The following is a 118,222-nucleotide window of genomic DNA, read 5'->3' on the forward strand; positions in this document are numbered from 1 at the left end:
AATCAAAATTTATTAAGATTTGATCGAATGTTAATGGATTAGACTTGAGCTATCTTAGTGTGTCGCCCTTTTTGGCCACAGCGAGCCTAGATATCCGTACTCGTCTCATCCCGCCCCAAAAAGATCTTATGCACCCGCTTACTAACAGCCTGTCCAACGGTTCGATCACTAAGCTCCCCGTCCTTGTTAATACTCCTCCGGACCTTCTCCAGCCGCAACGGCCCGCCCTCCTCCAGCCCCCTCACAAGCGCCGATACCGACTCAAACTCGGCCGCGATGCCGTATGCCGTGGGCGCCGTGACCCGCCCAATCTCCTGCAAGATGCGTACATACGTGTCGTGCGTGCCGTCGCCCGTTTTCACCTGGCCCGTCTCCATGCAGAAACCGGCGTCGTTGGCGGCCTCGCGCTGGCGCCGGTAGGGCACCGTGCTGATATGCTGCGTGAAGACGGCGATCCAGCGGGCTGTCTCGAGGGGGATGCTGGTGTGGTGGATGAGCACGCCGTGGAGGACTTGGAGCTGGAGGAGGGAGGTCTCGATGGTCTCTTCGTCGATGTAGGTTTGTGGGGTCGCGGCGGCCTTGCGCTTCCGCTGAGGTTGGGAGCTGGGCGGTGGTTGTTGCTGTTGTTGCTGTTGTTGATCGTTGCCCTCGTCCAAAGGTTCTAAGCCGCTGCGTACAGCGCTCACGAATTGCCTGTTTCGAACATTGCGATTCTTGCGAAGCCAAATAGTTAACCCTTCAATGAGGTAAATGATGTTGTCCTTGGGACAGAGGCGTTTTATCCGCGAAACATGAGACTCAAGACTGACATCCTCTTCGCCTAGAACCAAGTCGACGAATTGGGAGGCCGGGATGACCACCATAGCGTAGTTTTCTCGCTCGATGCGTTCCATGATCGGTTCCCAATGCCCCAAGTCTTCATTGTACCGGGAAGAGACCTTGCGACGCCATTGGACTATGTTGTCTACCGGGCTTTGCCAAGTAGTCGAGTGGACGTCAAGGTCTCGAAGTAGGGTGCCTGCTTGGAGCTTGACACTCTCATCAAGGGTAATGGGGAGGTCGACAATCATTTCCGGTGTCGACACCTTTTTGTCAGTCCGTATCTTGTTTACCTCGGCCAAAGCAGCCGCCTTGGCCTTTTCTTGGGCTTTCTCCTCCTTAGCTCGCTGCTTTTCCAACTTCTTGCGTTCTTTCTCGGCCTCTCGTGCGGCCGCCTTCTCCTCCTTTTCCTTGGCTCTCTCCTTGGTAGTCTTCTTCGGCTCATCAGAGTCCGCCTTTGCCTTAGTGGGCTTTGGTTTCCGCTGAACTTTGGGGGCGGTAGGTGCCGTAGGTGGTTTCGGCACGATACCGAACTTCTCCTTGGACGCAAGCAACACATCGAGGTCGGGAAACTCGTCGTCAGAGGAGTGCTGAGCGACGCTGTCACGGTCCGACTCATCTAATGCAATCACTTCCGACACAGTCTTTCGGAACGGCCGTGATGGGATCCTGACCGGCTCCTCGGTTGTGGACGGGAGAGGTGCCGAGCTCGAGATGGGGTCCCATGTTGCTGTAGACGGCCCGGGCCGCGTTGAGGTTACGACCCGCACAGGAGAACTGGTGGCGAAGACATCGATATCATCCGCGAGAACGGGCGGGATGCCCTTGTTCTTCGCGGGAACGTTGCCCAGGGGCGGAACAGGAGAAGCCGCGAAGGTGTCGTCTTGCAGTGAACTCGACGGCACCGCCACGGGATCATTGTGCGACCCTGGTGCGATCCGCTTGGTGGCGAACGGTGATAAGCTCCTCAATGGATCGTCGTTCCGCCAGTTGCGCCGTCGTTGCGGCCGCGTAGTGTCGATGAGAGAGACCGCTGTCTGATCTGAACACCCGGGCCCGGATGTCCGAAGCGGCGTTGATGTGGTAGATTGCAGCGGCGCAGCGGCATTTGGGCTGCTCACGACGCCAATGAGGTCCAAGCACTGTCTCTTTGCACTCGGCTCGCCGATCGAGACGCCATCCTTAGAATGGCTGTTCCCTAGCGAGATGGGGTTGTCGTCCGACAGTAACCAAATTTCATCTGCACTGGTCAGGAGAGCTTGGGGTTGACGTTGAGCAACGCCAGTTAGACCCGGGGGAGCGGTCCCTGTAAGTCTGCCGGGGGAAGGGAGGGGTGGGAAGAGGTCATCGGAGTCCAAGATATCGAGTCGTGTGCTTTGGAGCGGCGCCGGAAGGGGTTGTGGTTGTGCTGCTCGTGCAGGCGGTGGTGAGCCCGCGTCGGAGCTTGAGAGAAGTGAAATCACTTCCGTCGGCATGTTGTGTCGCGCAGAGCATGGGCAGCCGGGTGTGTCGATGCAAAACCCCGGCTTCTGCAGCAACAAGACGCGACAGTAACCCCTGGGAGAAAAGACGCGGCTCATGGAACGCGCGAACCGAACACCGTCTCACGTGATGGCAATTACAAACTCAAGGTGGATACCGTGCGCGCCACAGTGCTCCGGATCAAACATCTGGTCTCACTTTCCACCAACGGGCATCCCTGAAGAAAACAACTCCTCGTCCAGAATACTGGATACGGCGACTTTCCCGGCTTCAACTTCGCTTCCTCGATTGCTTCCGCATCTTGTTTGGTGTCTCGGAGTTCCTGCACGTGGGAGCGACCCGGCGAACTGCCGTCGCTTCGACCGTTTGTCCAACCGACCCTTCCGGCCGCTCTCGCCGGGTAGATCGCCAGGCGTGATATCTCGGTCTGGCTTAGCGTGTGCGCACGGTCGAGGGATTCCACCGCGGAACCCCGTTTGGGAAGCTCAGGCCACACGTCCGGCCTGGTTTGGGCCAGGGGCGTTTGCAAGAACAACCTTTGTGGGAGGGGCCGGGGTTTGTCAGCGCGAAAGCGAAAGTTCTCAACGGCTTCGGCTCCATCCGAGGTCTTGACAAACAGGGACCGGCGATTCTAACCCGGGAGGGGTTTCTGGGTCACATATCCAACACGGGCGTGATGATTAGTTATGGAATTATATGCGTTTCAAGAGCCGCCCACCCAAGGGGCAGCCGCCATGCCTTGTCCAACATCCAATGCCCGGCAAACGCTGGGATGAGGAGCCCCTCGCCTCGGGTCAAGGCGTGCAGCTCCATTATGCAACAAGGTCCCAGCAACCCAGCCATCGGGCCTATCATGCCTCAGTCACTTCAGGGGGGTTTGCCGGCTCCCCAACTTTGCAACGGTGGTCGAGCACGACGGGAAGGACGGGTTACATTTGGCCGGCCCCGCGATCCCTCAGAGGACCGAGCTGGATGGTGATCCTCCGAGACGACGAAATCAGTTGTCAGTCACCTTCATGATCAAGTGAACGAGATGGATGATATCCTTGGCGAGGAGGACCGAGATGTACGCGTACACCAGTCGCACAGAACAGGACGGTGAAACAAAATCCGAGCGAGTTCCCAGTCTGTCGGTCGCCAATCGGTGTCTTAAGCATGTGATCTTGGCGTAACGGTGATGGATGGGACTTCGCCTGATCCCATCCGGGGTCCCGTGGCTTGCTGGGAAAGTTGCAAGAATCCAGAAAAGTCACCAACGATGCTCCAAAAAAAAAACCGTGGCTCCGTCGACGCAAGCCACATGCCCCTGTTTTCGATACCAACTTCCACCTCTTCCCTCTAGCTGGCCCGTGCTTCTTCATTCACCAGGCCAGGTGCAAGGGCCACAAAGTGAGCGGCAGTCCCCCACTCGTCGCATCGCTTGGACGAACCGAACCCCAGACCCGCATGCAGGGCCCACCAGCGCCCCTCCAGAACGCGGTGCTTGTTTGCAGAAGAGCTCTTCCAGCCACTGAACGCTCTCGCATGCACACCACCTTCCAATCGCAACAGGAGCCGATGAGCCAACTGCGAGCAGTTCCTCCTTGCCCTTGCATTTCTTTTTTTTGATTCTTTTTCTTCGCTTGCAGAACTTTCCAGGTTGTCAGACACGCCAGAACCAGTCCCGTTCGCTCAAAGAAAGGGTCCCAAGACTCCAGGACCGCTCCGACCACGCCGACCCAGCCCATTGGCGACAACCGATTGGCACCAGCCGGGCCTGAGCGGGACCCCGGACCAGCTTGGAGCTGCACTTTTTCCTTCGGAACCTGACCGAGCCTTCCAGTGTCTCGCCCCGTTCGCCCACACCAACCTAACACACATTCTCGTGGGTTGTTGCTGCAGGGCAGGTGTGAGGTGGTGGTGCTGCAACGCCGAGCCCCCGACAAGGCCCAGGGTTCACAATCGGCACCTTTTAGCGCAACTCCAGGGGGAGCGCGTTTGTAATTTGCACCACCCTGGTCGGTGCAATCAAATAAACAAGGGGAGGGAGAGCGCCCCAAACGGGCCCCAGACCAGCGACGGCCTTCCATTTCCCCCAAAAAAATAATTACCCGCGCTCGACCAGAAAAACGACAATCTTGGGGAAGAGAGCTTGTGACGCTCCGATGCGCCCACGCATAAACCGATTTTGCGGGGTTTCTTGGTGCTGAATTCCCATCTGGCCGTCCAAGCGTCCGTCCAGTCTTTTTGGCCCTCGATCTTTGATACCCGACCTGTGTGAGCCAACGCGGTTCGTCCCGTCGAGTCGCGCCTGTTCCACGGGTTTTCACTGTGCCGCAAAAGCGAAGAACACACCACACACAACCCGGCGCACATTAAATCATCGGCACGGAACCGGCGGGAAAAAAGCGACCTGACCAGTCCCACTGCACCGGCTCAACTCGACCGAGTCGCGGACGCAGCCCCTTTTTTTACCAAGAAACGCAAAAAAGGGGTGTAGTACAACCACGTACGAATACGTACAACCGCAACCGCCGCCGCCAAACATGGCTTCACCACCAGCATCACCCGGCATGATGTCTCCGCGGCCGATGAGCGCAATCGTTCGCCCGGGGAGGAGCAACAGCCGGTTGAGCATGCAGAGTAGAACCGGCGGAGGAGGAAGCAGGGCTTCGGACGAGGACACAAAGACGGCCGTCAGAGTCGGTGAGTACTCGCCTTACACCCTGCCATGATCTAGGCCTCAAACCCCACGGGACGAGACTCGGGCCTCGTACATGTAGTTGTCGACGCTCAACGCATGCTACTTTCTCAGAGAACTATTTTTTTCTAACTTGTAACCTCTTTTTCTTTCTTTCCCCGGCTTATAGCGGTTCGCGTTCGCCCACCCTTGCAGCCGACCGATCCCGGCTACGAGCTTATACCCCAGCGCTTCCAGCGCTCAATGGTTCAGGTCCAGTCACCGACAAGCCTGGCCATCGACTCCCCCCAAGGACGCAAGCTATTTGTGTTCGACCGGGTGTTCACCCCCGACGTAGACCAGGCCGGAGTGTGGGAGTATCTGGAAGAGTGCATCACCGCCTTTACGCAAGGCTACAATGTCTCGCTCCTCGCGTACGGCCAATCCGGCGCCGGCAAGTCGTACACGATGGGAACATCGGGTCCGGCTGAGCAGGAAGACTCTGATGCCATGGGTAAGTGATTGCAGCAGGTTGTGCTGCTCCGTCCTTCGCCATGCACTGGGGGCTAACCACAGAACCATTTCTAGGCGTCGTTCCGCGGGCTGCAACGGCGCTGTTTGAGCACCTCCAAGGACCTAAGAAGAACCCTAACAGGAATTCCATGTCACAGCTGCGGACTCCTGCCCGCTACTCGGCGCAGGCCGCAAACTTACCGCAAGGAGAGAAGAATTGGACGCTGCGAGCGTCGTACGTGGAGATTTATAACGAGCAGCTGAGAGACCTACTATTACCGGACAACACCCCGCCATACGAGCGGACCAACGTTACGATCCGCGAGGATGTCAAGGGAAATATCATCCTCACCGGCCTGCGCCAAGTCGAGGTCAACTCGGTGGAGGACCTGCTGAACGTCCTGAACCAAGGGTCCACACTCCGCCAGACCGATGCGACGGCGATCAACGCACGGTCGTCCCGTTCCCACGCCGTCTTCAGCTTAAACCTAGTGCAAAAGAAGACCAGGTTGCAGTCCACCCCGGCGGCGGACAAGCGGTTGTCGATGCCGCTGGAGGCGCTGACAGGGGGCGGTGCGGAAACGCTCGTGACGACGGACAGCAAGATGCACTTTGTGGATCTAGCTGGCAGTGAACGTCTCAAGAATACGGGCGCGCAAGGCGAACGGGCCAAGGAAGGGATATCGATCAACGGCGGTCTCGCGGCGCTGGGCAAAGTTATCTCGCAACTGTCGTCCCGGCAAGCGGGCGCGCACGTGTCGTACCGCGACTCCAAGCTGACACGGCTGCTCCAGGACTCACTGGGGGGTAATGCCATCACGTACATGATTGCGTGCGTGACTCCAGCGGAGTTCCACCTCAGCGAGACGCTAAATACGGTGCAATATGCGCAGAGGGCCCGAGCGATCCAGAGCAAGCCGCGGATCCAACAGGTTGAGGAAGGCGACAAGCAGGCGCTCATTGACCGTCTCAAGGCCGAGGTTGCGTTCCTGCGCGAGCAAATCCGAAGTGCAGAACGAGGTGGGGGCGAGCGCCGGGTCCTAGCCCCCGGCGAGCGGTCCGAGCGGCAAAACGAGCGGGAGGTCGAGCTCCAAAACCGGCTGCTGGACGCCGAAGAAAATTACAAGGCGCTCGGGGAGCGGCACGCAAAGCTGATCTCAGAGATGGCCAAGGCGCGCGACAACGAGGCGGCCGAGAAGGACCAGCTGAGGGCCGACGACAACACCACCGAAGACATCGCGACGGAGCGCCTGAATCGCTCCAACAGCTTTGCGCAGGCCGTCGAACAGGTTGTGCTCGAGTACGAGAAGACGATCCAATCGCTAGAGCACTCCCTCGCCAGCACGCGGGCGACCCTAGCGATTACGGAAGGGTCGCTGCTAGAGAAGGAGACGCGTTGCGCCTACACCGACACCATCAACAACCAGCTGCAGTCGCGGCTGCAGAAGCTAATGGACCGCGAGGCGAGTACCGAGAACTACCTGCACGACCTGGAGACCAAGCTGGACGGCCACACGTCCGGTGAGGAGAAAAATGCGACCATCATCATGGAGCTCCGCAAGGAGATCACGCGTGTGCGCGAGAACGAGGCGACGTGCGAGGACTACATCTCGACGCTTGAGGAGCGCCTCGCTGAGGCCGACCAGGACGCCGAGTTGATGCAGCGCGAGATCGACCGCCTGGAGCAGGTGGTCGAGCGCCAGCGCAGCCTCGGCAAGCTGGACTCGCTGCTGCACGAGCTCGATAACATCCAGCAGGACCCTCCCGCGCCGGAACCCGAGAACACGATGATGGCCAATGGCGCGGGCCACCGTCGCACCGCGAGCCGCAGCATCGCCGAGCACTCGCGCAGCCAGAGCCACGTCAGCCGACACAGCCAGGTGGAGGAGACGATCCCGGAAACTGGAGAGGAGGAAGAAGACGAGGCGGCGGAGAAGCCGGCCGAGGAGCTAAAGCCGATTGCGGAGGGTGTTGCTGCCGATGCTTCTGCTGCCATGACTACCCCGACGAGGCCCACACATGCGCACGCGGGCGACAACGACGCCGAGGACGAGCCCGAGTACGCGGCCAGCCCTGCACAGTCCAAGTTTGTTGCGGACAAGCTCGACACGGTCACGCAGGAACTCCTGGGCCTGCGTGTGGAGCATGAGTCGACGCTTAACGAGTACGACCTTCTGCAGGCCAAGTACGAGGAGGCCCTCCGCGCGCTCGCCGAGTTGCAGGACGTGGTCGATGAGTCGCGACACCCGCCGCAGCGCCCGCGCGATTCGATGCTCTCGGTCGCGTCGCCGATGCACACCCGGCCGCACTCCTTCCTGTCGGACGCCAGAACCAACGACACCAAGGGTGGACACACATCGCTCAAGTCGCTGTCGTCGGAGCTGTCGTCGGCCGTTGAGTCCCCCATCACGGCCGTGGACGATTCCGATGCGGATACCACAGTGCCCAGGGCTGGTGGTGTTGATCACGACGACGACCAGAACCACTCCGGGCTAGCCCCCGCCGACCAGATCAAGTCGGAAGGCCTATCGTCCGAGATCGAACGGCTCCGGTCGCTGGCATCCGAGCGGGAGTTCGCCGAGCGGGAACTAGCTGAGCGATATGCCCAGCTGGAGAACCAGCACCAGCACACCCTGGACATGGTCGAGGAGCTCAAGACGGAGGTGGCCAAGGCCCAGGCCCAGGCGGCCAACATCGAGGCGTCGTCCCCCAAGGGCAACACACCCGTGATCCGCCGCAAGTCGAGCCAGAATGTCATGATCATCGACCGCGCGCACCGCTCATTCGCCTCGCTACGTAACATCGCAGCCGAGAACTTCGAGCAACAGCCGGACGTCATGCAGAACTTCGACCTCAACCTTAACGCTGCCATGCACGAACTCCACTCACGCTCAGAGCGCATCCAGGAGCTCGAGGCCGATGTCGCGACCGCCAAGAAAGAGATGGAGATGAAGATGACCATTATCTCGGGTCTCACCCGCGAACGGTCCAGTCTGAAGGCGACTTCACCCATGGATATGGCCATGGTGTCGACTCTCCGCGACCAGCTCGGCCAGAGCGAGATGCGCATCCGCGATATGCAGGAGGCGCATGCCGCGCGGGAGAAGCATCTGGAGACGCAGTTGGAGGAACTCCAGAAGTCGCTCAAGGAGGCTAACTTCGCATCGGAGAAGGCTACGGCGGCGGCGAAGGCGGCTGTCGAGGCCCAGGGGTCGGCGAAGGCTGTGGTGGCTGATGCTGCGGCGGACAAGCCGGAGCCTGCCTCTGTCGAGGATCGTGGGCTGCTGGCTGAGGATGCTACTGAGGCGGCTACCGAGGTACCCGCTGCGGTGTCTACGGAGACGCACGAGTCGCTCAAGGGAGCCACTGCCGCGGCGGACGAAGCCGCGCAAGCTGCCAAGGCGGCCGCGGCAGAAGCGGCTGCTCAGCTGGCGCTGCGCGAGAAGAAGATCACCGAGCTGCAGTCGGAGCTGTCCACCTGGGAAGAGCGGCACAGCAACGCGCTGCAGAGCATGCGTGACTCGGAAGTCCAAATGGCGAGGACCATTGGGGAGCTCGAGGCCAAGGTCGCGTCCGTCACGGAGCAGCTTGCCGACGCGGAACACAAGACGCCCGTGGTGGATGAAGCAGCGGACGACGCTGCTAAGGAGGCTGCTAAGGAGGCTGATGAGAAGCAGAAGAAGCTGGTTGACTTCCTGAGGAGCGAGATCGACGAGTACAAAAGTATCATCAACAGCACTCAGAGTCAGGTAACTGAGGCGGAGCAGCAGCATCTGGCCACCAAGAAGCTTCTGGACCTAGCCAGCCAGGACCGCGACACGGCCAGCGGCGAGCTCGCAACGCACAAGGAGCTGGTCACCAGCCTCGAGGCCCAGATCGCCGACCACGAGCAGGCCATCAAGACGCACCAGGACAACCTGAGCGAGCTGGAGACCAAGCACGCCCGGGACATCGAGGAAGTGACCTCGTCCTCAAAGCAGGACGTCGAGGCGCAGCTGGCGACTCTCAAGTCGGAACACGCCGGCCGCGTTAGCCAGCTCGAGGGCGATCTCACCGAGGCGCGCGAGGACCTCATGAAGGTCGCCACGCAAGTCGCTTTTGCCCTTGGCCTGGACGTCAGCCTCGAGAAGATCTCGGAGCGCGTCGAGGAGCTCGTCTCGTACCAAAAGGCCGTCACGCAAGAGCAGGAAAAGCGCGCGGAGCTCGAGAACCACGTTGTCGAACTGTCCAACATCAACGACACCGTCATGCGCGACCTGGAAGCCGTGCGCGCGAGCCTCAACGAGGTGCTCGAGGCCACTACCACCGAGAATGCCAGGGCATCGACGGCGCCAGCCACTACAGCCACAACGACGAACCGCTCCTCTACCTCCCACCCCGTGCAGGAACAGGTCGCCCTGGTCAAGCAGAAGGTGGTCGATCTCGAGAGCAAGAACAAGAAGAACTCGCGGCTGGTCGAGGAACTCGAGGACCAACTGCAAAACAACTACGACCAGGTGCAGATGGCCAGCAACCGCCTGTCGACCCTGCAGATGGAGCGCAACGCCCAGCTGGAGGAGGCCAATGCCGCCAAGATCAAGCTGCAGGGCGAGCTCGATGCGATCCGGGAAGAGTACAATGCTCTTCAGGTACGTTCTTTTCTTTTGGTGTTTTATCGCTTTCCAGTCCCGTCTGTTACGCACCTACTAACACACACACCAGGTCAAGTTCGACGGCATCCGCTCCGTCGAGAGCCCGCAGCGCTCCAACTCGCTCACCGGCCAAGTCCGCAAGAGCTCCTCCGTCGCCTCTCTCCCCTCGCCCCCACCCGCCATCCCCCTTCCCCCCTTACCCAACGGTCCCTCCTCCGGCGCCAACCCCGGCACAACCTCCCCGACCCCGCGCCCACCCAGCAAAGACATCGGCGGCGCGGCCGCCGCCTCGGCCGGCATCATGCAAATCCAAGAAGACCAAGAAGCACGCATCCGGCTCATCGAAAAACACCTCCGCGCCGAGAAGCAACTCACCCAGACCCTCGAAGAAGCCCTCACCGACCTGGAGCAGCAGCAAAAGGCGATCCAGTCGGACTGCGACGCGTGGCGGCGCCGTGCAGGCGAGCTGGAGTCGGAGCTCAAGGAGCTGCGCGACAAGCCGCAGGAAGAAAACCGGTACAGCATGCAGCAGGTCGAGGAGGAGAGGCGCAAGCGGCGGGATGCTGAGATTGCGCGTGCGCACCTGGAGGAACGCATGAATACCATTGCGAAGAAGAAGAAGAAGGGGAGTCTGAACTGCTTTTAGGAGGGCGGTTGGCGCTGGGTTGCTGTCGTGGGCTTGTTCGTGCTGGTGGCGGCTCTTGTGGGGGTTGTTATGGTGGATGTTGGTGGTGGGGTGAGCTTTGGGGGCGTCGATGATCTTCGCGAGCTACATCATCAGTCTCAGCAGGAGCTTCCGCATCAGCATGAGCATGAGCTTCAGGATCAGGATGGGGATCAGCATGAGCATCAGCCGTGGTGGTCATGGTTATCGTTGTGGCAACGGTGGTTATATGACAACGGGCTCCTTCTCTGGCGACAGTGGGTGAATGGATGGATGATGGGCGGTTAATTTTTTGACCTCTTTATTCCTTATTCGAATGGATGACACAGGAGGAAAAAAGGATCAGCAACAAACCACCAAAAAAAAAGGACGCCCTCAAAGGAAACTCAAAACGTAAAGGTAATGACAACACACACAAACACACACAAACACACACCGGGGGACGATAGGGACACACACACACAGTACCGACGCAGAGATATGAGATGGGGAAAGCGAGGGAGCAGGCATGACGACTTTTTTCTTCTTCTCATGGTGGGAAATGAGCCCCTTTTTATGGACGGATGGATGGATGGACGCTAGTTAATGGCGGATGAAAGGAAGGACGGGGTGGCGACGGTGACGGTGATGCTCGGGAGGTCCTCTCCTTTTTTTGGGCTCGCGACTTGATGTTGGTTATCGACTGTTGGCTATTGTAGGCAGCCAGAGAAGAGGCGAGTTCTGTTCTTGGGCGGATGGGCTTGACGGAGATTATGAACTTTTTCTGTTGTATATTTTTTTCTTGTTTCTTGCTTTCTTTTGTCTGGTTGTTGTTTTTGTTTACCTATTGTTGTTGTTTCTTCTTTTTTTGATTCCCCATTACGTTCTTGATTCCCCTCACAACTTAGTTGTGGTATGGTTGATACGACATTATTGATTCTTATTCTCCCCTGACTCTTGGGTTTTGACTTGTGCTGTGTGAGAAATCGAGGTGATGGCAGCGGTGAGATGGTGGTGAGGTTAGGTAGGTTTATTGAATGATGGCCGAGGTCTTATTTCTTGACGACGAGTGGCCTGTTTTGGAATATCTCTCAAATCTTTCGTCTTTTCTTCAAATACCGCTTCTCCTTTTTAACTTAAGAATAATGCAAATTGGAGTCCATAAAGTCTACCCGTGATTCCCCCTCAGTCCCAGATGGGGTCGGCAATCGGTTTCCTCAGAACCACATAACTAGCAGAGCGGCACTACACAGGATACACAGTAAGTGGTCTTGAGCCCGGCCAAACGACAGAAAGGCGGATGCCCGAATCGAGATGGAACGGACGGAGATCGCTCCCCAAAATGTGCGGTTCCCCATCAAAATGCCTGAGACAAACTAGACAAACTTCCATTCAAGACACAGGCGAGGGATAAGGGATAGGTCTAACGTTAACGTTAACTAGTGTGAGGCCGATGCTCCCAATGCTCCCAAAACGGGATAGTTCCTACCCGTCGTTATCCGCCGTCCCCAACCATCGCTGAGGTTGCGAGTGTGTGTGCCCAGCCCTACAGTATGAAAGACGTGAGACCCGGGCCAACGGCAGTCCTAGGCATACCACCTTTTCACGTATGGGTGGGCTCGGGGTTGTCGTGGTTCGGAATGCAGAAGGCGGGCCTCCCCCATAGTTGCAAGGATAGGGGCATGCTCGGTCTTGCGGGAGCGGGATCGCTTCTGGTTCCCCAACTTGGGACCTCGGATCTCTGACCCCACCACAGAACTGCAACAAGGGAACTCAAACGATCAAACGGAGCAACCCGTGTTCGTTGTTCCTTGACCGCAGTTGGTTTCTCTGATGTTGTTCACAGTTACCAAGAGGCATAGCCGGGCTAACCCGAGTAACCCTAGCCTCCCCAAGATCATCGACGCGAAGTGCGGCCGGGACAGGTACGAAGATGCTTTCGGTTAAGTGGCAGTTTGTCGTGTCTCTCTTGAAGGAGAGCGTCCCAATCAGAGCACCTCGAGGGGTTCTGGATGTGGTCCGTGGGTGAACTCGACGATCAATGCGGGGCTGGTGTCGAGACACCAATCCTTTGTCCACGCCGAGCCTAAGCAAGCATCACGCCCCAGACGCCTCCCCCATTACCCCAGCTTGTCATCGGCAGTGATATTGGCCGGAAGGTTTCAGGATCCCAAGAGACTCGGACTGGTCTCTCGCCGTGGAAAGAAATGATTGAAGAATTCGTTGAGTGTTGGGGAGGCTTTTTTATGTTTCCTCGTTTCTTTCGCTGTATTGGTACCACATCGAAGATCGTTCCGCTCGGTTCCTGGAACCCCACCGCGCGAGACCCTGGACGTTCGTTCAGCACTGCATCTGCATGTTGGGTCAACTTGCCCCTGGCTGAGTGCAATGTTACCCGCTTTCCTGTCTTTGCAGGAAGCATCCCGACCTGCAGGTCAAATGTAGTACTCACCAAGGCTTGGATTGGGATGAGGACGAGAACACCGGGTTTTCAACGACCTCGAAGGTCCTCCCTCGTGATCGATTTCCATGCTGCCCACCATCAAGCTCGATGGGATCGCAGGCGCCAAACTAATGAACCTGTCACTAACCGGACGCCCAGGCGGGCGCCCGCCCGAGGACCCGCAAAGCACGAGAGGCAGGAAGGCGGGGATCTCTTACATACACTAGTCGAGGTGGGGTTTGTAGTTTGATTTGACCCGAGAGGCACCCTGCTAGTCGCTGAGCGGCTCCTGATAATAAACCCGTTCCTTTTTGCCGCAGAAAAAGATGGTACTGGTGGGCTTATTCTCTGCCACGAAGGAATGCGAACTGTAAAAAGGGTGTGCAGACTTTTGACTCGCTAAATCTCGGGTTATGCCTGCCGATATGGATATTGCGAAGCAAGAGACCCCGAAGTTCATCGCGCTTTCCCTGGATAGTTTGTTGGGGTGTTCCAGAAAACGTGGATCCCATGGTCGGGGAAAATTCGTTCGTTCGGCCGTGTGGAACATTGAAGGGCAGAAATCTTCCCTCCTTTTGGACTTCCGCCGGGTTCAAAGAGACCATGAGAGATTCTTCATGTTACCTTCGCTCGACGGTTACACTTTGTTGAACTCAAGGGTGCAGAAAGCTGCACGCACTACATACTTACGGCCCATTCCGTTGCAACCTTGATTGGCAGGCTTGCTTCGAGCCGCCACATTTCGAGATGGCCTCTGAAACAGGTAAACTTGATTGCTTCTCAGACCATTGAAGCAGTTGGTGTCCTGACCGGACTTGTCGATCACGCACAGCAACCCCAATGCGGAGAACTGGAACGCCACAATAGCAATTTACTCGGTCCCGCGCGGCTCAAGACCGCCATCATCGGGATATCCCACGAAGGTAGCAACACCAAGGCAACTACGGCTTCAGACAGGACTCCCACCAAGTCAAATTTATCAGAAGAAGCTTTATTCGCGCACATGCCCAGGCTCGTCTAAGCATCGGCCCCATTCCGGCTACACGGGGCCCGTAATAATGGGATTGCGACATTGGAGCCGCGCTGGTGGAGGGGACCTCGTCGGACGGAGGGAAACCCACCAAGCGCTGAGGCTGGGCTCGTCCACCCCACCGCCGGGCCGGAGCTTCCCCCAGAGGGCCGCCTCCACGTTGGAGCGGGCACTCGCGGTACGTTGGCCAGGTACTGCTACCGGGACAATTGACAGTGACACGGGCGGAAGGTGTCCACAGGCTCTGGGCTGCATCCCCATCCATGCAGACTTGCCCAGCCAGGCGGGTAACGATCCGCTGGTGCGATCGCCGCGGGGTGCGATACATAAGAATGCCCTCCCCCTCTCACTTGTCCGTCGCTAGCTTTGCTTGAAGAGTTCAACTTCTTGGATACCCTTCCCCCCCTTTCCCTAGTTTTATTTTCTGGATATACTCGCACTCTTGTTTCTGCGCTCTCGCGACCACGCGCACATCTCGAACGCGCTACCCCGCAGTCTTCGATAACGGCTGTTGCGACCCCGCTACCCCTCCATCGCCGACTTAAGCATGGCTGCAGACAACACCAAGGCCCGCGTGGTCGTCGAGGCCCACGAGGTCGACACTTTCCGTAAGCTTGAAATCACACCTCAGCCAAAATTTGCGCGGCTCGGTCCCAGCTGCGACGATTAGATTTATGGCGTAGCGGGGATGGGATGGCTAACGTGACACTTTTCTTCCAGACCCCCCTCAGAAAATGCTCGACAGTACGTTGTAACCTTGTTGCACGCGCCAAGAAAGATGCGCGGCGCGGCGCACTGCGGCCTAGCGGGGCATCTGGACGAAGGGAAGAAAAGGGGAAATACCAGACAGACAGGCTAACCGGGTCGCGGCAGAACACCCGAGCAAACCTCATCTTAGCGGTACGCACAACACAATCCCTGACTGGACCCGCCGCTCGGGAACAAGGAACTTCCCCCCTGCGCGGAACATGGAATGCTAACGACGACATAGGTCTTGAGGAATACCAGAAACTCTACAAGGAGTCCATCACACAGCCCACCCAGTTCTGGGGGAGACTGGCCCGCGAGCTCCTTACCTGGCACAAGGATTTCCAGACGGTGAGCAGCGGCTCGCTGACCAACGGAGATGTCGCCTGGTTCCTCGAGGGCGAGATCAACGCCTCTTATAATTGTATCGATCGTCATGCCTTCAAGGACCCTAACCGCGTTGCCATCATCTACGAGGCCGACGAGCCCAGCGACGGCCGTAATGTAACCTACGGCGAGCTCCTGCGCGATGTCTCGCGCGTCGCGTACGTCCTCAAGAGCCTAGGCGTGGGCAAGGGCGACACCGTGGCCATCTATCTCCCGATGGTTCCCGAGGCGCTTGTCGCCATCCTTGCTTGCGCCAGAATTGGCGCGGTCCATTCGGTCGTTTTCGCCGGCTTCTCTGCCGACTCGCTGCGCGATCGTGTTATCGACGGCCGGTCCAAGGTCGTCATCACGTCCGATGAGGGCAAGCGTGGTGGGAAGCTGATCGGCACCAAAAAGATAGTGGACGATGCGCTGAGGCAGTGCCCGGATGTCACGGGCGTGCTTGTCTTCAAGCGTACCGGTGCCGACATCCCCATGACCAAGGGTCGCGACGTCTGGTGGCACGAGGAGGTCGAGAAGTGGCCTGCGTACATTGCCCCCGAGCGCATGAATGCGGAAGACCCCCTCTTCCTCCTGTACACGTCCGGCTCGACCGGCAAGCCTAAGGGGATGATGCACACCACCGGTGGGTACCTTCTCGGTGCCGCGGCCACGGCCAAGTACGTTTTTGATATCCACGACGGTGACCGGTTCTTCTGCGGCGGTGATGTCGGCTGGATTACCGGGCACACATACGTCGTCTACGCGCCGTTGCTGCTAGGCGTGTCGACCGTCGTCTTCGAAGGCACCCCGGCGTATCCCAACTTCTCGCGCTACTGGGACATCATCGAGAACCACAAGGTCACGCAGTTCTATGTTGCTCCTACTGCGCTCCGCCTGCTCAAGCGCGCGGGTGACCAGCACGTGCGCAACCAAATGAAGCACCTCCGTGTCCTTGGCTCCGTCGGCGAGCCCATTGCCGCTGAGGTCTGGAAGTGGTACTTTGAGGTTGTCGGCAAGGAGGAGTCTCAGATTGTGGACGTGAGTGTTCCTGTCTTTCTTGTCTCAAGTCTGCTGTTTCATAATCGGAAATCAGGTGCTGACACAGATGTAGACGTACTGGCAAACCGAGACCGGCTCCCACGTCATCACCCCTCTCGCCGGTGTGACCCCGACAAAGCCAGGGTCTGCGTCTCTCCCCTTCTTCGGCATTGAGCCCGCGATCGTCGACCCCGTCTCGGGTGAGGAGATCCACGGCAACGATGTCGAGGGTGTGTTGGCTTTCAAGCAACCATGGCCCAGCATGGCCCGGACTGTCTGGGGTGCCCACAAGCGCTACATGGACACGTACCTCAACGTCTACAAGGGCCACTACGTGAGTTTCCCCCATGTTCTAATGACGGTATGAAATCTGAGGGCCGCGTAATTAAGACTGACGCCACATTCAGTTCACCGGCGACGGTGCGGGCCGTGATCACGAGGGCTTTTACTGGATTCGGGGCCGTGTCGATGACGTCGTCAACGTTAGTGGCCACCGTCTCTCAACGGCCGAGATCGAGGCCGCGCTTATCGAGCATGCGGCCATTGCGGAGGCCGCGGTGGTCGGCGTGGCCGACGAGCTCACGGGCCAGGCCGTCAACGCGTTTGTCGCGATCAAGGACGGCAACGACCCGTCGGACGCCCTGCGCAAGGAGTTCATCCTACAGGTCCGCCGCAGCATTGGGCCTTTCGCGGCGCCCAAGGCGGTGTTTATTGTGCCTGACCTGCCCAAGACTCGCAGTGGCAAGATCATGCGCCGGATTCTGAGGAAGATTCTGGCGGGTGAGGAAGATCAGCTTGGTGATATCACGACGGTGAGTGAACATATCCTTACAAAGCAGTCCCTCCTTCAAGTTTTCCCGTACTAACGTAGATTGCTTCTTTAGCTCTCCGACCCGTCTGTCGTCGAGAAGATCATCGCCGCTGTTCACGAGGCCAAGAAGAAGTAAAGAACCAAAATGACAAAAAAAAAGAATGAAAAAGGGGGGGAATGTCGCACGTGTATTTTGACCAGCTTTGGATTACTCCGGGGAACGTACACGGGTCGGGATTATACCACTTGTGCAGCTGAGCGTATTCTTTTTCCATCAGCTTCCTTGTAAGGTATCTATCTAGCTTAGCTTCTGCCTTGCCTTTGAATAACAAGCGTTTTTGGAATTCGAATCCTGTTTTTTGTATGTTGGGTTTGTGTGGAAGACGGTGTCGTGTTGTGTCAGGGGGTAGGAAACCCTTCTACCGGGCTTTGGAGCTTGTGTGACCGTGACACAGCTGGCTGCATCCCGTTTTTTAAGCCTGCTCGGCCAGTTTTTGTTTCGCTCACCGCCGGCCAAACTGGACGACGAAGTTCTGCGGCTTTGAATGGCCCATTTGCGAGGCCAGCCAACTTTAGTCACCCAGCAGTCTGGTCAGGTTCTTTCTCGGAAAACCATCATGGTTATCGAGATCCACGAATGAACCGAGAGGCCTTGATCTTGACAGGGGGCACACACAGCCCATTCGTAAATATGAAGATTACATTGTACGTCTTTTGCCTAGTTTGGGCAAACAGAAACATACCACATTACACTACCTCCGTACGAAGTACACAGCTTGGAATACATACCAATCGTCCAGTCAGGCTAGGGAAAGGCAGTCCGTCCGCGGGCTGGGAAAGAGGCCTCCAATTTATATCCGCCAAACTCCGACCACCTCTCTCAGCCTCTGTATGTAGTGTATGTAGGTCTTGTCTCAGATGCACACCCACCCATCCCATTTTTTCCTTTTCTCGGGCCTCAAGAAGGGGTGTGGAGAAGGGACGCGTCAACAGGTTTGTTGTTCCCAGTTATCCGTTGTTGCGGCGGCTTATGGTTTGCTGACTGACGACGGGATTGTCCGAATTTGTGTGCTTGGCGGTTGGGTTTGAGGTGGGTGTACGGATATGGGGAGTGTATGTGTGCGTGTGCCTGTGTTGGGCCGAGTGCTTCATGTATGTACTTACCCGTGGAATCTTGGGAGAGGGGAAGATGTGATGAATTTTGGTGGTGATGGTTGGGGGCGGTTTTGCTTTTGGATTTTCTTCCCTTTTTTTTCTAGTTATTTCATTCTTACTTTCGTTTGATATCCCTCGTAAAACGGCCCTCCAATCGTATTATTATTAATTCCTCTGCTTCTAGAAGGCACGGCTTTATGTGGCGGGGTGTTTAGCGGCAATAAGAAACCAGATGGCGGGAGTTGTGTTGGCTGCGGTTGTTGAGAGGAAGGCGGCGTAGACAGTGCGAAGTCGGGTTGCAATTGACCCCAAGCATGAGGGGGCACAGAACGATGAGCTCGAGACGACCAAACAACTTGATGGGTATTCGTAACGTTGTCTGTACTGCCCATGCTGTTATCCGCCTGATAGATCCTCGATATTTTCCCTCATGCCCACCGGAGCGAAATGCATCAGATACACACTGCCAAAGTCGTTTCGAAACAGGCAACAACAATTGTAAAAAATCACACCACAAAGCGCAGCGCCGTGTCCCGGCTTGTCGGCTGCGCTAAATTTATCATCCTGCTGTGACTCCTCCAGAGCGGCTCCGCCCAACCTGGTTTAGCGCTCGCATGCTGGTGTCGGGAATTATTCCCATGCACGCCATACAAAGTCCGGATGCCCGGATTGGCACTGTGCTTGTTGACGATGTGATGAGAGAAACAGGATGACGGTAGTTAGTTATGTCTCAAGATCGAATGGGCGTGACACCGGTGGAATTATTTATCGGATTTTACGGCGCTACATGGCACATTACGCGATGCCAACGTGGCCCAGAATGGGAGTGCTTTTCTCCGGCGGCTGGGCGGTTTGGAGTGGTCTTCTGAAACCTCCAAAACTCAGACGAGCAGTCGGGACGGCTCGGCGGGTCGGGGACAGGGCTGGCCTAGCCTGGGCGGGCTGTCGTGTGTTGTGTGGGGTTATTGTATGAACACTCATGTGTAAAGAGACGAAGCAAATGCGTTAACTGACAACAAGCTTCGAATTAGACTCAGAGAATAGATTCATGACTGCCTTTTACGACAATGAAGAGGATCTTTCGATCAACCTCTTCGCTGGTACGGTAAGCTGACCGGCAAGCCGGCATGGAAAATGGGAGTTGCGCATTGGAGCGCCCTGCCGTTCCCGATGCCCCTTGGACGGTCGGTTGTCGCCCGCGGGGCAGCAAAGCCCCTGGGCATCCAACCAACGTCGCTCGCACAGTGTCCGGGACCTACCCTTGGCGTCCCGCTCCTGTCTCCCGCTGCACCAGGGCACCACCGCCGAGACAGCACCTAACAAGCAGCAACCTTCTTGGCCTGCTTGGACCGCCACATTCACTGAGCAGAACATGCTGCACTGCCACCATTTCCCTCGCATTTCCTGTCTCTCTCTTCTGCCGACGAGTTGCCTGCTTTCATGAGCCCTTCTTTCTTTTTGACTGATCTCCCTTCGTTTTCCCGTGACGGTAGCCCTACAAACCAAACCGATCATTCAACCGGTTGTTGCGAGAGGATCCACGAGATCTCCTAGCCTGAATTCGGTTTCGAGACTTAAAGGAAGAAACCACTATCACGCCCACCTTACGCTTGCGACGAGCATTTTTGTTACACCTTTTATTTATAATAGTCTCTTTTCCTTAACCTAGCGATTGGGGATGCGAAGCGAGGCGCTCCAGTTGTAGAATATGATTTTTAGCAAGGCCTTCGCGGCCGTGGTGACAGCTGCTGGCTTGCTTGTACAAGATGCGATAGGTATGTCCTTGCGTCTCCAAGGTGTTGTTGCTCGACCGGGAGACTCACAAACACCCCCCGACATGTAGCACACTCGGTCAAGCGAAACCCGCTCTCCTCTATTGCGCGGATCGAAGACGCTGTAATACAAACACCTTCCCACCGAGTACACGCACACTCGTCCTTCGACGTCTCCTTCGTGATCTCGACGACCCAGCAAAAGATCCGTTTGGCGCTTGAACCGAACCACGACATCCTCGGCCCTGATGCCACGATACACTACCTAGCCGCCGACGGCTCTGTTCGGGAATCCAAACCGATCGACCGGCGCGGACACCGGATATTCAAGGGCGAGAGCTTTGTGCGGCGGGAGGGCGAGTCGGGCTGGACGCATGTAGGATGGAGCCGCATCAACGTGCACCGCGACGGCGACCACCCTGTTTTCGACGGCGTGTTTACGATTAACGGAAACCATCACCATGTCCAGACGACAACGGCATACCGTCGGAGCTCGCTCAGTGGAGACCCAGACCTTGACGATGTCTTTAGCGACGATGACAACGACGACGAGTACATGGTTCTCTGGCGGGACACCGATGTGTCTTCCGGTCATCCTGACTTGAAGCGCGACCTCGGCGAAAGGGCTGCGACGTGCGGTTCAGACACCCTAGAGCACAACCGGTTCGAGAATAATATCGTCTACCGCAGCTTTGAAGGGGCCGCCGCCCCGGACACTTCGTCTTGGCAGATCAGCCCGAGGGCTCTATTTGGACGCCAGGTCGACACGGTCCCAGGTAGCAACGGGGCCGGCGTGAACCTGCAAAATTCGATCGGCTCGACCGCCGGCTGCCCGACCACCCGCAAGGTGGCCCTCGTCGGCATTGCGACAGACTGCGAATACACCAATGCCATGGGGACCACCGACGATGCGGTAACGAAAAACGTGCTCCAGGTGATCAACGCGGCTTCGCAGCTGTACGAGAGCACGTTCAACATCTCGCTTGCCCTGGCGAACCTCACCATCAGCGAGCCGGACTGCCCGAGCACCCCTCCGGCCGGCGCGCAGTGGAACCGACCCTGCACAGACAGCGCGACGGTCGACACGCGGCTCAGCCTGTTCTCGGAATGGCGCGGACAGTGGAAGGATGGCAACGCGTTCTGGACGCTGCTGTCCATGTGCGGCACCGGGTCGACGGTTGGTCTGGCTTGGCTCGGCGCGGTCTGTCAGGAAGGGGCTTCGACTAGAGGCAACGAGACCAGTGCGTCCGCGAACGTGGTCGTCCATACCCCGACCGAGTGGCTGGTGTTTGCCCACGAGACGGGCCACACATTCGGCGCGGTGCACGACTGCGAGGCAGGGACCTGCACCGACGGCAGTGTCGACAAGCAGGAGTGCTGCCCTCTGAGCACCGGCACCTGCGACGCCAAAGCCCAGTTCATCATGAACCCGTCGACGGGCAACGGCATCACCAGCTTCTCCCCCTGCAGCATCGGCAACATCTGCAGCTTCCTAGGCCGGACCCCCAACAAGTTCGCCTGCCTGTCCAGCAACAGCGGCGTGACCACTTTCACGGGCGCCCAGTGCGGCAACGGCATCGTCGAACACGGCGAGGACTGCGACTGCGGCGGCGAAGCAGGCTGCGCCGGCAACGCGTGCTGTGACGCCAACACCTGCAAGTTCACCACAGGCAGCGTCTGCGACCCGACCAACCAAGAATGCTGTACCGACCAGTGCGGCTTCGCCACCAACGGCACCATCTGCCGCGCCAGCACGGGCGCCTGCGATCCGCAAGAAACCTGCTCCGGTGCCTCCGCCGGCTGCCCGGCCGACGTCACCGCCCCCGACGGCCAGTCCTGCGGCGACAACGGCCTGCAGTGCGCCTCGGGCCGCTGCACCTCCCGCGACCAACAGTGCTCCACCTTCATGGGCGCCGACACCACCTCCTCCTGCTCCTCCTCCGGCTGCGTCCTCTCCTGCCACTCCTCCAAACTCGGCCCCAACCAATGCTACAACCTAAACCAGTACTTCCTCGACGGCACCCCCTGCGAAGGCGGCGGCCGCTGCAGCAACGGTAACTGTGCGGGTACCTCCCTCGGCCAGCAAATCCTCGACTGGATCAACAACAACAAACAGATCTCCATCCCTGTCATCTGCATTGCCGGCGGCCTCGTCCTGCTCGTGATCCTCAGCTGTGTCTGGAGCTGCTTCTCGCGCTGTTGCCGCCGGAGCAAACCGGCTGCTGTCCCGCCAGGAGGTGCTTCCCGACGCAGCGGATGGGGTGGGGGTAACCCCTACTTCGGCGCCGCTGCGATTCCCCGTGGGGGTGGTGGCCGCGGTGGTGGTCCCGGACCGGGTCGTGGGTACGGGCCCGAGCGTGGCCGGGGTGGCGGTGCGTATTCGCCTGTGCCGGAACAGGAGATGGTTGGGGGTGCACCTCCGCCGTATCCGCCGGCACAGGGACAGGATGGGCGGTGGGAGCCGATGCGGACGAGGAGTTTTCGGTATGCGTGAGTGAGAGAGGAAGGTGGGGGTTGAACGAGGATTGTGAGATGTTCGATACCCTGTCTGTGGATTTCAAAGATGCTTGTGGCTGTTCTGCCACACGTTATTTGTATTAGCCGGCGGTTGGTTTGGATTTTTTTTCTGTGTATTTTTGTCTGCGTGCTGCCAGACCTGGAGAAATGGGAGCGGAAAGAAAAGACAGGTCGGATGAGAGAAAAGAATGGACGGATTGAGAGCCTGGAAGGGATGGATGGGTATAAAGAGGCGCGTATAAACATCCCCACAAATGGGCCTACACACATTTATTTGTGTGTCACGGCCCGGGGGGGGTTATGACTTGCATTGGCCGGCGTTATAGTCTCTATCTGTTTATATTTTTCCTTACAATGGAAGCAGCGGTTGGATATTTCGTTGGTCTTATTTCAGTGGGGTTGTTTATTGCTTGTGCACCGACGGAACCTGAATGATAGGATGGGAGAAGTTGGTTGGATACGGATATCTTATAGATGCCAACACAGCGCACTTTCTTCCCTACCAACTATCTATGAAAGGCCCCGTCAAATATGGTGCTACTTGTCTTTGCGTAATATGTTGTAACTAAGCAGAGCCCAAACGATCACTTAACTGTAGAGGTTGTTTCCAATTCCTGATATGTCGGCTAACACATCTTCCCATTCTCTCGGTCACAATTCTGACATTTGGCGCAAGAAGATCAACTTGCAGCGATTTTGGAAACTAGTGCGTGGTACGAACCAAAGGCAATGGCCGGGTAGAAGCACTTCACTCTAAAAAAGACCGGGTATGTCTGAGCACAGGAGTTCTAGCGGACAATACGACGGACACACCGCTGTCTAATGACACTTGTAGTCTCACCAAGGAGTATTCCGCTTTTAAATCATTACAATCCAGTTTCCTAATCATCGTGTTCACAATTCCTTGGCAGTATCAATCCCAAGCCCCGGTGCTGGCACCCATTTGCCCCCCATCCTCCATCTGCGACTCGCACTCCATTCTGGTACCGGCAGAAGCACCTGAACTGTCCGGAGTAAAGCCCCGATGACGACAACGGTTACGTGCCCAATATTTGGCGCTGGTCGAGTAAAAAACCGAGGTATTCGCGGCGGTTTGGTCGTGGGCGTTGACTTCCAGGTCCGAATGTTGGCCGTCCGAGTTAAATTTGCCCGGCTACAATCCCCACCAGACCGCGCATCCAGCTCATATACCATCCGCCGCGTGCCAACGCCGGGACCGGTCGTGCCCAGGATTAAGATGTCAGTGCTGAGAAATCTGCGAGGCTATCTCAATACTCGTCTGGATAGGTCCGGCTATCATGCGCTGGGTTCGTAAAGCGACCCTAGCGGCTATCTGAAAACTCGTCTGGATAGGCTCGCCTACCGTGCGCTGGGTTCGCAAAGCGACCCTAGCGGCGACCTTGTTGGTGAAGAGGACGGCTAGGAAGGTTGCACCAAAACACAAGGCGATACCAATGGCAAGACAAAGGAGTGGTGAGGCTGTAAAAACGAATAACGGCAGTGTGGCTCCCATTACTAGAGTGGAAAGGACGACATGTTGACCATGTCGTAGGGGAGAGGTATAAAGCCGTGTGAGCATTCGAAAAACCGCCCCCACGGCATCTTCAGGTTTGTTAGCGATTTTGACCCGTAAATAAGCTTAGAGGGGGGCCTTGGCTTGGGAAATCTGAACAGGGCGCGGAAAAGTAGCGCGCGAGGCTTTTTCCTCCTTTAAGCCAAAGCCGGAAAAGTGGGTGCTGGAAATGGGATTACCTAAGAGCCGGAGTAGAAACATAAGCATGGCGCTGTGCTAGGTTGTCCACTGATTTCGGATGCTAAGTAGTTCTTGTTTGCGGACTATGGCCTCCTCTTCGGTCGCCCGTAGGATGGTGATGATTGTCCCGATGGGATGGTGAAAGCGCTGAAGATCCCGTCGGTTGTGCTGCGTCATCCTCGTCGTAGCCGCAGAGCATCTTTGTGAAATGAAACCGCGCGGCAGCCATAGACTGGGGAAGGTATCAATACAAGGATTTGTTGGGCTCGGGAAGGCAGTACACTCACCTCCCCTGTCGACTCGGCATACATCCTAAGCAGTTCCGGGTTGTCGAGAAAGGCAATAGCCTTTTGACGCTTCTCCCGCTGGGCAAAGTCCTCCTTATGCACGCTGTTTGTCGTTAACGTAAGGAAGGTGTCAGCCAACCAGTACCCACTCATCCATCTCCGTCCCATACGCTAATGAATCTACGATACGGGATACTTTAGAACAGGGTCAACTCACCGACCACTGCCGAGTCGCAGCCGGGATTCCGCGCGCTCGTCGCGATCTGAATTATCAGCAGAACTGGTCGGGTCTTTCCCCCGTGCCTGGCGGTCTCGCATCTCTGCGGTGAAAGTTTCGTCCTGATAAAACGGCGGTACCAATGACCCGCTCGCCATGAACGACGATGGTTGACTGAACTGGCCTCGGCCTGCGGACGTCGACGGGTTTGGGGACCCAAATAATGGGCCTGAAGACGGAGTGCCTCCTGTGAACATCGACATTGTGGTGTACTAATCAAACCGTGGTCATTATTTAGGGCAAGGGCGATGGTAGATACTGAGGTATGAATCTGTAGCTATTGGAGGAAGGTTGATGTCGGGTGTGTCGCATCATTTAAAGGGAGGAGCGTCCCCGAATGGGAAATGTGGGGGGGCATTGCATGTCTGTGAGTTATGACCAAATACCCTAACCCTAGATCGAGACACCTGCTATGAGAGGAGGGCAAGAAGAATCTCAAAGTTAATACTCCGTAGTTGTTTATTCTTCAATGAACAAAAGCAAGGAACTTAATGACACGGGGAGAACCAAGTCCGCTGAGCGTTATCGGTGCCGCAATATCACTCAAAATTCCGGTCTGGCCTCCAGACTTGGATTCAACATAAGGAAAGTTTCTTGCCATGTCTTCAACACACTGTCCTATCGAATCAGTCAAATGAAACCTGGCCGCTTAATCAACGAAAAGTCCACAGGCGCGACTCTCTCCTTCCTCATCCGTATAATGGGCTCAGCTCTCCACAGCCAACGCCTTCACGCCCACCAGCTTCGCCCCTTTCCCCTTTCCCTCAGTCGTGACCACAAAGTACTCTACCCGAGTTCCGTCCCGCACGACACGGTACACTCGCACATCGTTTCCCTGGCCGGCCTCCCTCACCGCCTCTATCACCCCTCCATACTTCCCGTGGCTGTCCCAGTCATAAGGATCCAGGATTTGTACCTCGGCATTCTTGGGATCCCAGTGCTGGATCAAGTTGGCAAATTCCTCTATTTGTGCGTTGTTCGTCAGTTGCGGTACTAAAACATACGAACGAAAGACTGGAAAAAGGAGGAAAGGAATATGCATGCGCACCCTCATCAGGCAACCCCTCCCCCGCCTCATCCCACTGCAGCGCGACAGGGTCAAACGGTTCGTCCGCATCCGAGATATAGAAAGCGTCGCCCTTGTCAAGCGCCTCCAGGATCGGCGCCGGCACCGTCACACCCTGCTGCGTGGTCCGAAACTGGCCGGGTTTGTTCGAGGTGGCGCTCGAGCTTTGAGCCGCGCCTTGGGAGGGGTCCTCGTTCGCCTTCTCAAGAAAGGCTGCGTAGTCTTGGTCGGACGACATCTTGTTGTCGGAGGGCTGGTTTGTTCTGGGCACGGAAGAGGCCGCGAATGCCCGTCGGGAGAGGAGTGAAGCTTCCGCGGGGTTCGGTGCTGTTGTTGTTGCGCTAGCTGCCGCCCGAAAGATTCGAGGTTGGGAAAGTTGACGGGGGCGTTGAGACGTTGTACTGCAAAATCTGCAAACGGGTTGTTTTGGTGTGTAAAAGGGCACGGTTTTAAGCGTGAGTTTAGGTTGTCGAAGAAAAGACGACGGCGAAACACGGGCACCAAGAGTCACAACCATGATGGTCAGGAGGGGGTCACGAAGACACAGCCCGGCGACGATGATGTAACCGCCGCTTTGCCATGAATTTCCGCAGTTGTTGGCGGGGCAAATAATTCTCTGATTGGGTGACCCCACCTTCAGCCAAGCCGCTGCGGCAAGGGCCTCCAATATCTAGCCCCGTGGGATAGCTCATAGAGCAGTCTACATCGTACGGAGGACGAAGAAGGGAAACTGGGACGGAAAACACATCACAGTAGCAGCAGTCAATGGCAATTGGCTCATTTTCCCATTCCTCTCATGCAGCTTTTCTAGCTGTAAACGCTAGGTAAAATTCCATACCCCAACCCAAAGAGTAACGAGACCGTGACACCAATGCCATTGTAAAACCGAATAAAAGAGCAACCAGACCCCGCCCCACTGCTTTACGCAGCGACGGCGAGATCCTTCTTGAGAGTACCTTGGTACTGCTTCTTCTCGGCCGGAGTCTGGAAAGCACCGTGACCGAACTCGGACGAGGTGTCGATCCATTTGAGCTCGACCTTCTCGAGCGCCTTGCGCGAGGTGTGGACGAACATCGACTTGCGGAGAGTCATGACCCTCTTCTTGACACCAGGAACGGAACCCTTGACCATGACGAAGTCGTTGTTGATCTCGCCGTAGCGGACGAAGCCACCGAGACTGTGTGCGGCTTGTTAGCTATCTTACCCTCACATAATTTGAATACTGGACGAAAACGTACGGAGTGATCTTCTTCTTGGTGACATCAATCTGGGTAGAGGCGTTGTCGTCGGCATCACCCTTGCCGATGCGGTAAACCTTGTGGTTGACCGAGGTACGGTGGTGGTAACCGTCCTGACCGGCACGGGCGACCGTCCACTGGACGTGGGACGGATGCCAGGCACCGATACAGGCGACCTTGCGGAGACCCTTATGGGTCTTGCGCGGCAGCTTCTTGGTGCCCCAGCGGGAGGTGACACCGGAGAAACCGTGACCCTTGGTGACGGCAATGACATCAATCACTTCGTCCTTCTCAAAGATGGTGTCGATCGACACGGGCTTCTCGAAGAGGCCGTGGCCGAACTCGACCTTGTCAGCGACAGAGCCACCGTTGATCTGGATCTCCATGAGGTGGGCCTTCTTCTGCTTGAGGGGGGTCTTGCGGATCTGAGTGTGCGCCAGGACGCGAACGACGGTGCAGTACTTCTTGATGCGCTCCAGCTCGCGGGTGATCTGGGCGCCGCTGTTCTCGGAGTGCTTCTTGGCGTACTTGGTGAAGGCCTTCTTCTTGCTCTTGTACCAATTCTTGTAGAAGCGGCGCTTGACCTCATCGCTCAAGTGCTCAGCCCAGACGGTAGTCAACGAGCGCAGGCCGCGTGGGGTCTCGATGTACTGTTTGACGTTTTGTTAGACGATTCTGCCACCTCTTGAGCTCCTCAGCCGGACAGCAATGACTTACGCCAACCAGACCCACAACCACCATCTGTAAAAGATGTTAGCCATTGACACAAAAAGAGCCAAGCGGGCTGAGTTGCGCGTACAGGTGGGGTATCAATGATTGTCACAGCCTCCACAACCTCCTTCTTGTGAGCCTTCGCACCCGGGCGGTCGAGGTCGCGGACGATCGTGGTCATGCCGGCCTTGTAACCCATGGCGGCGGTCAGGTGGACCGGCTTCTTAGCATCGTCCTTGGGGAAGCTGTCATCATACCAACTGTCAGCCCCCTTTTTCTCGCGGCGAGAAGAACTTGTGACCAAGCTTCCAAGAAACGGGTGTTGGGGTTTTTCGACTTACGACTTGACCTTTCCCCTGTGGCGGGCGGCGCGCTTCCGCGGCAGGTACGCCAGAGAGCCATGGCGAGGGGCCTCGTACTCTGCAATGGCTCGGTGTCAGTTGCAAGCTGCAGTGAAGTAATAAAAAAAAATACGATTTTTGGCGTTCAAAACTCATATGCGCCAGCCCGCCCAATCGCTCGCGAAAATAGCTCGTGTTGGCGCGAGAGTTGCTAGCATTGAGAACGGAACTGTCCAGGGAATTGTCGAGGGCCTACTTACTCCGGTGAGACATGGTTGCTGATGTCTGCGGTTGGCGTGATGTTTGATGGAAAAATCCCCCAGGTCCGGCCACGAGAGTAAAAAAAGCGAAGAAATTTGGAGTTGGATTTTTGTGTGAGATGGTGTGCCTCCTCGGACCAATTGCAGCGGAGCCCTAACATCGGCAGAGTGGGCCCAGACTTTGGTGGCCTTGGTGGGGTCAAGAGTTGGATGTCACGTGACTGTGTTCGCACGCAACAAGTCCCCGTCTCGATGTTGTTGCCAGGAACTTGCGTCCAGGGTCTCAATCAGAAGCGGGAGCGTGCAGCACATGTGGTTCTCCCCTAAAATGAAGTGGATCAAGCATCATACATAAAATAAACCTATCTAAGTACATGAAATCACTCCCAACATTTGGAGATTGGGTCTCTTCCCACACAAAGGCCACACCATCCCCTAGCGGTGCGCCCTTCTTGCAACGAGTCGACCGGTACAAGGAAAACTGTCAACAATACTCAGCTCACTTCTCAGATACCACGATCACTAAATGGCCAACCAGACTACAGGTTAAACCAGTATTGGGAACGCTCGATACCCTACAGACGGAAGAACTCAACCCGCCTTGTGTTGCTTATGGAACTTAATGTGACATAAGAGAAAGTGAGAAACCCCGGAACGGAGGGAAATGTCGAAAAACGACCGAGCATCCATCCATGATACGGTACAAAAGAGGGAAAGAAAAACACAAGAGTGTGCGTGAGCAGGCGCAGATATAAACCTCCCAAAACAGAGAAACGACACAAGCGATATCGCCCATCTAGTTGCCGCTAATAGTCGCAGTCGTAGGCGTGCCGTTTTTGGTATCCGGAGGAACCGTAGCGGTCGCGGAGGTCGGAGCAGAGCCCGAGACGATTCCTGCCTTCTTGTCTTCCTCGCCGCTGTCGTCGTAGTTCTCATCTACATCCATAGTCCGGGCAGCCCTCTCAGGCTCATTGTTGGTAGCAGGAGGGTGCGGGGCAGGAGGATGCTGCTGCTCCAACCGCCTCTCTTCAATGGCCGAAGAAGGTTCCTTCTTGGCGGAGCCGGGCTGGGAGACAGGCGCTTCATGCATGAGCCCCTGCATAGCGGATGGGCCCTGCTGCATGGGTGGAAGGTGAGCTGCGGGCGCGTGCGACTGGGGATGGTGAGCAGCCTCCGACGGATGGTAGCCATCATTAGCTTGCCGTTGTTCCTCAGCCCGGCGCATCTCCACAGCACGGTGCAGCTCATCGATACGGCGTGTTTGGTCCATTCGCCTATCCATGTCATCGAAGCGGCGAGCCTCCGAAGAGTTGCGGCGGTATGGCTCGAGGCGGGGCGAGGCGGATGGGCGGCGATGGCGGATATCCTCCATACGTGCACGAGTCTCCTCGGTTGAGGGCTTCTTCGCCTCCCGCTCATCCTCCCAGTCGCCCAACCTCTTGGGACCGACCGAAGGGGGGCGGGGGTCGTGCTCGCGATGATGAACCGCTTCAGGGTGCATGCCGGGCTGCGGAGGGTGAGGCACACCAGGCTCGGGCCCGTGGGGACCGGCCTGTTCGGGGTGAGGCGCATACGGGGGTTGGTGCTGCGGGTAGGCCGACTTGGGAGACGGCATCCGATTCTCATGCATGAGCGGCCGTCCATCGTTCCGGGGACTACCCGTCCGATACGGCATCAATGGGTTGGCGCCACCGCTGCTCGGCCCAGGTCCTGAAGTGGGCTGCAGCACGGCAACGGGGGTATGGCCACCGTAGTTAGGGTTCCTAACCCTAGCCGGTTGCGAGCCCTGGGGAGGGGCTTGCTGAGGCTGCTGAGGAGGCGGGGGCGGAGCCGGGGCGGTATAGTGGTTCGGAGGGGGAGGAGGCGATGGACCACGCCTGTGTTGCTCAGGCACCCTGTTGGCGTCCTGGTACGGCCTCATCTGGTGCTCAGGCTGAGGGCTAGGAGGTCGCTGGCCGGGTTGGCCACGAAACGGCTCACGCTCAGCGGCGTACGGATTCCGAGGCTGCGGAGGCGGGTTGATGTCCGAGATCCTGCCCGACCAAGAGTTCGGTCCACCACCGGGAGCCTCGCCGTTTGCCATCGACTGAGGTTGTTGCGGCGCGGCCGAGCCGGAGCCAGCCCACTGCGGCCCCGGAGGTCCAACGGCACCCACAGCTTGATACGCTTGAGGATGAACATCAGTGGGCATCGGTGCCTGCCCAGGCGCAGCGCCACTAGCTTGGCCGTTACGGAGCAGCTGTAGTCGGGTCTTGATGTGAGGGTTCAATGGATCCAAATCGGCAGCACGCTGGTACGCGTCAAGGGCATCCGCGATCTGATTATTGCACGACTCATACTAGTGGGCCAGTAAGCGACTGTTTGGGATCAAGAGCACGGCAGAAATACTGGAATGGGAAGCTTACCAAGGTGCCCAAATCATACCAAACTTCCGAGATGTTCGGGTTGAGGCGGATCGCACGCGAGTACGCGTCAAGCGCATCGCGGTACTGGTTGATCTGGTAGTACAACACACCAATCGAACACCAGAACGTGGGGTTCCGCCCATCACGATACACGGCTTGTTGATAGGCCTCGTACGCCTTGGGGTACTTTTGCATCTGCATGTAGCACCGGCCGAGGAGGTACCAACTCTGGGCGTCGGAGTTGTCTGTCAAATAGTTAGCATCGCCAGAGGCGCTGGAGAGGGCAACACTAGAGACAAGGAAAGGCAAGTTCACTTACCAGCTGCAACGGACTTCTCCAGGTACTCGATAGCCCTTTCTTGGCTATCAAAGTGCTGGCTCTGGGTATGGTGAAGCCAGCCAAGCTGTTGAAGAACTTTGGCGTGATTGGGGTCACGATCAAGGACCCTGTGGTAGGCCACCTTGGCGCTCTCGAACTAAACAAAGTCAGTACAATGACCAGAAGAAGGGTTAAGGGAAGTACAAATACATACATCCTTCTGCTGCTCATGGACGTGGCCAATCTGGAACCAAATGTCCTCTTCGGTGAGCGGCGTTGGGGGCGAGCTGACGATGTACTTGAAACACTGTAATGGGCGCAAATCAGTAACTAACGTCCGGGTCATGCGGGAAGGGTAGGGACGTCGGCAACGGACCTCAAGCGAGTTGTTGTACTTCTGCTGCTGCTTGTAAATGATGCCGAGCCTGAAGTATATTTCGTGTGCCTTGTCGAAGTCTGGCTGCATGTTCATGACGTTGACGAACGCATCCTCGGCATGGTCCAATGACCCATAACGATCATAGAGAATTCCGATGCCATACCAAAGGCGGGGGTCCTGCGAGTGTTTCCCATATGAGCAATCTGGTGAGACACCAGGATCGGTATGTATCAGAACAAACCTTTGGGTTCCGCAGTTGGCCGATCGCCCTTTGATAGGCACTGTACGCTTGTTGCAGGTCGTCCATCATCAGGTAGCAATGTCCTATTCACTGGGTTAGCATAATGAACGCTAGAGTCGAGAAAGGAAGGTAACAAATGCGCGTACCAAGAGAGCCCCAAGCGTCGCCATTCCCCTCATCCAGCTTCAAAATGGCGTTCAGATATTCGGCGGCCTTGGGAAAATCTTCACGTGTCCTCAGGACCGAGCTCATCGCGTTCATGGCGGCGATCGAGTTGGGATTGGTTCGAAGGGCGCGCTCATAAGAAGCCATCGCGTCGTCTAGATTGCCCATCTGCTCGGCAAGGCCACCTGGAAGTTGAGTGTCAGTCACCGCCTGATAAATCACGTTTGATGTATGGCGCACACAAGCGTCGGAATCTAAACGAGAAGGGCATTTATTTACCTAGTTGAATCCAAACCGCCTCGGTCTGCTGGAGAAGCGTCTGGCGCGAAGATGAAAATGACTGCAGCGGGACGGGAGGCCGTGAGGGTCCCAACGGACCATGATGCATTTGCATCTGCATTGGTGGGGAGGGATGATGGTTTGCCATGATGGCCGACATGACCCTGGTTGTGGTCAACCCAACCTCGATGGCGGAACAAATTTATCACAGAAAGTGATGCGACCGCGCGCGACCAGCACCACTCGCGTCAGACACAAAAGCGCGCGCGCAGGGTAACGACAGAAATCAAAAACTAGAAGTGTAGATGAGATCGCGGCGAAATTAATGCTGTTCGCAAATCGCCAGATCTCCTGCAGGTAGGCTTGGGAGTTGTTCCCACCAACTCGGCGCCCTAAAGATAGTTGACCCGCGAAGACCGCAGAAAGATTCGAAAACAGATGGATGAGGCGCAAAAAGGGGTGCAAATGTGATGCAAAAAGGGAGTGCCTGTGGTTGTTGGGCCTTGTTTGGTGTTGTGCTCAAGGGCTGGTTATGCCTTTTCGGAGAGCGACCAAGACAGAAAGGGGGGAGGAGACAGCACAAAAGCCGAGGAGAATTCTCGCATTGGGGATGAGTCGGGCTGGGGAGAATCCATTTCGTCCAGCCGTCTGAGAGGCGAGCAGAACACCTAACCCACAAGTGACAGGGGTCTGGCAATTGTCTTCCCGTTCATGTCTCGCAGAGCATCCAAGGGTGGGGGAAGGTCGTGCGGAGGTTCCGGTACTTCTGGAAAAACTGCACACCCCGGACATCAGTTCGACCGATTTGTGCCTAGACCACTTTAGGAAGCTGGCCTGCCAGCACCCTGCAGATTTGATGCAAAACCTCTCTTAGAACCATCTCCATCTGTCCAATTTTTATCCAAAGTCAAGTCCCATTAAACCATAAAACAGCAGCTGGATTACAGTCAATTCCAATATCGCAACATATTCAACAACCTCTAAGGAAGTCACATAGCCCTGTTAACGTTTGCTTCGGGGGATGGTCCCAACTTGGAGACCTGATGGGGAAAAATTCCTGCGCGACCCATGCCAAAAACGGGGGATGAGCCGCCGATTGCTGACACGTTGGAAACAGACAAGTCTCGGGTACAAAACAGTACTCGGATGTGGCCCCACATCCAGCCTCTTCCAGGGGAGGTGTGTTTCCGGAGGAAGCGGCTACGCCATTTCGTTTTAGCGTGTGTGGCAACCGATGGGGTTGCACGGCCTGGTCCATCCCATGCGTCCCGCCAAGCAGGACAGGGGTCCATGGCACTTTTCCCGTCGCTTCGTCACCAACGCGTGCGACCTGACAAGAGTGGGGAATGATGGGGCAGGATCCACCTCAGGCTTCTTGCTTTTGGGGCGCTGGGGGTATCGGAAAATAACCGCACCTAAAGAAAAGAACAAATGGAGTTAACAACTAAAATTTACTTTTGTCCGCACTTCTTGCATTTTAAAAATGAGAAATGTCGGCAACCTTAGGCGGGATAACTTAATGTAGTCTACTGTATGAAGAGTAGTCAATTAACAAAAAGATCAAACAAGGCCGAGAGACAAATTCTTTGTTGATACATTCTTACAGGCAAGATACAATCAGCAGAACAACATTTTACTCATGTTTACGCTGTCACTTGCGCTTAAACCTGGAGATCCCCTCGACCTTCTCCCACCGAATATGCTCCCCGCGATGCTGGGGCCAGTGCAGATTATGGGCGCACAAAACAACTCACAAAGTTTCTGAGCCCCTGACATCTCTCCTCCGGCCCAAATTGTCGCGCCGGCGCCGTGTCAGTGCTACGGAGTAGCGTGCAAAAAAAGTTTACACATCAATCAGGTGTCAGGTTGTACTTAAAACACAAGTGTAGGGTAAGATAACAAGGCGAAACATGGCCGCTGTTGTGATCTGGGAAGCTGTGGCCTGCTTATTACGGGTTGTTTGTGTTCACTTTCGCCCTCGTCCCGCGCCGCTGATCGGATCATACCATTCAGTCGGTGCGACCACATGGGGATATGATGCTTGAGCCAAGAAACCCACAGCAGCCCAAGAGTACGACAGCACACAAACACACCTCCCTCTGAGACGTAATGGTTGCTTCGTCCTCCCCGAGTAACAAATCGTTCCCGCTATGTTCTAGAAGTGTGTGTCCGTAGAGACTCTAGTTATATGACTCGATTAAGTCATAAGTGCAAAATGCTGGGCAACTGGATCCTGAACAAGTTGCTCAGTCAACTGCCAAGTACTATGCATGGGAGTAGTATTAACCTACTCGCTTGAGTTTTCCCGCAACGTCTGCTACATTGGCAGGAGGATCTTAGCTATATTAAAGGCACACCACTCAACCACACATGGCACAGCAATTGGTGTGATTGCAAAGGTAAGTAACTGTACGATACCATTACACCAATTGGTTTAATCGTGGCAATGGAAAAAATTCTATTGAAGCTAAGAGACTATTAAGTATCGCGGCGCTTCATGTTCTTAGGTGCGCTGCCTCTTTGTCTGGCTGCCCTTCTGCCTCCTGTAGATATTCTTCATATTCGGCCGTGGCTTCTCTTAATAGACGCGGACAATCATCTGCTAAACGACGGCCGTGTTCCTCGAGCCACATCCACGTATCAAGCCCAGGGACCTGTCGTACCAACTCGTTAAGGTCGCCGGGCACAAAATCCTCGCTTATGACTGCCCGTGCTAATCCTTCACACAATGATGTCGGTAGAAAGGCAGACGGTGGCAGCTCGCACAATAGCTCCTCTCCCGGATCGAGTGCTAAGGCTTGCTCCTTAGCATACTTCTCAATTGTTCCCAGGAGAAATGCTTCCGCGCTCAAAGCCTCCAGCTTGGGGGTTGTGGCCGGTTTCGGTGTCATCGTAGGTAGACGGCCTGGATAGGGATAGGGTTATCAATGGCAAGTAAGAAGCTGACTTTATCAAGGCCCCTTGTTCATTCAGAGCTGCCGAGATTTGGATTGGGCGAAAGAATGTGAATGAGTAATGACGAGAGCTCTTCGCAATTTACTGGATAGGGACGCATGTCCTTATTATGATTCATTGCGATATGGTGGGCTCCGACCTATTCACTCGGGCCGTGGAAAGCGGGGTTAAATACTTTGAGTTGCCGTGTTCACATTCTTTGTCGGTGATGACGGACCCGTCGAAGTGTCTCAATGCGGAGAAGGAAGAAAGTGGGCAACCGTCGCTGCAAGCCGCTCGTGCATGCGGGCTCCCCCCGAGCCCCTTCCCCAGTGCACTGGTATTCGACCGTGCGAATGCCTGGGGTCCCAGTGGTTACGAAATCGATGCCCAGGTTGGCTGCCTCAAAATTTCTGTGCCGAAGCCACACCTACTACAGCCGGAAGCGCGTGCTGACTCCTCCGCGCCTCCTCCCCAATCTTTGAAGGTTGTGGACGCCGGTGATGTCCATCTCCTGCCTCCCTTCTCTGCAATGCAGGATGACGGGAGCTTGCGGGTTGGGAGAATTTGTGGCACGGAAAAGCGGGCTCGAAACCACACGTCAGCATAAGCGGGTCCCCAAGAAGGTCTTGGCTGATCAAGTTGATCCACGCAACCACGCAAGCCACGGTCCACGGGAATTGACACCGAACTCTCCGCCCTTTTGCGGGATCTGGGGACTGGCACGAGTGACTAGGGTCACGAGGCCCCGCAGCAACGGTTGGCTCGAGGGTTAGGGTTACCGAGTCTCCTTTTATTAGGGGGGTGCCTTGTCTTGCCAACCCACCCACATGCCAATAACGAAAGCAGTGGTAACACGGGAGATACGAAGGTACGATGAAGCTTACTACAGTGTTCCGTAAAGAAGGTACAACGAGACGGCTCGATCCCCTCCTCCGATACCCAAAAGACCCGTTTTAGCCCGAGACTGATGAATGACGGCGGTTATCTTGCCTCTGCAACCAGCCCCTTCCGGTCCTTGGGTGGAGTGGAGCGAAGAAAGCAGGCCGTCGTCCCCTCGGACGTAACCCCAAGTTCCCCACACGCCTCGACAGCTTTCTCCGGCCTGCCGTTTCATGCGCTTCACGCCTCCAAGTCGTTTCGTCCCGAACTAGCCGTCATCGCATCGTGAGCCAAGTCAAGGGGCGAACGCCGTTTCCATCGGCTCTTCATTCCCAACAGTGTTGATCGCCAGACAGGAACCTCACCCGACGAGTTGGGAAATTCTTCGCCTTAACCCTGGCTCGCTCTGCCTGTCCCTCTTGTAACTAGTTAACTAACTATCTTAAATGGTTGCTGGCTCCCACGCGCCGATTCATCCACGGCGGTCTGTGCAAATGGGCCGACGTGTGCCCACTCACTAGTATTCGTAGGTTAGGTTGGTTCGGTTTGTCCCTCATCCCCGGCTCAACTTTCTTGCACCTCTCTGCAGCAACATTCAGCACGCCCACACCGGCAAAGGGCACCCGCATGATGCGGGTAGAAAGAAGCGAGCGAAGCGAAGAACAGCGAGGACAACGGGGCAAAGGGCAGACGTCCCTTCCGTTGGCTCCCCCACTGGGATCCCCTTGAGATCAGATCAGTTGGTGGAGCGCATTGCCGAACACGTGAAGCGCCCGACCTGCGATTTGCGGTCGTGCGAACCCGGGTCGGCAAGAGAAAACGCTCGCAATTGATTGACCAGAACAACTGTCATCGCTAGCCGGAATAAAAGAAGAAAAGGGGAAGGTCAAAAGGGAGACCGAAACGCTTGGGTGCTCCCCAACACACGCCCAGGCGCCAGCCAAGCAAAGAACCACGACAACCTTCGCACACCCCCTCCCCGTCCGCATTCGGCCACACCCTCGGCCCTTGTGGAGGTTGCTCGAGAGGAGCAGAGTGGCAAAACGGCGGACCCAGCATCACGGCGATCTCCATAGTACTTTGCTCTGCAACCTCCGCATTTGCGCGGTTGAGCGACTCGACACCTTTTTCTAGTGTAATGGGCCAGGACACGAGCGAAGAGGGTGCCGGTATGGCCATGGTCAAATAAAGTGTAATTGCTGGGCCGCGACGGCCTTGCTTCTAATGGCCATGAACCTCCACAGCAAACCGCCGTGCCGCATCCAAGGTTTGCTTGGGCGCCCGCGATGGGCGGGCAGGGGTTAATTGGCTTGTGGTGATCGATTTGCCCGACCAGGGTCTGGCTCATCTCAAACGCACGCCGCGGACCCTTCCCGGCCGTGCGGGTTGGGCCAACGGACTGGCGACAAAGAAGAAGGGGCGCACGGGGAAGGAAGCAAGGAGGGGGGCTGGTATGTGCCCATTCCAACAAATTGATTGTGGCTTTCGCTTGCTTTGGCGTAACCCCGTGCCGCACCAATGCACTTCGGTGTGTTTTCCAGAAATTCCCCATTTCTGCGAGGGTCTTTCAAATGCTTGTTTCTCTGGGCAGAGGTCCTCGACGTGGAGAAAGGAACACAAGAATATGTATGCATCCCGGCGCCCTGGCAGAGGTGTCAGCGAAGAGAAATGTAGAAATGCTACGCAAATAGGGGCCGAAAACTTCTGCCTTTGGAAACCGGCACCCATTCCCAGAGATAACAATGCCTACTTCGTAGATGTCAAAGAATAACTAACTTGGGATCGATCGACAAATAAATGCGGCAAGAAACTCCTGTCCACTACACTAGCAAAAAAACATTACTTATGCGACATGCAGAACTAAGTGGCTCAGCTCAGCAGCGCAGACGGGCTATCTCTTCCGACTCTCAAAGAATGTAAACGTGACTAGAATCTGGGTAGTATTACGACATTTGGTTCCCATCTAGCTCTGATGTTGGTAGGGGGAAGGAAGCTTTCATCAAACATGATAGAATGTATGTACATATTCAGTGCGGTTATTACTAGGAGCAGTTGATGCAAAGATAGTTGAAGTACACTATACGTAGTAGTCGATAGTAGTTACTGAGGCACCCCAATAACAGCAATCCGAATGTTTCGACCACACTCATTTAACTATTACTACGGGAGAGAATGAGCTTCGACTAATTCAATATAGACACTCAACGGGTGGGGGAGATGCGTAATAGAATTGCACGGCTTCGATAGATAGTAAACGACAATCGCAGAGTGTATCGTACATACAACCGAAAGATAGGCTTAAAATTCACACCCTGCATTTCGCCCCATAGCTCCAACCCATCCCGTATGAGCACGCTCAAACAGACAGGCAAGATGGAGGGGCTAGTAATTAGCCCGACTTCAATCCTGTCACAATGGGCTTTCCGGCCCCTGTACTTTTCACCGACAAACATAGCCAGAGCTGGTATCAAATATGCGCTTGCGCTCTTGGAAGCAAAATAATCAGACCTGCCTTCCCTGTTGCCCCAACCTTGAGGCTTGCCCCCTTGTTGTAGCGGCCCATACCCCCCTCCACCGTGAGACCGAGATCATCCAGTTCTTGAACTTCCCCAGGAATAGAGACGGCTGCCCATGTTTACCCGGGTAAACGGATCAGGTACCTTGTTGGACTGGGCGGAGACCCGACGCCTCGAAACCGTAGAGGCCCATACATCAGTAGCATCACTTCGCTCATGCTTCTCATGGGCCATTCCTATCCGTGTCTGCATCCGGGTTGTAGTTCGTCTCACCCAGCATCCCGCTGCCACCCCCCGCCTGTGCTGTCATCGCGTTTGGTGGTGTGGCCTGGGGTTGGTTCTGCACAGTGGGCCCCGTCGCCGAAGGGATGGGCGGTGCGACGGTGGGCGGGACAGGGGCATTCTGAGCGCGGGACGCGGCGTTGGCAGTGGCAGCGTGCAGGCGTTGGTCGAGCGCCCGTAGGGCGAGAGCCCTCCTGCGTTCAGCTTCGGCGCGCGCGCTCCCGGGCGCGCCGCGGTGCGAGAAGTTGTGGTGTGAGTGATGATCGCCGCGGGCGGCAGAGATGTCCGCCGCGCTGAACGGCACACACAGGCGCATGACCACCAACACGTTGAATACTTGCTCCGAGATGGTTGCGATAAGGGGTCGGATGGGGCCAGGGAAGAATTCCGCGATGGCAAAGGTTTCGCTGGCGTCGCCGCGGAGGGAGCTCGTTTGCGAAGTGTCAAGGTCTGGGAAGGCGACCTTGTAAAATCGGAGGTAAGTCCAGCTGACGAGGAACCCGTAGATGGCGAGCAGGAACGAAGCGGCCGTGAGCATTGGTGTGAGGCAGAGGAGGGTAACGAGGATGATGTAGAGGAGCGGGAAACGGGGCACGCGCAGTGAGAGAAGGCCCCGGAAGAGCGTCACGGTATGCGCCGGAACGAGTTGGCTAAAGGCGACGAGGAACGAGATTTGGAGGGGGATGGTACCAGCGATGGTCATGAGTCTGTTTGGGAACACCGGCGAGTTAGCATACCCCTTCTAATAGACAGACTCGAACGACAAGGCGGTGGAAGACGGGCGACATACGTCCATCCCTCATTACGCGTCAAGGCGAAGAAGAAGATCGAAGTTACGAAACACAGCCCATTGGGGACTAGGGAAGTGATGAGGAGGAACTTCGCAAACTCCCGCGAGGACCAGGCCCGTTCCAGATAGCGACCACCATTGTAGAGAGTAGCGCAGGCGATAGACAAGGTAAAAACGTTGCTCTCGACTAGTGTCGCCGAAAGGAAGGTCCACGGATAGACCAACGAAAGCTGCGGGACGAGGTTGAGGTAAGGGATGACTATTTCGGAATTGGCCGTCCACTGGCGGTATCGGATGGCTGCGCTCAGCACCGACTGTACACCCAGCACGATCAGAACGATTCGGGTGACTGGTGGGATGTTTATTCGGGGCGGCATGGCGGGCGGGAGGCGGGGTGTATCAGTTCACAGGTCGGCGCCCTCGAGATCATGAAGCTGTCTCTCCTGGTTGCAAGCCGGGACCTGTGTTCTCGGCATTTGGGGCACGGGCCTGGCCTGGGCACCAGCCGAACTTTGCCCGATCCGGCCTCCTCCACAAGAGTACATCAAGCCTGAGGGTTAGGGTAAGTTAACGTTATTTTCAATTGGGCACGCCGACCGTGTTGCTGTGAGCAACCGTCCAAAAAGCCCTGTAATACGTCTTGAAACCTCATGCCAGTGACACATGGTTATATCTTCGATTCATGATTAGTCCTCACCTAAAACCTCTGACGTTGATTCCGTGATCTGGAGTGCATGGTCTCTCAATATCTAATACATTTCCCATCACATTTTATGTCCATAATGTCACCAATCACACCCCGGCCCTCGTCCCCGACCTGGCCACCACCTGCAGCCCCACGACAATGATGACCTGGAGGCACAAAGTTAGCTCAAAGTAGGATAGAATCGCCTTGAGGATAGCCGGAAATTCCTCCGATCCGGTAGGGAACGAAAGCCTTCAAGATCCACATCACTCAACGATCTCCGGCCGTCGCTGCTAAACGCCGCCGTAGGCGCGGGCGCAACCCACAGGTATAGACCAGTAACTGTGCTCGGCACGATATAACTTACTTCACAGAAAAAGCAGCTGCCAGTTCCACCGGTCAGTTTGTGGCTTGCGAGGTGTATCCTCTAACTAAACTTTCAATTGCGGCTTTCCGTTACCCGGCGAGCTTTCAAATGGAGAACATTGTCCGTGACCTGTTGTTCACCAGTCACATCGCAGAGCCCTTCCCTACGACCCGACCTGCCGACGTTCTGGGCAGATCAACACTAATGCTGCGACGGGGCTCCCTGTGTTCCCACATTTTCCAGGCGTCACCAACCTTCCATCCAGCCTACCTAGTTGCCCAATGACCTTACGCCGAGGGGCTGGCACTCTGTTTTTCAAAGACGGCACTGCCTAATCGTAGTTATATCATTGCCTTGGTCGTTCGGTTGACTTGTGATGCTTCCCATTCCCCAACCCGCACATGCATCATGGAAGAAGACACTTTTTTTCGCATTCAGCTTCTTCTCGACCCCAAATGTCCGAGCCCGCGTTGGGTCAACACCCCTGAAACATAAGCACCGAGCCGGGCCCTGGGTGTGGCCCCAGCAGCCGTTGCTGATTGGGCAAAATACCCAGGTCATTTCATGGAAGGACGGCAGTGTTTCTTTTCGTTGTTTCCCGACCCTTGAGCGACCTTCCGCTCATGTTACCCCGCAGCCGCTCAGCCCTGAGGCCTCGCAGCACACCAAACCGAGAACACCGCACCGACAGGGGCATGGACTTGGGACGCCGAGTCGCGCGCCTTGTTCGTGTCTCTGGGAAAGGAGATGACCACCCTCCCCCATGGCCGTGAGCTATTTTACGCAGTAATTTTGACGTTTATTCAACGGGCGATGTTTCTCGGGAGTTGACATACGCTAGTTTATCCACCCCGTCGAGCCTATCTAGCCAGCACAGCAGGTGCTCGCGCAAGCCCCTCGAGATCTCGTGGGGCGGATGCCAGATCCGTGTGGAGGGATCCGCTTCCCGAGATTGACGACACCAGTGCGCGTACCGTACACTACTGTGTAATTTCAATACCGACCTTCCATCTCACCCCCACAGGTGTCACGGCTCTGAAGAGATTGGAACACCTCCAACGGAAGATTGATTTGTTGGCATGAGCACATCGTATTTCGCTCGTCTACCACGTGCGTAATTGCTGGCAGCGCTGTTTGTAATTACTGTCGCCAGATGCCGCAACACTGAATTTGGTGGTCCGATTTTGTAGGTGCCAATTTGAGGATCACGACATTGGTCGAGTGGCTAAAACATGGAGTGTGCATGTTGATGCAAGGCAACGTAGAACGGTGCGTCTTGTGGCGGTAATTAACGGTAAGCCAGTTCTTGCTTGGCTGCAAATGTCTACTCGTCAGTATCGGTTAGCAAATGGAAAATGAGGAGAATTGCTTCCCTCCCTCTTCAACCATTTTGTCCTCCCGTCCACTGAACAGTAGGGTTACTGCGGCTCAGATCATTCCAGTAAAAGACTGTGGTTGAGGCGAGGTGTTTCAAAATCAGGCGTCGCCACCAAGCCTAGGGTGTCTGTCATCGGTCGGACCGTGTAGGACGACGTCTACAACTAATAGTTTCTTGTGACGAAATCTAACACGCTACGTCGATTGTCGAGGAAGCCGGCTGCCCGCCGCCCCCCCTCCCCCTCCCCTAGTTGCGTCGTCGAGAAGATTTTCCGGACACAGAACTGGAACTCTCCCCATCAACATTGACGGCGATGCCAACCTGGAGGGTTGCTGGAACCAGCCCGGGAACGTAGGACACAGTAACCTCCTCTATGGTGGCGGCTGTGACAAACCGGTGCAAGTTGAGGTCGGCGTCCTGGGCTTCATTCAAGTGGGACAGCACAGACTTAGCGTCTGTGTTCCATAGGAGCCGGTAGCGCGGCTTTGAGCACGCATTTGTCCAATTCTGAACAAGTATGACTGTAGAGGGCAGATTATCGTTGAAGATGAGCTTCGGTAAGCTCTTGTCTTACGCAAAGCGACTGCGACAAAGTATCTGATCGTCTAGAAAGATGTCCGGCCAGTCATTTTCGGTGGCACGGGTGGTAAACAGCAGAGAAAGAAGGTCTAGCTTCGGGCCGGCAAGAGAAAATAGTTACACTTGATATGACTAAACGACGAAGAGAAGAATCCAGATGGATCAAACCGCAGAATTTTGATGGGACGTTGGGGGGGGGGGTTGTCGTGAAACTTTAGTGGAATCGTTCTGCCGTGGTGCTGCGGAGACAGGGAAAGACGCGGTGCATTTTGTTGGTAGGAGGATGGGCTCTCGACTTATTTCAGAGCCTCATTCACGTGTATAATCCAGTTTATATATTTTTTTCTCGGTTTGATAATTTTGAGTCTGGCGCAAATGGCCTTGTGTATTGTGTCTTTCCGGGCTGCTTCCTTGGTTGGATACCCTTTTTGGAATGGCATCCATCTCATCATCGACGAAGGGGTTGCTGACCCGCGATCGATTGTTCTCCCCTGCCACGCAGCACCACCCCGCGGGGCTGGCCGTTTGATCTTTTTTTTGCCTCAGGGTACTGCTCAAAGTGGCTTAGGGTGTCGTGTCGCACATCCTGGCCGTTCGCCTAAAAAAGCGGCAGGGACCACTTGGCTGGCGGGTGGGACCCATGCCTCGCGCTTGACAAACCCGCACACTGGCTGGCCCGTGGCCCGAACGCTGCCAATCTCAAATCTCGACCTGGCGCTTTCGAGGTTGCTTTTCATCCCTCAACACCAAATTCAAGCCCAAAATCGCGCCGCCAACGCCTCGCCCGCCGATTGAGCGCCCATCGACGCGCCCATCCACCGCTATTGACAAAATTGATCAACGGATTGTGTCTCCCCTCGCCCTTTGTTGCCGACCATCGGCGTGCCGACAATGAAGGAGCTACTTGACACGGATCGGGTCAATTTCCTGGTCTGGAGGTTTGTCACCCGCGCTCCCGTTCTGAGTCGTAATTCGAAAAGGCGCGCTTCTCGAGGCAGCCCGATTGCTGACATTGGTTGTGTGTGCCTTCCCGCTGGGCATTAGATACCTCCTCGAATCCAGTATGTGTGCACCGCCATGGCCGGCTCGCTGGGAGCGAGCTGGCCGCCCGTTGATTTTTTTTCTTTTAAAACCTGCTCCTCCAGTTTCCGTCATTGCTTCCTGCGCGTGTTGCAACAGCACGAGCCGAAACTGATTTTGACCGCTGCAGATTATCGAGAGACGGCTGCCAAGCTGCAAAAGGAGTGGAGGGTGCATCAACCTCACAGACAGTTTGACTTTGCACCGCACGTGAACACCTATGCCCTGGTGTCGCTCCTGAACAAGGGTCTCATTTATGAAGACTATCAGAGGCAATTTGCGGTCGCCCATGAGGTATGGTATTGATTCTGCGGCCATCAAGACCGTTTCTACTTCTACCTTTTTCTTCCGCTCACTTTTGGGCCACTCTTTCGTTCCTGTTGGGGCTGCAGCCTGCATGGGAGCTAGGGGTGGGCGGTTGGCAAATGTGTTTGGCCGCTGGTTTGGCGGCGGTGTCTCGGCCTCAGCTGGTAGACAGGAGGAGACGCTAGTGCCGGCAGACTAACATTTTCTTGCAGACAACCCGCGACGGACCGGCACCTGTCGAGACGGGTGTGAAGGGAGTATTTGGGCCACTAAGATTCCAGCCCGAAGTGGCCGACGAAGATGAGGAGGACGACGAGGAATCTGAGGTGGACGCAGAGGCCGAGGAAATCGAAAACCCACGAAAGCGGACGGTCGAGCGGCAGCACCACCGCGAATTGTCGCATGGGTCCCCCGCAAAGAGACCGCGGCTCAGCAACGGCTTCGAGAATGGGCCCGATTCGGCAGCCACGCCAATGGACCTTGACCACCACGGCCACCCCCAACCAGAAAATAACCACGCTTACCCGTCACCGCTCGAGGGCGAGCAGGCCGAGTCCCCACTCCTGCGCACTGAAGGCCCGTCGCGCGGCACCCAAGTTGAAAAGGTGCGAGACCTGACACAGGGCACCATGTTTCTGCGCCTGGGCGCCGAATCTGCAGAGGCGACAGAGGCCCCCGAAAACCCTCTCGTGCTTCTATGCGAGTGGAACCCTCGGGACCCATCCCTCTTGGCGACGGCTGGCACAGACGCGCTAGCCTGCATTTGGACGCTTCCTGGTGGACCCGCTGCCCCGGTCACTGAGCTTGGTCACGTGGATACTACCAGTCGATCATCGATGAATATCGTTGAGGACGATCTGCCCAAAAGTGCGACGGTCTCGGCAATGGCATGGAGCTCGAGCGGTGATTTCATTGCTCTTGGCACCGAGCTTGGTCTAAAGTCGCGTGTCAGCATCTGTTCGGCCGATGGAACCAGCCTGCAGCGTTTCGACGGACTCGACTCACCCGTCACCAACCTTTGCTGGAGCCCTAACAACAGCTTTCTCCTCGCCATCAGTCCGGAGGTGAGCAGTGGGCCCTCTAAAACGTCCACCTTGATCCACATTTCGTCTCCCTCGATGGTGAACTCGATATCGCATATCCTCGACCACGACCTCCGCGCGTACAGCCTAGACGCAGCGTGGATCAGCGAGACCGAGTTCCTGCTTTGTGGTGGCGATTTGTTGACTTCCTTCCGCTGCACCGGGCAAGGTATCGTACAAGGGCAAAAGTTTGAAACCGCAAAAGACGAGCGCTTCAGCCTCGTCGAGTTTGACTGGAGGTCTAAACTAGTTGCTACGGCTAGCGACAAGGGTTACATCGACGTGAGTTTCTATCACGGGGTAGCTGCTAGTATCACCAGTCTGCAGCGGCTAATCATTCTTTCTCCATAGGTGTGGGATGAAGCTGGCCACCGTCGCTCGATTCCCGCTCACGATGGCGGTGTTGCTAGCCTCAAATGGCAGCCGTTACAGGCCGACCCAGCCGGGGATGAAAGACTCTTGGTGTCTGGGGGTGAAGATGGTGCTGTTTTGGTGTGGAATGTTCGCAGCCCAGAGAACAAGCCCAAATACTCCATCACCATGCCGCCGCCACTCGCAGTCCATAACCTCTCCATGAGTCCCGATGGAGCGCTCATCGCCGTGGCCACACACGACAGAGTGCTAATTTGGAAAATTGGCGATCATGCCACCCCAATGGCCAGCTGGGTGCCACAATCGGGTTGGCAGAGCCCTAGTAGCTCTAGCACCGATAACGATGAAGCGATCCCTTGTCTCGGGTGGGACTCGGAGGGCCAACGCCTAGTCTACGGCTTGGAAAACAAGGTAAGTACCGGAGGCCTTGGCTCTTCCGTTCAACCGCTAATAAAATCAAGCTTGCCGTCATCAGCCTTCAAGAACAGGAAAGGTGATCCGACGACGATGCCATGTTAAACACGAGGCGCTTGCGTTGATCACCTTACCACTCATCACGAAGAAGCCTACCCGAAGAAAGCTACATAACGAAGTGTCATATTGTGGGTTCCGTCCCACCACTGAAAGCAGACTGATGAGTTCCGGCGGTGACGCTTCGTGGCATGATGCGCCACTCATAGCCAGACGAGATACCATCATGTCGGGTCTGGAAAGATGATGGATGATGGACCAGTATCAACGACGCCGCCAGAATTGTGGCGGTTGTCGCGATGACCGGCGATAGCAACTTCTCGGCGGTTACACACCATTTGGCGGCCGTCAGCGACGAGGAGCATGGGCTCAGCGGCCGTCTTCTCAACGGCGGGTATAGTCGTCAGCCCCGGCTAGCCGTAGGGCTCAATCGCCCACTGACAAATTCCAACGCAGATTTGTTGAAGTCACGACAAGAATTCAACTCGGATGATGTTGGGAAGTTGCAATCTGTGGCCTGAGATATACTCGGCTTGCCAAGTTGTAGGGAATACCATGGAACGGGTTTGTCATCGTCGAAAAACCGGTTCCCTATTGCGAATTATCTTAGGCTGGGGGGAAGCACATGTCTGCGAAAACACAAAATATCCCGGCTTCGGTTGGTGGTCAGGAGGGGTACAATGTGTATTTAGGCGTTGAATACGCCACGGCGGAAAAGCAGAGCATTTGCCTGGGGCCGCTACTTGATGCATTTGTTTTTAGAGCGATGTATTTTGTTTCTCTATCACCTCTCCGAGGCACAGGAGTTGGGAGGGGGCGGCGTGGGGTACATATGCGCTATCTCAGCTATGGACTTTGAACAAGGTACTTCCGGACTATAACTCTCCCTAGGGGTGACGTTTTGTTTATGCGTTTTTGTTCGGGGCCAGATAATTATCCCCATCAACAGGTCCCATGTCAGCCTTTTCTTATTCGACCACCGTTGCTCACCATTAGGGACACAATATTGGGCCAACAACACAAACCAGCCCAAGCATATTATAAAAGTTTTGTTCGAGATAAATTTTACGATTTGTTTTGAGTAATTAATGCGAGCATATATATCATGATCCATGGCCTTATGCATAACACCCGCCCGCCTTGTGTTAATTTTTCAAACCCAAAACGCCAATGCTAGAAGCCAACTTGCCACGCCGACCCGTTACCATACCACCCTAGCACTATTGACTAAGAGAATCCCGGGCAGAAAAGGGGAGAGAAAAAAAACATATTAGACAGCACTCCTCGCATCCCGATCAACCCTCGGCACACCGGCATTCGCCAAGCTCTCCCTGACACTCTTCTCATTCTCCTCATCGTCCCCCTCCGAAGACGAAGCCGTTCCGGGAGGAGCCGGCGCGGGTGCCGTGGGCGCATACGAACTGCGCGCGCGAATGCGATGTCCATACATCCAAAACACAATGGGGATTGGCACCAACACAGCCGCCACGCAGCCCAGCAGGGTAGATGCCCACTGGATGCCCAGGCCCTGGAACATGTACCGCGAGAAGAGCGGGAAACCGGCACCCGCAAGCGACCGCAGGAAAGTGTTGGCCGCGATGGCGGACGCCGCGAACATGAGGTAGGCGTCGACTAGGTAGTTGAGAGCCTGCAGGAAGATGGATGCGAGACCGAAGCCGGTCAGGAGGCCGGAGAGCGTCGGCACGATCCAGTGTACCTGGCCGGTGTACCCGGACCAGCCGAACCAGAAAAGCCCCCCCGCGAAGGCCACACCGCCGGCAATGACGCTGGGTAGTCGCCATTCTGGGACGGGCACGCCGTTGTTGGCAGCGAGTTTGCGTTGGTACCAGGGTTGTTGGAGCAGCACGACGATGCCGGCGATGACTTGGCCGGTGACCATGCCGAGGAAGGTGAGGCCGGCTACGCCGGGGGTCATGTGGTAGACGCCTTGGAAGACGAAGGGGTAGGCAGTCAGGAAGAGGTAGAGGAGGCCGTAGATGAAGGCCATGTAGAGGGAGAGCAGGAAGACGATGGGTTCGGTGAAGAGCAGGCGCATGGGGCGGGAGAAGTTCTTGGTAACGAGCTCGCGCAGGTCGATTTCGATTTCTTCTTGCTTCGCGTGGATGCCCCAGTTGAGGGTGCGGCGGCGGAGCTCAGCGGCTTTGCCGACGAGGATCGTGGGCGGGTAGGTCTCGCGCAGGAAGAAGAGGTCGAGGATGAAGGCGAGGGCGCCCATGAAGGTGACGATCCACGAGGTCCAGCGCCAGCCCAGGGTGGGCGCGGTGACGATGAAGCCACCGATGAAGGGGGCTAGGAGCGGGCCGGTGAAGACGGTCATAGAGAAGACGGTGATAGCGATGCCGCGGGTGCGGTTGTCGAACATATCGGAGAAGACGGCAGCGACGACGGCTAGTGGGCAGGCGCCGAAGAACCCAGCGAAGAAGCGCGTGATGAGTACTGTTTGCAAGTCCTTGGCAACGGCGTTGGCGATGTTGAAGATAGTGAAGCCGAACATGGAGAGGACCAGCGGCAGGCGCCGGCCCTTGAGCTCAGATAGAGGCGCCCAAAGGGTTGGGCCCGTCGCGAACCCGATCACGTACAGCGAGACGCCGAGTAAAGAGACCTCAGAAGATACACCGAACTCGACACCTACCGCCACAGTTGCGGATGAGAAGATGCTCGAGCCGAAGGAGGCGGTCATGGTAGTAAATCCTAGCATGATGGCCGTCAGGAGCCTATGGATTGTTAATTTCTGTTCCAAAACTTCCAATATCATTGGGTTTACGGAATAAAGGGGAGACTCACTTCTTCTTGAACGCCCAGTTCTGCGCATGTAGCGGGTCGTCAGGTCCATCAAACTCAACCACATAATCGTCCTGGTTCGGTAGCAGCGGTGGGTACGGTTTCCCAGCGCCAAACCCTGGCAATGGCCTCTTCCAGTCCTTGCTCTTGACATCTCGCCCGACCGTCCCGCTATGCTGGCTGCGCGCCGTCTGGATCCGGCTCAACTCCGTTTGGTGACGGTCCAAGTCCCGCTGGGTATCGATGCGGTCCAGTTCGGAGCCGAGCCCGAGTCCTCCTGACCCTGCTACGGCCCCGGATGCCCGGTGGTAGGAAGACGCATCAAGGGAAGAGGAGGACGAGGTTGAGACGGATGATATCGAGACCACCCGTTCGATTTCCTCGCTGCGGCGAGGGTGGGCAACGGCCTGTTCCTCGATCGCCTCGAGGGCGCGGTCGGCGTCGTTTAACACCATGGGGACCGTGTGTTATGTGTTTCTCTCTGGTCCGTGGGTGGGTAGAGGCGAGGGCTGTTGTTGGGGGTCGTTGGTGTGTAAGTCGAGGGAGAGTTGATGTGTTGTGGGTCAAGAATAAAAGCCCTTGTTGTATTAACCCAAAAAAATAGGAATGGTAAATAGAACGACAACGTTCTGTTCGATTCCACAGGTTCGTCCCGTATATATGTGTTCGTGCGTGTTGAGCTGTTGAGATTCGTGTCGTCTAAAAGTGGTGATGAAATTCGCCTCCCACAAGGGCGATGGGAAGGGGGAACTCGCTCCCTAATAAACAAGATGGATCTACACATCCCGGATACATTCCCGACCGACGTGAATCATGGATTCTACTAGCGGGCAGACAAGACTTTCTCCGAAGTGTCCACCTTGGACGGTTTTCCGTGGGCTCCATGGTTCCATGACCGTCGATACCCATGTTTGTGCCAAGTTGTGACCCCTCGGCCCGCCAAAGTTGCCCCCCTGAGACGCCTTTTCGGCGGTGCCCGAGGACCCGTTCGGCGGTTGCATGATGCGGCCTCGGCATTCGCGCTTTTTCACACCGGGGCAGGTTGTTGGCTTCAGGTTTGTTGATTACCAATGCCGAGTCATTGGAAAGCAAACGTTACCCCTTCAGCTTTCTACATAGCACTGTCAGTAACTAGTGTATCTGTTAAACCCGTGAACGCTATCCACTTTGTAAATGTGATGCGATTTTCAGGGCCGTTGACAACGGGCCACAGCATGCCGACACTCCGGGCGGGTTGAAGTCGCTGGGCGCCCCGCTTGGGGGGCAAACTTCTCCTCTGTCGGTTTCACCCGGATACGGCACTGACTTTTGTTCAGAGTTTTTAACAATCGACAATTTCCTTCAGATTCACCAGCCCCCCCAGCTGAAGGAGGGTCTCACGGGTCTTAAGATCCGTTCATCTCCGCCAAGCGAATACCGACCGCCCTAGACCGATTCTTCATGAGAGCCCAACGGTGAAGTTCAAGTGGCATATGGGCGCCAACCTGAAGTTGAAACCTACAAGGCGATCGCAAAATACTGTATCATAAATCCATACGCAGGATGTTGCAGGGCATCCGAATGTACGAGATGCATCCGTACCTTGTCAGCCGCGTGGTCATTACTCACCATTTGTCTCGCTTTGGAATCCCGTTGATTTGGCAATCGTGAATACCTAACGGAGGGCTTTCTGGAACATCGGGAACGGGATTCGGCACTAAACTACTGCGTTCGGGTCCAACGAAGGAAAAAAAGCACGACCGCCTTAAGTCCGGTCCTTGACGTAATCCACACCGGAAGGCGCAGCCAAACGGAAATGGAACCACTGGAGCGCATTCGAGGCATGCCATCGCCCTACAATTGGCCAATCAAACACCCGGGGTGATCTGCCGTTAGGGGCTCGTCCCGCTGTGAGTCTCGAAGCCTCCGGGGATGTCTTGGACCGCGGCGTGTCCGGGATTGAGCCGAGCTATCATTTCAAGTTGGGAAATTTCTTCTTTCTTGAAAAGGAACCCCTCCGACCGACATCCCTTTTCTCAGCTTCGCGGCCCAACGCCGCTAGTCAAAGTAACGCCGGACCCAACAGTCTAGGCGACCGAATTCTTTCGTTTCTTGTTAAATTTTTGTTTCGCTTAGCCGCGAATTGCCGCTGTTGCCCGAGGGTACCCCTAGTCTGTCTGTTAACGGTTGTGCAGCCACAATTGAGCATGGGCGATGGTGCCTCGGTACGTTGTTCCAACAGTTGCGCAGGAGAAACCTTTTCGCCGGGCAAGGATATCCTGATGTTTGTTATCACCGATACGTGGGGCTTGTCGGGATGCTCGGTCTCGGGTGTCGACACCGTCCCGGACATCAACGGGTAGTCCACTTTGCGCAAGGGATGTACGTACACTCGCAGTGTGCAGTGTCCCGGCTTGGTCGTTGCATTGTTAGTATATTTTATTCTTGAACCCCAGTATGTCACCGCACCCCCCAGCGATCATCCTCCAACAGACTAGCCGCCTCCTCGAGGCTGAGCCCGGCCGTCTCGGGATAAAACGTCCAGACCAGCCCATACCCAGCGGCACATATCCCTGCGTACAACACAAACGTCCAAGATGGCGTAAGCGCGTCCATGAGTAGCAAAAAGGTGAGCCCAATGACAAAGTTGGCGCCCCAGTTGGTCGCCGTGGCGATGCCGCTACCCAGCGAACGCACGTTGAGCGCGAATAGCTCGCTCTGCATCCACGGCACGTTACCGAGTCCCAAAGCGTATCCGGCTACGTACACCATGATGCTGGCCAGGATGGTGAGTGCGGCGCCCCGCGCGGGAGGGGGTTCGGTGTCGCCGTCGGTACTGCTGGCGATTGAGTCGCTGTTTGCGAGCGTGATGAAGGAGAAGCCGTAGGCTGCGAGGAGCAGGCCGCCCATCATAAACGGAATCGACCAGAGCAGTATGCGCCGTCTTCCAATGCGGTCAATCAGGAAGAGGGCCACAAGAGTAAAGGCAAAGTTGGTGACGGCCACGACCAGCGACGTGAGTGTGGGGATCGAGAAACCGAGCATAGTGAAGATGGTGGCCGAGAAGTACATGAGCGAGTTCTGTGTTCGGTTCCGTTAGCACTTGATTTACGGGTTCAAAGACCTTTGGGGAGGTAGGTGGTGGCCTACAAATCCACATAATTGCTGCAGCCCTTGCAGTAGACAGGCAATTGCTAGAGCCCTGCGGTTTCTCTTGACCCTGAACAACTCCTCGGCCGAATCCAGCCACGCCGCCTTCCCGGCCCCGCGTAACCTCCTCGCCTCATCCTCCTCTCTAACCTCCACCTCAATCCCTTTTATGGTCACATCTACCTCCCTCTTCCGCCCCAGACCACTCCCTCCAACGACACGTTCCACAACCCTTCTAGCTTCCTCACCTCTGCCCACCATCACCAACCACCTCGGCGTCTCAGGCATAGCTAGCATCACGACTACTTGCACAATCGCCGGTAGCGCACCCAACCCAACCATCCACCGCCACCCCACATTCTCACCTCCCCCGCTCCCATCTTCACTACTTCCTAGTTCCCCAAGTCCCCAACCGGCCACATACGCCACGACCTGCCCAAGCGTGATAAAAATCACATTCATCGTCACTAACCGCCCTCTCAACCCAGCCGGCGCAGTCTCGGCCACATACAGCGGCGCCACAAAACTCGCTGCTCCCACTGCCATACCCACCACCGCTCGCCCTACCACCATCGTGCCTACATTGTTGCTCACCGCCTGGAGCAAGGCCCCTGCAATGAAGAGCGCGTCGGCGAACAGGATAACACGCTTGCGGCCCAGGCGGTCGGCGAGGTAGGAGGAGAAGGGAGAAATGAGGAGGGCGAGGAGGGACGTGGAGGAGGTGATGATGGATTTGTCGAGGGAGCTGAGAGGAAGGGGGTGGGTCAGGGCGGTGCCGACGGTGACCAGGGTCGAGGAGATTACGCCGGTATCGTCTGGATCGAGGGGACGGAGTTAGTCAGGTGTGAGGTGAGAGTGTTCATAATTCTAAATTGGGAATGGGACATACAGCCGAATAGAAGGCCCGAGATGCCGGCGCACACGGTGAGGAGGTAGATGAAGAGCGTGGGTGAGGAATTGCTGGGCGTTGTGGGATCCGCGGTGGTGTTATCGTCATCATCATTGTTGCCAGCTACCGCCGTGTGGTTATAATCGCCGTACTCGACATCGTCGCTGACATCGTGGTCACCTTCCGGCGAGGAGTGCCGTGAGATCAACGGCTCTTGGGCGCTACTCATTGTCGCCGTCAGGGCATCGCTTGCTTAGTCGATCGTTGTCGGTTTCGGTGGTTCTATGGCAGATAACGCATCGCTCTTTAAACTCTTATCCACCTTAAATCAATAGTACTTCCCGCGCCGTCTTCGCAATTCGTACGTCACACAATCACCGGATCGTTGCGTTGTTGAGTGGTGGATACCTACGGTAGTTCGAGGAGGTTGTTCGGAGCGCAGCACATGACGTCGGAGTCCCGGCGTCTGCCAGCGACCGACCCTTGTAAAGATCCACCGTGAGCCGCCAAACAACCCGGCTCAAATGTGCCTCGGGCTGCTCCCTAACCGCACAAGTGCGCTGGAATCTGCAGGGCGACAGGGGTACGCAGCGGACAGCTCAATTGAAACATCGCCTGAGCGAGGGGTGCAGCGCTCGGATCAGGGGTGTTTCAAAGACGACACTTGTTGTCGATGCCATGTTGCCGAAGACACTTGACGCCTCGAAGAGTTAAACTCCCACAGCCGGCCCGTCTCCTGACACTCACGGAAACATTGTTTCCTAGGTTTTCCTTTTCCTCTTCGTTTCCTACAAATACGAGACTCTACTTGTTATCCTTATTTACTTGATTGACTATTACTTATTTCGACGACGTAATCGCATAATCCGACGATCCTCTCGCCGCATACGTAAACACCACCATTCATCGCACCTGTCGCATCCGTCGCACCTTCGCAACTCGAGACCTCCACGATCCGAATATTATCGCATCCTTTTCACGATGCCGCTGGATGCCACCCCGCCCCAGCGGGATTCGTGGTTCGCGCCCCTGTCCATCGACCTCATCGTCAAGGTCCTGAAGACTAGTTTCTTCCACCCCTTCATCGCCTGGATTGTCCCGCTATGCTTCCGCGCCCAAAACATGTTTTGGGACGCACCACCCATGCTCGTCTCTATCGCCTGGGCCACGCTCATCTCGCTATCCTGGATCGCCGCCACCATTAACGAGCGTGTCGCTTTCGGTCTACCGCGCGAGGTTGATTTGAGCGAGGAAGTTATCGTCATAACGGGTGGAGCGAGCGGGCTAGGCTTACTGATTGCCGAAGTGTATGGTATGCGCGGCGCTACAGTTGCTGTGCTGGATGTGGCTGAGATGGAGAATGGCGAGGCTCGGGGCGTGACCTACTACAAGTGCGATGTCACGGATAAGGACCAAATTGCCCGCGTGGCCGCCGAGATCGAGAGAGATGTACATCCCCCACACCACCACCCCCTCCATCCCTTTGGAAGCATTGTACTTACTAACAAACTCTCTTCTTTAGCTCGGAACACCAACGGTCCTAATCAACAACGCAGCTATCGTCATTGGAAAGCCCCTCCTCGACCTCACCTTCCCCGAGATTGAACGCTCCCTATCGACCAACCTACTCAGCCACTTCTACACCCTCAAAACCTTCCTGCCCGCTCTGGCGCGAAATGAGCGCGGGGGCACCATTGTGACTGTCTCATCTGTCATCGGTACTGTTGGAGCGGCTCAATTGACCGACTACGCGGCTGCCAAAGCCGGCATTTCGGCTTTGCACCGCTCACTCGCCGCCGAGCTTCGCCAGTCGCACCCAAAGATTCGGACCGTTCTCGTCACGCCGGGCCAGCTAAGCACTCCGCTCTTCTACGGGGTGCAGACGCCTAACCGCTTTATTGCTCCCGTTGTTGAGCCGGTTGATGTCGCCAAGGAGATTATTGCTGCGATTGACCATGGCAAGAATGCCGCGATTGGCATGCCGTTGTATGCGCGGTGGATTGACTGGTACCATGTGCTACCAGTCGCGTTGCAGGCAATTGCGAGGCGGTTGGCGCAGGTTGATCGGGCGATGGACACGTTTGTGGGTAGGAAGGGGTTAAAGAGGGAGAGCAGCAAGGAGGGTCCACTGATAGAAGATCTGTAGGTTCTAGGGATGATAGATTGGCTGGCGCCGGCGTCAGATCTATTGAGAAAATGGAGTTTAAAAGCATCTAATTGCATTGGAACGGCGGATACCTAAAATCATCAAGCATGAATACCCGGATGTCCGACACAATGATCTCGATCCAGCCAACATAATGTTAGGATATGGCGGCGTGCCGTAGCTCATCGAGTTTGGCTCTTGTGGGATATGGGTGAACACATTACATTTGCGGCTATTCAACCGGCCTTGCAAGGCATGTTCGGCCGGCCTCAAAGTGGGCAGTTGACCAGTATACAGTACATCGTCGGCTGAGCTTGACGTGCCTAGTTAGCCAGTATGCAGTGTCCGGCCGTGCAACGCACGTTGGGCAGTTTATGGCCGACCGGCTGTACGGTTTAATGGCTTCCTACCACGACATTAGAGCCATATATGCTATGGCTGGTGTGGGTGCTTCCCTACGTGAATAGATATTTTCTGTATATTACAATGACACACACGGCTGTCGTTCGCGATGGTATCGAAACTGTACAAATTTGCAACGGTTGTTAAGACTCTCATCAAGTTAAGAGGTACGCGAGAGTAATTTCAAGTCGGATCGTGTACCGCCCAATAGCTGATCGGGCTCCCGACCTGGAAAGAAAGCTCGTGACACCTGACAGAATTAATACCATGCACGTGAGAAACGAATGACAATCAAGAAAGCGGAGTTCCAGAATATGTGCAGAACCCCCAAAGGATGGTTTAACCGAATACTCGACCCAGATTGGTCAACTTGCGTCGTCTTATCAAGGTGGTGTGCTAGCTGGGATCACAAGCCAGGACGAAAGTGGAAGTTCAGAAACGGCAGGAACGCTCTTGCCAGAACTCCATTGCCGAATCGCGCGGTTGCCTTCACCTGCCTCGCACACATTCCTACCCACATTCCTCCCAAAGTCACTGGCCCTGTCGGCGATGTCACACAGAGTACAGCTTTTTAATTTATTTCCAGGGCCTTGCCGCACAATGATTTCGCAGTCAAGACATCTCCCAACTTTCCACCTAGCAACACCACACCCCCCGCGAACCCCTCAAAACCCGACATTATTGCGCCTACCTCGGCTTTCCACCCTACCTGCTAATAATCATGTGGTGGAATAGCGAAGCAATCGAGAACATGGTCACAAGACAGTTTGTTAGCAACCGTCTTAACTCTCAAGCCGTCAACCGCCTGGATCAGCGCCCAGACTTTGGTGACGACCTCACCGATAGCACGTATTGGGAATGGATCGATGAAAAGGCGAGGAAACTGTTCCTCATTCTTGCCGACCTGGGGATCCCGAATCGCATTTTCGACGTTATCGATAATTCGCTGGAGGATGAAGATCTCCCATTTGCGCTCGACGAAGTGTGGCGCTTGAGGCTGTCGTCTTCTAGGAGCGGGAGAGTCGACAAGAAGTTTTACTACCGGCAATTCCACTACCTCCTTCGAGAGCTTGAGAACGGCACTCACATCGACTATGAAGACCACGAAGTCGTCCCACTCGAGGTGGTCAGCAAAAAGAGCCCGGTTACACAGGGCCAACATGTCGACCAAGTCACCGTTGCCACCCAGCCTGAGATGCTGTTTTGCAGGTGCAGAATACGTCTCGGCGAGGAGCACACCAGTGAGGGGGAGTTCATGGACGACATCGAGAGCATCAAGGATATCCGGAATGAACATATCATGTCGTACTGGGCGTCTTACACTCATAAGGGATATGGATATGTTCTGTTCACCCCACCACCCGAGTTCAGTCTTAAAACTCTCCTCACCACCATGCCAGGCTGCTTGAAAAAGCTGGAGAAGCAGGCTCAGCGCCAAGTCGTGCTCAGCTGGATCTACTGTTTGGCGGAAACAGTCTGTTTCTTCCATGGCCGTGGCCGAGCACACGGCAACATCCGGCCATCCACAGTCACTTTCTCGAAGGACAATTTCGTCTTCCTCACAGGCTTCACACCATTCCACATCACGCATCTGAGCGGCACCACTGAGAGCCCACCATTCGACCGAGAGGCGTACGACTACGCCGCACCAGAGAAAGTCTTTGCATTGCCCTCTTCGTCACCAGGCACGTTGCATCATTGGCTCGATAACGGCGACAACGACGTCCACGCGTCACCATTTAACCCTCAGGCGGCCGACGTCTACTCGCTGGGATGTGTCATTCTCGAACTGGTCAGCTTCCTTTTCAAGAAACAAGGCCGCCCCTTTGCTGCACATCGTTCCGCGAAACATAGGGCCGCAGGACGTGGCGGCCCCTTTTCCGACGCATCCTTCCATGAGAATGTGATACAAATCGAGAGCTGGATGGCGGAGTTGTCCCAAGAGGCCTCAAAGAAGGACGAGCCGTTGTTCAAGGGTATATCGCCACTGCTGCACGTGGTAGAAGGAATGCTCGCCTTCTTCCCCCACGAGCGCATCACCATCTACGAGGTACGCGACAAGATACGTCAGATCCTCGTCGAATCGTGCGGTATCGTAGAGCCTCATTGCCTACGGCCAGGCCTCCAGTGGGACGTTGGTCTGGCCGGGCCCCGGATGAGGTCGGATTCAGAGATGAGCGGGGCCAGTTCGGGCATCAGGTCATTCTCAACCGCAACAACCAAACGGGGAAGCGGGTCAACCGATGGTGACCCCAAGCGAATGAGTGCTGGGACTAGCATTGGAAGCTGTACCAGCTCAAGGGGCAGTGATGGCGGAAAGGAGGCAGCAAGGCCGAGGACCGCGTCCCGTGTGAACCACGATAGTAGGACGGCAGCACAGTTGAAGATGATCGCGCTTGCGCAGGTATGTCGTGCGGTGTGATGGGGGCTTGGAGGGCGGCAGGGCGGGTGGTTGAACTCGGGGGAAACAGTTTTTGTTGTGAGCAAGGAGCTTCGCAGATGACTGGACCCAATGAACAACTCGCTTGCCGATTTTCCCACCCATCATATCATCCGTGATTCCATTGTCGTGGACAGTTTGACCGTTGAGCCTTGATCGGCACCTTGAAATACAGGGTTAGGGTTGTTGCCGGGGTTGCGGGTGGAGCGCTTGGAGCACAATAAGCGGATGGTACCGGAGCGCAGTGCACAGTAGCATCCGGATGCACCAACGGCGGGTTGTTGCATCTTTGCGAAAAGTCTCCCACATCGTTCTTCTCCCCCGTTTCCCCCCTCCTTTTCAACTCGTAGCGTCAGACGACGTCATCTCGAAGAACGCGGGCGACATGCCGGATTTAGGCACCCAGTCGGCCCGGAATGCCGTTTCAGACAGGAACAATTGGGCCTGCCCCTCGCGGCCGCCCACCGACAGGCGAATCACCCTTTTCTTGGTTGGCTCGTGGGCGAGCTTTCGGGGACTTGGTTGGAATTTGAACACGAGGAATGTAAAGCGGGCGGGAATGTGCAGAAGGGAAAAATATCACTGCCTGGTTGATATCCGATACCTCACCTGATGGGGGCTGAATGGTGAGGGGGAGGACAGACAGCGAGTGAGGCTGGTGGTTAAGATTGTCGGAGCAATTCTTCCTTCTCGTTCACTTTTGTGGCTGCCCACATACCGAGCCACCCCGTCCACGCACTCAGCCCACCCATCTTGAGCCATGCGAACCCATCTTTGTGCCACACCCCCACCCAGTTCCGTCAACGATCTGCGGCTTGCCAGACACAGCATGGATGGCATGGGCGGCACGAACCAAGGCGAGGCAGGTCCCGGCCATCCCTGCGTCGGCTGCTTGGCAACTTAGCTTTTCGTTCAGCGGGCCTGGTGGGTGCAAATGCAATCATCACTGGTCGCTCGCTCGCCTTCTTGCACTTGCGTCCGGGAAAAGCCTGGCAGGGTTGCATCGAGATCCATCTTCAGCCGAGATAGGAAGGGGGAAAGATACACTGGTATCGCGAAACCAAGGAAATGCGACCGAAGGAAAACTAGCTGCAAAAAAGCCCGCGTCATAGAATGGCTGATGAAAAACAGAGGCATGCTCGGCATGTCAGGTTCTTTTTTTGGGGACCGCCCATCCGCTTCTCAATATAGAAAATGGGGAGCTATGATGACTTCTTTTGAGGCTTAATTGTCTCTGTTCTATTGACTTATCTCATTCACCGTCTGTCGCTCTGTTGTCTCGCTGTTCCCACTTATACTTGGATCTGCCCTCATTGTTGCTTCGATACGACGCGATAACGCGAACCCCCGTCGGCGAGGAGGGTAAAGAAAAAACGGTCGATCATCGCAAACTGCGACCTGGCCCGCGGCCACTCACCTCTCTTTCGGAAGGTGGACGACATTTTTCATTCTCTCGCCCATCCCGACGACTTGCTCTTTCTCTCGCTAGATCGTCACTCGCGCAGCTCGCATTGCCTAGGGACGGGAACTCGAGAAAACACCCGCCCTTTCTCGCGCTGTCCTTCGCTCTGTGGTGTCTCTGACGCACCTTCCCGTCGCTCGCTTGCCAGCTTTCGAGACAAGACCGGAGCTTTTGTCGCTTCATCTTTCTCCACCGACAGTTCCGGGACCGAGGGATCTTTGTGTACATGAGCTAGAGGGGGACCTCTCCTGCCTTACCTCGACTTATTTACTTTACTTTTGACAGTCGCACCACCGACCCGCCACCTTGACTCTTGCCCGACTGTGTCACTTTCGCTTGGGGTGGCTGTATCGACCAGAGAGGCACTGTCTGTCAGCCAACATCACCCACTCACTCAGCCCTCGGCGATTTCATTATTCAAGGAGAGAGAGCAACGCGAAGCTGGGTTAACGCCACATTCCGTTTCTTTCCCAACAGCCTCGCACATCGGACCTCTTACACCTTTTTGCGGCGCAGTCGACAGGTCAACCTTTTTTATCAGCAAAGCCGTTTCGAGTAGCAGGGGTATTTTTGTTCGATGTTGGACGGGCGGTTTCAGAGGTAGCGCCATCCTCGTATGAAGTTCTGAGTGCACTTCGACGTTTAATCCCATTCTTGGCCCTTATTTTCGAGGTGCCTTATTTTCTTCATCAATTGCTCAGCATCTTTCTCCATTCATCTCTTGGCGGCCTGGGGAAATAGGAGTGAAGGAAGACAGGAAGACAGCAATAAGCAATGAAGCTTTCTTGGCTCGCCTCGGCGCTGCTGATTGGGGGTGGAGCAACAGCTTCCACATCGTCAGGCAAGGCCCTTGGGGGTGAGACTAGATTGCTTCTTAAGAAGAGTGAGTTCAAACTTGGCATCAACAGCAACGGGACTGCCTCGGGCAACCTTAAGCTAACTTACCGCTCAGGTGTTCCATACCAACAACAACGGCAAGACCGCAGCCTAGATGGCGCTTCCGTGCATCAGCAGCACCAGCACCAGCAGCAGTCTTTGCCCAGCGTCAATTCCGCCGCCACGGCGGTCCACCTGGACAAACTCACGTTGAACCGAACTCGCCCCGATCATCTTACTAAAACCCAGTCTGAACAACATTTGGAAGACCCATTACCTGTTGTCACTCTACGAATTACTTCTCCGCCAGAACAGAAACCCCTTTCGCCACCACCACCGGTCTCGGCTCCTCAGAAGGAACCATCAACCCCATCCCACGATTCCGACGAGAACGGCGGCTCCCACGTGGACCTCTCACAGGAAGATGCCTCTTCAGCCGTGGGGGCGGGGGGTCCAGCTTCCGCTAACCGAGCCATTGCCGGCATGAGCGTAGGGTTGGTGTCGGTGATGTTGATCTTCACCGTTTTCTTATGAGAGGGATTACCGTTAGGTTTTTCTTCTCGTCGATCTATCTTTTTTTCTCATCATTAATTCCCGTTTTAAGCATTTTTGTTTGACCCGATATCTTCTACGCGGGTCGGGTCCTGGTGTTTGATTCGGCCCAATCCATTCATGCAGCTGGCGAGCGGCGCGACGGCGTTTAAAGGAGTTTATTTATTTTTAATAAGACGAGAGAAGGAAAGGAATGGTTGCTTTCATGGGACAGAAGGGGAATGAAACGGTCATTATGATACCTGTGGGAACGACAGGGGATTGAACGCATTGGATGCCGCATGTGGCTTGGGTAGCTTGGAGAAGTCGATGATGACTTTGAGAAGGGGGCTTCGATACCCTGCTAGATGAGACAGATGTCGGCTATGACGGCGACGACTTGGCAAGTGTCTGACATGGAAGGAAGAAAGGGAGAGGAAGGCAGACGTAACATTCATGGCTGGTCTCCTCAGGTCGGATCTGGTTGGATCGGGTCGACAATGTGATGGACGACTTCATGTGGTATGATTAATTCATAATCTTCCGGTCTATTGTGCAGTAGACTTCGGCAGCATGAGAACTTGGCCTTATGGCTCAATATAACGTCTCGTTCTAGACTTACCGTAGCCACTCCAGTACAGCCGGTGCGTCCGTGTTTGTTATCTCGCGACTAACGTAGGCGGTTCACTCAAGTATCCATACTGTTTTCTTCTGCTTGTTCCATTCCCTGGCTTTCAGAACAACCCGCCCTTCGGTATAAACAACGACACAGCCGTCAGTGCCGCTGCTCCAGCCGCTCCCCATAAAGCCGCGAACAAAACTGTCCTGTCCTGCCACGCCATCAAGGCACCATTTTGAACTACCACTGTCTCGTCAAACACCCGCTTCATGAAGCCTTTCTCCTGGTACCTCTTTCCCCATGACGACGCTTCGCCCGTGTAGTCGTTCGCCGGCCCAAAGGTCTGCAGACTGGGTTTCCTCAACGGGTCGTCCCAGCTCACCGTACTACTGGCCTGGCTAACGGCGCTCATGGTACTGGTGGTGGAGCTCGTGGTGTCTGTACGTTTGTGCTCTTTCCTTGGGGACCCTTTCACAGTTGTGATTGAGATGGACATTTTGTGGTGTTTTGGGGATCGATCTGGTATGAAAGCCGCGGTGTTGTCGCTCTGCTCCACCATGATGACCTCGCCGGCTTCGGGGTTCTGTTTGCCGTCCTCCCCGTGGCCAGGAGGCTCCATAACCGGCCCTTCACTCTCCCATGGACGAACTTGTCTTCTACCCGCCCCACGTAGTAGCAGACAGACTCCATTTCCCGCGGCCATGAGCACGGTCAGTCCGGGCCACCACAGAAGAAAACATATAGCTCGGAGATAGGGGCTGTGTAACGCTGAAGACGAAGAAGGGGTTGATGATGACGATAAAGAGGATGATAACACGATCAACACGGCATCTAGAGCCGTACCCAACACAACCAACAGCGCGCCGAGAAGCCGTAGGAAGCGCAGGCGCGACGGGTTAGCGTTGCGCCGAACCCAACGGACGAAGCGCTCGTGTGAAGATGATGATGATTTACGGAAGATGCTGAGACGAGAAAACAGCGACGAAAACCAAGAACGACGAGGGTTTGGTATAGGGCTTGGCCCCCTCAGCGCGGCTTCGGCCGCCATGAATGCGGATAGGAGAGTGGACGGGTGGGTGGTGTGTTGGACGGCGCGCAGACAAGCCTCGCGATCGCGTTGAGAAAGGCGTAGGCGACGAGGAGCAGAGGGTGAGATATAGAGGCGGGCGATGCGAGAGACTTCGTTGCGATTGGGTTGGATGGTGACTGTGGTCATGTCAGAGGGTATTGGCCTTGGAGGAAGATCGATCATGGAGTGAAAGGGGGCCCGTACAAGGCTGCCAGTCTGGTGGTGCTATCGAATTTGTTGGGCTGAGGATCCCGGCGGTGGAAGGGGGGCTGGAGGGCGGGAGCGGAGACGTAATTGTCATGGTCCCGGGGATGTCCTCCTGCGGCTGGATCGAGTCTAAGAACACACGCTGAGACTCCATCTCCAATATGGCGAGGACCTTGTTCATCCGTAGGCTGCGCTCTCGCTTATGGCTGTATCGGATGAAGCGAGAAGACGGCTCGGCGGCCTGTTCAGGATCCCATGGTGGGGAGAGCGCCCTCTGCCGGGGCAAAAGGTTACCCCAGCGCTGGATGTAGTCCCAGTACCAGAGAAAGAACTGAAGAGGCTCAGCATTGTGCTCGACATGGAAGAGGTAGTCCGTATAGTCGTTCAAGGAGCAGGGCTATTCAGCGTTAGCATACATCATGCGATCTCCGGATGAGTTCACCCGACTAACTGGCGCTGTCTGGTTCTTGATGATGCTTTCGAAAGATAGCTCTGGTGGAATGTCCTTATAGTCCGCTCTAGACGAGCCCGTCGCTTTGGAGCCCATACTTCTCAGGTGAGTTACTCTTGTTAATGACCAAGTCGTGGTGAGTTGCCCGGGCACAAGGAAGCCCACGATACCTCTCTATTAGGTGGTTCCGCGGGAGGCGCAAGGTGAAAGAGGGGGGCTTGAGCAGTTTATCTACCCCTACCACCGACCGTTTGGCCGTGGGGAGCCAAGAGTGGTCGGGGCATAGCTCGCGGTATATATTTCTGACAGAGCAAAACACACCAAACTGGACAACTCAGCTAGCGTATATCAGGCCGAAAACCTTCTCCCGACGCCGCTTCCCTAAGCTGCCTGCCACAAAAATATGGGACGGCCAACCCCAACTGCCCAGGGCCGTCAGCCCAAAGGGTGGTAGTCATGCGACTGGGGTAGAGGAGAAAAATCATGCGACGCACAGAACATGTAGCCCGGGGAAGGTGAGGCTGTCACAGCCCTGGCGGCTAGTAGGCTGTCATATCTCTTACTCTGGTCACTTCTGCTTTATCCAAACCAGGTGCAAGGGCCAGGGGGCCGTGCCGTGCGCGCGGGCCGCACGCAGCATTCGATAACCCGGGAAGCCGGGCAGACGGCCGGGGAATCGGTTGGGGGTTTTCGTTTCAGAGCTCCATTCCGTGAAAGCGGTGTGTGGATGGCTTTCGCGTTTTGGGGAAGCAAATGTGCTCTGAGCAACGTTACGCAGACATCCGCGGATCCTAAACGCTAGTGTCTAAATGTGGTGCTTGAAGTTTTCTGTCACGGAAACACAAGCATCTCGACACCCTTGGCTTGGGGGGTCAGATTGATACCTGTCGATGGGACGATCTTCATGCCCGTGGAGGATCATAGCAGACTGATTCGGATGAAAGGCGATGTTGATGGGAAATGGACAAAGACCCTGAACCAGAAAATCTTGGGTCCAGTAGCAACCTCGGACCTGTTAACAGACACCGTTCGAGTTTTGGCTCCAATATTAACCGATACTATACCATAACACACAGGCGAAAAATCCGGGTTGGTGGATAGCGTCAGAGGTGATGCGGGAAGGGCGAAAGGCCCAAAAGACGCTGACTGCCATGGGTTCACCACTCCGTATCTCGAAAAGAAGGCGAAAATGGCTCGCCAAGTGTGTCGCTCCGGTCTTAGTGTTCGAAGGGGGTGATGTCGCCAGAGGGTGTCACGTCATCTGTCTCATCGACGCGGGGAGCCGCAGATCGTCCCGAAGATTCTTTCCAATATCGATTGAACACATCCACAATGCGGGCCATCGTGAAACTGAAGAAAATGAGAGTAACTGGGAGTTTTGGAGTTTACGGGCTTTTTCCTCCCGTTTCCATTATGGACTCGGGAAGTGGTGAAAGTAAGATTTAAGGTGGAGTAACTGAAAAGGAAGGTGGGTGTGTGAGACTCGGGAGACGGAACATCTGCTTGACTGCTACAGGCGCTAACCTGATCCAACTTAGCTTTGTGCTTGGGAGCCGCCCACCCAGAATTGACCCCAAACCCCGATTTGGCAGTCAACCACATGCGACACACCTCCAAAACCACGAGCTAGTACACCCGCATGCAAGCTACCCTTTCCTCCGTTCTCTTCAGACTGACAAATCTTTTCAAAGGCCTATCTACAAGTTGATTCCCGTCTTCACTCCATAACTCGACCCGCTCACCTCCAAGCTTCGTGGCCATTAAACCGGCCAAGATCGGCACCCCCCGGGCGAATATCTCATCCACTTCCCCCATTTCCATCCACGGGCTCCCTTCGGTTGCGAGGCACTTGTACTAGAGGTTGCGAGAGCAAGGGGACGCCTTGATTTGCCAATGTCATCATCCCCACCGAACGGGTTTGGCAGATCTGTTCTGAGAGGTCACGTCATGTTCAAAAGTGCCTCCCCTTAAGTCTGACTGGCATCGTTACTTGTTGGACCCGTTGGGCTTCACAGCTGGTGCTTTCTAGACGGCAGCATCCGCGACAAGTACCCCAGTTAACCAAACAAACAGCGCATTTATAAACACCGTTTCAGACCGCCTTCACCGTTGATGGTGTGTTGATCAGTCGAACATCAACTGTTCAGCCGGCGTCTTCCCTGTTTGGTATTGCGTACATCTACTACTGTATGTGACTAGCATGAACCGGGAAACGAAAACAGAACGGAACGGAAAAAAACAGAAAGGCCTCATCGCCAGGATATGCTTCGCCGGGTCGTCTTTAAGGGTTAGACACTTCATACCTGATGATGGCCCGAATCGCGGCCTGATATCCCGCCATCGCATGACCGTGTTCTGAAACGTGCGCAGTAAAAGCAGATGGACACCATGGGTGAGAAAAGTCCGTAGTCGCCAATGACATGGCATACACATTCCCCCTTTTCTCATCTATATGTGTCCAGCGCCAAACTCGGATGGTATCAGGACCCCGCAGCCCCCAAATAACAGCAGATATGATGCCTAACCACGTCCTTTTGGTTGTTTCCCGAGAACAAAAAAGTCACCGACAACGCCAGCCCAATGCAAAGTCGCAAACCACACCTAAATCAGCACCATATCCCCACCATACCACACCATCTTATCTCATACAACATTATCGTCCCCAGCCGCTACCTCACGCATTGCCCTACCACAAGACCAGGAGTGTGCCTCACTGTTGCTTGACCAGCACGGCCTTCTCGCGCTCACCCTTGCGCTTCTGGAACTTCTTGTCTGAGTGCTTGCGCTCATTCTCCTCGCGTCGCTTAATAGCCCCCAGCTCGTCACGCTTGATCTCGCCCGCCTTCTTGATCACCTTGGGCAAGTGGCGGTGGCGACGGATTCGCTTGATTTCGGGCATGTGCGAGTAGCGCTCCACGAGTGCCGTGTTGTACTCGAGCGCCTGTCGTTGCTTGGTGGACTTGACACCGCTGCGTTCCGAGGCATTGGCACGCCAGAGGCGGAGGTTACCCTACAGGGTGTTAGGAGGAGAAATGGAGGACTAAGGGGAAGAGTAGGTAGGGGAGAAGAAAACGCACGTCGTCACTCCCACTAAGCATGTACTTGGAGTCCATGGTCCACATGGTTCGGAACACCCTTTGCATACGCTTGGTGTGGTAGATGTCGCGGGACTGGCCTTGGTCACGCTTCCATATCCTGACCGTGCGGTCCTTTACATGGTGTTAGTGAGAAGTTTGGCGGGAAAGTGCCGGGGGACACTTACATAGGAGCCGCTGACAAGCTCCTCACCGGTAGGGGAGAACTCAACATCCATGACGGCTGCTACATGGCCCTTTTGGATGTTCTGTGCGCGATCAAAGTTCCTGGCGTCAAAGATGTAGATGTTGTGGTCTGCGAATGTCAGCGACGCACTCAACCACACGCATATGATGAGAATCACGAACCCTCTGATGCCACAGCCAAGTTCATGGCTTCCATTGGGTTGAAGACGATGCGGTTCGCCGCAAACCGGAGAACGGTCTTAATAACGGGCGCTGCGTTTGGAGGTTAGTTTTCCATGGTCGAGTTCTCGATCTGAGGGTAACGTACTGTTTGTCCGCAGATCGAACAAGATGAGCGAGCGGTCTGTCGCAACAGATCCAACAACCGACGTCTCAACTTGGTTGAAACAAACGTCGGTGATGGTGTCGGTGAAGTTGGGCCATTGTATTGTCTGTGCCGCAGTGCTCTGTTCCAGGTCCCAGACACGAATACACCCGGCACCGGATGAAGCGGCAAAAGAGTTTCCTGTCCTGTGCGCGGACAATGATGTGTATGGCCCGCCTTCCTGCCATGTTGCAATTGGGGTTGTATCCTTTGGCGTGTTGTAGGGGTCCCAGAGTTTGATACCGTCGGTGGCGCAGGAGAGAAGTTTCTTGTCATTCGTGAAGGTCATGCCCTTGACGATATTTGAGCTGGACCAAGAGTTAGGGGGCTGGTTATTCTTCTGAGCAAGAGTGAATACCCACTGTGCGGCCGTCCTCCATACTTCATCATCCCGTGATGTCAGATCCCACACCTTGATCACGCCGTCGCCGGACCCAGATGCTACCGAGTTCAACGAATGCTTGTCCTATGGGAAGTCAGCCTTGCCACCAAACCTCCTTGATTCCACCAAAGTAAAACCAACCTTGCACATGCTGTATACGCCCTGGACGTGCCCGTTCCCCAATTGCCCGAGGAATGGCTTGGCAAACATGCGCTCCCTAGACGAGTCAGTCTATCTCTCCATAATCGGTGTCGTTTTCGGCTATTCTCACAATTTGACCGCATTGAGAGCTCTTTGGCTACATCCAACTATCAGATCCCGTCCAAATCAAATGTTTCTGGGCTGTCCACATACTATTCCCTGGCTCGTTCGAACGGGTGGATTTCGGGAGCGAGGTTGCGCGGCGCGCGCTGCACATCGGAGCCTGGCGCTTGCTGTGTCGAAATACTTCGACTAAGGGCTTTGATCTGCTCGTGCAATTGCAGATTAGTAAGTGGTAGTCTTCAAGTGTCGGGCAACCATGTTCTTGAAGATCTCTAGAAGGGTCGCTATTGATGGCTTCATCGCCGAGCCATACCTTCATGTTGATGTATAAATGTAAGATCGGATACAACTATTGAATGTCATACACAGGCGAGATCGGGGGCGGTTCTAATTGATGTGCTTCGGTGTTGGACCTTGAGTCGCAGTGTCGCGGTTTGGGGACTCGCGAAGCTTAAACGACGGGCCAATTCACCCCTGGTCCAGCTCTAAATTTTGGCGGGGTCTAGCGGCAGAAACTTTCACCGCCCTGGAACACCAGCCACATAACAGCCACAGCTGGTGGATCCATCAAGCTGAGCTTGCCGCCAATGCCCATTACGTCGCAGGGCGGCAACCTAGCTGCTGTGGGCACCAGGCACTTGGCGGCGAGGCGGGCGCTGCACCTTGAACCTGCAACGGCCGCTGCACACCCAACACCATCGCCAACACCAATAATAGAACCGCCTCACGACACCGGAAACTACGACCTCGTGCTGTCAAATTCCGACCACTAGTTCTACGGATCGTTCTACCTTCCTCACGGTTAAGCCATCGATAAATCGAACCCGCCGAACCACACCCCACGTCTCGAATCTTTCACAATGGCGCAGGGCGACTCGGAGAGAGTGCGCGAGGCTCAGAAGCTAGCCAAGTCGAATCCAAAAAAGGCGGCGGAAATTTACAAGGACATCATTTCGAAGCCGCCATCCGTCAACTCCGATGCTGCGGTCAAGGAATATGAGACAGCCTTGATTAGTTTGGGGGAGCTTTACCGCGACCAGAAGTAGGTGGGCCCGGTTAGGCGATAACAAAGGAGGGAAGCCAAAGAGACGCGAGAGGTCTGACATACGGCGCAGAAACACAGATGAGCTCGCTGAGCTAGTAACCAAGAGCAGGACAGTGCTGTCGTCCTTTGCGAAGGCAAAAACAGCCAAGCTGAGTACGGAGATATTCGTCTTGATGCTTTAGGCGCCCCTCGATTCTAACATAACGTGCCCCACAGTCCGCCAACTCCTCGACCTCTTCGAAGCCATTCCCAACTCTCTCGACATCCAGATTGCCGTTACGAAGTCCTCGATAGAATGGGCCACGTCGGAACGCCGAAGCTTCCTCCGACAAAACCTGGAGACACGCCTCGTGACGCTGTACATGGCGAAGCAATCATACTACGACGCCCTGACCTTGATCAACGGCCTGCTCCGCGAATTGAAGCGCATGGATGACAAGTTAGTATTGGTGGAAGTACAGCTACTCGAGTCACGAGTCTACCACGCACTCGGCAACATCCCCAAGGGTCGGGCGGCGCTCACCAGCGCCCGCACGTCGGCCGCGTCGGTGTATACGCCGCCACTGCTGCAAGCCAACCTCGATATGCAGTCAGGGATGCTTCACGCAGAAGACAAGGACTTCCAGACGGCGTTCAGCTACTTCATCGAGGCGCTAGATGGGTACCACTCACAGGACGAACCGGCCCGGGCGCAGGCGGCATTGCAGTACATGCTCTTGTGCAAGATCATGCTGAACCTGGCGGACGATGTCAACCAGCTGATGACGTCGAAGCAGGCGCTCAAGTACGCGGGCAAGTCGCTCGAGGCTATGAAGGCGATTGCGCGGGCGCACTCGAACCGGTCGCTGGAGGAATACGAGCGGGCACTGGCAGCGTACAAGTACGAGCTGGGCAGTGACGCGTTTGTGCGCAACCACCTGCGGCGGTTGTACGACGCCATGCTGGAACAGAACTTGATCAAGGTCATCGAGCCCTTTAGCCGCGTCGAGATCAACCATATCGCTAAGATGGTGGGGCTCGACACCCAGCAGGTCGAGCGCAAGCTATCGCAGATGATCCTTGACAAGGTCATTATCGGCGTGCTTGACCAGGGCGCCGGCTGCCTGATTATCTTTGACGAGACCCAGCGGGATGATTCGTATGACGCCGCGCTAGCCACCATTGAGAAGCTGAGCAACGTGGTCGACGTGCTTTACACGAACCAGGCGTCGATGCTAGAGTGAGGAAGTGAGTGGGATCTCTGAGGGGGCTCTGTAATCAATACCAGCCGGGGGGAGACAACACGCAAATACATACACTGAGACCTAGAGGAGCGGGCGTGATTGAAACAGTACATCACTTCTGTGGTATCAACTGGTATCAAGTCCCTACATGTATGAATGTCCAAAACGCCGTCCCAAGCAAGTGTCTTGTCCTACCTTGACAGAAACCCCACATGTCCAAGCCTCCCATCATTACGGTCATCATTCATCTCGCCAAAAGGTTATAATACCAACAGTCCGTCCTCCAATGTAGGCAGGTAGTCAACTTGCAGAACCCAACAGGTACGGATCCACCCTATGCTTCGTTGATACTCAACTCGATGAAACCCTACACCAACATCCAAGCCCTGTGCCTCCGAGCAACTCAAAGTTCTCTCTCATGCCAGTCCCTAACTGGCACTAACCCTAATCTCCTCCTCTCCTCACCCACCAACAAGGCAAACACCCGCTTCGCAATTTGCGCTCCATCCCAAAGCCCACTGTGATCACTATCCCTCCGCTCTCCACGCAACGCCTCATCACCAGGATCATCGCCATCATCAACTCCCCACCAATCCCCGAACCGTTCCAAAGACCCAGATCCAGATGCAGACCCAGACCCAGACCGAGACCTAGATAACGACCCAAGTGACGTGGAAGAGCGTTTATCAACAACCCCCCCAGACCTCCGCATCTCATTCAAAAACCCCTCCACCACATCCAAATGCCACCCTTCAATCGCCATCCGTTCCCCCTGCGCCGAAACCAGCTTACCCAGCAGACTGAGGCGCAGGGCCTGTGATTCACGGCCGCTGAGTTGGGACGGCGGTGGCCTTGTTGAGTAGGGGTTGGAGTTGGACTCGGGGTTGGCTAGTTCGAGATTGAGCTGGTGGATACCGCGCTTGCGGGCTTGGAGTAGCTCGTCGAGGCGGAGCCAGTGGGTGCGGGTCCATTTTGTGGTGGGGGGTGGGTGGTCAGGTTGTTGTGGGTGTTGTTGATGGTGGGGTTGTGAATGCCGGGTAGTGTTTTGCTTGTTGGCGGCTGTGCTTGATGTGGGAGTGGCATTGACAACACTCGTAGGGGCATGGTTGGTGAGGCTGGGAATGGTGGTGGTCGTACCTGTGGATGTGGATGACGAAGAAAGCAGTGATGAAGATAGAGGGCGTCGGTGTGGCTTCGGCGATGGAGAGGGTGACGGAGACGGGGATAGAGACAAAGACCGGGAGAGTGACAAGACAGGCGACGCTGAAGACGACGACGCGCGGTTTTCCTTGTCCGCCTCTCCCCTTCTGTCTCCCAGGCTGCCGTTCACCCCCCAGCCCAAGCCCCAACCTTGACTCTGGCCTAGCTCTTGCTGCTTCCCCTTTCCGTCGCCTGTCTCTGTTCCCATTTCCTTCTCCAGTGACAAGCCCGAGCGCTGTGCAGCTCGAGATTGTGCCTGTGCCAATGGGGACAAAGTGCTACTAGTGAACTCGACCACGCGGCCGGGCGTCTTGGGCTTGAGAGGCGAGCGAATGGAGGATTTACCTGGCGGCACGGCACGGTCGGGAAGGGCTTTAAGCGTTGGGGCCACAAAGGCCGATTCCTGATCGTCTTGTTCTTCGTAGTAATCGTCTTCTCGTTCCTGTTGCCGTCCTGGCTGCGGCCGCCCTGAGCGCGATTGCGAGAAGAAAGCTGAGATTTGGGTATTGCGGTTTCCGAAGAGCGAGTTGGATGGTGCGCCGACAGGCTTCGGTTGAAACAGCGCGTTGTTGGTGTTGTCGCGGGCTTCGCGTTGGCGAGGAGTAAAGTTCAGCTTCTGGGGAATATGCCCTAAGTTCTCTTCGTCGAGTGGACTTGCCGGCGAGGAAGCTTGTGGCACGGGCCGAGCAGGAGCAGCGGCAGAACTTGGCTCAGGACTGCTCCGCTCAACACTCTTCCGCACTGTAGAGAACAAATCAACGCTCCGATGACGAGGCCCAATCTCTAGCTGTTTATGCGGGGACTGAGATCGCGATCGCGGTTCCTTGTACTGCGCAAACAAACCATTTCCATTCGACTGCGACCGTTGGGACGCCAAGGTCCGCGGCTTAGGCACAGTGGAATTCGATTCCCCAACCCTAGGCACTGCGGGCGCTCTTGATACACCGTCACCCGGTGCTTGGTCTCCGATACCTGGAAGGAGAGCGGGCGAGGAGAAGAAGTTGGAAAGATCCGGTTTCTTAGGTGGTAAGGGTTTGGCGGGCGTGGGTGCTCGTCGAAGACGATTTTGGGAAAGCATGCTGAACTCTTCGTCCTCGTCCAGCGAGCTGAAACGAACGGGGACTTGTTCCCTTCGGGTTTGAACACTGGTGGTCGGCTGTCCAAATGTCTTGTCCCTTCGGACAGCCCCCGAACCCAAATGCTCCTCCTCGACCCCTTCGCTGTAGTTACGCCGCTGGTTGTCCTCCCCCCACGAGTTCTGCGTAGGAGCTATTTGTAGGGGGTTATTCGGGATATCCCGCTTCGCGAGAGCATGCCTTGGCTTGTGAGGGGTGGGTCGCTGAGCTTCGATGGCCCAGATGTCATCGTCTTCCTCATCTTGGGCATGTTCTTCTCGATGCTCTTCTTCCTCAACCACTTCCTCCCACCCGTTCATAGGCTGGTCAAAGTCAGCACCCGCGGCTAAACGTCCCAACTCGTGCTGTCTTGGGGGTGCCTCCCGAATAAGCGAGCCATGCAAACGCGCGTTATTGGGAACCCCACGTCCACCCGCACCATCGCCACCTAGATCAGGAGACGCCAGCCTTTGTGATTCCCCAGCGGGACTGCCACCCTCCTCTTGCCAACTCATCTCATCCTCATCTCGCACAGCCGCGGTCCCTCTAACTGGTGGACTGCCCGCAGTTATTGCTACACCAGCATTCCGCTCATGACTTCTCCTCGCAGAAGAGCCACTAAACAACATCTTGCGCACGGAATCTGACCCGCAGGAGGCGCTCCTCTCCCTCTGCGAGCCTGGCTCTATCGCATCTGGCCCAAACGGATCATCCATGCGCTCCGCTCCCGAAACGGACACCCGCGTAGGCGAAAGCGACTGCGCGCTGCGAACAATGAAATTCCTCATCTGGCTCAACGGCCCACTAAGCCATGATTTGCGTGATGAGGGAGAAGCCTGTTCCTGCGATAGCGGCTGTGCCTGTGGTTGCGAATAGTGCGGTCGCGTCTGTGACATTGGTGGGGCAGCAGCACCAGAGCCTACTGTACTCCCCGGCGCCGCGGGTGACGGGCTCAACTTGGGCGGTACCGAACCACGGAAGGGACTACCAAGCATGCTATCTCGTTCGGGCGGAGACGGCGGGTCAGAGGTGATGAGCTGGAGGGCCCGGCCTGCCCGGACGATGGGTGACAGTGTCGGGCGGCGTTGTTCGGGTTCAGGCACGGTGAGATGCAGGTGTCGGGCAGTACCCTGGCCAGAGGAAAGGCGAGCGTCACGGCTGCCGCTACCGCTGCCTGAGCTGTTTTTGGTGTTGCGGGACGATGTAAAGGAGCCGGGGAGTCGTTCGGCGGGTGTTTCGGTCGAGTGCCGGCGGATATGCTGTGTGGCGGCGGCCTGAGTGGGGAAGCTGGGGCTTCGCTGTTCGATCGGCGGGGATGAGGGGAGGTCGGCGGCGCTCAAAGAGGTGAGTTGTGGGGGATGGAGCTCGGGTTCGAGGTCGGGTTCAAGGTCAGGATTAGGATCGGGACCGTGTGCTTCGGGCGCGACGGGTAGCGGCGACGGTGTCTCATCAGGTGTCAACATCCTCTTTGTCTCAGAATGGGGGTCGGTGTGGTTCACTCTTGAAGGCCGCTCAATGGAGGGCTGGATATCCTCGACGGCCGCTTGGACTAGCTCATCTTCCACGGGCTGTTCCTCCCGTTGGATTTTCTTCCGGAACCGACGCGGGGTTGCTGCGATTAGGATTTCTTCCGGAATATCGGAGAAGGAATCGTCATAGGCAGTGCTCATATCGTGTTGCTCAGTGTCGGTCTCTTGCGGTCGGTAGGTTGGGGGCTGGTGGAGCGAGGGGGCGAGCTCGGGCTCGGGCGCGGGCACAAGCGATTCGCGGCTGGCTTGCTGGAGGCTCTTCTCAGCCAGTTTTCTAGCCAGTGGCTGGGCCGTAGTCCTGCGGGGGCTCCTTCGCAGCGTTCGTGAGGATGGGGAGGGCGGTGGGAGCTGCAATTGCTCCTGTTCCTGTTCCTGGCGTAGTTGAATATGGTTCCCCCTCGGGGAGTCGACCAAATCGTGCCGAGTCTTGGCCGCGCGCGGGGTTGGCTCACCCGGAAGCTCTTCCTCAACAGGCCGATTCTGGCTCTGCCTCAACGACTCCAGCGCGCCGTTGATAATCAGACTCGTTTCATCACCGAGGTCCTCATGCGCCGGGGCCATCACGCTGGAGTTGGGCTGCATGGATGGTAAAGACCCAATGGAGATCATTGTAAATTCCTCGGCCATCATGGTATTGTCGCCTGGCTCGTCGCCTGGCTCGTCGCCTTGCTCACTAGCCAGTGACCCCCCCTCGCTATGTGAATCCGCTCCCCCACCCATATCCGCCCAACCATATTCTGGATAATCTGACTCATCTCGGGCCAGCTCAGACTCCGGGTCGGGTAGGTAGCTGTGACTCTGCTTCGAAATAGTCGGGGTCGGTTGGTCGGACATGGTTGCGAGCCAAATATCGTCCTCCTCCACGTCCTTGTTGGCCGGTTGCGGTTGTATCGGTAGTGCCACGAAGCTGTCGCCATTTCGGTCTGTAGATTTGGAAGGGCTTTCTTCTCCCAAGCGCGCAATCTCGTCAGCGGTATTAGTTTGTTTCCTTGGTCGCCCTCGTTTACGCGGTTGGCTTGCAGGCGCGCCGTCGCCTTTTGCAGGAGATGTCGCCTTGCGCTTTGTCCCCTTAGCTTGCGCGCCAGAACGCGGTGTCCCAATGTCGGACGTGGGCACGTCCTTAGCCGGCGAAACCGAAACGCGTTCCCCGCTCTTTCGCCCCGCCTTGGCCGGTGTGCCTGGACGTTTTCGTGTTGTTGTCGCAGGTGTACCCGACTTCCGCGGACGACCCCTCCGTCGCGGTGTCGCGGTAGCTGACGCGCCTCCTTCGTCGTCACTCAGGCCACGCAGCGGCACCGATGTCGTGACAATGGTCTCTCGCCGCGGTGTCAGACGTCGCTGCTTCGGAGTGGGGGACTGGAACAGTCGGCGACTAGTGTTGCGCGTGGCCTCGTCTTCGGCCTCGACCGTGACTCGTAGCCTCTGTGGGGTTCGCTCGTTTCCGACATCGAGTTCGAACGTTTGCTTTCGCGGTGACGGTGCAAGGGCCGTGAAGAGGCGTCCGGCAGCCTGGCTCTTCTTCTTGACGGTAGAGGGCGGGACCATAGGCGGACTGAGGATGGGGTCGATCAACGGGTCGGGAGATGAACCGAGATCGAGCGTTATGGTGCGTTCCTCGTCCATCGCGGCATTCCCGCCTTCGCCAGGAGGAGATATAGACAAGAGCAATAAAAAGAAGCCAGACAGAAATTTAAACACTAAAAAAGGCCAAAAAAGGTATAGACAGGGTTCGTCGGTGCCAGCGATCCAAGACGCGACGCAGTCCAAAGTTTCGCGTGTTCGGTATCGATAAGTCAATTGATGCAGGTGGAGGATGCGAGAGCCAATTGCAAAGTCGCTGTGCGGCACCGAAATCCACACCACTTTTGTTTACATGATGCCCCTTTTGGTAAGGTATGCTGCCGACCCGCAACCAATCACCGGCCATTTTCGCTGCGGGGCACGGACCCGATGTGAACCGTTGAAAGGGAAAAGGTTGTCCCGCACTTGGCCGTTGAGCCCCGCCCTGCATTTAGTTAAGAGCTGTCGGCTTAGTTATTCTCCATGGCACTTGGGACGACTACTCGATCTCGGTCTTCAGAGCGAAACCTCGAGGTCCCTTTGAGTATACACTATTTGTTACCCCGGGTTTACTTTATTAATCAGCAGTTTTTTGGCAACCATTACGATGCCCATGACAAATGAAACCTTGGATGACATCGATATGTGTTACATAACGCCCTTCCACTGCGGTCTGTATTTTTGGCAGTTCACATGGACAACCATTTCGCCCTGGCTATGACATGGTCAATTGCGCAACCGGCACTCGGAAGCACGTTGCCGTCACGGGCGCGATTCCATCTCGCGAGTCGGAGGAACTGCTTGGAAATATTGTATTATCAATTCACACCCACAGACGGAGTATATATACATGAATGATAACTATTCACATCAAGTCCCCGTTTCAGCATCAGTCTTCCACTTCCTATCTAGTGACATCTACTTCAAGCACTTGTCTCGTTCTGTCCGATCCTGTTCAGTCCACTCTGAAGCAACATCACCTTCACCACCTACGCCAGTTACAACAATTGCCTCCATCTCCTTCAACACAATGGCCATCACCCACATCCCGCCCCGCGGTGACGTCGTCACCGACCTCAACTTCTACTCCCCGCCCGCCGACGGCTCCGCTCCTTGGAACCTAGCCGGTGATGTTCCCCCGGGTGTGACCCCGCGTAACTACGGTCAAGAGGCCCATCAGGTCGTGATTCACGATGCCCGCGGCCAAGAGAAGAATTTCACGCTCGACCACGACGCCTTCCAGATCCTGACCAACCAACCGCCCTCCGCAGAGAAGGACTTTACGGACGACGAGTCGATCAAAAAGAACTACTACCCGGAGGTGGAGAAATTGCTGCTAGATGCCGTGCCCGGCGCGAACAAGGTTATCATCTTTGACCGTAAGCTCATCTTTTCTTTCTCGCTTTCAACTCCATCCCCCCTTTTTTTTTCACAAGTCTAGCTCCGTACTGACCATCGCCCAGACACCATCCGCCGCCCCAATAGCACCCGCGGCCCCGTGCCACGCGTACACATCGACCAAACAGCACACTCCACCGCCAATCGTGTCCGTCGACATGCCGCCTCTGAGTCTGAAGCCGAGGACCTGCTCTCAAACTCGCGCTACCGCATCATCAACGTCTGGCGTCCCCTCAACGCTTCGCCCATTGAATCCTCCCCGCTGGCCTATGCCTCGTCAGCCACGCTACTCGACACCGACGTCATCCCCGTCGAGCACCGTTACCCAGCTAGTGCAGGTGGGTATGTGGGCCAGACGGCGGCGATCCGGCATAATGAAGGGCAGAAGTGGTATTACTTGAGTGGGATGACTGGGGCGGAGCGGATTTTGCTGGAGTGCTTTGACAGTGACTCGTTGAAGGAGGACAACGTCAAGGTGAAGGGGGGACGGGTGCCGCACACGGCGTTTGAAGACCCGAGGACGAGGGAGGGAGCAGAGCCGAGGGAGAGTATTGAGGTGCGGGCATTGGTTTTTGGGGCGTAGTCCCTGATTTTTCTCTCTTTCTCCTTTGCCTTCACTTGGTGTTTGTTCAATCATCATTCATTTAGCATTGCTTTGGGTTTACGATCATGGGTTGGACAGCATAGTACTCGGACGGTGTGCATTAACTAGAAAGCTGCTTCAGACTGGGTGAGCAAAGAAATACTACTGTATTGGGACATAAAGCGTCGGGTATAAATCAAAACTATCCAAGCAAAAAAAGTACATGTCAGGCGCAAACGCCTTTTGCCATTGCCACGGCTGTGCAAGTACCGGATGGCCATCATCCTCCATCCACCCCGTATATCATGATTGGATAGAAGAAAACAGGAAAAAGAAGAACACCGTGCCGTAAGCTAGGAGGGCGCTGATACCTGCGCTACCGAGGGGGAGGAAGAAGCGGAAACGCCTGATACTGTGATAGAAAAATAAAGATGCATGCCCGGAGTGCCTGAATGACCACCTCCACTATTGTTGTCGTAACCATTCCTGTTTTCTTACTCTCCGGTTTTGTATCGCCCACCGGCTAGCCCCCACGCCCACCCCGTCCCCCTTTACGACTACTCGTCCTACTCATCGGCACCCCGTTCGCACTCGATTGTCGGCTCATAGACACGCCTCCAAGCACCGCCCCCTTAGCTGGCGATGGGCCGGGCGTCCCGCCATAACCGGGCTTGGGCGTTGCTGCGCGCTCCGACATAACCGGTTCGACGGTATCAGACAAGATCGGCAACCCCAACTGCTTGCGGACCTGGTTCTCTGACGGCCGTTCTCCCTGGAGGTACGCGACGAACCGCGCATCCTGGGCTGGCATGGACGCCGCCTCCAGCAGCTTGCGACTGCCGTTCTCTACTGAAAAATTGGACCCCACGCCGTGCGTGTCGTCGTACTGCCGAAGCGCTTGCATGACCAACAGGTCGCTCTGCGAATCCTCGGAGCTAAGCATGGTTGGTACGTTATACTCCAGCTTGCTAGCCTTAGTATAGGTTGACGGAAAGGTCGGCGGTAATTTTGGGTCTGACGCTAACATGCGGTCAAAGTTACCCTGGAAGTCAAAATTGGCGAGCATCTCCATGCCAATGAGCTTGTCGTCGAGAAAGTTCGGGTTGTTAGCGCCTCCTCTGGCGCTGCGAGTGGCATGCGACACATTCCGCTCCATCATGGGCGCCGAAGGGATTGAGTCCGAATCATCTTCGTTATTGTCGCCAGCACCAGAGTCACTGCTGTCCGAGGACTTGATCGGCCGGCCGTTCTCGTCAAGCTTGGGCTTATGGGTAAGGATGTACTTGCGAGCCGCCAGGGTCGCTGCACTAGACGCCATCCCCAGCTCCTTATCTGTGAATAGCTTGTCGAGGCTGTATACGGTGCCCGTGGCCTTGCGCGTAGCTAGACGATCGGTCTGCCAGAGCGGCGTCGTGACGGTGGGATCCAGTACCCTCCGTTGGGGCGCAGGCGAACCGTCGTCATCGTTATTGTTATTCAGTCGCTTCCTCTTCTTGCCTTCAAAAGTCATGTCCTCAATCTCTCGCCTTTGCCGCGTGGCCCGCTTGCCGTGCGCACCCCCTGGGCTTGCGGGATTGGTGATGCTAAACTGGTTGGGGTGCAGTAGCAGGGCCGAGGCGTCCGATATCTCGAGGGCTTCCTTCTCCTTGTTCAATCGGGATTTTTTGCTCAGGATCACGTTGATCAATCGGTCGCGGAGCGTCTGCGACAATGCCCGGTACTCTCGGTTGGCCGTTTCCGCTTTAAAAGCGTGTGTCGTGAGGTATTCGGAGGTTTTCTTCTCGTGGTCAAACTACGTAGTGGGCATGCCGATTAGCAATCCGACTAGTCTGCTAATCCACAAGGCAAGGGAGTGGGGAAAAAAAGTGCCAGAAAGTATCACACACCTTGTATTTTGTCAAGGCGTAGTCGCGCTCCTCAACCAAGTCTTGGATGTTCTCCATCCATTGAGAAAACCTCGGCCCGGCTCGGTCGAGCAGCGTCTGTGGCCCAGGCTGGCCATCGGCGTCTCCGTTAAGCTGGTGCAGCCTCTGTTGGTCTTGCTCAAAGTTGTCCAAGGGCCGGTCAACGTAAGGGTCCACCCTCATAACCAATGTTGTATCAATCTGTATCTTGTGCAGTTGCTCGCGAAACACCTGGTCCTTGTCCTTGTTGAGCTTATCCGAGAGAGAGGCCAGGCGGTCGGCAAGCATCTGGCGGCGCTTGTCACGCTTGGACTGAGGGGGCGGAGAGCCGTTGGCGCGACGGTCTACCCGGTGGGCGGCGGGAGCCTCGGTCATAATGGCGTCTGTTGTCGCCATTTCGTGAGAAATAAAATTGAAAACTCGGTGGTGTTGTAGGTTCCGGTCGAGGGGAGTGCCTGGGGCACGAGACGAGGACGGAGAGTAAAACCAGGCGAATAAGTGAGCGAACGGGAAATGGTTTGCTCGGGGCAGTGTGTGTTGTGAGGTCAAATCTTATAAAGGGAGTTTGGGGTGCAAGACATATAACGGTACATCTTTTGCTGTCGAGGTGTGTTCAAGTTGGAAAAGAAAGGTTCTGTGGGCGTTTGTCATTTCTGCTCGGGATGCAGAAGAGAGAATAACGGCCTGCAGGAGAATCACTTGCCCACAGCGCAGGTCCCGACAACCGGCTCGAGCCAGCGCGCCGGCACAAGGCCTGACAAACGGCGTTGTGGCTGCCGCTGTGGTCTGACGCTCAGGTGTGGCTTGCAGGTGGCCTATTAGCCAATCAGGTACAGCTGTGGTGAAGGGGAATGGGTCCGTAGTGGGGTCGGTTCTTCAAGCGACGGCCTCTGTGGAACCTAGCACGGGCATCCTGTCAGGCAACTGCAATTGGCATCGACTCACAGAACCTGCCCGTCTCACAGCAAAGCTCCATATTTCGATATTTCGACGCAAGGCACCATGCAGAAACAAAACGGCCGAAGCGACATTTGAGACAACACGACTCGGGACCCGAAAACCGCCCGTATAAGCTTTTTTGCCAACGAAACGCCAATGTGCTGGTACAAACCCACAGAGAAATCGATCAGCTCATGACGCGGGGCCCGTAGCCCGTTGAAAATAAACGCCCGTAATGGAGAATCTCACCATTTCCGACGCCCCTCCCCCGCCTCTGCAACACCACGCCGGCGTCGGCGGCCAGGGGGGGATGCCGCCCATTCTCGGCCGCCCCCCTCCGCCTCTCCAGCAGCTGCCGGCGCAGATGTTTACTACCGCGGCCCAACTGCTGGACCTAACCGATAGTGAGCGAGATATGTACCATCGTGTTGGAGGGAAGGCACAACTGACCCCCGCATCCAGAAAAACTCATGGTTGCACTTCGTGATGGGCGCAAGCTTGTGGGTATTCTGCGCAGCTGGGACCAGTTCGGTAGGAGCCACCACAGGGGGAGCTAAGAAGCAAGGAGGTAGAGGGAGTAGTTGTCTGAGTTAACACCCTCGATGCAGCAAACCTAGTACTGCAGTCCACTAAGGAGAGGATATTCGTGGCCCCAGAGACGGCGCCCGACCAGCCGCGAGGTCTGTACGCGGATATCGATCGTGGATTGTTCCTCGTGCGCGGCGAGAACGTGCTGCTGCTAGGCGAAATCGACCTTGACAAGGAGGACGACGCGCCCCCGGGTTATGACCTGGCCGAAGTCGAGCTTGTGCAGACACTATCGAAGAAGCGCAAGCAGCAAGATAAGGCGAAGGAAAAGCAGAAAGTAAAGATGCTCTCTAAGGAAGGGTTTGAGGGCGAGAACGTAGGCGAGGTTCTGTTGTGATGGGATTTTGACACCGATGGTGGACGGGGGACAGGGAGGACTAAGGGGGGCGGAGGAGGCCAAGAAAAGAGGGAAACGGCGGTTTGGAAGCAGAATATTGTGAAATGCTCTCCGACCGCTCCATGGAGTTTGGGGGCACGAGGCCCACAAGAATCATAGGGACATAATCCCAACACAGGTTCAAGCTATGACGCAAAATCGCAACGATGGTATTCTTAGCGCCAAGCTATCGGGGAGATAGCTAACCACTGTTTACTACCATTTTCGCTATAAACAGCTCGAAAAGAGGTATTGTTTCCAGTCCTACAGGACTAGCCTAGTCGCCAGTCTTATGCCCATTATAACGCCGGGTAACCACTTCGACATGCACATCCTTTTGCGATGACTTGGGCCAATGCCGTTCCAAGGCTTCGCTACCATCCAACCTACTCCCCATCATTGCCGTTACTACAAGCGATGAAGCCGAGTTGGGGAAATACGGTGCCAGTGCGGTTGATCCTCCCACCGGGTACCGAGCATCGTCAAACCGAAAGATGGCGTGCAGCAAGTGCTCGACCACCCACTCCACGTCTCCCAACCTCAGCGAGCTCATCGCCAGCATGGAAGATCCCTAGCCATACGAATAGTCCAGGCCCAATACCCCCCCAATCATGCGCGCTGTCATGCTTATGGTACCGAGATCTAGTTTTTGATTACCCCTGAATCTCGGTGACGGTAAGGATACCGTGTGGCTTTTCGAGCAAAGCAGAGACTTACGCCATTACAACCGTCTACAGGGCGTAGACATATGGATACAATTTCATTAAAAAACATGCCTGCAAGGAACGTGAGGCGACTAGTGATTAGGAGTTTTAAGCCGGTAAATTGGAGTGAAGGTGTTGTTAAGAAGGTTGAGGCCGGGGACTGGATTTGTATCGAAACTACCACTCGGAAGCGCCGACAGAAACATGCCTGCGGTACTCCTATAAGTATCTAGCTACCCTCACAGTAAATGACAAAGTTGAAAAAACCAAGGGGAAAGGGTGCAATTAGCCAGCCCTAGCTGAATAAACAAATGCTTTGTGATGGTGAAACCCTGGGCCGTTTGACAAGATGGAAACTCGAGCAACAGGCTGGCAACAGCGCTCAAACTTGTTAGAAGGAGGTATCCCATGACCAGGCGCCTCCATTCGTGTAGAGAGACGGAAGATTTTATTTATTTGTGAGGACGTTTCTGAAAACAGCAAATGCAGTGGAATGTCACATTTCCATGCCCCTAATTCGCGTCGTTGGCCCCGCCAAACCGGGGCGCTGCCCCCCTGTCACGCCGCTGCGGGCAGCCCAGCGGACGTAAACAACACTCTGGGGCAGGTGCCCGTTGCTGGCCATGTCGCATCGATGCACCTTTGTTGACTTTCGACTTCAACCGACCCGCTAATCCATAGCAGCAACGTCGTCCTCCGGCGGAATATTCTCATCGCCCACCATACGATATCCTCCAACCCCAATTTTACTCCAAACTTTTATTTCTCTTCACAACATCGGTGCGCATTTTCCTCCTCCCCCTTGACTCCGCCTGTGGAGTGGGTGCTCCTGAGATCCGATTGCTCAGCTGCGTCATAACAAGAGCTGCCCCGCTAACGCAGGTCCTTGGTCCGGGACCCCTTCAGTTCAGGAAATAGTGCCATACTTTCTGAAAGCCTGGGTCCCTAGATCTACTTGACCATGAGTTCCTTTCTTACGACCGTGTGAGTTCTTTGTTAATTTCCCTATTGCAAGCGAAGCAAATCTTCACCATGGAAACGCGCAGATTGTACCCCTCCCCCGTTACCCTGTCCTCGAACCCACACCTTTGGTGTTTTGAACCCCGATATTGCCTACGCTTGGGCGCGTCACATGCAGCGACCAGTTACGCCGAAAAGATGTCAGCTAACATGCGCGTGAAAACAGCAACGCTCGGACGAAGAACCAGTTTCGGCCGCGGGGCCCCGGCAAAGGCGGCGCAACGAGTTACCAGCTTCGCCAGTATGCAGAGGCTACGCTTGGTGGTGGCAGCTTGCGTAAGGTGGTGAAGTTGCCTGAGGGCGAGGACGAGAATGAGTGGTTGGCTGTCAACAGTACGTCGTATATTGAGATTTGTTCGCGCCAATTGTGGAGAATTCAAGCTGATACCCCCAAGTGGTGGATTTCTACAACCAGATCAACCTGCTTTATGGCGCCATTACCGAATTCTGCTCGCCGCAGTCATGCCCCGAGATGAAGGCCACGGACGAGTACGTTACGAAACATGCGGGAACAACAAATGGGCTGCAAGCTGATGTGTTAGGTTCGAATACTTGTGGCAGGACTCCGAAAACTACAAGCGACCGACAAAGATGCCGGCACCGGCGTACATTGAACAGCTGATGTCTTGGGTTCAGGGCAGCATTGACAACGAGGCTGTCCTGCCGAGTCGGATCGGTAAGACACCAACCAACCCGGGTTGAAACACAAACCGTAGGGCTGCAAGGCCAACATCGCAGAGACTGACAGGCGTTGAACAATAGGTGTGCCGTTCCCCAAGTCGTTCCCTGCGCTGGTGCGCCAAATCTTCAAGCGCATGTACCGTGTCTACGCCCATATCTACTGCCACCACTATGCGGTCATCCACGAGCTCGGCCTTGAGCCACACTTGAACACGAGTTTCAAGCAGTACGTGCTCTTCATCGACGAGCACAGCCTTGCCAGTGGCAAGGACTACTGGGGCCCCTTAGGCGATCTGGTCGATAGCATGCTGCGTAGCGACTGAACCGTTGTGTTGACGTTGATTCTTTTCCTCCTCTTCTCGTGCTTTGAGATACCGGCTTGTTGGAGGTTTCTCTGCATAACGGCGTTTTGGGATTTGTCGTTCCGTGATACGATCAGGATTCAAGGGAAGAGCTTTGTCTGGGTAGAAGGAGCATACGGGACTTTACGGACGGTAATATGGGGTTATGGTTCGGTGCCATTGCATGGCTCGCGGTGCCTCGGTGTTTTTGGAAGGGCGGTCTTCTTGTAGGAATTACTGTGAAGAAATAGTGAATGCAGTTGGTTTTTTTGAGTTGATTCCAACCTCTTCCAAGCGATAGTAATGGCCAAGGCAAAGCGTGGTATTGAGAAACAAAAAAATGGGCCGTCTGAATCCCGGGCAGGTTCGTACCAGACGCCAAGACCTTATTTCTGACCCGGTCCCGCCCGCCAGCTGCCAGCTGCCTCAGGCCACAAACCGGATTGCCGAAGCCCAGTCTGAAAACTGAACTGGAGCTCGCTTCACGACACCTCGAGGCCCTCGCATCGCACCGCAACCTACCCCGACTACTAGTCACCATGTTTTCGCGACAGGCATTACTGCGCTCCGCGTGGGTGGCCGCTCCCCAGCGTGCTTTCCTCGGCCAGACCCGTACCTTTGCCGCAGCGCCTGCCAGCGACAAGGTCAAGCCCCCGGTCACCCTCTTCGGCCTCGACGGCACATATGCCACTGCTCTGGTATGCGCCCGCCACCCCTCTCAATTGGATATATCGTCGGTCTATGGGGTTGGTCAACGGATGGGTGGATTGATGGATTGGCTTGGGCGGTTCAATTGCATGAACAAGGAAACAGGCGAAAGGAATAATAGCAACAAGCGACTAACCTGCGTCATTTTGCCTTTTGTGCCAACAATAGTACACGGCCGCCGTCAAGACCTCCTCGCTCGAACCCACCGCCCGGGGCCTCGCCGCCCTCGGCAGCCTGATCAAGAAGGACAGCCACCTCGTCACCATCCTTGAGGCCCCGACACTGTCCGCCGCCGACAAGACCGCCGTCGTGACCGAGTTGCAGAAAAACGCCGGTGCCTCCGGCGAAACCGTCAAGAACTTCCTCACCACCCTGGCCGAGAACAACCGCCTTGGCCTCCTACCCGGTGTCTGCACCAAGTTCAACGAGCTCATGAGCGCAGCTCGCGGCGAGGTTGAGTTGGTCGTTACTAGCGCGCAGGTAGGTAGATATCGATGGTTATATTGTGAGGAGATAAAGGCCTGCGACAGCAGGACATGCGGTGTTGATTGCTGACGGATTCATTCACTGCAATAGCCCCTTGACAACCGGACTCTCTCTCGCCTTGAGGCTGCCGTCTCCAAGTCGAGCTACGTCGGCGCTGGCAAGAAGCTCAAGGTCAAGAACACCGTATGTTTCAGACAGCTACCCCTCCCTTAACCCGACTTTTCATCTCTGACCACGCAACACAGGTGAACCCCGACATCGTCGGCGGTCTCGTCGTCGAGGTCGGCGACAGGACAATTGACCTTAGCGTCTCGTCCAAGCTTGCCAAGCTCAACAAGCTGCTCACTGACACTCTGTAAATTTAAAACTTCTTTTGTAGCAATGGAACTACGTTGAGCGAGGAGCCTGGCGTGCAAGCGAGAGGCTGAGAGAGAACGAGTGGAAGATATGGAGTGGAAGTGGTGGAGAGAGAGATGGGGAGAGGCCCGAACTATCGGGTACGTCGACTTTGACGATCGAATGCCTATCTAGACTCTGTGTACATGAGCATAATAAATGCCGTTTTTTATGACCACCCTGCCCAAACAATGTTGGTAGAGGCCGTCCCATCCTCCTCGCCCATAGATGGCCCAGTTCCCATAGTGAGGGTACGTTGGATCAAGCAAGAGTTTTTTTTTACCGTCATAAGTTGGCGCGAGCAGCAAGTTGATATGAATTCTGACATGACCTACGTGCCACCGGTTCGTTCTCAATCCATAGTTCGGCCAGAAACCTATCTCTTCCGAAACTTGCCCGCAACTGGAGCAAAACTAAATCCTTTCGCGCCCTGCCCATCATTTTGTTTTGAATCGCCCATCCCGAGTCTTTTCACTCCTTTTTGAACACACTGAACTCACATAACCACTCACCCCTTTTGTCCCTCAACCGAAGGGGGCCGACCTGGTTACAAACAAAACGGGCAAAAGTTTTAAGACTCATTCCTTTCGGAAACACAGAAGGCATAACCATAAAATTTGACTAAACGGCAAAAGATGAAGATAATAACCATGCGTCAGCCGCGAATCGAACGCGGGGCCCATCGATGGCAACGATGGATTTTACCACTAAACCACTGACGCTTGATAAATATTCAGGCAAAAGTACCCACCCACATACGACGTTGGGATAGCAAGTGAGCCTCAACACCTGGATTTTAACCCATCTCGCTATGGCCAAAAAAAGCGGCACACTCAAAACAGATAGCTCAAGTCCAATCCATTAACATTCGATCAAATCTTGGTAAATTTTGATCGATTTACTCTTTTTTGTCTTTTTTCACTTTCTAGATTTATTCTTTTTCGTCTTCTTTCGCTTTTTTTAGTTTATTCTTTTTGGTCCTTTTTCACCCTTGTAGCAAAGTAAGTTATCTAGGGACTTGGCCTGCCGCTTTTTTTGGCCAGAGCGAGCCCATCCCCTCCGTATAACTTCCTACAAATAGAATGTTTCGACATGGGATATTCCCTGGACCTTGGCTTGAGATAATGGCCTGGAAGTTGACACATTAAAATCAGTGCTGTCAAGCATGCCACTCACATCTCGCCCCTTCTATTCAACTTTTAATTCTAAACACACTTATTGTAAATAACTAACCAAACTCTTTACTTTATCTCTACCATCATTTCTTCCCTCATTCTTGCCGAAAAATAAGCCACCCGGCGTCCCCTTTCAGCCTTTTAATTATTTCACCATTGTTGGCCCTCTCCCTTCTGGTCCCTTTCTACTCCCCAGTCCCCCACGGGTAGTCCTCGACCCAACACCGACGTCCCTTGGCTTAACTAAGCCTTCGTTACATACTCATCCCCCTCCAGATTTTCATAATCATCCCCCCTCTCCAGCTTCACCCGCTCCAACTGCTGGCTAATGTACGAATGCAAATGCTTGTCCGCCTCCGACCTCGCCTTGACCCTCTCCGGATCATTCAGCAGCGCCGGGTTGATCGACCCCCTCCTATCCCCGTCCCCATTCCGCTGTGTCTTCTCCCGCTTGTCACCATTCTCTTTCTTCTGCGCCCCATCCCCGTTCTGACCAAGCCCACCGTTGACGGCCTCGTCATCCTCATCGTCATCGCCGTAGTCGCTGCGGGCGGCCAGCGAGCGGTTTGTCGAGCTGCGGCGTAGACGTGGGGATAAAACGCTGGGTGTTTGCGCAGTGTCTTTGGTGCCACGCTGGATAACGTCGTCAAAATAATGCGACATGCCCGCGCGCGGGGTGCGCGGGGTTTGCGGCAGCCGGCAGTTGACGCTGGAGTAGGGAATGGTTAGTACGGGACAAGAGGGGGTAAACCAGCATAGGAGGGAGGAGACGGATGTGGGGGCTGTTTCTTACCCAGTATCATGGATCATGCGCGCAATTAGACCAGTCCAACCGCACTGGTGGGTGGCACCGAGACCGCGACCGTTATCGCCGTCAAAAAACTCATAAAACCACAGGTAATCCTTCCAGTGAGGGTCAAAGTCGAGCACCTCATTGCCCCCGTTGATGCTGCGGCGTCCGTCGTTGTCGCGCACGAACAAATGTTGCAGCCGGTGCTGGATCTCCTCCGAGACGTGGCCCAGATGCATGTAATCGCCCGAACCAACAGGGCATTCAACCTGCAGATTCTGCCCAAAGAAGAGGAAGAACCGCTGGAGCGACTCGACTAGCAAGAAGTTGACACACAGCCAGATGGGCCCGCGCCAGTTGCTATTGCCACCAAACAGGCCGCTGTCGGAGTCGCCGGGAACGTAGCTGACACCAAAGGTCTGGCCGTTTACATCCATGGAGACCGGGTGATCCTTGTGATACTTGGACAGCGAACGGATGCCGTGGGGGCTGAAGAACTCCTCCTCGTCCAGCATGCGCTGGAGAATCTTCGTGAGCCGGTCCTTGTTGACGAGAGACAGGAGGATACGGTCGCCTTTACCACGCGTGCGGATGCTATGCATCGTCCGCTCAGCCACGTCTTCGCGGTTGTTCACAAACCACTCGACCCGCTTCTTGAAGGTCGGCAGCCGGTTGATAAGTTCTGGCTCCAGCGTGAGCGTGGCGTACAGCGGGATCAGTCCGACCAACGACCGGACAGGCATCTGCTGGATCCAAGGGCCACCCCACGAGATGGCATCGTAGTAGAAGCCATCTTCTTCGTTCCACAACGACTGCTCGTCGGTCTGGCCCATCCGGAACGTCATGGCGTCACTAATGAGGATGAAGTGCTCAAAGAACTTGGTCGCAATGTCCTCGTAGATGCGCCGGTGCTTAGCGAGCTCGAGCGCAATGTTGAGCATGTTGAGACAATAAAAGGCCATCCAGCCCGTGCTGTCCGCCTGCTCTAGTGTGCCGCCTGTCGGCAGGGGCTCGGAGCGGTTGAACAGACCAATGTTGTCCAGGCCAAGGAAGCCGCCTTCGAATACATTCTTGCCCTCCACATCCTTGCGGTTTACCCACCAGGTGAAGTTCAGCAGCAATTTCTGGAACACGCGCTCGAGGAAATCAAGATCCTGTCGGCCGTACAGCTTGCGCTCAATCTTGAAGACACGAAAAGTTGCCCAAGCGTGGACGGGCGGGTTGACGTCGCCAAAGTTCCATTCATACCTGGAAAGAAGCGTCAGCCGTTATTCTCCCTCTCCCTCCCGTTCTCACCAAGGAATCAGGAGATTACTTACGCAGGAAGCTGGCCATTAGGATGGCAGTACCACTCGCGAGTGAACAAGTCAAGCTGCTTTTTGGCGAACTCCGGGTCTATCATGGCCAGAGTGATGCAGTGGAAACTAGTATCCCAAGCCGCAAAGAAAGGGTACTCCCAAGAGTCGGGCATGGATAAGATATCGTCGCAATGCAAGTGTTTCCACGCAGAATTACGAATCCCTTTGCGGCCCGGCGGTGGAGGCGGCTGGCTGGGATCGCCATTTGCCCACTCCTCCCAGATGAAGAGGTAATGTTGCTTGCACCACATCATGCCAGAGAAGGCCTGTCTCTGGATGTTGCGGAGGTCGTCAGCCATGGGTAGGGGGCTGATGTGGTAGTAAAAGTCATCAGCCTCCTCCTTCTTGCGCTCGATGATGTCGTCGAACTCTTCCTCGTCGAGGTACGTCTCGCACTTCTTGGAAAAGCGGAACCGGACGACTGCCCTCATTAGTACGAGCATCACATATGTGATGATCTCAGGGGTACGTACCAGCACACTCGCCCGGCTTGACACCGCCATCTTCATTGAATGAGAACCACGCGGCAGCCTTGGTGCCAACCTGATCCGGGTTGATCGCGCCCTTCTCCTGGTCGACAATGTGGCGATGGAAAGCATCCTTGACATATTCCGACTCGTTTTTCCCCTTGTACAGCAATGAGTAGTTCGTCTCGTTTTCCGTGAACAGAATCTCAGGCTGTACATCTTCTTCGCTGGCGCCAACGCCAGGCGATGGGGACAGAAGAACGTAGCGGTCACCTAGCTTGTGGTGTTTCGTCTTGATCAGGTTCTCATCGTGAATTCCCATCGACGGCCGGTTTTCGGCAGGCTCGCGGCCCCAGGACCATGTGTTGCGAAACCACACATGAGGGATGATGTGTAGCGGAGAGGGGTCAGGGCCTCTGTTCCAGGCAGTCACCCGGAAGAGCAGCTCATCCGGGTCATCGTCTTCCTTGGCCGTCTCGATGAATATATCCCAGTAGCGGTCCTCGTCGAAGACACCAGTGTCGAGAATCTGGTACTCCTTGTCTGTCTTACCACGTCGTGCATTCTCGTCGCGCAGGTCGTCGTATGGGAAGGCCTTCTGCGGGTACTTGTATAGATACTTCATGTACGAGTGCTGCGATGTGTGAGTGTTGTGTTATCCGCTTGCATGACATAGCCTATTTCTTACCGTCTGAGGAAAGGTAAGTCAGTAAACGCGTTTCTAACGGCTCAAGGGGAGCGCTTGATTACTCACAGGTGTGTTGTCTAGGTGGAAATGGGCTTCCTTGATACTCTCACCATGGTTCCCCTGTGGGTTCGATAGGCCAAAGAGGCGTTCCTTGAGAAAGGGGCTGACACAAGGTTTAGTGATCTGGGCCGGATAAAGTACTGTTGTGGAAGAAGCAATTGGCTCTTACTCTTTCTCGTTCCAGAAGGCAAAGGCAATGTTCTGGTAGCCGTGGGTGTCGCAAACACCGGCAATGCCGTCCTCACCCCAGCGGTACGCGCGAGAGCGGGCATGGTCGTGCGGGAAGTCTACAGAGTGTTTCTGTGAGCGGGCCAAACCCAATTGAGTGGTGGCTAAGAGCAATTGGGCACAACTTACGGCTCCAGGCATCGCCGTCCTCGCTATAGTCCTCTCGCACTACACCCAGTCAGTCGTTCCTGTTGCAGCACACATCCATCACACCTCCTGAAAAGCCCTTGTGCGTAAAGAGTTGGGAACTTACCCGTCGCCCACTGCCTCTCAGCGACGTAAGACCCCCATTTCTTCCAGTACTTTGTGCGCTCGCGGTCTTGCTTGAGCCTGCGCTCTTCCTCGGTGAGGTACTCGTGGCTATCGAAGACAGGCATGGTGGTGACGGGAAGCGTGACAAAAACGCCACAGCCGAGGTTCGATTTGGGTGTTTAGGGAAAGGTAAGGAAATTGGATAGATAGAATGTAGGAAGATTGAAAAAGTCCTCGGTAGCTGTTGTCCCTTTGCCCCTTCTTCCGTGGTGTTTCAACTCGGTCCCAACTTCAGTTCCCGCGGCAAACGGCACGGCGCAGCTACAAATAACCACAGCAGCAACGAAAGCTCAGTAAGCACCGCCGCGTTAAAGGATCCAATTGCCCCGCAACAACTGATAGCTTGGCATGGATCCTGGTGGGGAGAGCACAAGACTTAAAAATGGCCCGGAAGAAGAATGCGAAGGAGAGCGTGAGGGAAAGAAGAGGTAGGGAAAGGGGAAGTAACAGGCCGGAGGACGGGAGCACACGGGAGTTTTTGTTAAAACGCACAGCGGCCAACTGTGTTAAACAAATTGCCGGCACTTATCTAACAATGGAAACCTACCAGGCTTAGCGAGCTTAGGCAAGACGGCAAGTTTGGGTACCTGGTGGTACCACTATTTTCACCCATATCGCCGTTCCGTATCAATCAATGAGGGGCGCGGAAACGGAAGCGTGGAAGCGGGGAGCGAGAGCTCCTGGAGAGGCGAGCCAGCAAACCCAAGGCATGGATGAGAAACCCTGGACAAGACCAGAGCAACGGAACCCCGGAAGCTGTGCAGGGGGAAGAGCCTGATGGGCGGGAACCTAACCTGGAACCTCAAGAAAAAAATATGGATGTTGTGCTAGGTGGTGCGACTCCAGAAGCCTAGAACATCGGATCGAAACCGCCAACGACAGAAAAAAAAATGTCCATCGGGGCCTGGGCGCTTCGCAGAGTCGCAAAGCCAGCCCCTCGCAAGCTCTGTGACGTCAGACTCTGGCGCCAACGTGAGCCCCGCCATTGGCCTGCCGTCGCCTAGAACCACAGGGCCTCAATGAGGCTCGACAGGGCCTGGCAACCCGAGGCTTGGCGCCGGCACCGGGCCGGCCGTCGGGTTAGGTAGAAGTACTCCGTACTTCTCCATTTGTAACGACCTCTGGAGGTGGACGGGAAACCCGATGCCTTGTCGATGGGGGAAATCTTGAAATTTGGGGGAGAGGTGTGGAGGGAGTTGAAGACTGAGGAATACTATATAGCTTAGGCGGACCGAACAAATGGATACCTTTGTGTCCTTCAAGCTGCATTCGCAAGTTGTAGAGTTGGACCTGGATGCGCTGGGCAGGTAAGCAGGGTAAAAAAAAGATCGATGGACAGATCGAAAAGATGCGCGGTGACCCCCACATCTCCCGCTCAGAAAGATAACGGGAAAGGGGGGTTTGCATTCGCATGTTGAGTTCAAACCTTGTCAACTGCTGCACTGAAGAAATGGCCTGCAGCAGAGGTCTCATTCCGGAACAAATGCCCCGCTCCCAACATCCATCAAGAAGGAGGGCATCGTCGATGGCCAGGTGAATGGAAAAGGAGGTGAGAGTGTCTATCCCTCAAGGTTGTGTCAACCGAGTAAACCAACCATGGCCGCACGGCAGACCATGCCGCCCTATTCCGACCTCCCCGCAGGCAATGAACCGAGCACCCCAAACCTTTCTAAAGCTTTCGGGATCGAGGGGCACGATGACGGAACCGTGTTATCCCGCCGGGTCTCCACTTGGGGTGAGGAAATCAAGTGCACAAGGCATATGTGCATAGAAGAAGCAGTTAGGATATGAGAGGCGTCAACTATGATATGCTGAAAGCAAAAGAAATGACCTAAAAAATTGAGAACCCATTTCCCCGGGATATCAATCAACCGTTGCGCCTAACCGGCATGCACACATGTACGCAATATGCACAACACCTGCCAAACCGACGAACCTCCTGACTCTAACCCATTCACACCGCCGGGCATAGAAAAAATATGGCCCCCTCACAGCTTCGCCTTCGACGGCTTCGCCAGCGCCGTGGCGTCCAGATTAACCACCACCTCCCCCGTACGCTCACCATTGCCAAAGAAAACCACCTGTACCGTCAGATCATCGCGATACCGCCTCGACACGGGCGCCGGCAGCGTCAAAAGAGCCGATACTTGCTCCTGGTTCTTGCCGCCGAGCGCGTTCCGCACGAGATGTGTCGCGACGTTGAGATCCTTCACGACAAACGAGTCTCCTGACGACGAGTCGCGGCTACCCCGGCGAAAGGGGCTCTTTTGGCCGCTGCTGGAGGCATCTGAGGCGGCGGTCTCGACGGGAAGCCCGCTCTTGGCTCCAAAAATCCGTGTCCATACTGTATCAAATTGCGACCCCCCACTGCTAGGGCTGCCGCTACTGCCCTTGGTGATTTGTTGCGTCTCGATCCACTTGCCCACCAGGCCAACAACCTCCTCGTTGGTCAGCATCTCCCAGAGGCCGTCGGTAGCCATAACCAGGAAATCGCCGTTGTCGGGTTCGATCTTGGCGGTGGTGATGACTGGTTCGGCGGTCACGTAAGGGGGCGTTTTGAGGAGAGGCGGGATCGAATTGGCAAAGAAATGTTGCCTCAGCTTTTGCGAGATCTCGCGCGTCCACTTGTATTTCGCATCTCCGAACGCGCGCGTGGGCTCGAGACTACCTAGCACGCGGCCGTTGCGGACAACGTCCGGCTCACCAGGGTGTAGCTTGCGCAGCCGGGCAGCCTCATCAGGGTTGCTTCCCGTCTGGTCTACCGAGAGCGGCGTGGCGGTCCACTTGCCGGACGTCGAGCGGCGGCCCAGGACAGCCCGAGAATCGCCCGTACAGGCGACCTTAAGAAGCTTAGATTGGCTGTCGTAGAAAGATAGGAGCGCGCAAGAGCCGGACAGTGCGGGGGTGAGTAGCCCGGCCGCAGCAAGTTTGTTGTTGGCCTGCATGACCTTTTCCACGCTCTGGTTCACGATATCGTCGTCCAGCTTCAGGAAGCCCTTCTTGATGGCGGCATCGACCGCATCTTGTGATGGCATCAGGCTGGACGCCTGGTAGGTATCGTTGAGTTCGCGGGCTACAAACGTAACTAGGGCCTGGCGCAATTTGGCTGATGTTGTCCACCCACTGTAAAGAGTCATCTGTGAGCATGCTGTCTTGGTTTCACCCCGAACATTGTCAAAACTTACGAGTGTCCGTCAAACACACCCCAAAACATCCAGTCGCTACTCCCACCTTGGACCCCATTCCCATCCGGCATCTCCACAATCTTCTCCGCATGATCATCCTCAATCGGATCATTGCTTGGGAGCTGCACCAAATCATATCGCACCACACCCTGGCCACGGTTCACATAGTATGACTCCTCTGTCCGCCGCAACGCTTCGGTCGCCTGGTCCGGCGTCAGCATCTCAATAACACGCCGGCCGTCGGTGCCCGTGGTTTTGGAGATGGGCCCGTCGCCGACAAACGTGCCCGTGTGTAGATCGTTGGCGCCAATCACCAAGACCGAGCGCGTCGGCCCCATTTCGCCGCCGGCTGTGGTGGATGAGCCGCCCGATGCCGAAGAGTATGCCCGCGTTCCCAAACTGTCCGTTCCGTTGCCGCCGTACGAGTAGTATGCCCCGAAGCCCACTAGCGCGGAGACCACGGCCACCGACGCCCGCCGGTAGAACATGGATGATCTGAGTGGTTCGCCGGGTACCGGCGTGTTCCCGGCCGTTGGGATCTGGAGGCTATTGCTGTTGTTCGGTTTGTTGTGGCTGCCGTCACTGTTGCTGCGACTGCGTGTGGGTGGCGACGTGGAAAGGAATCGGCGGGTTGGAGGTGTGACGAGGGTGGCCCGTCTCCCAGTCGCAGTGGAGGAGGAGATGAGAGAAGAATAGCCCCGGCGCGGGTTAAATCGCAAGCCTCGCGTGCTGCATTGGAGGCTGGCTCGGAAGGCCTGAATGGTGGCACGACGCATTGCGGGTTGTTGTGGGCAGAGACGTGTCCCGTCTCCGGCGTCGATGGAACGGTCTCCGAGCCGAATCAAGTTGGTGAGCTGGGTTGACGGTGGCTGTTGATCTCTTGGCGACTAGGCAGTTGTATATTCGGGGTTAGGGTTAAAGATGGGTGTCCCCGTGGACTAGACAACTTCAAGAATTTGTGGCAGGAACGATCCAGCATGTTTGTTGTCTTGTCCGCTTCCAATACCCGTGGTCTGTTTCATTTCAAGAGGGCAACATTTAGGATGTTCCTTAGAAAATGCCTTACACCAGACACTCTAACTCAAGCACAAACATACCGAGTCGTTGACCCCGAGTTCTCGAGAAACTCGATCCTTGAAACATGAACATTTCTGACTGCTTTCGAAAGATCTGCAGCCACAATCTTCTCATTTCAGGCACGAACCGGATAGTTCTTACAACCGCAGTGGAGTTGCCGCTAGAGGAATGAATTTGTTGAACCCCCCTTCCTCGAACAATATCCCAACACCCCTCCATATCCTTGAGGCTATGACACTCCATGTCCAGTGTTAAGCGTTTGTGGCTTCCTATTTTGATCTACGCGTAGATTTAGTTAGCAAACCGGCTTGGTGGACGGAAAGAAATGCGTCTCCAATGAACAGCACAAACCTCAACACCATCAACCAGGACGTCAGATTCATAACCCCTGTTCCTTTCTCTTAACTTACACGATTTCTCGTAACACGTTCGTTACCCTACCTTTATTTTAATCCTTTTGTTTTGGTTTATTTTATGCCATTCTTTATTGACACCCAATTGACCCTCGGTCCTCGAAAACATGACGACCCTCTCAACCGTTCTCGTATTACTAGTTTCGTCCGTATTCGCTAGGCCGGATAACGAACATGTGTGGTCGTCAGCAACATAGGTGATGCGAGGTGACCACACACCACTTATTCTCTCAGACCCGTCCCTCACGCCCCTTGGGGCGCATCAAATGTATGCTCAGGGCGCCGCCTTTCGCAACCGGTACATTCGACCCGCCCGATACGACCAATATGTTGGAATCGTTGGTATCAGCCGCAAGGTTATCGACAACTCGCAACTACATATCGAGTCATCGGTGGACCGTTGCTCATCAGCCAGCGCCCTCGCGTTTATGCAAGGCGCATATCCGCCTATTCCACACGTCTCATGCGACACAGATGTTCCCAGCCACAACTGGCTTGCCGACGGCACAGTCATCAACTACCCGATGTGCGGGTATCAATATCCCAATATTCGAACCACAGTCCCTGAGCGGGATTCAGATTCAATTTGGTACAGCCCCTAGCCCAAGCCAGCTCTTCCTAGAGTACCACTAACAGAATATCTCTCCAGGAGCAATGGACATGAATCATGCACCAAGCTCGACAAATCGTTGCTTATGTTTTCCAACAACAGCGTAGCGGACTCGATATACGAAAATACCAAGGAGTTCTACAGCAAGCTCTTTGATGGTGTGTTCAACGAGGCGTTTCCCCGGTCCCAGGCCAACTTCTTCAATGCCCACGAGCTGTCCGACTACGCTCAGTACCGCCGGAACCATGAATCGGGGTTTACCTCGAGCGTACGATCCGAAGACTTGGACTTATTGCGGCACCTGGCGGCCCAGGAACAGTTCCTCAAATACGGACATTTGGGGAAAACTCCAAGCGATTTGACATCCGCCATCGCCGGCCGGACTCTCGCGTCCCGCACGGTGGCTTTGTTTGCAGAGAACATTGAGTCCCGGGGTACACGAAACAAACTCAATCTCGCTTTCGCTTCGCATGAACCCTTTTTGGGGTTCTTTGCCCTTGCGCAACTCACCACTGGCTCTTCCGCCAACCTGTTCTCGCGTCTCCCCGAGGCTGGTGCCACATTAACGTTTGAACTGTTCTCGGTAGATTCTGAGGACATCGACGATGCTTCTCCCTGCGACAGTCCGGACTGTCTCCGCGAAGCGACCTGCGACGGTACGGGTTCGTGCGATAATGCTCCGGGCATCGTTACCGCCGGGGTCTCCAGGATCACACGCCGCGGTCGCGGCCGGAAGAACAGGCGTGACAATTCGAATCCTGCTTTTGTATATCCCCCGATCGAACGACTTTACGTCCGCTTCCTCTACCAGAATCCCAACTACACCTCCCCCACTTGGTCCCCATCATCCATCAACGACGACTACACAGCTTACCCTCTTCCGCTCCTCACGAACGGCGGGGTTGATAGCACTGCAGTGTCGGTGCCATTCCGTCACTTTAGCGACACCATGTCAGCAGTGGGAGTCGCTAATGCTTCCGCATGGTGTAATGTCTGCGAAAGTACGGAGTCGGTGCTGTTTTGTAAAGGGGCTGTCGATGAGCCGGTCGCCGCGAAGCAGACAAATCGGTTAATGGCAGCCATGCTAGGGTCCGCCGGTACTTTGTTTGTAGTTGCCTTTGTGGGACTGTTCGCATGAGCCGAGCTCCGTCGCTGTTCGGGTACTATTGGTTGGGATTAAGGATGCTTTTGGGGTTGGGCTCTGTGGCTGGGGTTTCATTTGGACTCTTCGGCTTTGATGTTGGCAGCTCATGAACGGATGGGGGAAGCAAAGGCGGTACCCGGGGCAAGGAAGCACTCGCCGGGTCAGAAATGCCCGAAGGGGTCAAGTTGCTGAACCTTTCGTTGTCTGGCATACCTAAGGGGGTGCTACTGTGTCTTTGTTAGCAACCTATGCTCGATAATCGTAATGATAAATGGCTTAAGCGAAACTCTTGGGGGCTGTCATGATATGGGAGGTTCGCTGTTAAAAATAACAGTGTGCCTAGTGTAGCGTTAGCATTGCCCAACCCCTGCCGAGAAAACACCGATATCTATCCACAAGTAATAAAGTCGGCCTAAGGTCAGGGCATCGTTGTAAGGGGTCATGCTTTTTCTCCCCAGCCGCATTTGCACGCTGGTGTTCGAGTTTACATACCTAAACTACCCAACTGGGAAAGACTTCATATCAGAGGTTGTTTGATAATGGACATTTGGAGAGTCATAGCAATATGGGAATAGTAAACTGTAAATCTTGGTTCTATTCACGGCTGATGATGACGGTCGCCTGCTGTTGACGGCTAATACGGTGATACACCGACCACATAATAACCCCCCTAAACCTGTACCAATCTTCCTAGAAAACGAAAAAGTTCCATCGATCAAACTCCTCCCAATGCAGTAGTAGCCTAAACCCAAAAGATAAAAAAACAAGGCCATTATCCCCAAAGAAAACATAATTTCCATCGCCCTATAAACAGTCGAATGCTTAGATATTAAACCACAATTCCCCGTTGCGACCATCCATTCCTACCCTTCCACGCAAACAACACCAGCCCGCCTGCCACCCACACACTAGCCGCCATAGCCCAGAATGCGGGCGCATAGCACTCTTGTCCGTAACATAGATTATCTTCCTCGTTCTCAGCCCCGCCGGGACTGCCCGGGCCGCCGCCCCGAGTCTTCTCCACGCCGGCCTGGTACACAGCCGAGTAGACCACCCCCCACAGCGTGGCGCCCAGCGCGGGGAACATGGCGACGATTCCCCAGTTGGTGGCAAAGTTCTCGACGCCCCAGATGACGGTGATGATGATTGGCGTTAAACTGAACACGGCGCCGTAGCCGGCTCCGACGAGCCCAGAGATTAACCAAAAGCGGTCGCCGTGGTCTTGCGCAAAGCCAGAGGCTAGGCCAGCTAGGCCAAGAGAGAGGATCAGAGCGAAGAGGAGGAGGAAAGAGACGCGGGAGACGGAGAAACGTTGAGAGGGAAGCGGGTGGCCGGTGACGGCGGCTCGGGTGATTTGGACGTGGCGGGCCTTGGGACTAGGCGCTAGGAGGTCCGTGAGCGAGCCGGTGAGGAGGCGGGCGGCAGTGCTGGTGATGGCAACGATAGAGACGTGCGTGGCCGGAGAGGTGGGTTTTCCTTCGTAGTGGAGAGTGGGGGGGTAGAGAGTCTTGATGACGGTACCCATGTTGTTCATGAAGGCCTCGCCAGGGCCGATCATGAAGAAGAAGCCGAGGGCAAGGCACCACATGGTGTGGTCGGTGAGGAAACGGCGGGTCTCGGCGTTGAGCACGGTTCGCTTCTTCAAGCGGGCTTCCTCTTCCTCGGAATCCTTGACGGCATCTTCCAGCTCGTCAAATGGGTCGTCCCTCTCCAGGGTTCCGTACTGGCTCTCGGTCCTCCCTGGGGTAAACATGGCGCTACCGTCCAGGATCCCGCTACGCTCCAGCTCTTCGACGGCTTCCTCGATCAAGTCCTTCTCGTCCACGATCCGGAGCCCAAAGCAACCCAGAACGCCAACCACAACCAACAACACGGCTAAGAACACAAAGAACTTAAACACGTCTACCTCACCATCTTCCGCACCAGGCTCGTGGTTTAGAAGAAAATGGCTGCCCACCTGGCTCATCCACATGCCGCTCAACCCAAAAGCTGCAATGGGCACGGCAACCGCTAAACCACGGTGCTTGCCTTTGCCAAAGTTCTTCGCACACGTCGCGACGGAGCTCATGTACATGCAGCAGGTACCAACACCAATCGCCACAAACGCCAGCACCATCAACACATACCACTCTGCTGCGACACCGGCCCCTCCTCCTCCTCCCAGACCCCCATTTCCCTCCACAACCCCTCTTGCCCTCACGTACGCTCCGGCCGCCCCCGCATATCCACCCCCAAATGTCACCGCTGCCAGCAACGCCAACGGCGCCGGCCCGGCCCGATCACACAGGTACCCCAGCAGCGGTACCGGCGCGTACATGGCGACGGACGCGGCCGAAGCCAGGCCATTGACCTCGAACTGCGAGTAACGCAGACGGGCCTGGAGGATGGGCGCGTATAGAGAGAAGGCCGTGACGGAGCCGGCGCAGAGGGCGGAGAGGAGCGCGGTCAGGGCGGAGGTGAGGAGGCGTAGTCGGGCGCGGGAGCGGGCGGCGCGACGGGCCGGGGAGGAGGAGCGAGAGGAAGGGGAAGGCGACGGGCTTAGGGTTGAGCTATTTGTGGCTGAGGAACGGGGGCGGAGGAGCGGAGAGCTTTCAGCGGATTCATCGTCACTGGGGGGTGGGAACGGCATGTTGATTTTTGTTTGTAGTTGGGGGAAATGGCGCAGGACGAGATCGAGATGGATGGTTTGTTGGGGGCGGGAAACGTTATCTGGTATCGAGACGTCGAGCTTGGTCTGTCGGAGGGGGGGATTTGGGCGTGCAGATCGGGCTGAAAAGCCAAAACGCGGGATCTTTGGTTTAAGATGGACCGTGTCGCATCATTACGAGGGATATCAATCGATAATCGACGGTTATGCGTGGATAGGGGCTGGCGGCTTCGGTTGGGGATAAATGCCAGAGAGGATCGGGCTGCATCATGGACCCCAGCTTTTGAAGGTTTGGGGGAAGCTCCAGGGCATTGGTTCGGAAAGGCGAAGTGGAGGCCATCAGCCAGGCATTCCGCAGCGGGTAGACCCCAGCAAGGACCCCTAAAAGCCCGTGCCCGGCACCCAGGGGTTCGCCGGGACGCCACATAATGCCGCTTTTCCTTTCTAGGACGTCAATGCACTCACATACTGCGTGTAAGTAGGCACTGAGAGTCTACGACTCCCTAGCAGCAGCTTACACGTGTACCATGTAGATAGAGATGTATTCGATCATACGGACGGATTTAGGGCTCGTACATAGAAATTACAACAAAAAGTCAAAATGTCGCCTTGTGGCCTAAAAAATTCCAGGGTAAGTTCCACTCAAGTTATCAATGACCTCATACGGCCGCGTCACGTTGGTCTCCCTCACCTTCCTACATAGGCAGGTTATAAGTTCAAGCGGAACTCAAAAGACTCAACTCTCCGCAGCAAAGCAGGTATCATGACATTCAAGCGAACCGTTTGGGATAATCTTTACAATGGATCAGAATGAAGACAGCGGTAACCATCATCAAGCACAGCTTGAGTTCATCGATGAGCTCTTGCGTACCCGATTTCAGGTCTCAGTGGTTAGTTTTACACCTTCGTGTATTCACACTTGGGGTTGCCTTCCCAGTAACGTTTTTACTTACACGAAGTTCAGGGTAGAACAAACATCAAGCCCGTTCAAGATAGCCGCAAAACATTCCCTGGGCCGGAAGTCTTGACCTACCAAATCAGCCTCGACACACCCATAACTACTACCAACGATGGCACCAACCAAATCAACTCCCTTCAGCCAGGCTGTGTTGCTATCCCTAAGGGCACCGAGGTATTTGTGGTGCGCCTCATAAAGCTAGGCGGCAAGAGAATCCGCGTCAAACAGAACAACAGCATTGTCGAAAATGAAGTAGCAATAATGTCCCTTGCTTCCGCCGCGCTCCAAAAGTCTGCACCAAACATCGTACCACGGGTGTACGCCTGGGGGAGCGCCGATGTCAAGACAGACCAACCAGAATCAAGTTCCCAGGGCTGGATATTGCTGGAGTCAATATCTGGTCGCCGATTAGCAGACGTGTATGATGATATGGGCCCCGGCCAAAAGAGGAGTCTCTTCACCCAGGTTTCTGTATTGCTTAAGTCGTTTCAAACTTTCACATTGCCCGCAGGCATCACCAGATTCGGGCAGGTGACGTATGAGGACGATGGGCAGATAGTCAGTAAGGAAACCGGTTCTTGGCCGTCGTACGAAGCCTACTTCCGGGGACGCCTTGAGGCAGCGCTACGGGAAGCAGATCACGACGAGCACATCAAGGGCTGGGTGGACGATGGTCTGAGAGAGAGGTTGGGAAACTTTGTCACCCAGGGTTTGTCGGCACACTTCGAAGAATTGGGCTCCAAGGAGGAGAAAGTCGTGACTCACGCTGTAATCAGTACGTTTTGAGTTACAACCCCAGCATTATCACCTTTCCAGAGGGAGGTTAGGAATGTGCTAACCATCTGCCTTTGGGCGCCTAGACCCAGACAACATCCTCTTCGATCCAGAGTCAGGGCAAATCATAGGCCTCACAGGCTACGAATCGGCCTGCATTCTACACCCGTCATACGAGTTTTTTCGCATCCTCAGCGGTTTGAGTGACCATGATGTTGCTGATGAAAGGGAGGGCGGTAACGCAACTGGCGCCAGTGCTACGACAGAGGACTCGAGGGCATTTCGAGATGTTCTACGGGCAGCCGATATAAAACATCCTCAAAGCATTGAGGGCTTTGGAAAGGTTGCAAAAGTCGATGCCGTGCTGCAAGCAATCCGCCCACTGAGTCTCGTCGATACCAAAACATTGGAACTGCAGACGCGGGAAGCCATCATGCAATCCCGAGATGAGAAGAAGAAAAGTTTGAGCAAACTGCTCGATCGGCTAGGTTATTAACTCGAGTCGGGGCAGCTCTGACGAGGAAGAGAATGTTGTGTCCGTGTGCTCGAGCCCCCTGGGAGTGTAATGAAGGGGTCAAATAGATGAGACACATGCCAGTTTCTTCACCGTTATCAATATCTACATAGCCTGATGCCGTATTTGATGGCGTCGATACCAAGAGGCTGTGCGGCATTCCAACGATCGGATCCGATAACCGGCCTGACCCGAGGCTCAGGTACCCGGGCGCCAGGCCGGGAGCGGTACGAAGCGGAGTTTCCAATCGAAAATGCGGGCAAGGTTGGCGGAGTCACACACCGCAAGTCGGCTAGAGCCTAGACCTTGTGTCTGTCCCAGATCCGTTTGTCATGGAAACTGAGAGTTATGCAGAGTTTGGTGTGTGAAAGGAAGGTTGACGCGCCTTGGGGTGAAGGCAAGGTGGAAAAGGCGGTTGGGGGGGGACCCCGTCGGTCCGACAAGATAAGAAGAATGCAGCACGATAGGAAAAAACTGTAATAATGTGTGGCAGAAAGGTAAAAAGGAACGAAGTAGGGAGGGTCATGTGAGCATGAGAAGTTCTGAGAAAGGGTAGGCTTGAGGCAGGAGAGGTTTTCGGTGCAGCGGGGAAGGTACGGCGGAGTTGCCATTCATGGAGGTCGGCAGGCACGGCCCGGTGCCAAAATGCGCCAGGTTTGATGCGGCGCCGGGAGCCCCACCCTATTAGCAATTGCACCCACCACAGCACCCACTAGGCATAACGACCCGCTGAAAAACATGTGTCGCTGCCTTGCCCCCACACACCGACCTCTGGAACTCCGCCTTTGCAAGGACCCATCCTCCGATAGAGAAATGGTTCCATCATGGTCCGTCTATTGGTCTGCACGTCCAAGTTGCATTGGCTTCTGCAGTTTGGCCTCTCTTCTTCCATATCACATGCCGAGCGTGGTTGAATTAGATTTGCATCGCCGTGTCCGTGACATGTCCGTCCGCCGCCCTGCCGTCTGCGTTCTCGCGCGCTTCATAGCGGTATTGCCCGGATGAGCATTTGTCGCCTTTTTGTTCGTTCGTGTCGTGTCGTCAACGGGGAAAGTATTGTTGGATTTCAGGGTTGCCATCGGAGGTGGTGCCAAGCAAAGTATTGAGCGGGGCGCCGAATGTGTATAAAAGACTTGCCCCCTTGGTGATAGCTTCACTCAAGCAGCGCCCAGAGGCGGATTCTCGAGTCTTTCGTCCCGTTGCGTATATCCATAATTTGTTCGACATGGCCGTCGTGCCCTCCATTGCGGCTGAACATGGCCACGCCGTCCCCGACTACCCTCCTAAGACCCAAGACTGTCCCCAGGATCCCGAGAAGACAGTCACTCCGGAGGACGTTACTGAGGAAGAATCTGGACCACCTTCACCCCCAGTTGAGCAACTCCAGCGATGGAACGAGTCCCCAATCAACAGGTTCCGATACTTGACGACAAACTACTGCTTTGCTTTGATGGGGATGACAGATGGTTCACTTGGTGTAAGTCTGCCTTTCTGCTGATTACTTATTCGAAACAGAACATTTTACTGAACCCGTCCTAGGCACTTCTCCCATATGTACGTGTTTCGACGAATTTACTCTCTCGTCCTAGTTGTCTTCAGATTGCTTAACCCAACCCAACTCTCTTCCAGATCGAATCTTACTACAGCATTAGCTACACGGTCGTCTCACTTGTCTTCCTTTCCCCTTTCGTGGGCTATCTCCTCGCCGCATTACTGAACAACCTGATCCACCACTACTTCGGCCAGCGAGGCGTGGCTATCATAGGGCCGGTCAGCCGTCTGATCGGCATCGTGCCTCTGGTTTTCCACCCTCCATACCCAGCCCTACCCGTGATCCTGCTCTTTAGCGGCTTCGGTAACGGTATCGAAGACTCAGCCTGGAACGCCTGGGTCGGCAATATGCAACATGCCAACGAGCTGCTTGGTTTTCTGCACGGCTCTTATGGACTCGGCGCCACCATCGGCCCCCTGATCGCCACCGCTATGGTCACCCGCGGTGGCTTACCCTGGTACACCTTCTACTTCGTTATGATCGGTGCCGAGGCAGTAGCACTGAGTTTAGCTGGGCCGGCCTTCTGGAGTGCCACCGCTAAAGTACACCGCGCTGCCATGCACGCGGCCAGCAGTGGCTCAACTGAGTCCAGCGCCAACGGTGCCGACGGCGGCACCCAGACTCGCACCACCACCCGCACCGTCCTCCTCAACCCTATCACCTGGCTCGTCGCCTTCTTCCTCCTCGGCTACGTCGGCGCCGAAGTCTCACTCGGCGGCTGGATCACGACCTTCATGCTCAAAGTACGGCACGCCGAACCTTTCCTCGCCGGCCTCAGCTCCACCTTCTTCTGGCTCGGCCTGACCGTCGGCCGCGTTGCCCTTGGGTTTGTCACTGGCAAAATCGGCGAGAAATTCGCCATCTCTCTCTACCTGGTTCTCTCCGTCGCCCTACAGCTTCTCTACTGGCTCGTCCCCAACTTTGCCGCGTCCGCGACCTTTGTCGCCCTCCTCGGGTTCTTCCTAGGCCCACTCTTCCCGGCAGCCATCGTGGCCGCGACCAAGCTCTTACCGAAGAGCTACCACGTCTCGGCGATCGGGTTTGCCGCGGCGTTCGGTGGCGGCGGGGCCGCGATCTTCCCGTTCGCCGTTGGTGCCATTGCGCAGCACAAGGGCGTGGAAGTGCTGCAGCCGATTGTGTTGGCGATTTTGGCGTTTATCCTGGCGATGTGGTTGCTGTTACCCGGTGGCCTGCGCGTGGGCGGGTTGGAGCGGGCGAGGGAGAATCGGGAGACGGTGGGGCAGAATCTGATGCGGCCGGTTGCGTGGGTGAAAAAGTTGAAGAAGACAGGATGATTATAGTGACAAGGAGGAGGCAGAAATGGGTGAAAGGGGTGAGTTTCGCCTGTTTTGGTTGAGTTTCACGTGGCCTTTGACAGCTTTAGCGGTTAGTGCTGTGTTTGGATAAAAGGTTCTTAGTATATTTGGGTCATAGAAATGAGGTTTAGAAAGTTAAGGCCGTTGGGCGTTGGGAGTCGGAAACGGGAATCAAAGTATTAATAGAGATGCATCAAAGCTCATTGACTCACCTTGAGATATGTGTGGACGCCAGCTCTTGAGGGTAAGAGCCTCAGTCAGGCACATCAAGACCCGATACTCCCGTCTCTAACGCAAAAGAGTACACCAACATTTGGCAAAGGAAATTCTATCAGGATGCATTTTGGACTATTATACAGCCAACCCCCCTGTCAGGACATGCATCTGCCCAAGGGCTCTATGCTCTATGTGCAAGCATGCTCGCCCGAGACACAAACATGGCAAAGAGAGAAAGAGAGAACCAGATCCCGCCTCTAGAGTTCACACCAAAGAAAACAAGCGAAAGGTAGAACCAAAGCTCCTTTTTTGCCTCTTCTCAACCTTCAGGAGATCCGCACAGCAAAAGCTGTTGGATCATCTCCGAAATCGCCCCTTCTGTCGTCGCGGGATGACGTAGTGTTTTGTCGTGAACAAGCCAGAAGGGAAACTTGAGCACATGGTTTCCGCTGCTGTGGTTTTGCTATCGTTTAGCTAGCAGCTATTTGGTCCGCTCTACCGGTACGGTGTGTTAAATCGCGGACCCCATTTCCGCCCCTGTACCCCCATTTTTTCGTCATCGTATCATCGTTGCACTTATTTGCTGATCTCAACACCGCCGGTGGCACCAAGCTGTCATACATTGTCAGTTACTTCTCTTAAAAGGTGGGGAGTGATGGATAATGGAGATGTAGTGCCCCGGCATTTTGTAGATCGCGCGGAGCTAGTGGGTGTTGTCAAGCGTAGCGGAGAGAACAATGGAACATACCATCTTCTTGACGTCACTGTAGGTACAGGTAGTTAGCATGTGTTACAACATAGAACAAATCAGGGGGAAAAGAATCGAGGTCGACATACCCGTAGATGGCGAACTGGCCAGCGGTCAGAGTACCAACCATGAAGAGACGCGCACCAATACCGGCGTACGAGCCGCGGAGGCCGAGCTCCTTGGCGATCTTGATCAGGCGAGAGGTAGTGCCCTCACCGGGGAGGCCCTTGGTCTTGTTGATCTTGCTGAGCATGGTGTCGGCGGGCTGGGAGACGATGGCGGCAGCGAAACCGGCGATGAGACCGCTGCCAAGGTTGACAATGGTCTGCTGGCCGTCGGACAGGTCCTTCTTGGGGAAGACACGGAAGACAGCCTCGGCGACCTTCTCGTACACGACGAACTTGGCCATAGTGTAGGGGATCCTGCGGGGTAACATGTGTGAGCATCCTGTGGTAATCACGATGAAACAGCAAGGGGAACGCAACCGGACTTACTGCTTGAACAGGATAGGACCGAAACCGGCGTAGAAAGCGCCAACACCCTCTTGCTTGAGCATCTTGCCGAAGCCGCTCACAAGGCCGCTGGCATAGGTGGGCTCCGAGACGAGACGGATACGGGTGGCCTCCAAGGGGCAGAGGGCAATATCGGCGAAGAACTCGGCGGCGGCGGACGAGGCGAGGTAGACACCAGTGCGGTACTGGGAGGCGTTCTCGAGGCCGAGGATGTTGATCGACTGCTGCTTGAAAAACTCGTAACCGCCGAACTTGAAGGCACCCTGGAGGAAGTAACCGGCGAAGGTCGGGCCGACACCGGTCAAAAGAGCGCCAGCGCCCTCAGACTGGACTACCTTCTTGAAACCACCGATCATGCCATTGTTGTAGGTGACGGGGTCGAGCTGAATGCGGGTCTTCACGCTGGAGAAGGGGGGCAATGTGTCAGCCGTGAACATTTGGTGCGCAGTTAACAGAAACAAGCCATCCGTCCAGGCTGTGCGTTCCCGGGCGCAACACGCTGGCGGATGGTGTGAAACCCAGAGGATGGACATACACATCGACGGGAGTGAGAGCACCGTGGGTGACCGAGCAGCAAATAGCGCCGGCGAAGGCGAAGCGGGAGTAGAGACCCAGCCCGCTGAGCTGGGGCGCGGGGGCATCGACCTTGGCAGCCATTGTGTGTGATTTAAGAAATTAAGAAGAGAACTAAAGGCGGAGTGGAGTGGTTATGTCGTCGACACGCGGAGGAGTCGCGGGGTCAATTGGGCCTGACGAGAGGTTTCCGGAGTGGTTTGGCAGTGAGCCTTTTTGGAAAAAGTGAGGTCTGGGGTCGGTGGCTTAAGTTCGGGGAAAGCGGACTGAAAAAAATTGCCCGGCAAATCCCGGAAACACGGCGCTGCACGGGCCACACAGGCTGGAAGGGTGTTTCTTGGCAAGGAGCCAACCGCAATGTTTCCGATTTCGATTTTCAAATTTCAGATTTCGCCATCGCCTCACGAGGTATCAAGGGAAGTACACTACTTCGTGCACCAGCGACTACTGGACTTTAATCCGGTGTTCTCAAATCTCGAGAATACCAATATTTCTTAATCCAACTCAACACTATTTCAAACATTTTCTTTGACCATCTTATTTTCAACCCCATCAGCCCCGGCGCCAAAGAGGAGGAGGCTGGTTGTTGGTCCTACAGTACACTTCTGCCGGAGATTCCCAAGCGCACAGCCAGGGTGTTTGCTGCGCTTTTTGGCGGTCTCTGCACTCTTGCGGCGGGCCTGCGGACCTGTCAGGGCAGCCCCCTGACGCATGTGGCTCACTGACTCGTCGTGGCGTCCTCGTTCGTCATTGGGTGTTTCAGGGGGTCAGCCCTGAAGATCGGATACGTACCCGGTAAATACGGGGAAACGTGTACGAAGTACCCCGGGCCGTCCCCGACAGGAATGAGAGTGCCCTCTCGCTGATTCACTGATGAGCCTCATCTGCAAACCTCTCTAGACCGCATCACTTCACTCTCTCATCCCTTGAGATACCAAAGCCCACGGTACCATCGACTTCGAAAAGAACTTCCTTTCGCCCGCGACGACCGGAAACTACGGCCGAATTACCTAATATTATCTAACATATGGGGTTGTATGTTGGCTGCCAAGAATGTCGGTCCAGCTGTATCTCATCCGCGCGCTTTCCCACGAAGTTCGTTTGCCAAACGCAGGAGATAAAACTCTCTCGCCTCCGCTGGCAACTTCTTGAAGCTATTCACAATTCGAGCGACGTCCTGCCGCCCCTTTTCGTAAGCGCCCAGGTCCCGGTTACCGTACACATCGCGCCCCGGCGCATACAAGACATTCTCCAGGTCTTTGAAAAAGACGTTAACTGCGATGCTTTTGTCTGAGGTCGGTGTTGCGGTGTGTAGCCATAGTGGGGGCAGAAAGAGCACATCCCCAGGAGACACCATAGCCTCGTGTGGCCGAGTATGTATGAGCTCAGGGGACCCGAGCGATGAGAAGACATCGATACCAGAACTGGACGCCCCTGGAGCGAACGGGAAGTGTTCGACGTCCGACGGTGGGAAGAGCAGGAGCCTTTTCGAACCACTTATTTGGCAATATACGTTGGCCATGACCTGCGCCCTGTGTTAGTGGGCTTAATAGGAAGGACAAGGAGAGATGCTTACATCGTAGTGTAGCCACATATTCACCGGCCCAGACATCCTCAATACAGAGCTAAACAGGTTCTCTTCGACAAGAGAGAGTTGGGGGGGCAACACAAAGTCTGGTGCCAGAGACGGGAAGTCCTCGGCCAACAAAGCAGGATGTTCAGTCGGCTTCTCATGCGACAAAGCCCTCAAATACAACTTGTCGCCCTTATCCACTCTTTGAGTGAACTCGCCAAACCCAGTCGTGACGTACCGGAAGTTTTTGGCCGTGAAATCCATGGCCTGGCTTGCGGACTCATGGATAACGATCTGCTTTGTTAGTTTCGTGCATCGTGAGGTTGTCACAGGGCATCAAATCATACCTCCCGGTCCGCTCCGACCTTATCCACGAGGTAATCCGAGGTCCAGTTTGCGACGCAGCTTCCCATATCCAACCCTTCCAGCACAACAGGTCGGCCAGCACGAACCACTTTGGCAAAATCGTCCGCTGTTCCCAACCTTAACCTTGGGATCGGGGTGGGCTCCGCCGGCTCATGGTTTCCTTGCTGCCGCGGGGCTATTGGCAGACCCCGCTGGGTTGGGATGACTTCAACCGCCCTCTCATGAACCCATGGAAGTGCGGGGGCGGGCACCATCTTGTCAGCCCCGGGCAAACGCAGATGATACACTCCCTTATTCCAAAACGTGCCCATTGAGAAGCACGTAGCCCCGCCTCCGACGACCACGATGCTCTCATTCGCGATCCGGACCGCGGAGTGGCCCACAAACATTGGCCGTGGTATCGATGTCTCTTTGTAGCTCTGACTAGCCAGTCTGCGGGTGATGCGGAGTTCATCACCCCACAAAGAGCACAAGACTACCTCGTCTTGGTTGCTCAAGAGGTGGTCCCGGGCAACACCGCCTATGATAAGAAACTCGTTCACGTGCGTAAAACAGGTTGCGCCGAATCGGGTAAGTAGCCAGGATGCCTCTCCCTGTGTATCTCCGATGATTTTGAGAGGTGTGAATTTGATCGTCGGTTTCTATGTTTCTGTCAGGATCTTTCATTAACGTCTTTGTAGACGTGGGATGGACAAGACAGGAACAACATACCTGGAAATCTGAGACGTCCACTTCCCAAGACAACGCTTGACGAGAAATAAGACCATCCTGTAAACCGCCAAGATAAATACCCCTGAAGTGACCCATGTCACCACCGCTCTGACAAGCCAGCGTTGCCCCATAAACGGCAGCTGGTTTCCCTTCCCCAAGAACCTCACAGCTCGTCCAGCCGTTATCGGCGTGATACACGAGACATCCGTCCCATGCGCCCCTTTCTCCCCTCCCACCGAGAAGGAGGGCCAGCCCCGAAGCCCTCAGGGCTGTGACAGCATGCCGGTGAAGAGGCGTCGGCAAATCATGAGTGGGTTCCCAAGTATTTGCGGTCTTATTAAACAGCCAACAATCCTTGAGCGGATTGGTCGGCGAACCGCGCCCGCCTGCTAATAGGACGCCGTTGTCTCCTAAATCGGTCAAGGAGTGGCACATTCTCGTTGATGGTGCTCCCCCCGCAAAAGTCATGGACGGTATCCCAACACCTGGTTCATCCTGGCTGAATACATCGTAGGATTGTAAACGGGCTTTTGTGCCCAGCCCCAGTATGTTGAGAACGGACGGTGTCTTAGCTCCCGGGTGGGACAATTGCATAGCAGCCGCAAAGCGCCGCTGTCCTCTTGTCCCCGCGCACTCGTCAAACTGCAGCCGGGCCGGCTCGACAGGGAACTCGGATCCGGAGGGTATTAACGGGGCCGGCACTGCGCTTACATCATTCCCTGAGCCAACCTTCGCATGGACAACGCAGTAGTGGCTCGCAAACAGCGCGAACTCCTCCCACTCATCAAACGGCTCGATGTCATCCAGCGCAAGGCGCTCCGCGGGGGACAGGAATGTCTCGTCAGCCCACGCCTGCCAGAGCGTCCAAACTTTGGCCGAGTCCCAGCCGGAGGAAGAGAAGCGGGTGTGTTGGTGGGCGACGGTGGGGTAAGTGCCCACGGCTTTGAGCTGGGTGTTGAGTTTGCCAAAGTGGCTGAGCATAGTGGAGGCGAAAGGGTGGTGTTCGCCGTCGGGGAGGATTTGTTCGAGGAGAACGAACTCGGCTACGTCGAGTGTGTTAGTAGAGCCGCGCCAACCTGATATCGAGATGTGACGGCAGAATCCCTTACCATTCCCAATTCCCGACGCCCACGAAATCACTTGGTCCGCCCCCTCCCTCTCCATATACGTAATCGACACCTCTGCAACAAAAATGAACTCGCACTCCTCTAAACTGCCCGCCATGGCCTCCAAGCCTTTCCACAACGTCGTCAGTTCTCTCAAGTCACATCCAATCTGCGCATACTGGTTGCTATCAAATACAACCGGCTTGGGCAAGTCGGCAGCTCCATCCTTAAAATCTGCCCCTTTCACACCCGTCAGCATACCCAGAAGCTCTGGCGTAGCCAGCACAGTCCGCCGCTTCCGCTCGATCAAGTCCGGGAAATCGACATCGACAAACTTGACGCCCGCACAGCTGTCTGCATAACGCGTGAGGCATTGCCATGGAAGAACGTCGCTGTGACCCCATACACAGTTAGTCCCTCCTTCTTACATTTGCCCGACGTGAAGAAAAGAGAATGAACAATCACGGGCCAACTGACCTCCCACACCCTAGATTTATCACCACACCCCTTTTCCCTCGGCGCTGGACCCCGCGTAAGAAGTCCCGGACTAGAACGTCAATGACGCGCAGGCGCAACCAGTAGCCCCGATTGATGAGAGGAGCGCGGCGCTGAAACTTGGCGACGAAGTGGCGGAAGAAGGGTGGCTCGGTTGGGTAGTACAGCTTTTCGACTGATCGCTTAGAGACGATGCTGCTGTTGTTGGTCTGGGTGAAGGAGGTGTCAGCATGTGTCCGCGAGTAAATAGGTGAGTTGAGGTCGTTGTTGTGGTTCCAGTATAAGACAAAAGACAGTGAGGTTGGATATGAAACAGTATGAAGTTCACGAAGTGCAGGAGTGATCGTACCGCCATGACTTGATCGTCTTGAGCTTTGGCTTGGGCAGATTTGACCAGCCCGGCCTCGCCATTGGGAGCAGGTTTGGGCTTCTTCCCCATTGTGTGTGAAATCTTTGTATAAATCCTGCTTGTTTGGGGTCTGATGGTTATTCGAGTGGGGGAAAATTACAATGGTTTAACAGTATTTTTGAATCGTCGACAATTACTCAAAGCGGTTTGAGAAATTCCTCTTGAAGCATTCCACTTTTTTTTTCGTTCAGTGTTTAAAACCTGCGGGGTTCAACATATTTCATTCTTTTCGTCCGGAAGATAAACCCCAACCCGTGTGTTGCGATAAATGCCTAAAGGCCGCTACAATTTTATGCACACCGAATTTAGGGTATGATTACCGTCTCCTCAATTTCGAAGAGGATTGCAGCCATGTATGTCTTCAAAGTAGAAAAGAAGAACCACCATTCGTATCATTCGGAGCTCATACATCATCCATTCAAGGGTTAGGGTCGATTTGGTCGCTCGGCAACGAGCCCCTGAGCAGAATACACAAACCCAATACTGTTGGTCTCCTATGAAGGACAAGGAAATACGCACCTCTTCCAGGCCCTACAAGTATTGTTGCCGGGGTTGATGTCATTGCACCGGTATTTAAGGGCAAAAGGACTCGCTGTTCGCCTCTGGATGTGCATCTCAAATGACCCAGAGTGCGATTAGGGAGCGTCCTTGCCATTGCGCGTCATGTCCTTGTCGAAATAGTACCCACGGAATTCGGGATTTCAATATATGCGGTTCGTCCCGTGTCTGCGACGGGTAACCGAGAGGCTAAGGTCGTCGGTCTCGTAACCGCCCAAGGACGAAAGCAGGGCTGGCCCGGCTGGAGTGCATACACAAAGCAGCTGCGCTGGCACCAAGTCTGTCCAGACTTCCAGGCTTGTTTTTCATTGTCTGCGGTGGCCAGGCAGTGTAATTGCTACGGTTTAAATTTTTGAGGGATTCAGTTAATCGTAACAGCATTTTATTCTACCATTTTCGGCGTACTCCGATACAGGGCTAATTAGTTTGAGCATCCTTGGAGGAGTGGTCGGTCGAGGGTATTTTGGTAACACACTTGACTAGCAATAGAAAGACAGAGTTGGAAATCGGTTTGCAGGAAAAGTCATGGGCGGCGGGAAGACAGCACATGATTAAAGGGAGCGCCGGAGCTTGGGAACCACGACCGGTTTTCTGCCTAACCCACAGCTGCCACAACATATTGGTGCTATCCAGTCAAACTTGGAGGTATTTTAGGGCTAGCATTCCACCAATATTTTTACCCCTCTTGCGTTGAGTAGTTCTTACCTTTTTGACGTGTTATTGTGATCCAAATGCTAAGGAAACAGGGCGCGGGTCACTCTAATTTATAAATCGGTAGTACTTGCAAATCATGCTTGATACTTGGGTTTGCGTCCTGCAGCGGATTGTAGTCCAAATAATCAATAACAATTACACGCCCAGTTCATGTAATGATTTTAGTACAACAGAGTTGTTGTCCCTGTTAATGGAGACAGCACACAGTAAGTATGGGACACAATACTTAATTACAATAGCTGAATAGGTACTTACCCGGATTAAATCAGAAATGTGGGGTTCAGATTCTCTCAAGCCAACCGGGTGGCGCCCCTGCGTTGCACCAACGGGAGGCCGAAAACGTCCAAGCTTTCGGTTTCCCCAGATCTGTAGTCGCAGAGCCGCAACACCAACCTGGAACCTCACCTGTTGTCGCGACTGCGGGGCGGGTTTTGCTGTTCGTGTTTCTTACCCCCCTTCCCATCACACCCTAATCCAATGCTTATGACTCACATGGGACGCGTAGATAACGAGCCACGAATTTGCGAACGACGCGATTGAGGGTGCAATACCCTGCGACTGACGAGCCCATTGACCGAAGCGAGACCGCGTGCCTGCCCTTAGTTGTCCCGCGAAACAAACGTCAAATTATCCCTTGTATCGAAAACGATTATTGCTAGCGAGTCTACGATTGCTACTCTTAAAGAAACGGCCTGAAGTGGAGCTGTCCAACGAAACTATCGGGTAAAGACTCCTTTGACTCTGGGTTCTTTCAGTCCCCTGAGAATTGTCGTAGTAGACGACAGATAGAAATAAGGATATCAATCTTGAGTTTACGATGGATGGACCGGTTCTCGCCTGGGGCTGGGCGGAAGTCTTCCCAAGTGTACTCAGCAGTGTTGTTCCATGCTATCCAAGTCCTCTCTCTTGGGTGACCTGGCGACTGCGGTGCCCTCCCAGATCCGACTTGCACCTCCTTCCTCCGAACTTTCGCGGCCCTCTACACATTTCCGTGCCCTACGCTGAAAATTCCGTTCCTTCCCCCATCGCCGTCAGGCACAATCTTTTACGAATTTGGCCAGGGCAAAAAAGCGTGGGCCACCCACCCGCCTATTTAATTCTTTCCGACCCCGCGATCCCAAACTCTTCCTCTTTTTCTCCTACAACCAGGCAAGCAACTAACAATGCGGCCACAAGCTCCCACCCCTCGTGCCACGCGCACTGCGCGTGGCGAGTTATCGCCAGATCGCGTCCTGGGCTCTGCCCGAGTTTCTCGTGCCCGCCGCATCCGCGGCAACCTGTAAGTACAGACTGATCGCTTGGCAATGGCTATGCGCGAGGGCGAAGGGCGAGCGGTGTTCGGCCGATGTGCATCCCGTCGAGGCAGTCTTTGGACAGTTTCGCGGGGCATTTTTTGGACCAGCCGCTGGCACCTTAGACCTCAAGAAGTCATCCAACGAAAAGAATCGCTCAGAGAAAAGGAAAGTCGGCGTCAATTCGGGACGAAAGACTAATTTTGACCGCAGCAACATCTTCCGCCTCGCCCTCGAGGCAATCCGACCTCCCCCCGCCGTTCCGGCAACCCCCCTTCTTTCTCCTGCCTCGCCGCCTAACCGCGGCGAGTCACGGTACTTTTCGGAGCGCCGTGACGTCGAGGGCGAAAACTCCTTCGCCAGGGAGTTGTGGATTTCGATCCGCAACGACCACTTCCTGCGGGGTTGCACTTGTGGCAACCCTAGCATCTGGAAGTCGAAGGAGGAAGCAGAAGCGGCCTCTGGCCATCTGCGTTTCTACCTCGTCGGCACGGAGAAGAAGGATCTCCGGGTCCTCCAGAACAAGGAGGACACCAAGTGGCACTGCGTTTGTGCTCGCGGTGGGTTCGACTCCCACCGAAACGCCAACGGAAAACGCCCCGCCGGCAAGCTCGGCAAACTTTTTGGCCGCCGCGAGGCGCGCCACGACACAAAGCGGGCTCGTTTGGACCCAGTTAGCCCCACTCGGCGGGCGCTGGGAAGGCAAGAGCAGAAGGAGCAGGAGCATTTCGAAGCTTCTGAGGATTTGGCGACCCTCCCTTCTACCACCACCACCACCGACCAGTCGATCTGGACCAAGGCGCGCGGCATTATCAACCGTGCGGTCACGACCATGAGCGGCTCGGTCACCAATTTCCTCGGCGCCCCGAGCATCGAGAAGGACGGCGGCGACGTTGTCAAACACATCGGCAACAAGGCTGGCGGGGACGGCGACGTCCTCGTCCAGAAGGTCAAATCGCGGGTGGCCACTGCCACCGCCAACGCCAACGACGGGTTCGACGACCTCGAGTGGGCTGCGGCACCCACCGCCCTCATCGGACGGGAGACCATCGAGGGTCTCAGGAACGACTTTTCGGCGCAGCACGACGCCATTCTGGAGAGGAAGTTCGTCCGTGGTTATTCGGCCGCGGAAATCCGACTGCGGGGCCGTGGCGTCTCGAACGCGATTGTTGATGCCAGCATTGGCATCATGAAGTACCAGTCCCGCCTTGGGGAGCCCATCCGGCCGGGTGAGCTCCCAAGCGACCAGACGGAGAAGTGGGAGCGCGCCGCAGACCAGTACCGGGAGCGGTTGGCCAGCTTCGTGGAGTTCGTAGACTTGGTCTACGACCAGGGCAGATTCGACGCCCTCAAGAAGGTGTACCGGCGCCCGCCCCGGTCCCTCACCCTTCACAAGGCCCAGTTCCGCCTCGAGTGCCGCGGCCGCGCCAAGTTCATGGCCTACTTGCTCTCTCTCGAAGGCGACTACGAGATGAGCCCGCGCAGCCGGCTGGCCATCGGCCAGATGCTTGTGGACGCTAATGCCGTTCGCAAGTCCGAGCTGCTGCCGAGCTACGTGGTCGTCTCGCCCAACCCGACGGTGGCCATGCCGGGCCACTTCCCCCAGCAGCCGCAATCCGCCGTGGAGCTCGTAGCTGCCGACAAGTACGAGATCGTGCCCCTCCACGAGTACAAGTTCCCGGTCGCCGCTTCCTCCGCCCCCGCCGCCGACCAAACTAAAGTTGGCCGCCATGGCGCCTTCAAGAGAGTGTTCCCGCCCAAGAGCATCCTCAAGTCGTCGAACGAGGACGAAGGCGTCGACCAAGCCTCCGACTTAGCCCCGGCCCCCACCTCGAAGCCGCTCGCCACGCCGCCCACAAAGAGGACAAAGCGGCTGTCATTTGTCAGCCCGCTTGCGACATTTGTCCCCCCTTCCCACCTCCCCGTTCGCGTCATGACCTCGTCGGAGAGAGAGAAGTACGAGACTTTGGAGCTTGAGGCCCGCGTCATTGGCGATGCGCATTCGACTCGTGCTTTTGCTGAATTCAAGACGCACCATGCCCTCGGCAACCCCCAGAAGTCCCAGTCTGACCAGGCGGAGACCGACGAGCAGGAGATGGGCCTGTTGTATTATTCCCGAAAATACAAGGACTTCCTTAGCGGCCTCAAGGGCGATCTCAACGAGAAGACCCTCTTCGCTCCACGATGGGTTCCGCCCGCGAAGAAGGAGTACGATCCTCGGGCTCTGGACAAGTTCTTTGCCGAAGACAAGGACGACCTGGCCGCACTGTGTGCCGCGACCCTGAACATCTCGGAGACTAAGTATGACCAGTTGCAGGTCGATGCACAGCTCCAGGTTGACATCCAAGCCGCTAATGATCGGCGTATCGAAGAGGAGCGCAAGCGAAAAGAGTTTGAAAAGTTTCTCTTCGAGCAGGCGCGCCTTGATTTGGAGCGCCAGAGAGAGGAAGAAGAGCGTCGCCGCGAAGAAGAGGAAGAAGAAGAGCGTCGGCGTGAGGCAGCCGCCCAGGAAGTCGACCCGCGCACCGGCCTAAGGAAGCCCGCCCGCTCCCTCATTGACATCCTTTCCGAAGAGCAAGACGAGGACGTCAATAAAATCGCCGCTGCTAACCCCTCCGCTGAGTTGGCTAAGACGCTCGAGGGCCAGTCTCTGACCAGGCGTGATTTCGTGGAGAAGCTGCTTCCACCCACCGCCTGGCTTAACGACAATATTATCATCGGCTCCATCCTCTACCTCGCCGATTACGTTAACAAAGCCAAGGGCGCCACCGACCAAGAGCCCAAGTGTGCCGCCTTCACCTCATACTTCTGGCCACGCGTCGAGTCTCATGGAATCGGTGCTTGCGGCCGCCTGCTGCGTAAGGCCGGTGTCCGGAAAGCCAACTTCCTCGATATCGACACCATTCTGATCCCCATCTGCTCCGGTGCGCACTGGACATTGGCAGTCATCCGTCCCGGGCAACGCACCGTCGCCCATATGGACTCGATGAGAAGCGGCGCAGGCCACCCGACCCTCAAAGCCAAGCTGCTCGAGGTGGTGCGCTTTATACTCGAGGATAAATTTGTCGAGGCCGAATGGAGTGCCTTCGACTACGCCGCGCCACGGCAGACAAACGGCTGGGACTGCGGCGTCTTCACCATCACCAATGCCATGTGTCTAGCGTTGGGCCTGAACCCGAAGCTCGCGTACACCGAAAACGACATGACGCTACAACGAAGGCGTCTGGCGGCGATGCTCACCAACGGGGGTTTCACGGGTGACTTCAGCTTGGATGGGTTTTAAAACCTAGAGGAGAAAAGATTCCCTTAGGTTTGGGGGTGATACTCGGGTCCTTGCGCAGTATGGAGCTTTGCTCTTTGAATGCGAGACACGAGGTACTTGGCTGGCTTATTGTTTTTTTGCATGCGGGATTACCGCAGAGACGGCCATCCTCCTTTTCGAGAATTCTGCACGTTTCTTTTCCTGCTGAACGGAGCAGCAACACATTCGCTCTCTGTTCCTGGGCAGTCTTGGCGCGGAGACAGCGCATTTGCCCGAGATGCTTCGAGTCAAAGACCAAACATCCATTTCTCGACTCACCTTGTGTTTCGGCGGACGCAGCAATTCTTCTTCGACTTCTCTCGACCTCCTGGTCTCCGACCCCAACGTACCAAGCCGGGTGATGTCGACTTCTGAAAAACTCTAACTAAACTCTTCACCTCCATCACCGTTCTTCCTCCAAGAGAGAGCATCAGCTGGGAGCGCCATTCCTAACAAAGGACACTCAAGACAATCACTTCAAACTTCAAACTTCATTCCGCATAAGCGCGTGCCGCCTCCAAACAACACCCCAAGCCGAAAACAGGCCACATTTTGAGCATATCCCGCCATTGTCTCGCAAACACTGCGAAGACCTGAACGAAGAAAGCCCTGACACAGCTCCTATCGAATCCAACCTCTATCATCTCTCGCCAATGTTACATGGCATCGAATGCACAGCATTTCAGCTCAACCAAATACAAAACAAGTATCGCCGGATGAAAGCAATGGGGCACCGGAACCCAAAACAGCCTTCCCAAAAAGAAGCCCAGCCACAGCTCTACACCAACTTCCAACCAGCTCACGCCAAGGACACATGGCATGAACTACGCAACCTCACTGGCAGACTCAAATACAAAACAAAAATCTGGAGCACTGAAACCGAGAACGGGATTCCAAAAAAAAGCTGGAGCGAAGACCAACACGAGCCCCGCCACAGCTCTTCACCAACTTCCACCAGCTCACGCCAAGGTCACATGGCACTAACTGCGTGACATCTCCGACCGACTCAAATACAAAACCAAATCCCCAGAGGTCAGCAATGGAGCACCGAAGTCAAGAAGGAACTTTCAAAAAGAAAGCTGGAACGAAGAGCAAAACGAGCCCTGACACAGCTCCTCACCCACTTCACCAGCTCACGCCAAGGTCACATGTCGTTAACTGCGCAATATCTCTGGCAGACTCAAATACAAAACAAA

General features: G+C 55.5%; 32 protein-coding genes and 1 non-coding gene across 33 annotated transcripts; 15 read left to right on the plus strand and 18 right to left on the minus strand.

Annotated features, from left to right (window-relative positions):
* Nucleotides 1-86: 86 nt before the first annotated feature.
* On the minus strand, nt 87-2,294 carry C8A04DRAFT_36879 (ERCC4 domain-containing protein; the record flags this gene model as incomplete). The annotated part of the gene is made up of 1 exon (XM_062783683.1): nt 87-2,294. The coding sequence occupies one exon, from the start codon at nt 2,292-2,294 to the stop codon at nt 87-89; it is 2,208 nt and encodes a 735-aa protein (XP_062637409.1).
* A 2,532-nt stretch (nt 2,295-4,826) lies between these two features.
* On the plus strand, nt 4,827-10,750 carry C8A04DRAFT_36880 (uncharacterized protein; the record flags this gene model as incomplete). Its single annotated transcript, XM_062783684.1, has 4 exons — nt 4,827-4,986; nt 5,151-5,474; nt 5,549-10,101; nt 10,175-10,750. The coding sequence occupies 4 exons, from the start codon at nt 4,827-4,829 to the stop codon at nt 10,748-10,750; spliced, it is 5,613 nt and encodes a 1,870-aa protein (XP_062637410.1).
* Nucleotides 10,751-14,767: 4,017 nt separating this feature from the next.
* On the plus strand, nt 14,768-17,321 carry C8A04DRAFT_28154 (uncharacterized protein; the record flags this gene model as incomplete). Its single annotated transcript, XM_062780543.1, has 7 exons — nt 14,768-14,828; nt 14,941-14,964; nt 15,094-15,120; nt 15,212-16,374; nt 16,448-16,708; nt 16,782-17,186; nt 17,259-17,321. The coding sequence occupies 7 exons, from the start codon at nt 14,768-14,770 to the stop codon at nt 17,319-17,321; spliced, it is 2,004 nt and encodes a 667-aa protein (XP_062637411.1).
* Nucleotides 17,322-20,048: 2,727 nt separating this feature from the next.
* Nucleotides 20,049-22,606, plus strand: C8A04DRAFT_11792 (Metallo-peptidase family M12-domain-containing protein; the record flags this gene model as incomplete). The annotated part of the gene is made up of 2 exons (XM_062777092.1): nt 20,049-20,115; nt 20,184-22,606. 2 exons carry the CDS (start codon nt 20,049-20,051, stop codon nt 22,604-22,606), a joined length of 2,490 nt encoding a protein of 829 aa, XP_062637412.1.
* A 1,837-nt stretch (nt 22,607-24,443) lies between these two features.
* Nucleotides 24,444-25,149, minus strand: C8A04DRAFT_28156 (uncharacterized protein; the record flags this gene model as incomplete). The annotated part of the gene is made up of 3 exons (XM_062780544.1): nt 24,444-24,614; nt 24,670-24,772; nt 24,887-25,149. The coding sequence occupies 3 exons, from the start codon at nt 25,147-25,149 to the stop codon at nt 24,444-24,446; spliced, it is 537 nt and encodes a 178-aa protein (XP_062637413.1).
* A 503-nt stretch (nt 25,150-25,652) lies between these two features.
* Nucleotides 25,653-26,250, minus strand: C8A04DRAFT_11762 (uncharacterized protein; the record flags this gene model as incomplete). The annotated part of the gene is made up of 2 exons (XM_062777087.1): nt 25,653-25,909; nt 25,995-26,250. The coding sequence occupies 2 exons, from the start codon at nt 26,248-26,250 to the stop codon at nt 25,653-25,655; spliced, it is 513 nt and encodes a 170-aa protein (XP_062637414.1).
* Nucleotides 26,251-26,933: 683 nt separating this feature from the next.
* C8A04DRAFT_36884 (60S ribosomal protein L3) lies at nt 26,934-28,575 on the minus strand (the record flags this gene model as incomplete). The annotated part of the gene is made up of 6 exons (XM_062783685.1): nt 26,934-27,189; nt 27,251-27,900; nt 27,968-27,991; nt 28,050-28,206; nt 28,303-28,381; nt 28,563-28,575. The coding sequence occupies 6 exons, from the start codon at nt 28,573-28,575 to the stop codon at nt 26,934-26,936; spliced, it is 1,179 nt and encodes a 392-aa protein (XP_062637415.1).
* Nucleotides 28,576-29,358: 783 nt separating this feature from the next.
* On the minus strand, nt 29,359-32,498 carry C8A04DRAFT_11835 (uncharacterized protein; the record flags this gene model as incomplete). Its single annotated transcript, XM_062777111.1, has 8 exons — nt 29,359-30,900; nt 30,968-31,212; nt 31,287-31,443; nt 31,501-31,593; nt 31,663-31,842; nt 31,907-31,989; nt 32,053-32,256; nt 32,351-32,498. 8 exons carry the CDS (start codon nt 32,496-32,498, stop codon nt 29,359-29,361), a joined length of 2,652 nt encoding a protein of 883 aa, XP_062637416.1.
* A 6,407-nt stretch (nt 32,499-38,905) lies between these two features.
* Nucleotides 38,906-40,131, minus strand: C8A04DRAFT_28160 (eukaryotic integral membrane protein-domain-containing protein; the record flags this gene model as incomplete). The annotated part of the gene is made up of 2 exons (XM_062780545.1): nt 38,906-39,671; nt 39,755-40,131. The coding sequence occupies 2 exons, from the start codon at nt 40,129-40,131 to the stop codon at nt 38,906-38,908; spliced, it is 1,143 nt and encodes a 380-aa protein (XP_062637417.1).
* A 3,523-nt stretch (nt 40,132-43,654) lies between these two features.
* C8A04DRAFT_28161 (WD40-repeat-containing domain protein) lies at nt 43,655-46,100 on the plus strand (the record flags this gene model as incomplete). The annotated part of the gene is made up of 6 exons (XM_062780546.1): nt 43,655-43,701; nt 43,808-43,824; nt 43,974-44,137; nt 44,362-45,513; nt 45,583-46,014; nt 46,065-46,100. 6 exons carry the CDS (start codon nt 43,655-43,657, stop codon nt 46,098-46,100), a joined length of 1,848 nt encoding a protein of 615 aa, XP_062637418.1.
* Nucleotides 46,101-47,344: 1,244 nt separating this feature from the next.
* C8A04DRAFT_11793 (major facilitator superfamily domain-containing protein) lies at nt 47,345-49,331 on the minus strand (the record flags this gene model as incomplete). The annotated part of the gene is made up of 2 exons (XM_062777093.1): nt 47,345-48,809; nt 48,880-49,331. 2 exons carry the CDS (start codon nt 49,329-49,331, stop codon nt 47,345-47,347), a joined length of 1,917 nt encoding a protein of 638 aa, XP_062637419.1.
* A 1,984-nt stretch (nt 49,332-51,315) lies between these two features.
* C8A04DRAFT_28164 (Myo-inositol transporter 2) lies at nt 51,316-53,123 on the minus strand (the record flags this gene model as incomplete). Its single annotated transcript, XM_062780547.1, has 3 exons — nt 51,316-51,936; nt 52,006-52,820; nt 52,895-53,123. The coding sequence occupies 3 exons, from the start codon at nt 53,121-53,123 to the stop codon at nt 51,316-51,318; spliced, it is 1,665 nt and encodes a 554-aa protein (XP_062637420.1).
* Nucleotides 53,124-53,875: 752 nt separating this feature from the next.
* On the plus strand, nt 53,876-55,040 carry C8A04DRAFT_28165 (uncharacterized protein; the record flags this gene model as incomplete). The annotated part of the gene is made up of 2 exons (XM_062780548.1): nt 53,876-54,343; nt 54,417-55,040. The coding sequence occupies 2 exons, from the start codon at nt 53,876-53,878 to the stop codon at nt 55,038-55,040; spliced, it is 1,092 nt and encodes a 363-aa protein (XP_062637421.1).
* A 1,123-nt stretch (nt 55,041-56,163) lies between these two features.
* On the plus strand, nt 56,164-57,864 carry C8A04DRAFT_11787 (kinase-like domain-containing protein; the record flags this gene model as incomplete). The annotated part of the gene is made up of 1 exon (XM_062777090.1): nt 56,164-57,864. One exon carries the CDS (start codon nt 56,164-56,166, stop codon nt 57,862-57,864), a length of 1,701 nt encoding a protein of 566 aa, XP_062637422.1.
* Nucleotides 57,865-60,118: 2,254 nt separating this feature from the next.
* On the plus strand, nt 60,119-60,754 carry C8A04DRAFT_28167 (uncharacterized protein; the record flags this gene model as incomplete). The annotated part of the gene is made up of 2 exons (XM_062780549.1): nt 60,119-60,227; nt 60,297-60,754. 2 exons carry the CDS (start codon nt 60,119-60,121, stop codon nt 60,752-60,754), a joined length of 567 nt encoding a protein of 188 aa, XP_062637423.1.
* Nucleotides 60,755-61,485: 731 nt separating this feature from the next.
* C8A04DRAFT_11797 (uncharacterized protein) lies at nt 61,486-63,193 on the minus strand (the record flags this gene model as incomplete). Its single annotated transcript, XM_062777095.1, has 4 exons — nt 61,486-61,821; nt 61,936-62,576; nt 62,644-63,043; nt 63,098-63,193. The coding sequence occupies 4 exons, from the start codon at nt 63,191-63,193 to the stop codon at nt 61,486-61,488; spliced, it is 1,473 nt and encodes a 490-aa protein (XP_062637424.1).
* A 2,614-nt stretch (nt 63,194-65,807) lies between these two features.
* C8A04DRAFT_28169 (WD40-repeat-containing domain protein) lies at nt 65,808-67,707 on the minus strand (the record flags this gene model as incomplete). The annotated part of the gene is made up of 10 exons (XM_062780550.1): nt 65,808-66,107; nt 66,175-66,306; nt 66,360-66,487; nt 66,541-66,630; nt 66,686-67,050; nt 67,105-67,208; nt 67,266-67,341; nt 67,396-67,422; nt 67,500-67,591; nt 67,702-67,707. The coding sequence occupies 10 exons, from the start codon at nt 67,705-67,707 to the stop codon at nt 65,808-65,810; spliced, it is 1,320 nt and encodes a 439-aa protein (XP_062637425.1).
* Nucleotides 67,708-68,248: 541 nt separating this feature from the next.
* Nucleotides 68,249-69,656, plus strand: C8A04DRAFT_36895 (uncharacterized protein; the record flags this gene model as incomplete). Its single annotated transcript, XM_062783686.1, has 3 exons — nt 68,249-68,430; nt 68,504-68,586; nt 68,650-69,656. 3 exons carry the CDS (start codon nt 68,249-68,251, stop codon nt 69,654-69,656), a joined length of 1,272 nt encoding a protein of 423 aa, XP_062637426.1.
* Nucleotides 69,657-70,059: 403 nt separating this feature from the next.
* C8A04DRAFT_11833 (uncharacterized protein) lies at nt 70,060-75,123 on the minus strand (the record flags this gene model as incomplete). Its single annotated transcript, XM_062777110.1, has 5 exons — nt 70,060-70,209; nt 70,351-70,720; nt 70,811-70,955; nt 71,013-72,471; nt 72,610-75,123. 5 exons carry the CDS (start codon nt 75,121-75,123, stop codon nt 70,060-70,062), a joined length of 4,638 nt encoding a protein of 1,545 aa, XP_062637427.1.
* A 967-nt stretch (nt 75,124-76,090) lies between these two features.
* Nucleotides 76,091-77,041, plus strand: C8A04DRAFT_28172 (uncharacterized protein; the record flags this gene model as incomplete). Its single annotated transcript, XM_062780551.1, has 2 exons — nt 76,091-76,439; nt 76,524-77,041. 2 exons carry the CDS (start codon nt 76,091-76,093, stop codon nt 77,039-77,041), a joined length of 867 nt encoding a protein of 288 aa, XP_062637428.1.
* A 523-nt stretch (nt 77,042-77,564) lies between these two features.
* On the minus strand, nt 77,565-79,341 carry C8A04DRAFT_11758 (Sds3-like-domain-containing protein; the record flags this gene model as incomplete). The annotated part of the gene is made up of 2 exons (XM_062777086.1): nt 77,565-78,833; nt 78,928-79,341. 2 exons carry the CDS (start codon nt 79,339-79,341, stop codon nt 77,565-77,567), a joined length of 1,683 nt encoding a protein of 560 aa, XP_062637429.1.
* Nucleotides 79,342-80,119: 778 nt separating this feature from the next.
* C8A04DRAFT_28174 (uncharacterized protein) lies at nt 80,120-80,809 on the plus strand (the record flags this gene model as incomplete). The annotated part of the gene is made up of 3 exons (XM_062780552.1): nt 80,120-80,288; nt 80,347-80,415; nt 80,493-80,809. 3 exons carry the CDS (start codon nt 80,120-80,122, stop codon nt 80,807-80,809), a joined length of 555 nt encoding a protein of 184 aa, XP_062637430.1.
* A 316-nt stretch (nt 80,810-81,125) lies between these two features.
* C8A04DRAFT_28175 (uncharacterized protein) lies at nt 81,126-81,401 on the minus strand (the record flags this gene model as incomplete). The annotated part of the gene is made up of 1 exon (XM_062780553.1): nt 81,126-81,401. One exon carries the CDS (start codon nt 81,399-81,401, stop codon nt 81,126-81,128), a length of 276 nt encoding a protein of 91 aa, XP_062637431.1.
* A 1,112-nt stretch (nt 81,402-82,513) lies between these two features.
* Nucleotides 82,514-85,147, plus strand: C8A04DRAFT_36900 (Mob1/phocein; the record flags this gene model as incomplete). Its single annotated transcript, XM_062783687.1, has 9 exons — nt 82,514-82,536; nt 82,739-82,905; nt 82,968-83,061; nt 83,115-83,248; nt 83,335-83,565; nt 84,129-84,292; nt 84,471-84,782; nt 84,879-84,971; nt 85,034-85,147. The coding sequence occupies 9 exons, from the start codon at nt 82,514-82,516 to the stop codon at nt 85,145-85,147; spliced, it is 1,332 nt and encodes a 443-aa protein (XP_062637432.1).
* A 688-nt stretch (nt 85,148-85,835) lies between these two features.
* Nucleotides 85,836-85,906, minus strand: C8A04DRAFT_t65. The gene has a single exon. It is a non-coding gene; the product is annotated as a tRNA-Gly (tRNA).
* A 696-nt stretch (nt 85,907-86,602) lies between these two features.
* Nucleotides 86,603-94,223, minus strand: C8A04DRAFT_36901 (protein phosphatase; the record flags this gene model as incomplete). The annotated part of the gene is made up of 10 exons (XM_062783688.1): nt 86,603-87,068; nt 87,153-88,397; nt 88,469-88,928; nt 88,981-89,608; nt 89,729-89,825; nt 89,892-90,009; nt 90,080-90,118; nt 90,204-90,310; nt 92,255-93,385; nt 93,448-94,223. The coding sequence occupies 10 exons, from the start codon at nt 94,221-94,223 to the stop codon at nt 86,603-86,605; spliced, it is 5,067 nt and encodes a 1,688-aa protein (XP_062637433.1).
* Nucleotides 94,224-95,044: 821 nt separating this feature from the next.
* Nucleotides 95,045-96,685, plus strand: C8A04DRAFT_11779 (histidine phosphatase superfamily; the record flags this gene model as incomplete). Its single annotated transcript, XM_062777088.1, has 3 exons — nt 95,045-95,113; nt 95,294-95,526; nt 95,587-96,685. The coding sequence occupies 3 exons, from the start codon at nt 95,045-95,047 to the stop codon at nt 96,683-96,685; spliced, it is 1,401 nt and encodes a 466-aa protein (XP_062637434.1).
* An 835-nt stretch (nt 96,686-97,520) lies between these two features.
* On the minus strand, nt 97,521-99,320 carry C8A04DRAFT_11818 (major facilitator superfamily domain-containing protein; the record flags this gene model as incomplete). The annotated part of the gene is made up of 1 exon (XM_062777104.1): nt 97,521-99,320. One exon carries the CDS (start codon nt 99,318-99,320, stop codon nt 97,521-97,523), a length of 1,800 nt encoding a protein of 599 aa, XP_062637435.1.
* An 818-nt stretch (nt 99,321-100,138) lies between these two features.
* On the plus strand, nt 100,139-101,566 carry C8A04DRAFT_28182 (uncharacterized protein; the record flags this gene model as incomplete). Its single annotated transcript, XM_062780554.1, has 3 exons — nt 100,139-100,228; nt 100,303-101,071; nt 101,157-101,566. The coding sequence occupies 3 exons, from the start codon at nt 100,139-100,141 to the stop codon at nt 101,564-101,566; spliced, it is 1,269 nt and encodes a 422-aa protein (XP_062637436.1).
* A 1,243-nt stretch (nt 101,567-102,809) lies between these two features.
* C8A04DRAFT_11804 (major facilitator superfamily domain-containing protein) lies at nt 102,810-104,431 on the plus strand (the record flags this gene model as incomplete). The annotated part of the gene is made up of 3 exons (XM_062777098.1): nt 102,810-103,061; nt 103,124-103,138; nt 103,214-104,431. 3 exons carry the CDS (start codon nt 102,810-102,812, stop codon nt 104,429-104,431), a joined length of 1,485 nt encoding a protein of 494 aa, XP_062637437.1.
* Nucleotides 104,432-105,244: 813 nt separating this feature from the next.
* On the minus strand, nt 105,245-106,585 carry C8A04DRAFT_36905 (mitochondrial carrier domain-containing protein; the record flags this gene model as incomplete). Its single annotated transcript, XM_062783689.1, has 5 exons — nt 105,245-105,280; nt 105,417-105,432; nt 105,506-105,838; nt 105,911-106,330; nt 106,464-106,585. The coding sequence occupies 5 exons, from the start codon at nt 106,583-106,585 to the stop codon at nt 105,245-105,247; spliced, it is 927 nt and encodes a 308-aa protein (XP_062637438.1).
* Nucleotides 106,586-107,573: 988 nt separating this feature from the next.
* C8A04DRAFT_11839 (S-adenosyl-L-methionine-dependent methyltransferase) lies at nt 107,574-111,191 on the minus strand (the record flags this gene model as incomplete). Its single annotated transcript, XM_062777113.1, has 7 exons — nt 107,574-108,026; nt 108,078-108,368; nt 108,422-109,081; nt 109,167-110,194; nt 110,261-110,649; nt 110,735-110,961; nt 111,102-111,191. The coding sequence occupies 7 exons, from the start codon at nt 111,189-111,191 to the stop codon at nt 107,574-107,576; spliced, it is 3,138 nt and encodes a 1,045-aa protein (XP_062637439.1).
* Nucleotides 111,192-113,596: 2,405 nt separating this feature from the next.
* C8A04DRAFT_28186 (uncharacterized protein) lies at nt 113,597-117,008 on the plus strand (the record flags this gene model as incomplete). Its single annotated transcript, XM_062780555.1, has 2 exons — nt 113,597-113,712; nt 113,939-117,008. 2 exons carry the CDS (start codon nt 113,597-113,599, stop codon nt 117,006-117,008), a joined length of 3,186 nt encoding a protein of 1,061 aa, XP_062637440.1.
* Between the last annotated feature and the right edge of the window lie 1,214 nt (nt 117,009-118,222).

Source organism: Dichotomopilus funicola, assembly GCF_033296635.1.
Source record: "Dichotomopilus funicola strain CBS 141.50 unplaced genomic scaffold C8A04scaffold_27, whole genome shotgun sequence".
NCBI classification, from domain to species: domain Eukaryota; kingdom Fungi; phylum Ascomycota; class Sordariomycetes; order Sordariales; family Chaetomiaceae; genus Dichotomopilus; species Dichotomopilus funicola.